This window comes from Hypomesus nipponensis, chromosome 21, assembly GCF_054491055.1.
Source record: "Hypomesus nipponensis isolate SF chromosome 21, ASM5449105v1, whole genome shotgun sequence".
Lineage (NCBI taxonomy): Eukaryota > Metazoa > Chordata > Actinopteri > Osmeriformes > Osmeridae > Hypomesus > Hypomesus nipponensis.
The window spans coordinates 2286048-2426582 of record NC_140381.1 but is presented as its reverse complement, the minus strand read 5'-3'; the positions used below and the strand labels follow the sequence as shown (position 1 = coordinate 2426582).

The following is a 140535-nucleotide window of genomic DNA, read 5'->3' as shown; positions in this document are numbered from 1 at the left end:
TCGGATGAAGGCTTTTACAGACTGGTTCCTGCCCTGCGTTCCAGTATCACAGCAAAGTAGGTGTCTGTAACTATAAGCCACAGGTGGTGATATATAAATACAGGCTAAACCAAGCAAGCATTTGTCATAGTCCTTCAGCCTGAATTGTTTAATATCCTCAATTTAACTTAGAACTGCCTGACAGTAAAATGTACTCCTGACTGTGAATCCTCTTCTTCACAGACTCTGCCTTTGCGAGGTCACACCACCAACAAGCGATCCCCACTTTATACCACCACTGTGTGCGACACTGGCTTTAGTCCTCCGGTCCGACCTGTCTCGTTTGACCACGCTGTTCCTCAGCCGCAACAACCTGGGAGGGGGCATGGGAGTTGGTCGTCTGTGTGATGGCCTGAAGCACCAGAACTGCAAGGTGGAAACCCTCGACCTCAGCTTCAACCGCCTTGGAACCCAAGACGTGAACGAGATCTGTGAACTGCTGACAATGCCGACTTCAAGACTTATGACCTTGGACCTCAGTAACAATGACCTTGGGGACCAGGGCATGGCCTTTCTCGCAGGTGCTCTCTGTCAGTCTGCCTGCAAGCTGCAGGTACTGAGGTAAGCTACAAGGGCCTAGTAAATGCACATTTAGTACTGGATTTATTCTCATTTTCAACTGTATAACACCAAACAAAATGAGTTTCGCAGTCCACATTGAGCATGTTTACCTTGTTTCAATGCTCATTTTCAATTAAATTAAAATGTAAGATTTTAACTAGCAGGAAAATAGATTACCCGGGCAGGGTAATCTATTATACCTAGGCAGGGTGTTGCTGTTACCTCACTCACCTTCATCTGCTATCGTCACTGTCAGGCTGTTGCGTCACCAAGGCAACCTCGTTTTTCAACATAATCCAGAAGTCGGGCTCTTTAGTTAGTCTAAAGCTGCTGGATCTGAGCTACAATCCTTTAGTCGATGTGGATCGTCGTGTTGTCCAAGATTTCTTGGAGCTTGGGTGAGTTGTGCCCGACATGATCAAACAGGTGTAATGAATGGTACCCATCAGTCAGAAGATCAGATTATCATTATTATTGTTATAGACGTATGAATATAATTGTGACATCATTGCAATTGACATGAGTGTTTTGTTTGTTCATTCACCGATGAACGACGTTTTTGTGTGTGCAGGATTGAAGTCAATGTTGATCATAGAGAAGATGGCAGAAACAAACCAGGACTGGACAAATGTAAGTCATTGGCTAGTCGATCATTCTAATAAAATGTTGATTAACACGACACAGGTTAACTTAAGCTGTCAACTAAATGTATTTATGCAAGCAAAGTAAAAACTTCTTAAGTCTGTTTATTTGGATTTAATCCAAAACGTGCGTAGGGAATTTGAACCTGCGACTCCTTTATCTACAGTCAAATGCTCTAACCACTAAGCTGTTCCCGCCCCTTGTCTCTGACCGTATTACAGACGCGTGCGACCTCACACTCGACGTCCGCACGGCAAACCGTTTCCTCTCCGTGTCCGAGGGCGGCAGGAAGGTGACGAGGCTGAGGAGGCCGTCGGACACCTCTGCCTCTCCAGGGACGTTCGATGCGTGCACACAGGTTTTGTCCCAGGAGAAGCTCCGCCTTTGCCATTACATAGAGTTGACCTGTGAGCACGAGGCATATGTGGGAGTGGCCTATGACAAGATCCCTAGGAAGGGGGTGGGGCCAGACGTCGGACTAGGTTGCAACGCAGATTCTTGGATCCTGTACGTTTATAAAGATGAATGCTACGCGCTGCACAATAACCATAGAGTTAGCCTGTGTCCCCCCGCGGTCGAGGGGACCTGCTCGTTCCGGGTTGGTGTGTACCTTGACTGGCCCGCCGGGGTCCTGTGTTTCTATCGCAACATTGGTGGCATGTGGACTCCGCTGTATGCGTTCCACGCCACGTTCTCCGACCCGCTGCACCTGGCCTTGAGACTGGATTCTCCAAAGGCGGCTGTGGAACTGTCTGCACCGCCCCAACCCAAGTGTGAGGCTAACTGAATCATGGTCATGCATCGCATGTGACGTTGTACTGCTAAGCAGACACGCTTCTCCAAAGCGCCATACAAATAGTGTGTGTACTATGTCATACATGCGTGTAGTACAGTAAACAGTTGTGACTAACTGTCTATGGTTGTTAGAGCCAGGGAATTTATTTTACAAGACAGTTTAACAATATCATCACAAACTCAGTCAGATCATAAAACTACTGAAATGACTGATCCCTTGTGATGTCATAATGACCCAAAGGTTCACAACAACCCATTGTTGTGCTGCGACAACTTTACCCCATACAAACAAAAACTAATAAAAAGCATTGTCTTTTAAGAACAATTATTAAACAATGCATTTTTGTAAAGCTCTCTCTTGGAAGTCACTTTTGATAAAAGCGTCTGCTAAATGAATAAATGTAATTAAAATGTTCTGCTTTGTGCAGTGATTTCAGCTAGTGGCTAGTTTGGGTACTACATTATTGAAACAGATTTACTGTAGGCCGCAAGGTGAACCACAAAGTCTTTTAGAAAATGTCCTGCTCCACAGTGCACTGCAGAAACACAGGAACATCTGCCTGTCTCACTGGCACTTTTGCAGCCGCAGTGTATCACATGCAAAACACTGTCAGGGGACGAATATCTGGTCAGGTGACGTGCAGGGTCCCATCCTCTATTTGACAACCATATCCATCCATGTTGACAAAAAGCAGCTACCTTATTGGTGTAAAACGATCACGTGTCGAACCTAGCCACCAAAATCCTATTAAACTCGGAAGAAACTAGTTCTGCATGAAACATAGATGCATCGACAATCGTCTGTTTGTTTTTTTTGGTAGCTTAGCACGACTCGTTCTTTTTTATGAGCTAAAGATTGTGTAGATGCCAGACAGGGGCGGGATGAAATGATAACAGGGTTCACCTTACGGCCTATAAAACACTAGAAAAAAATACAATGGTTAACATTCCAAATGTTTGTAAAGAAACTGATTTCATATGCCTGTTAATTTGTAATAAATTATATAATTGTCACATCTTTCTGTCTTTCACCATTTGTAAAACTTGTGTTATTATCTAAGCACACAGACGTCTTGTGAGAGAATGTTGAAATCACAAATCAATAACTTCAAGGACCTTGACCCATTCACCATGTGAGATTGTGGATGTGTAGGACAGTGTGTAAGAGAGACAGAGAGTAAGTGGTGTGTGCGTGGGTGTGGAGAGGTGCTGGCTGTACTTGAAGAATCAATATCAAAAAGAGACATTTCTCTAAATGGACTTTACTGGAACATACCCAGTCAATAAATCCTGCCATGTCAAGAAACAATACATGCCCCATTAACTGTTGGGAAAGTTCACACTGGTACTCATGGTCACAAAAGATCCATGTTGTATCATTTGCTATCAGAATGTTGACTCAATGCAGGAGTGGGGTGTGGCCAGTGACCATGGTGATGGAGAGATCAAAAGAGAGATACAAAGTGATGGATTAAGTTTGAAGTGTGTAAACGTACAATATTTCTTAACAGTTATGGTGATTGTTATGCAATTGGACAACCCCACCACCACCACCTCTTCACTCACACAAAACATCCCTGTTTTACCTGAATTGTTTAAGCACACGTCACTCGCTCTCCATGGAGACGGGTGCATATAAAGGTGTGTGAGAACTCAGGTGTGTTCCAGAACACTGGGAAGACTGACAGGTGAGACCTCTCCTCTCAGACACCAGAACACTGGAAAGACTGACAGGTGAGACCTCTCCTCTCAGACACCAGAACACTGGGAAGACTGACAGGTGAGACCTCTCCTCTCAGACATCAGAACACTGGAAAGACTGACAGGTGAGACCTCTCCTCTCAGACATCAGAACACATTAGGAAGACTGACAGGTGAGACCTCTCCTCTCAGACACCAGAACACTGGGAAGACTGACAGGTGAGACCTCTCCTCTCAGACACCAGAACACTGGGAAGACTGACAGGTGAGACCTCTCCTCTCAGACCCTCAATGCTGCTCTGTGTCGGTTCTTGTCATGTATTATGAACATCTTCAAGTTGTCATGACTTCAGTCAGAGTCTGGGATGTGTGTGATTGATTGTAATTCATCCCTGCTACAAGGTAGGTTTGTGCAACTGATTGATGTTTCTTACAATCGTATCGTGCCTCTTGATGGTTGAAGTTAGGGTTATTGAACCTGAAGTTAGGGTTATCGAACCTGAAGTTAGGGTTATCGAACCTGAAGTTAGGGTTATCGAACCTGAAGTTAGGGCTATCGAACCTAAAGTTAGGGTTATAGAACCCTAAAGTTACGGTTATCGTTAAGCTACTGACCTGAGCTCCTCCAGTTCCTCCTGTTCCTCCTCCTGTCCCTCCTCCTGTCCCTCCTGTTCCTCCTCCATATGAACCAGCATCGTTAGGGGTCAAAGGTCCCTCCCACGTTATGACTGTGCTACCCTGGGTGGCCAATAGGGGCAGCAGGGTGTCAGGAGAAGCATTCAAGCCTTACAAATATATTAGTCATTTATTCCATCACTACGGCGTTGCACTTTATTACTTTTACAGTGTATTATCATTTCCTTGTGATTTTGTTTAGAAATACAGGTCCACATTCTCGTCTGAATGACCCTGAGAACAACAACAGCTAACAACTACCTGGGCATTTAATTGTGATTAAATGTTTGCATTTGCTTGACTTCATTGACAACACCGATTTAAAAAAATCTTTCTTCTTAATGTTAAATCCATATTACCCGTACTTTTTGTGCTGATTCAGATTTAGCTGTATTCTAAAATGTAAAACTAAACTGCAAATTCATCCCTATGCTGTCATATATATTTATATAAATATAATACATTAATATTGTAATGTATTAGAGACCTGCTTGCAAAACTTAACTAATAACAGCTGGACTCTTTCTGGTACTGAAATGACAGAAACCTTCTACAAAGTAATATCAATGTTTTTAGGAACGAGATGCACATTTTGACACCCTTCAGGTAGTGCAAACTGTGAGGTGAGTGAGTGTGATGACAATAGTGCGCCTTGATAGCAAGCGAGCAAACTAACTAACCTGAGCTTGTGTCGCTCATATGTGAATCTAAATGTTTTTCAGGGTTTTTGTCTGAGGAGAATGAAGCCTCTCATGATGATGATGTCAGAGGGTCTGTTGTTGCTCCTGGTCATACAAGCTCTTCATCATGCTTCAGGTAGGAAGTGAACATGTTGTTTCTGACAATGTATATCTGCTGACGAGTCTGATAAGGAAATGTAATTCCTGAACAATTGATATCACATATATGATTGTAGTATAATGAAATACAATGATACAATATCATTTCAATCGACCTAATTTGCTAATTTACTTTATATTTCAGTTTACCTTCCACTAAAGCTCATTAGATTATTAGTATGTATTTATTGTTTACAGTTTTTAAACAGCTGCTTAACTTATGTTGTTGGTTTACCTCTCTTCCCAGTTGGTCAAATGACCACCACCCTCCCTCCTCCTACCACCACCTCTAGACCAACAACCACCACCACCCCTCCTTCCACCACTCCCCCTCCTGTGGTGTTCCTGTGTGGGGGCACACCTTGCCCAGCAGGCCAGGACTGTATCAGTGTCAACGATACTCTTCACTGTGCTGACCCCTGTGAGCAGTACTCAGTTCTGGACGATGCCTGGCGTTCAACGGACTACAGAAGCGCTGGTGGCACGCACTGTGACGAGGGTGTCAGATGGCAGGGATGGTATCGCTTGTTCCTGGGGGGCAACAGCACCCAGATGCCAGACACGTGTGTGGAACAGAACATGTGTGGGACCCACGCCCCTCTGTGGCTCACTGCTCCTCACCCCCAGCTGGGAGACGGGGTGGTGGAACGTGGTGTGTGTGGGAGCTGGTGGGGAGCCTGCTGTAACTATAGGTCAAACCCCATCCATGTTAAAGCCTGTTCTGGAAACTACTACGTCTACAAGTTTGTCCAACCAAGTACTTGTCACTTGGCTTATTGTGCAGGTATGTAACCATTTTGTTCTGCTTATAATTACTTTGTCTGAAATTGGTGGTCATACAAGGTCATCATGCTTCAGGTAGGATCTGAACATGTTGTTTTTGGTATATCTGTATATCTGCTGGCAAGTTTGATAAGGAAATTCATGGCCAATTTATATCACATATACTGTATACATTGTAGTAAAAAAAAAATACAATGATACACAGTCATTCCAATTGACCTCATTTGTTTATTTACTTTTACAATTTTTAAACAGCAGCTTAACTTGTGTTGCTGGTTTACCTCTCTTCCCAGTTCGTCAAATTATCTCCACCACCATCCCTCCTACCACCACCACCCCTCCTTCAACCACCACCACCAGTAAGTGTAAACACAGCGCGAGTCAAAATAACCACCGAGTGCACCAGCTGGGCGTACACCTGGGCGTACGCTACGTCCGACGTTGAACTTAAAGTTACGACTAGTCCACCAGTTAGACTTAAGCCCTTTATGTGCTGCACCTGGGTGTACATTTTACGCCTAGTGGGGAGCAGGCGTAAGTTGGAAAATCGGACCAATATCCATGGTAGCCTAATTAGGGCTAACAGTTTGTTTCGCACATGCAGCGCGTCTTGTTAATAGGCAACATGGAAAGGGCATTAAGGTGAGAAAGAGTCGTCGGTGGTAGCAAAAATCCACTGTTAATTTTATTGTTGATCGATTTCCAAGTTGATTTTTTCTGTTTGTTTGTGTTTATATTATTATACATTTCCCTGTGAACACACTTCTATTCTCAGTATACAACTCTACACGTTTTCTAATTTCTATATCAGTAAAATGTATATTCCTTTTCTTTAGTTTTTCTTTATCCATGGCTTGTTTTGAAGGGAGGTAGGCTAGCTATAGAGTGCGCTTCGGATAGGCTCACAGAATGTCTAATAAGTCCGTAGACTGGCTCTGATAGGCTCTTATATGTGTTGCTTGGCAACGATCGACGCTTTCGCATTTTTACAAGGACGCGCATCTTAAGACCAGACGTAGCTACGACCGTGGTCTGTCAAGCTTGGTGCACTTGGTGTAAATTCAAATCACAAAGTCGGACGTAGCTACGACCAGGGGCGGACACTGGGGAAAAAGTGCCCCGGGAGTTATACTGTCAGACCGGCCCACTCAGTAAACGGCGCGTTGCCCACTCAATGCATCGCGCTTGTCGACCAATCATTGGCCTACTTGGAAAAATACCCATACACTTAGCATTATTTTGGATGATTACAAAGAAATTAAATCATATATGTTTAATTTCTTACGTTAAACTTCCAAAGTCCGTAAGAACACATTTCAGAAGACACGTCAGAACATTTTCTAAAAATTTGAACCACGAGTTGGCACCGATGGCCAGTCCGACCCTGGCTAACACCAACGTAAGAGTTAAGACCAACTTTTTTACGCCCAGATGGTGCACTTGGCTCCTGATCATTAGTATGTATTCATTGTTTACCTTGGTTACCTCTCTTCCCAGTTGGTCAAATGACCACCCGACCCCCCCCCCCCCCCCTCCTTCCTCCACTCCCCCTCCTGTGGTGTTCCTGTATGGGGCCACACCTTGCCCAGCAGGCCAGGACTGTATCAGTTTTTAAACAGCAGCTTAACTTGTGTTGCTGGTTTACCTCTCTTCCCAGTTCGTCAAATTATGTCCTCCTCCACCACCACCACCCCTCCTTCAAACACCACTACCCCCACCAGTAAGTGTAAACACAGCACGAGTCAAAATAACATCACCTAGACTTGAGAATTATGAATTAAGGGGTTTTTATCTTCAACTACACAAAAGTAGAGTTGAACTGAAACATGAACTTTGACAGCAGGAGAATCCATATTTGCGTACCGCATGTCTAGACAGTATCTGTAAAAGGAGGGAATACAAAATTGTATATTTTGTCAATTAATTATTTATTTCTCTCTATTTTATTCTTCATCGTCTTTCGCTTTTCTCTGTCTTTCTTTCTTTCATTCCCTCTTTTTTTTAAGTCACCCCAGAGCTGGAGTGTGGGAGGAGCTACCTGGATGTGGGTCTCCTCAAGTCTCAGCTAGCGGCCAAACATCTGGACTCCTCCTCTGTTCACCTGGCAGACCCTCGCTGCTTCTCCTCCCAGGAGATTAACGGGACGGTGTGGTTCCAGATGGAGCGCTGGGAGGGCAGCTGTGGAACCACTCTGACGGTGAGGACACGGTTACTCTACCAGTCTGCCTGTTTCTGCCTGATTGATCAACCCTGCACAGGCTGGGAAACTCATATTGTTCTCTTCCTTCTTTCTCCAGACTAATGGCAGCCACGCCATCTACTCCAACAGTCTGTTTGTCTACCCTGCCAGAAATGTGACCATGGTTCGACCCGTGAGGATCCCTTTCTCCTGCTCCTATCCTCTGGAGACAGAGGCCAGCCTGGATGTGGCCATCAAACCATACCTGGAGTAGGTGGACCCTCACAAACTCAAACATTGACACACTTTGATTTAAACTTTTTTGTTCTGACTTTGTTGTTTTCTTGTTCCATATCTTGTCAGCCTCGAAGGTGCGCTGACAGAAGAGGGTGCCAAGGCCAAGGCCTCCATGTCTCTGTTCCGTGATGCCAACTACACAGCTCTTTACTCTGCAGGCCCGGTCACTCTGCCCCTGGGCTCCATCCTGCATGTGGGCGTGTCTGTTGAGGAGACGGACGCTGAGGCCTTTGTGGTCGTTCTGGAGGACTGCTACGCCACCCACTCCCCTGATCCTGATGACCTCCTGAAATACTTCCTCATCCAGCACAAGTATGTGAGCCTGGAGAGGCGAAGAGAAGTATGTGTGTGTGTGTATGTTTGTCTAACCCCCCTGTTCCTCCAGGTGTCCTACCGACCGTCACCAGGTGACTGTGGAGGAGAGTGGCTTGTCCCTCCAGGCTCGCTTCTCTGCGCTGCTGTTCCTGTTCCAGGGGGACTACAGGGACGTCTACCTGCACTGCAGCCTCAACCTGTGTGACCAGAGGACCTCCTCCTGCTCTCCTGTGAGTCCTCCCACCCTCATCCCTGGTCTCTCTGACTCACTGGTCTCTCTGCTCTCTCTGACTCTCTCTAACTCTCTGACTCTCTGCTGTCTCTGACTCTCTGTTGTCTGTAACTCTCTGGTCTCTGGTGTCTCTGACTCTCTGGTGTCTCTGACTCTCTGGTCTCTCTGGTGTCTCTCCACAGATGTGTTCAGGAAGGTCTGTCCGCTCTGTCGACGAACTCGTACCCCTCAAGCCTATCACCATCGGACCAATCATCTGTGAGTATAACCCACAGCCATGACGACTCATGATGTTGTCATAGGTAACGGTCTCGCTGGTAACACTGTGTTTGTCCCTGACCTCTGACCTCCAGGGGCCCAGAGTCTGGAGTGAGCTGATGAAGTCACACCTCCCTCAGAATGTTTTAACCCCTGGAAATGATGACAGAACACCCTGCATATAAATAACTATAAGCTTTAAATTGTGGGTTACTGTTTCTGAAGGTTGCATTCCATAATTAGTCATTTTATATTAGGAAATAGTGGGAACACTGGGTAACAAGAATAGCCTAGTAAATAAACATACAACTTTTCCTTTAACTTAATCACTTATCAGACCAAAAGCATGGAATGTTTTTGTAACAATCAAGGCTCTGACTAATAAAGAAGTAATAATTCTTAGTAATAATGTTAGTAAAGGTTATTGTAGCATCCTCCATAAGCCGCTGAGAGGCAGAGTCAGGGCACAAACATTGGTATGACGCGCTTGAATGAGGCAGTTCCACTCCGTGCTATGTGTTCGGGTCTTCATTGTCCATTTGAATAAAAAAATAAAACAATTCGAAACAAAATCCAGTTGTATGAAAAATACTGCTTTAAAACTGCGGCCAACAAAAAATGTGAAACCCAAACTCACCCCCTCTCTCCCTCCATGTAGGTGCACAGGTGTTTAAATAGGCTACTGATTTTCTGACCATAGTCAATAATAGTGACGTATAGGTAACATGAACCATAAACAAACGTAAATATACCTGGCTCCTATGTATATGATATGCATGGCTCCTATAGTTATTATTAACAATCGACAGAGATGGAAATAAAACACATGCAGCAACTAATACTGTATTTATGTTATGCCAACATAAATATTCAAGATTGGTTAAACCAAGAATCAGACCCCCGCCCCTTGACGCCCTGGTGGATGTAGGTGGTATCGCTTTTCCGGTTAGGTACCCGGCTCGTCTGGTTGTTTTTATTCTATTAACTCCAGTCAACATATCCAAAACTATCTCCACCAATTATTTGTGTTCGATTCTCGAACCTGGCTCATACTACTAGCTTTTTCATAGAATAATTTTTTGGAATAAGAATGAGATTTTTGCTAATTATGAAACCAATCCAAAATGGGTAAACGAGCACCCTATTTATTTCCTTACGTCACCTCAGGTGAAGGACACCGCTTCAGACTATTAAAACACACCCCATCTCACAACAGCAGCCCTGTGCCCCCTTGCATGTGGTTCTGATTCTTCTGTATATTTGCCTGTGTGTGTGTGTGTGTGTTTTGCGTGTATGGGATGTTTAACTGTGGTGTTTATTTGCTCATGTGTCTCGTCGTGCTAACGAGACGTAGCTCCGCTATACTAGGAGCTTGTGGACACTGTCTGAGGCTTTGGCTGAACCGGCTTGTTTACGCTCCCTGCCTCTCTCCCTGCCTCTCTCTCTGCCTCTCTCTCTGCCTCTCTCTCTGCCTCTCTCTCTGCCTGTCTGTCTCTCTGCCTCGCTCTCTCTCTGTCTCTGTCTCTATCCCTCTGCCTCTCTCTGCCTCTCTGCCTCTCTCTCTCCGTCTCTCTCTTTCTCTCTCTGCCTCTCTCTCTTTGCCTTTCTCTCTCTCTCTGCCTTTCTCTCTCTGCCTTTCTCTCAACCTCTGTCTCTCTCTGCCTCTCTCTCACTCTCTCTACCTCTCTCTCTGCCTCTCTCTCTCTCTGCCTCTGATTGTTTGTGGTTTAACACTCTTCTGTGCATTGTGCTGAGTGGCTCTGGAACGTGTTCAGACAAGGAAGTCAAGCTTCTTTGTGTGTACAAAAGGCTCCCCATTCATGTACCATTTCATTTGTGATTTATGATGCCGAAGGACTCTTCATTTGTAGCAGCATCACCATCAGTCATGCGAGAGAACGCACATTGTCTTTACTTTTATCTGTTGCGCTTCTAAAACAGCGATTATCCTTGTTTGTGTGTTGCTGAGACAAAGTAACTCCATTTAGTTTGAAGTGTTCATGACAGATAACCACACCTGTACTACACACACCAAAACACACTCTACATACATCTCAACTCCACATGCAACTTTTAATACAAAGTGGTTGAATCAATCTTGTCTCCTCATTGGATCATCTGTGCACCACTCCTGCCCTGAACATCCTGGCCTCAAAGCCGTGCTCTGGCCGACACTCCAGATCATGTGATGACAAAATATGAACAGTCCTAATAAGTCTCACCCCAGATACAATTCTACACGTTAACATGTTAATACAACCATTAACCCTCAGCCACATTATTTCAGGTGGCTGAGCGTTTAGGGAATCGGGCTAGTAATCAGAAGGTTGCTGGTTCAATGCCGAGCCAAATGACGATGTGTCCTTGGGGCAAGGCACTTCACCCTACTTGCCTCGGGGGAATGTCCCTGTACTTACTGTAAGTCGCTCTGGATAAGAGCGTCTGCTAAATGACTAAATGTAAAAAACGATTATGTATGGTGGTGGAATCAGAACACGGTATTCAGTCTGACACATGTTCCACGCCACGTTCTCCGACCCGCTGCACCAGGCCTTGAGACTGGATTCTCCAAAGGCGGCTGTGGAACTGTCTGCACTGCCCCAAACCAAGTGTGAGGCTAACTGAATCATGGTCATACATCGCATGTGACGTTGTACTGCTAAGCAGACACGCTTATCCAAAGCGCCATACAAATAGTGTGTGTACTATGTCATACATGCGTGTAGTACAGTAAACAGTTGTGACTAACTGTCTACTTATGGTGGTTTGAGCCAGGGAATTGTATTTTACAAGACAGTTTAACAATATCATCACAAACTCAGTCAGATCATAAAACTACTGAAATGACTTAAGGACAATTTAAATGTTCTGCTTTTTAAACAGTGATTCCAGCTAGTGGTGAGTTTGGGTATTACATTATTGAAACAAACAAAAAGTTTAACATTCCAAACGCTTGTAAAGAGAATGACTGATTTCATAAACCTGTTCATTTGGATACAATTATATATTTGTCATATTTTTCTGTGTCTGTCACCATTTGTAAAACAGAGGTGTTATTAACTAGGCACAGTTGTTATACAACGCTACAGTTCTCTCACACTTGTGTGAGAATGTTGAACTTCTCATGTTGAAACAAATCAATACCTTAGAGAACCTTGACCCAAGGACCCTGTGAAATAGTGGGTATGTAGGACAGTGTGTGTTGCACCAAAAAGAGGAAGTTCACTCAACGGCATTTACTGGAACAGTCAATAAACTGTACCCTAATCCTTGATGTCAAGCTACCACAACAATACATGACACATTAACTGTTGGGAATGTAATGGTACCAGTGCAACCAAAGATATAAAAGTCACATCATGTATAATTTGCTATCAGAATGTTGACTCAATGCAGGAGTGGAGTGGGGTGTGGCCAGTGACCATGGTGATGGAGAGATCAAAAGAGATACAAAGTGATGGATTTAGTTTGATCTGTGTAAACACCAAATATTTCTTAACAGTTATGGTGATTGTTCTGCAATGGGACAACCCCGCCTCCACCACCTCCACCACCTCTTCACTCACACAAAACATCCCTGTTTTACCTGAATTGTTTAATCACACGTCACTCGCTCTCCATGGAGACGGGTGCATATAAAGGTGTGTGAGAACTCAGGTGTGTTCCAGAACACTGGGAAGACTGACAGGTGAGACCTCTCCTCTCAGACACCAGAACACTGGGAAGACTGACAGGTGAGACCTCTCCTCTCAGACACCAGAACACTGGGAAGACTGACAGGTGAGACCTCTCCTCTCAGACACCAGAACACTGGGAAGACTGACAGGTGAGACCTCTCCTCTCAGACACCAGAACACTGGGAAGACTGACAGGTGAGACCTCTCCTCTCAGACATCAGAACACATTAGGAAGACTGACAGGTGAGACCTCTCCTCTCAGACACCAGAACACTGGAAAGACTGACAGGTGAGACCTCTCCTCTCAGACACCAGAACACTGGGAAGACTGACAGGTGAGACCTCTCCTCTCAGACATCAGAACACTGGGAAGACTGACAGGTGAGACCTCTCCTCTCAGACACCAGAACACTGGGAAGACTGACAGGTGAGACCTCTCCTCTCAGACACCAGAACACTGGGAAGACTGACAGGTGAGACCTCTCCTCTCAGACACCAGAACACTGGGAAGACTGACAGGTGAGACCTCTCCTCTCAGACATCAGAACACTGGGAAGACTGACAGGTGAGACCTCTCCTCTCAGACACCAGAACACTGGGAAGACTGACAGGTGAGACCTCTCCTCTCAGACACCAGAACACTGGGAAGACTGACAGGTGAGACCTCTCCTCTCAGACATCAGAACACATTAGGAAGACTGACAGGTGAGACCTCTCCTCTCAGACACCAGAACACTGGGAAGACTGACAGGTGAGACCTCTCCTCTCAGACACCAGAACACTGGGAAGACTGACAGGTGAGACCTCTCCTCTCAGACACCAGAACACTGGGAAGACTGACAGGTGAGACCTCTCCTCTCAGACACCAGAACACTGGGAAGACTGACAGGTGAGACCTCTCCTCTCAGACCCTCAATGCTGCTCTGTGTCGGTTCTTGTCATGTATTATGAACATCTTCAAGTTGTCATGACTTCAGTCAGAGTCTGGGATGTGTGTAACTAATTGTAATTCAGCCCTGCTACAAGGTAGGTTTGTGCAACTGAGGTTTCTTACAGACAATCGTATCGTGCCTCTCTTGATGGTTGAAGTTAGGGTTACAGAACCCGAAGTTAGGGTTACAGAACCTGAAGTTAGGGTTATAGAACCTGAAGTTAGGGTTATAGAACCGCCATCTGGCTTAGGATCTGATCTGGAATGGAATGTATGGAACTCCATGCAGTCTTGACCTAGATCAGTGTCCTATATAGGACACACTTTGGGTGTATTTGTTTTGATCTCAATTTGCAGGTGGTGCTTAGCTGATTAACTGTATGAGCAGGATGAATCAAGGCGGCTCCAGCAACCTCCAGCTGCCTGTTTCACCCTGTTTTCAAACTTTAACTGGAGTAACGTTTTTTTTTTTTTCTCCCAATGCTTCTTGTCAGATTTTTGTGTGATCTGAAAGAGGCAGCGCACAATGATGATGTCAGAGTGTCTGCTGTTTCTGCTGTCCATGCAGGCTGCTGTTGGGGTTGCGTCAGGTAAGATGTGCAGTCAGTTACGTCATTGTTGTCTCATTGGTTGTCATACTACATCCACATAGACATACTGGTATAACCTTACAAAAAGGCCTACATACAACAATTTGTTTCAGTAGCCTATATGGGAAACCTAAAAAGCTACCGAACAAAATAACTTTTTCTAAACAAAATACATTTTTACGGCTCATCCTCAGTTATTAAAGAACCCCCGCCCACTCACATAAGTAAACAAACCTACGCTCCTGATTTAACCCCACTCTTCGCCACGTCCATGGTCTGTTCTGCAGGTGCAGTGGTCGGCAGCTGCTCGGCGTGTCACACCCATGCGATCTGTCTGGAGTCCGACACCGACGAGAGGGGCGACTCTCTCTCCGTCCGGTCGCTCACATGCGCCTGCAAAGAAGGCTTCGTGGGCGACGGCCTCGCCTGCCAACCGCACCTCCGCTCTCCCCCGTACCCCGACGACAGCAGTAGTCCAGACCCTCGCTCCGTGACTTTCAACTGTGGAAGCACGCAGTGTCCCCCTGGTCAAGACTGCCTCAACGTAAATGGCCAACGCTGCTTGGACCCCTGCCAGCACTACACCAACATGACCGACAACAGGAGGTCCGTCCTCAACCCATACAACTCCTCTGATCCCCTGAACGACGGTGGCGTCCGCTGGAAAGGAGAATGGTATCGACTGTTTCTTGGGGGGCGCGACGCACAGATGCCGACGAGCTGCGTTCCGGCGCGTCACTGCGGAACAGATATACCGTGGTGGATCAACGGCTCTCATCCACGTCTCTCCGATGGAGTGGTTGAGCGAAGCGTTTGTGGGACACATGCTACATGCTGCAAATATGACCGAGGTCCCCTCCATGTCAAAGCGTGCCCGGGAGGTTTCTATGTCTACAAGTTTTTCGTTACCGGGATCGCAGTGACTGCATTTTGTGCAAGTAAGAAAGTCTGAAGAGAGAACACACTCTACCTATCTCTCTCTACCTGTCTCTCTCAGTGAGTAATATCTCCTCTTGGTCCTCAGCTCTCTCAGACCAGAACACCACAGCGGTCCCTCCAACATCCCCCCCTAGGAGCGGAGAGCTGCGTCTGGCTGGGGGGAACAGTTCCTGCTCTGGCAGAGTGGAGATCAACCACCAGGACCAGTGGGGGACGGTGTGTGATGACATGTGGGACCTGCAGGATGCCCAGGTGGTGTGCAGACAGCTGGGCTGTGGCAGCGCCCTGTCTGCTACGTCATCTGCCAGCTTCGGCCAGGGCAGCGGGCCCATCTGGCTGGACGACGTCAGGTGTTCGGGGTCAGAGTCCTCCCTGACAGAGTGTAGCCACCCGCCCTTAGGTTCACACAACTGTGGACACCATGAAGATGCCGGGGTCGTCTGTGAGGGTGAGTGTGAGAGGCTTGGTAACACATACGAGACAGTCTGGCAGAGAGAGACCCAGAAGACTGGGTTATAGAGGTGGGCAGTCAGACTGCTTATTAATGACACACACCTGTCACAAGGAGGAGCAGAGTAGGGGGGACACCTAGTGGAGAAACACGACACTACAACACACAAACACAGAACAGTGAATGACTGAATCAGGACAGGGGTTTGTGATCTGGAAAGATGTTTCATTATTTATGTATCAACCAGGGACGTTGCCAGAATCTTATTTTTGGGGGGTCCCACCTGAAATTTATATATATATATAATATGTCATGATATTTATACAACAGAAAATGAACACACAATCTAGTTATGATGTGATCGTAATTCAACTTTCTCTTGGCTGCTGTCTGTACTTTATAGCTAGTGCTCCTCTGAGATTGGTCAACGGTACCTCTGACAACCCTGCCTGCTCTGGCAGAGTGGAGATCTACCACCAGGGCCAGTGGGGGACAGTGTGTGATGACATGTGGGACCTGCAGGATGCCCAGGTGGTGTGCAGACAGCTGGGCTGTGGCAGCGCCCTGTCTGCTACATTATCTGCCAGCTTTGGCCAGGGCAGCGGGCCCATCTGGCTGGACGATGTCAGGTGTTCGGGGTCAGAGTCCTCCCTGACAGAGTGCAGTCATCTGGGCTTCGGCTCACACAACTGTGCACACCATGAAGATGCCGGGGTCGTCTGTGAGGGTAGGTTTCTGAAGCCTGAATTTTAGCCGGGTGATTCTGAAGCAAATCATTCAATCTGCGTTATAATACTAATCACACGTCATCATCACTCTGGTTCTCTCTTCACCCTACAGACACACACCCTTCTTTAGCCCCAGAGCTGGTGTGTGGGAGGAGCTACCTGGAGGTGGGTCTCCTCAAGTCTCAGCTGTTATCCAATGGTCTGGACCCCTCCGCTGGTCACCTGGTCGACCCCCGCTGCTCCGCCCACCAGGAGCGTAATGGGACGGTGTGGTACCAGGTGGAGTGCAGGGAGGGCAGCTGTGGAACCTCTGTGAGGGTAAGAGCAGAGTCACCTATCTATCTGCCTGCCAACCCGTGAACCTGTCTGCCTGTCTGCCAGTCTGCCTGCCTGCCCGCCTGTCTGCCCGCCTGTCTGTCTGCCTGTCTGTCTGTCTGTCTGTCTGTCTGTCTGTCTGCCTGTCTGCCTGTCTGCCTGCCTGTCTGCCTGTCTGCCGGTCTGCCTGTCTGCCAGTCTGCCTGCCTGCCTGCCTGCCTGCCTGTCTGTCTGTCTGCCGGTCTGCCTGTCTGCCAGTCTGCCTGCCTGCCCGCCTGCCTGCCTGTCTGTCTGTCTGCCAGTCTGTCTGCCTGTCTGTCTGTCTGTCTGTGTGCCTGTCTGTCTGTCTGCCAGTCTGCCAGTCTGCCTGCCTGCCTGCCTGCCTGCCTGTCTGTCTGTCTGTCTGTCTGTCTGTCTGCCAGTCTGCCTGTCTGTCTGTCTGTCTGTCTGTCTGTCTGCCTGTCTTCCTTTCCCCCTCCTAATCTTTCTTTTCAGCTTATGCTTCCACCCAACCCTGACCACCATCCTCCTCCTCCCTCTTCTTCCCTTCTCTCTCCAGACCAACGGCAGCCACGCCATCTACTCCAACAGTCTGTTTGTCTACCCGGTCAGCAATGTGACCTTAGTTCAACCCCTGATGATCCCTTTCTCCTGCTCCTATCCTCTGGGGACAGAGGCCAGCCTGGATGTTGCCATCAAACCATACCCGAAGTAGGTGGATACACTTATATACACAACACGGACACACACAAACACACACACACACACACACACTACTGACTGCTGACTCCTGTTTCCATCATATCTTGTCAGGCTTGGAGTTGAGCTGTCAGGCAGGGGTCCCAAAGCCAGGGCCTCCATGTCTCTGTTCCGTGATGCCAACTACACAGCTCCTTACCCAGCAGGCCCGGTCACTCTGCCCCTGGGCTCCATCCTGCATGTGGGCGTGTCTGTTGAAGAGACGGATGCTGAGGCCTTTGTGGTTGTTCTGGAGGACTGCTACGCCACCCACTCCCCTGATCCTGATGACCTCCTGAAATACTTCCTCATCCAGCACAAGTATGTGAGCCTGGAGAGGGGAAGAGAAGTATGTGTGTGTGTGTGTGTTTGTCTAACTCACCTGTTCCTCCAGGTGTCCTACTGACCGTCACCAGGTGACCGTGGAGGAGAGTGGCTTGTCCCTCCAGGCTCGCTTCTCTGCGCTGCTGTTCCTGTTCCAGGGGGACTACAGGGACGTCTACCTGCACTGCAGCCTCAACCTGTGTGACCAGAGGAACTCCTCCTGCTCTCCTGTGAGTCCTCCCTCCTTCCTAATTTATTTTCCTCCTTACTTTCAAACTCTCCCTTCGACTTCATTTCTTTCAGTACTTGCTTTGTTCACTAACTTTCTCCGTTGTCTCTGGTCTCTCTACAGGTGTGCTCTAGAAGGACGGCCCGCTCTGTCTCTGAGTCCCTCCACCTCAAGCCCCTTACCATCGGACCAATCACGTGTGAGTATGGGCTTCAGCCCCGCCTTCCGATCTGTCAATCATGATGATGTCACAGTGAAGGTCTCTAAAGTAAGAATGTGTTTGTGTCTGACCTCTGACCTTTCAGGGACCAGAGACTAGAGTGAGCTGATGATGTCACTCCTCCCTCAGAACTGATTTCTGTAAAAACAACATGTAGCCATAATCATGGTGACCACGACATCATCTCTCCTGTCTAATGTAAACTGGGATGTTTCACTGTGTAACCTTTGAAATATTTGGGTGACTTCATTTAATAAAGATAATGTATTAGATATTTCAGAAAGCTTCAGTCATTGGGCTGAAAATTGCCCTGGGATCTTAGACTGATTCCCAGAGTTGCTAATATGATGTAAGTCTAGGCAAGACAAAAGGCAAGTAAGGTAATAACAAACAAAAGAAGTCTGTCTAATCAATAAATATCGAGCCATGCATAAACATTCTATACTTCCCTGCTGTATAATTTAAGTTGTATGAAATATTGAGACAAAACCATGAAACAACTTAAAGATAAAACCCAGATAGACAACTCAAAGCAGAAACTGTACAACAATCCTATTACTTTTATTTTTAATGTGAAAGTATTCATCCAGGTTTCCTCAATGTGTAGGCTATAAGGGATAAGGATCATGCCTTAGTGTCATGCCACCAAACAATGCAACAACTCCAGCTAAGCAGGTTCTGGTGCCAAGAGAGAGTGCCAACTTTCGAGCATGTTAGTGTGTTTGTGTGCATGGTTGTTAGTGTGTGTTTGTGTGTGTTTACAGAGTTGTAAATGTGTGTGTGTATGTACTGGGTTGATTGCGGGGGGGGGGGGGGGGTTGTGTGTGTGTGTACCGAGTTTTTAGTGGTGGGATGTGTGTGTGTGTGTACCAGGTAGTTAGTGGTGGGATGTGTGTGTGTGTGTACCAGGTAGTTAGTGGTGGGATGTGTGTGTGTGTGTACCAGGTAGTTAGCAGGGGGGGTGGGGAGGGAGGACGTAACTTCAAGGCCAGATCAATCTATTAATTATAATTAATAATAATAATCTATTAATTAACTATTAATCAAGCTATTACGCTTCAATCAATAAATCTGTGCTTCATTCATGACATCAAACACAAATATATCATCAGATTAATATATTATGATAAGGTGGCAGTTACGTAGCTGAATTATTTGGACATGAACCCAAGGGTATTCTGAAATACGTTCACAATTGTTTGTGAACATATTTAGTAATTCCACATTTCCATAGGGATTCTACTGCTAGGGGTTGTGCCAGACAACTAATGGGAAAAACTAAGACATTCTACCAGGTCGAACACAATAGAAAAATGACACATAGATTCAAACGTTTCTGATGTATAACAGAAGAAAATGCTAATCGTCATTAGCATTAGTTAGATTAATTCCATGTTTTCTATGGAAGATACTGCATGAATCCTCAATGGCCTCCAGTTCTCTGGTGAAAAGCTTCTAGCGTACATATCATGACTGGCAGGCCCTCAGGCTGTTTTGATGGGAAGCTGTCAGATAACTTGATTATCTGGTTATCTAAGCTGGTTACAGTAATGAGAAACAATAGCATTGATTATCTTGTTTGGTTTGATTGATGTGCTGTTTCATCATTCAAGTGTGTGGAATGTTGGACTGGAGCTCAAGAGGTGATTGGTGCAGCCATGGCATCAACAGGGAGGAGCCTGACACTTCCAATAAATGAGAGACATAACAGTAATGCAGCGTTCACTTGGCACAGAAACCCGCTTGACTAGCTTTGTTGTACTGTTTGGTGTGGCACGGGATTAGAGTCTAACCTTCATTTCTCATCAGAGCTGTGGGTTGATTCACTGCTGTCTACTTTGTTGAACTGGAAATGGACACACATGTTCCATTCATGCTAATTGGCCACCTGCAATTTTGCACCAACTAGCACGGCCAGTCAATATTTCTTATTTTATCTTCCCTCCAGTTTTCTATGTCAGGTATCCCTGCACAGATGTTAATTCAATTAATCTTAAATTAATTGCGATGGGTCAGTATAGGGGTGCTCCAAATTCAACTTGCTGCTTTACAAAAGCAGTTGGGCCAAATAACCGATCGGCTAAAGAACGTCTGTACAGTAAAGGAGAACATGTTATACTGCTTAATTGTATATGTATCATACTGTCTGTCATGCCCCTGTGCTTCCACCCCCTCTCAAACACAGTTGTGAATTGTAATGTACAATATAAGCTGACATTATTAAGGAAGTACATCTACTTTCGGAAACAGTAGTCTACTATTTCACTGAAGCATTAGCATCATGACATTAGCCTCGGTTGCCAGGGCAACACATACTACAGCGGTCTATGATGCATCTGTTTTCAATCGTTAAAATAAACATTCCTCACAAATACATTTTTGTTGTAGGATTTATTGTGACATTAGATTACAAGAAAACGATTTATTGGTGAAATTATCATTACCTGTGGTTTCAAACCAGTGTAGCTCACTGCAACGCTGTCCACAGCTGTTTATCGAAATCAAACGGCGACAGAACATGTTTGGCACTTCATTGCCACAGCCTAAACTAATTCAAGCAACGCAATCGCTAGCTCGCTCTACCAAGACGAACGCAGCGGTTGTCTAGTTGTAGTAACTAGCTGTACCGGGGTCAGCTTCTCCACACGGCTGCATCGCATTTTGCTTTGTTACTGACAATGATCGCTACCAATGAGATTTTTTTTTAATTAGCTATTTTCCCCCAAATAAATTTCAAGCTTTTTTACGTTGTTGGGGGCATATTTTCAATTAGCACATTTATTAGTTTTGATTCAACTATGAGGCTATATAGCCAATCAACGTTCCCTCTTGCGGGGGAAATGAGAAGACAACTGTTTAATTCTACACTTCACTCTTAGTATTTTGAGTTGTAAATGAGCAGCAACAAATGTATGCTTTTAAATCTATGTAATCTTTATAAATAATAAGTATGCATTATTATATAAAATATACTGAAATATTAGTTGTAAAAATGTCATTGAAAAACGGATCCCTCTGCAACCAACGCAAGCAAGCACACCCTACAATTTCCCCAGAAATTGTACCCTCTCTAGTTATTATTATTATACATCTTCTTTCGCCATGGGAGTCTATGGCAGCCCCTAGAACCGTATGGTCAGAAGTTGTGAAATTTGGCACACACCAAATCTGGAAATTTCCCCTTATGTTGTCATGTTGCCCGCCTCTCTCCTACTCATAGCATTTAAAGCTACAGACACAGAAATGGCACGTCCTGAGGAAAGCTCATTGTGGGACTGCTCATACTGGCTGTAATTATGCACCAAGGCTGAATTTCTGAAAAAAAAGACTTCAGATACAGTATTAGGGGACCACTAAGGCCGATATAAAAGCATCCAAAAACCGCATGTCATGGGACCTCTCTCCCTGCTTCTCTCTCTCTCTCCCTGCTTCTGTCTCTCCCTGCTTCTCTCTCTCTCTGCTTCTCTCTCTCTCCCTGCTTCTCTCTCTCTCTCCCTGCTACTCTCTCTCTCTCCCTGCTTCTTTCTCTCCCTGCTTCTCTCTCTCTCCCTGCTTCTTTCTCTCCCTGCTTCTCTCTCTCCCTGCTTCTCTCTCTCTCTCCCTGCTTCTCTCTCTCCCTGCTTCTTTCTCTCCCTGCTTCTCTCTCTCCCTGCTTCTTTCTCTCTCTCCCTGCTTCTCTCTCTCTCTGCTTCTCTCTCTCTCCCTGCTTCTCTCTCTCTCTCCCTGCTACTCTCTCTCTCTCCCTGCTTCTTTCTCTCCCTGCTTCTCTCTCTCTCCCTGCTTCTTTCTCTCCCTGCTTCTCTCTCTCCCTGCTTCTCTCTCTCCCTGCTTCTCTCTCTCCCTGCTTCTTTCTCTCCCTGCTTCTCTCTCTCCCTGCTTCTCTCTCTCTCTCCCTGCTTCTCTCTCTCCCTGCTTCTTTCTCTCCCTGCTTCTCTCTCTCCCTGCTTCTCTCTCTCCCTGCTTCTCTCTCTCCCTGCTTCTCTCTCTCTCTCCTTGCTTCTCTCTCTCCCTGCTTCTCTCTCTCCCTGCTTCTTTCTCTCCCTGCTTCTCTCTCCCTGCTTCTCTCTCTCCCTGCTTCTCTCTCTCCCTGCTTCTCTCTCTCTCCCTGCTACTCTCTCTCTCTCCCTGCTTCTCTCTCTCCCTGCTTCTCTCTCTCTCCCTGCTACTCTCTCTCTCTCCCTGCTTCTCTCTCTCTCGGCTTCTCTCTCTCTCCCTGCTTCTCTCTCTCTCTCCCTGCTTCTCTCTCTCCCTGCTTCTCTCCCTGCTTCTCTCTCTCCCTGCTTCTCTCTCTCCCTGCTTCTCTCTCTCTCTCCCTGCTTCTCTCTCTCCCTGCTTCTCTCTCTCTATCCCTGCTTCTTTCTCTCCCTGCTTCTCTCTCTCCCTGCTTCTCTCTCTCTCCCTGCTACTCTCTCTCTCCCTGCTTCTTTCTCTCCCTGCTTCTCTCTCTCCCTGCTTCTCTCTCTCTCTCCCTGCTTCTCTCTCTCCCTGCTTCTCTCCCTGCTTCTCTCTCTCCCTGCTTCTCTCTCTCCCTGCTTCTCTCTCTCTCTCCTTGCTTCTCTCTCTCTCTCCCTGCTTCTCTCTCTCCCTGCTTCTTTCTCTCCCTGCTTCTCTCTCCCTGCTTCTCTCTCTCCCTGCTTCTCTCTCTCCCTGCTTCTCTCTCTCTCTCCCTGCTACTCTCTCTCTCTCCCTGCTTCTCTCTCTCCCTGCTTCTCTCTCTCTCCCTGCTACTCTCTCTCTCTCCCTGCTTCTCTCTCTCTCGGCTTCTCTCTCTCTCCCTGCTTCTCTCTCTCTCTCCCTGCTTCTCTCTCTCCCTGCTTCTCTCCCTGCTTCTCTCTCTCCCTGCTTCTCTCTCTCCCTGCTTCTCTCTCTCTCTCTCTCTCCCTGCTTCTCTCTCTCCCTGCTTCTCTCTCTCCCTGCTTCTCTCTCTCTCTCCCTGCTTCTCTCTCTCCCTGCTTCTCTCTCTCTATCCCTGCTTCTCTCTCTCCCTGCTTCTCTCTCTCCCTGCTTCTCTCTCTCTCCCTGCTACTCTCTCTCTCCCTGCTTCACTCTCTCCCTGCTTCTCTCTCTCCCTGCTTCTCTCTCTCTCTCCCTGCTACTCTCTCTCCCTGCTTCTCTCTCTTTCCCTGCTACTCTCTCTCTCTTTGCTTCACTCTCTCCCTCAATCAACAGTAAAATATTTCACAACGAGTACAAGAGTTCAAGAGTTAACTTAGTTATAACTAACCTACAAGAGCAACAAGTCTCTCAATAAGAGTCATTGTGATCCTGGAGGAAACTAACATCAGGTCTAATCAAGCGTTCCTAAGTGCCGTTGTACTCCCCATTTAACCTGCTTGGCCCCCTCATTGCTGCTTGCAGCAATATTTACTGCTAGTGTAACCGGTGTGAATCGGTGAAACTCACTCCTCAGGTATATAACAGGCCACCCACGTCAATGAAGAGCTAACTTTTCTTTGGCGTAGCTGGTAGTGGTTGTGCTTGGCAGTTCAGAGGGGGCAGGTTCGAGCCCGGGCAGGGACGAACATCGGCCTCTGACGGAGCAAAACCACGCATGTTGCACTAGCATTATCCGCATTAGCATTAGCTGCATTAGCATGATCTGCATTAGCATGATCTGCATTAGCATTAGCTGGATTAGCATTATATTCATTAGCATGATCTGCATTAGCATGATCTGCATTAGTTCCATGTCTTCTATGGAACAGTCTCCATGTATCCTTCATGCCCTCTAGTGAACTGGTGACAAGCTTCTGGCGTCCATAACGTGACTGGCAGGGCACAGCGGAAGTCATTTACTTGTTCCAGTAAATAATAGATACTCATGCATTGTTTAGCACAGAAACCGCCGTAGCTAGTGTTGCTGCATTGTTTGGTGGCAATCTACTGTGAACCTGTCAGATGAACAATCAGATTAATCCTGAAAGCCATGAAAAGGTTCAACTGGGGGGGTGTATGTCCTCACCTCTCCTCCCTGACCCACACGTAACCCCTTCCTGTCCTCCACTTCCCCTCTGTTCTACACCACTACAGATCACACTGTGGGGACACGTTTCAATGAAGGAAGATGAGTTCATCCCCCAATAAGGGCATCCCAGACAGGTTTTAAACTAAATCACACCGTTTGCTGTGAACCAGTAAAGAACACAGCATTTTATTTTTGGGCAGTTTCATCTGAAAATGAAGGGGCCTCCCCAAAGAATGCCTGTGTGTATATATATTGATATGCATATATATCAACAATTCCTTCATTGTTTTTATTGTAAGCAATCATAAATCTGGTCCCCAAGCCCCCTCGTGGTCACGCTACTGTTGGGAACCGATTAGCAAATCACATAACTTGACAGTGACTGGAAATGAGAGACACTCATGCAATAAGAATGCAAGAGTTGTGTGATGTGCACAGAAACTTGTTAGATGAGTGTTGTTGCATTCTTTTCCTTCTAGTGAACTCAGGTAAACTTAGCCGAGGGCAGTCGTCCAATCAGGGCGCAGACTGAGGGGTCTACGACGTTTCAGGGTCACAAAAACAACACATTTTCAAAATAGCAGTAAATTGAATCAAGTTATTAATCGAATGGGTGAGTTTTGCTTTGTCCCTGTGGACACAGCAGTGTAATGGGTAATGCCCGTTGTGTCTCTGTGTCATGCTCTCTCTCTGGTATCACAGCAGTGTAACGTGCTCCACAACATAGAATATAAATCCTTCATAGAGAGTGACTGAGCCTGTCAGGATCATCTCTATGTTGGGGAGTCCTGATGACCCACCAGGTGAGAGTGTGCAGCATTGTCTCTCTCTCTCTCTCTCTCTCTCTCTCTCTCTCTCTCTCTCTCTCTCTCTCTCTCTCTCTTTCTCTCTCTCCCTGCTTTTCTCTCTCTCTCCCTGCTTCTCTCTCTCCCTGCTTCTCTCTCTCTATCTCTCTCTCTCTCTCTCTCCCTGCTTCTCTCTCTCCAACTGTCCTATCAAAGAAATGAAGGCCCAAATCAACCACAACGAACTCTATCTCACTGTATTGACACATTCCACCTCTCCTTAGCTGTGACAATTGAAGGATGGCGTGTTGTCAAATCAGATAACTTGCTTGTTCCAGTAAATGACAGTAAATAAGACATGATGGGGGTTTTACAGGTGCGCAGTTCCAGTAAGTGAGATACACACCCACCATTTTTTCAAGTCTTGCAGTTGGCATCAGGGCCGTGGCCAGAATAATCTTTTGGTTAGGTCTAAAAACAATAATAGATTATTATTAATAGACGTTTTCATTTTTTTACTTATTTACTTTTAATTGTATAAAATTATTTTCGTTTTTGGGTAGGCCTACCCGTGGCTAACCCTCTGGTTGGCATGCTGTTCAGATGTACTTTAGAGAGCATTAGAGAATTACCTTAATGAGTTCAAGCACACATGAAAGCTGCAGAAATGATTTCCCTCGATCTGAAATGAATTAATTATGACCCCTTACCACATTCCACATTCCTATGAACAAAACTATAACTGTCACCCAGGTAATTATGAAAAAAAAAATGGTATGCATTTATTTGGTTGATACATTTTGTAGCACAAGATAGATGATGGATAGATGATAAATGCTCTTTTTGTTCGCTAAGTGAAATTATTTGTGCTCAGGTCAGGACCATAAAAACAGACGGCAAAGACAAATACATAAATAAAATACACACCCCAGTATAAAACACAAAATAAGCTCTGTTAGGCTTTAATAGGGCAACAAATAAAAGATGACTTTCTACCAATTACTTAAGTTCAGAAGAACAACATCAATGTGCTGAATGGTAAATAGTATGTTACTTAACAATTAAACAGGCAGTTAGAAATATATGGTTTAAATGCAACTATGGTTAATGTACAGTATGTTATAAAGTTGTGACAGATAAAAACCATTTGATTTTAATATTGATGTACATTGCTGCTTTTTATCATGAATGAGTTCAGGTAGAAACTCTCGTATCAAACATACCTGTAGCAGGTGGCTGTTCCTCCCTGATCAGACACAAGTACAGCCTAGTGACATCACACCCTAGTGACATCACACCCTAGTGACATCACACCAGTATAGAACCACATAAAAGACGTTGACTGTCATCTGTCTGACAGAGGAGAGAGCAGAGGAATCAGATCTACGCTCTCCAGTGCATGTAAGTACTACTGTGGACCCTGACACTTTGTTGTTATTTAATCACTGTATTTCTGTGTGTTCATAGATCACAATGAACACGTATGTGTTGTGTTAGCGATGCACATTTAATTGATGTTCTAACAAATGTATACATATGTATAAGTGTAAGGTATGGTATGTATTACATCACCTTTAGAGTTTAACATGACTCATATCATTATATACAATAATAGTAGTTTTCGGACACAAACACATGTACTGTATAAAGGTGGATGGATACATAATCTCAAATTCATTGACAGTTTATGTTATGTTTCTATTACCTTTTGATATGGATAAGCTTTTTGGTTTTAATCAACTGTAAAACAGGGGAAGGCAAAAGGCTTTAAAAATGATTTCCCCAAAACTCATACTTTTTTTGCAAAAATACAACAGGCTGTCCCCTCTGTGTGACCTGCAAATTATGCAAATGTACTTTTAATTTTAAATAAAGCATGCGGGCATGTTATTGTCAGTGGCGGAACCAGACTTTTATATATGGGGTGGCCAAGGGGTGGCCAGGGCTACTTCAGGGGGTCCACAGACCAAGACTGAAAATGTGTGTGTAACCTTAGCCTGACATCTAAGCAGTGAAAATTATGAATATGACTCATATTAATATTCATGACTGTGTTTCTACATCTGAATTGCAACTCATTTCTTTCTGACACACACTCCTGTACTCACAAAATGGAGAGACTTTGGTCACTCTGTTTTCATAAATATATAATCTGGGTCTAACAAGGTTAGAGGTTAGATCCTTTGACAAATCTGTTACATTAAAACATAACTATTAGTGTATACTAACAGATGCTGGTGTAGTGATTTGTGACTGACTGGTGAACTGTGAAAAATATCCTCGAATGAAAAAAGTCAGTAAATCTCTCTTACCAATTAATCGCCTCAAATAAACGCCGCCCTCGAATAAACGCTGCACCAAAAATGAACATTGTGTAATAAATGCGGCAGCGTTTAATCAAACAAACACGATACTTGTGTTCCATGTTCTTCCCTGCCCCCTACTGGTTCCAGTAAATTATTTCATTAAATGCAGACCGTTCCTAGCCTGACGTTGTCATACTCATAATTCTGGTCAGAATATGAGTCTGAAAACTCTCCGTTGGGCTGTGACTACGGGGCGTGTTTCAACCGAACTCGTAAAACAAATGCCTCTTCGCTCAATTGGATAGACCTACAACCAATCAGAGCAACGTAATATGTTGTTTGTTGAAAACGAATTCAACCCAAGGGCTCTTTTGTGACATTGTTGATTACGTTACTGTTGATCATCTGTCCATCATCGTATAAAGCCCGCCCTGGCAATTTCATTGGTCCGTCCCGATCCTGGTTTTATGTAGTTGTTCCCAATACGAGACCCTCCAGACCCAACTTCCCGACCAAATGTTTTTGTGGGCGGGGAGAAGTTGGGCTGGCAGCCAGGCTAGACCGTTCCTGGATTCTGCCAAAATCGGATAAAGTCCCTGTGATGTAAACGACTGAATGTTCTCAATTCCTTCAAGGTATTTAGTCTGACCTGCACGATGCGTCCTGTAATGATGATGTCAAGGGGCCTGCTGCTGTTCCTGTGCCTACTATCAGGTAGGATGTGGACCTGTCTTTTCAACTCTACAGCCATGACATTTCATTGTTAAAGTGTAACTAAGCGCCCATATTTCGTTAGTGCAGCTAGCAGGTTAATAATTGAAAAGATGGATGCCAATAGGGAGTCTCAAATTTAAGGCAACGTTCAAGACTTCTTTCACATGCAAACGTTTCCCACATCCTCTTGCCAACTGTAATGTAATCCAACACGATGGAGATATTGCCCAAAACTCATGTAACTTCTGTAGCGATGAGTGTTGGGGGTCAGAGTTACCCAAGCACAAGGACACAGAGGCAGGATAGTGCAGGGGGCCAGGGTTACCCAAGCACAAGGGACAAGGACTTTGTCCCTATAAAAATGACATATGACCAATCTTCCACTTTCCATTCCAACAAGGAATGTTGATGTCATTATCATAACATGAAAGACTAACGTTACTCATAACCTGTTGTTTATAACTCTTCCTATCTTCAAAACCACAGCTTTTGCCACGACCACGGCGGCTGCTCCAATGACAACAATATCTGCTCCCATGACAACGACACAGGATCTTATGACACCCTCCAGCTCTGTGAGGTTTTGGTGTGGGGGCACACCTTGCCCAGCAGGCCAGGACTGTCTCAATGTCAACGGTTCTCTTCGCTGTGCTGACCCCTGTGAGCAGTACTCAGTCCTGGACGATGCCTGGCGTTCAACAGGCTACGGCCACGCTGATAACTGTGATAGTGGGTTTAGTGGGCAGGGATGGTATCGTATGTTCCTGGATGGGAACAGCACCCAGATGTCAGAGACGTGTGTGGAGGTAAACAGGTGTGGAACCCAGACTCCTATGTGGCTCAATTCCTCTCACCCCCTGCTGGGAGACGGGGTGGTGGAACGTGATGTCTGTGGACACTACAGATACTACGACTACAAGATTAACGGGCAGGAAAGTACTTCCCATGATGACTGCTGCTACTACAGACACAATATCCATGTCAAAACATGTCCCAACAACTACTACGTCTACAAGTTTGTCCGACCAAATAATTGTAACTCAGCTTATTGTGCAGGTATGTAGCCATTGTGAGCTTCTTGTATTTAGTCATAATAAGTAACTGCTGTTACTACAATAGCTGGTATGAGCTGTTGGTAATCCACCACTGTAGTCATAGTAACAGAAGGAACCAAATGGGAGGTTATCATCTAGTACCATTCACATCACAAAGCATGTGAGATTAATTACTTAACCTTATGCAGTCAATTATTCAATAACTCTTTCATTAGTTCATACACACATGCCCTATCCTCATATTTAGTTGTTTACTTCTTCATTTGATTTCTGTGCAAAGATTTATTTACCAGTCTGTACCTTCATTTGTACATTGGTTCATTGTTTACATGGATACATGTAATCAGTATTTATTCAATTTAGAATAGCTTCATCCTGGTTGTGTTGTTTACGTCTCTTCCTAACTTCAAACCCACAGCTGTTCCCACGACATCTCCAGCTGTTCCCACGACAACTCCCGCTGTTCCCATGACACCCTCCAGCTCTGTAAGGTTTTGGTGTGGGGCCACACCTTGCCCAGCAGGCCAGGACTGTCTCAGTGTCAACGGAGCTCTTCGCTGTGTTGACCCCTGTGAGCAGTACTCAGTCCTGGACGATGCCTGGCGCTCAACGGACCTCAGAAACGATGGTAACCTGCACTGTGACCAGTATATCAATTGGCAGGGATGGTCTCGCTTGTTCCTGGGGGGGAACAGTACCCAGATGCCAGAGACGTGTGTGGAAGAGAACATGTGTGGGACCCACGCTGCTTTGTGGATGACCACCCCTCACCCCCTGCTAAGAGACGGCGTGGTGGAACGTGGAACCTGTGGGAAATGGTCCTGGGGCGCCGGCAACGGCAACTGCTGTACATTTAGGTCAAACCCCATCCATGTCAAAGCTTGTCCTGGCAATTACTACGTCTACAAGTTTGTCAAAACAAGTTATTGTTACTTGGCTTATTGTGCAGGTATGTAACCATTGTGGACTGCTTGTAATTACGTTGTCTGAAATTGGTAATGCTAGAGCATCTTCCCAGTATTGTAGTCAAATGTATCCCTTAGCTTACTGTGCCTCTCTTCCTAGTTGGTCGGGGGAACTCCACCACCACCACCACCCTCCCTCCAACCACCACCACCCTTCCTCCAACCACCACCACCCTCCCTCCAACCACCACCACCACCCTTCCTCCAACCACCACCACCACCCTTCCTCCAACCACTACCTCCAGACCAACAACCACCACCACCCTTCCTCCAACCACCACCACCCTCCCTCCAACCACCACCACCACCCTTCCTCCAACCACCACCACCCTCCCTCCAACCACCACCACCACCCTTCCTCCAACCACCACCACCACCACCACCCTTCCTCCAACCACTACCTCCAGACCAACAACCACCACCACCCTTCCTCCAACCACCACAACCATCCCTCCAACAACTACCCTTCCTCCAACCACCACCCTTCCTCCAACCACTACCTCCAGACCAACAACCACCACCACCCTCCCTCCAACCACCACCACCCTTCCTCCAACCACCACCACCACCACCCCTCCTCCAACCACCACCACCACCACCCTTCCTCCAACCACCACCACGCTTCCTCCAACCACCACCACCACCACCCCTCCTCCAACCACCACCACCACCACCCTTCCTCCAACCACCACCACCCTTCCTCCAACCACCACCACCACCACCCTTCCTCCAACCACCACCACCACCACCCTTCCTCCAATCACCACCACCCTCGCTCCATCCACCACCTCCAGATCAACAACTACCCCCATCACCAGTAAGTGTAAACACAGCATGAGTCAAAATCACTGGGACAGAATTATGAGAGGACAGAATTAATTGTCTTAAACTAGACAAAAGTAGCACAGTGCAACTGGCACATAAACGTTGACATGTAAGCAGGAGAAATCATATTTGTGTACTGTATGTCTAGACAGTATCTGTAAAAGGAGAGGATTTAACAGTTTTTATTTTTTTGATTTTATTTCTTTGTCTCTATTTTATTCTTGATCGTCTTTCACTCTCTGTCTTTCTTTCTCTCATTCCCTCTTTTTTCAAAAGTTACCCCAGAGCTGGTGTGTCGGAGGAGCTTCCTTGATGTGGGTCTCCTCAAGTCTCAGCTGGCAGCCAAACATCTGGACTCCTCCTCTGTTCACCTGGCCAACGCCCGCTGCTCCGCCCACCATGAGATTAACGGGACTGTGTGGTTCCAGATGGAGCGCTGGGAGGGCAGCTGTGGAACCACTCTGACGGTGAGGACACAGTAACTCTACCAGTCTGCCTGTTTCTGCCTGATTGATCAACCCTGCACAGGCTGGGTAACTCCTATTTACCTCTTCCTTCTCTCTCCAGACCAACGGCAGCCACGCCATCTACTCCAACAGTCTTTTTATCTACACCGTCAGTGAGACCTTGGTTCGACCCGTGAGGATCCCTTTCTCCTGCTCCTATCCTCTGGAGACAGAGGCCAGCCTGGATGTGGTCATCAAACCATACCTGGAGTAGGTGGACCCTCACAAACTCAAACAGTGACACACTTAGTTTCCAACTTAAACTTGTTTGTTCTTACTTTGTTGTTTACTTGTTCCATATCTTGTCAGTCTTGAAGATGCAGTGAAAGATGAGGGTGCCCAGGCCAGGGCCTCCATGTCTCTGTTCCGTGATGCCAACTACACAGCTCCTTACACTGCAGGCCCGGTCACTCTGCCCCTGGGCTCCATCCTGCATGTGGGCGTGTCTGTTGAAGAGACGGACGCCGAGGCCTTTGTGGTCGTTCTGGAGGACTGCTACGCCACCCACTCCCCTTTTCCTGATGACTTCCTGAAATACTTCCTCATCCAGCACAAGTATGTGAGCCTGGAGAGGCGAAGAGAAGTATGTGTGTGTGTGTATGTTTGTCTAACTCACCTGTTCCTCCAGGTGTCCTACTGACCGTCACCAGGTGACCGTGGAGGAGAGTGGCTTGTCCCTCCAGGCTCGCTTCTCTGCGCTGCTGTTCCTGTTCCAGGGGGACTACAGGGACGTCTACCTGCACTGCAGCCTCAACCTGTGTGACCAGAGAAACTCCTCCTGCTCTCCTGTGAGTCCTCCCACCCTCATCCCTGGTCTCTCTGTCTCTCTGGTCTCTCTGTCTCTCTGCTGTCTCTGACTCTCTGTTGTCTCTAACTCTCTGGTCTCTGGTGTCTCTGACTATCTTGTGTCTCTCCACAGATGTGTTCAGGAAGGTCTGTCCGCTCTGTTGACGAACTTGTACCCCTCAAGCCCGTCACCATCGGACCAATCACCTGTGAGTATGAACCACAGCCATGATGACTCATGATGTTGTCATAGTAACGGTCTTCCAGGTAACACTGTGTTTGTCCCCGACCTTTGACCTCCAGGGGCCCAGAGTCTGGAGTGAGCTGATGAAGTCACACCTCCCTCAGAACGGCTTCATGACCATCCCTATGGCAACCAGCTCAGGCTCTCTCCTGTCTCCTGTCTTTTTTAATGTTTTAACCCTGGAAATGATCACAGAACACCCTGCAAATTATTAACTATAATATAGTTGCTATAATGTAAAGCTTAAGCTTTACATAGTGGGTCATGGTTCTTAAAGATTTGCACTTTCTAAGTAGTCATTTTATACGTGGGAAGAGTTGGGACACTGGGAAATAAGTATAGTTCAAGTCTTTTATTGTCAGATGCACAGAACAACACAAAGTCAGGCTGGGCACTGAAATTCTTGGGACAAGACAACACAAAACAACCTGACATAACATATAAGTACTCTGAAAATAGATTACGCCTTTGATAAGCAAAAATATAATAAACCTCATAAATATACAAAATAACATACAATACAGTATACCAAACATCTAATACACATAATAACCTATACTAACCTTATAAACCTATACTTTTCCTTTATTTTACTCATGTATCTGGAACCAAAGCAGGGACCTGTTTCCTGAAATGATCAAGGCTTAGTGGAATCTGTCTCTAATGAATAAATTAATAATGTATTGTTTTATAAGCAATAAAAATATACTTTGAATACAGGAATTGTTGACCATATCCTTGGTCAACAACAACAGTCCTTCCCGGTGATGTCGATACAACTATTTCAAAATCCATCATACAGCGCACCTACGGTACCATGTAGAAAAATACCAATTACAATTAAAATACTGTTTTTATGTTGTGTCAGTAACAATATTCAAGATTTGTCCAAACGTTTCTTCTTAAGCATTAACTTCCGGGTTACTGTTTCTGAATATTTGCATTCTATAATTATTAATTTCATACTAGGGAATAGTGGGAACACTGGGTAATAAATCAACATACTACTTTTCCTTTAACTTAATCTTGTATCTGGAACCAAAGCAGGGATTGTTTATGTAATAATCAAGGCTTGCTGAAACCAGGGTCATGAGATCAGATTAATTCTGTTCAAGCTTCAACCTCATTTGTAAAGTTAATAACTACTCATTGAGAGATTGTGTTTTTAAACCAAGTTTAAAAACCAAGAATATGAATACTTTTGATACAGGAATTACGCGCTGCATCTTATTGATGAAGCAACAAAAAAAACACATCAGTTTTATCTTGTTCATGATAGTGTTTAATCTGAATGACAAGTTTTTCTCAAGCACTCAGACACAATTACAAAATGTGTAACCTCATTCCCTTGACTTGAAAATGTCCTTTTACTATTAAATTATGAAATAAACAATAAAGGGCTTCTGCTGAGCTTGATAAGAACCCCATTCATTAGAAGCAGGTGTGCTGGAGCAGGGAAACATCTAGAACATGCAGGACAGTGGGCCTGGTATTGAACACCCCTGATGTACAGCATGAAAAACAATCCTTGCAGTTCTCTTTATCAACAGTAGATGGCAGCGCTGCACTCTCCTACCAGCAGACATCATGCTTTGGAAAAATGTGTTACCTCTCCGGTCTCCTTGCACCCTATTGCCCCGCAAGGACACTTAAATCTCAAGATGCCGGCTATCTGGTGATTCCCAAAATTAAGAAAAAAACTGCTGGAGGTAGGGCGTCTCATATAGAGCACCTCTTCTCTGGAACAAATTACCTGTCTCAATTAAAGAGGCTGATACTGTTTTGACATTTAAAACTAGATTAAAAACATTTTTGTTTAGTCAATTCTACGATTGTTGAAGGTAAGCATGTGTGTATTTACTTTCTATGTAAACCTGGGGTGTGTGTTTGCCTATGTGTGTATCACATGTAACTTTTAAATTGTAATTATAGCTTATATGTTCACATTGCTGTAACATTGTTACAAATAAAGTAAACCTGTAACTGTATATTGTTACTCTTATAGTTTCCGTTGCTGTATATTGTTATTGTTATAGTTTCTGTTACTAGTTGGAGACAACGGGGGACTGGTTGTTTTCATCCTTATTCGTATAAGTATAACCTATTTTAGAGTTCTTTCCCCTGGAACAGATTTCATGTTCCAACCAAGGGGGGCTGTTGCTGTCTTGGTGTGTGGGGCTGCATCAAATACCCTCTTAGCTTTGTTAAATTGCTGCACTAGTCCACACTTGACCGGTGGGGATCTCATTCTATTATGACTGTAACTGTTACCTGCTCCTGGCATTCTCTAATCCATGCTTTCCTCTCTCTGTCCCCCCCCCACACATCCCCTGTGGTGTGGGGGGTCTGAGTTGTCAGCACCTGCCTGGTCGTCAGTCTGCCAACGCTGGACCTGGTCGCCAGTGGATGTCGATCTGTGACAGTCTGCCAAAGCTGGATCTAGTTGCCAACCAGAAACCAGTCTCCATGACGGGCGACAGCGAGTTCCCGGTCCCTTCCCCCCCCCCCCCCCCCCCGGCCTGTGATGCTGCGCCAATCACAGTCCCCAGCCGTGTGGCTACACTGACATTTACCAACTGACCCAAGTTGAACTCTTGATGTTGGTGTTTCAACATCCATTGACACTTTCCTGATGTATGACTGATGTTTAGCCTGTGTTCTGCTCCTCTCTTTCACCACCTCTCTCTGGAGGAGGGGATCCCTCACTGAATTGCTGCTCCCAAGGCTTCTTCCATGGCAAGTACTGTTAGCATTAGTTGTGTACACTGTGTTGCTGAATTGCCCTGTGCTTCCATGACCTCTAGTTAAACGCTGGTGAAAAGCTTCAAGTGTACATAGCGTGACTCAGGCTGGCAGGCCCTTTTGATGTGAACCTGTCAGAACAGTAATTGATCCACATTATTAAGAATATGAAAGTAATGCAGTGTTGCCTTGGCACTGAAACCTGCTTGGCTGGTGTCATCGTAGTGTTTGGTGGCCTGTCAACAACAACTTCTAATCACATTTTCCAGGAATCTTGGAAGCCCTGTAAATGTTCAACTGCGTTAACATGTTCACCTGTCCTGCCTGACCTACAGGTATCCACTTCCTGTTCACCTGTCCTGCCTGACCTACAGGTATCCACTTCCTGTTCACCTGTCCTGCCTGACCTACAGGTATCCACTTCCTGTTCACCTGTCCTGCCTGACTTGACAGTTGCTGAAAATGAGTGACATGCGGTAAGATTTCAAAAGGTATGGGGTATGTTGGGCAGAACAACTTCCTTGTGTGTGTTTTGCATTTTCTTCCTCCTAGTAAACTCAGGTGATCTGAGCCTCATGTTGATGCCACACATCAACACACACACACATCAACAAACACATGTACACACACATACAGTACACACATACATACACAGGCATACACATATGAGGGGCCGTGAGGGACATTATTCAGTAGTTTGTGTGAGAGCTTTTCAGTAGTGTTATGCATGTCATCCAGTGTTAACTTGGCACAGAAACCTGCTTGTCCGGTGTCATCGTAGTGTTTTGTGGCTAAGGATTGTGAGCCTATCAACAATCTAATCTGATAACAATTTCCAGGAATCTTGGAAGCCCTGAAAATGTTCAACTGCGTTAACATGTTCACCTGTCCTGCCTGACCTACAGGTATCCACTTCCTGTTCACCTGTCCTGCCTGACCTACAGGTATCCACTTCCTGTTCACCTGTCCTGCCTGACCTACAGGTATCCACTTCCTGTTCACCTGTCCTGCCTGACTTGACAGTTGCTGAAAATGAGTGACATGCGGTAAGATTTCAAAAGGTATGGGGTATGTTGGGCAGAACAACTTCCTTGTGTGTGTTTTGCATTTTCTTCCTCCTAGTAAACTCAGGTGATCTGAGCCTCATGTTGATGCCACACATCAACACACACACACATCAACAAACACATGTACACACACATACAGTACACACATACATACACAGGCATACACATATGAGGGGCCGTGAGGGACATTATTCAGTAGTTTGTGTGAGAGCTTTTCAGTAGTGTTATGCATGTCATCCAGTGTTAACTCGGCACAGAAACCTGCTTGTCCGGTGTCATCGTAGTGTTTTGTGGCTAAGGATTGTGAGCCTATCAACAATCTAATCTGATAACAATTTCCAGGAATCTTGGAAGCCCTGAAAATGTTCAACTGCGTTAACATGTTCACCTGTCCTGCCTGACCTACAGGTATCCACTTCCTGTTCACCTGTCCTGCCTGACCTACAGGTATCCACTTCCTGTTCACCTGTCCTGCCTGACCTACAGGTATCCACTTCCTGTTCACCTGTCCTGCCTGACCTACAGGTATCCACTTCCTGTTCACCTGTCCTGCCTGACCTACAGGTATCCACTTCCTGTTCACCTGTCCTGCCTGACCTACAGGTATCCACTTCCTGTTCACCTGTCCTGCCTGACCTACAGGTATCAACTTCCTGTTCACCTGTCCTGCCTGACCTACAGGTATCCACTTCCTGTTCACCTGTCCTGCCTGACCTACAGGTATCCACTTCCTGTTCACCTGTCCTGCCTGACCTACAGGTATCCACTTCCTGTTCACCTGTCCTGCCTGACTTGACAGTTGCTGAAAATGAGTGACATGCGTTAAGATTTCAAAAGGTATGGGGTATGTTGGGCAGAACAACTTCCTTGTGTGTGTTTTGCATTTTCTTCCTCCTAGTAAACTCAGGTGATCTGAGCCTCATGTTGATGCCACACATCAACACACACACACATCAACAAACACATGTACACACACATACAGTACACACATACATACACAGGCATACACATATGAGGGGCCGTGAGGGACATTATTCAGTAGTTTGTGTGAGAGCTTTTCAGTAGTGTTATGCATGTCATCCAGTGTTAACTTGGCACAGAAACCTGCTTGTCCGGTGTCATCGTAGTGTTTTGTGGCTAAGGATTGTGAGCCTATCAACAATCTAATCTGATAACAATTTCCAGGAATCTTGGAAGCCCTGAAAATGTTCAACTGCGTTAACATGTTCACCTGTCCTGCCTGACCTACAGGTATCCACTTCCTGTTCACCTGTCCTGCCTGACCTACAGGTATCCACTTCCTGTTCACCTGTCCTGCCTGACCTACAGGTATCCACTTCCTGTTCACCTGTCCTGCCTGACCTACAGGTATCCACTTCCTGTTCACCTGTCCTGCCTGACCTACAGGTATCCACTTCCTGTTCACCTGTCCTGCCTGACCTACAGGTATCCACTTCCTGTTCACCTGTCCTGCCTGACCTACAGGTATCTACTTCCTGTTCACCTGTCCTGCCTGACCTACAGGTATCCACTTCCTGTTCACCTGTCCTGCCTGACCTACAGGTATCCACTTCCTGTTCACCTGTCCTGCCTGACCTACAGGTATCCACTTCCTGTTCACCTGTCCTGCCTGACTTGACAGTTGCTGAAAATGAGTGACATGCGTTAAGATTTCAAAAGGTATGGGGTATGTTGGGCAGAACAACTTCCTTGTGTGTGTTTTGCATTTTCTTCCTCCTAGTAAACTCAGGTGATCTGAGCCTCATGTTGATGCCACACATCAACACACACACACATCAACAAACACATGTACACACACATACAGTACACACATACATACACAGGCATACACATATGAGGGGCCGTGAGGGACATTATTCAGTAGTTTGTGTGAGAGCTTTTCAGTAGTGTTATGCATGTCATCCAGTGTTAACTTGGCACAGAAACCTGCTTGTCCGGTGTCATCGTAGTGTTTTGTGGCTAAGGATTGTGAGCCTATCAACAATCTAATCTGATAACAATTTCCAGGAATCTTGGAAGCCCTGAAAATGTTCAACTGCGTTAACATGTTCACCTGTCCTGCCTGACCTACAGGTATCCACTTCCTGTTCACCTGTCCTGCCTGACCTACAGGTATCCACTTCCTGTTCACCTGTCCTGCCTGACCTACAGGTATCCACTTCCTGTTCACCTGTCCTGCCTGACTTGACAGTTGCTGAAAATGAGTGACATGCGGTAAGATTTCAAAAGGTATGGGGTATGTTGGGCAGAACAACTTCCTTGTGTGTGTTTTGCATTTTCTTCCTCCTAGTAAACTCAGGTGATCTGAGCCTCATGTTGATGCCACACATCAACACACACACACATCAACAAACACATGTACACACACATACAGTACACACATACATACACAGGCATACACATATGAGGGGCCGTGAGGGACATTATTCAGTAGTTTGTGTGAGAGCTTTTCAGTAGTGTTATGCATGTCATCCAGTGTTAACTTGGCACAGAAACCTGCTTGTCCGGTGTCATCGTAGTGTTTTGTGGCTAAGGATTGTGAGCCTATCAACAATCTAATCTGATAACAATTTCCAGGAATCTTGGAAGCCCTGAAAATGTTCAACTGCGTTAACATGTTCACCTGTCCTGCCTGACCTACAGGTATCCACTTCCTGTTCACCTGTCCTGCCTGACCTACAGGTATCCACTTCCTGTTCACCTGTCCTGCCTGACCTACAGGTATCCACTTCCTGTTCACCTGTCCTGCCTGACTTGACAGTTGCTGAAAATGAGTGACATGCGGTAAGATTTCAAAAGGTATGGGGTATGTTGGGCAGAACAACTTCCTTGTGTGTGTTTTGCATTTTCTTCCTCCTAGTAAACTCAGGTGATCTGAGCCTCATGTTGATGCCACACATCAACACACACACACATCAACAAACACATGTACACACACATACAGTACACACATACATACACAGGGATACACATATGAGGGGCCGTGAGGGACATTATTCAGTAGTTTGTGTGAGAGCTTTTCAGTAGTGTTATGCATGTCATCCAGTGTTAACTCGGCACAGAAACCTGCTTGTCCGGTGTCATCGTAGTGTTTTGTGGCTAAGGATTGTGAGCCTATCAACAATCTAATCTGATAACAATTTCCAGGAATCTTGGAAGCCCTGAAAATGTTCAACTGCGTTAACATGTTCACCTGTCCTGCCTGACCTACAGGTATCCACTTCCTGTTCACCTGTCCTGCCTGACCTACAGGTATCCACTTCCTGTTCACCTGTCCTGCCTGACCTACAGGTATCCACTTCCTGTTCACCTGTCCTGCCTGACTTGACAGTTGCTGAAAATGAGTGACATGCGTTAAGATTTCAAAAGGTATGGGGTATGTTGGGCAGAACAACTTCCTTGTGTGTGTTTTGCATTTTCTTCCTCCTAGTAAACTCAGGTGATCTGAGCCTCATGTTGATGCCACACATCAACACACACACACATCAACAAACACATGTACACACACATACAATACACACATACATACACAGGCATACACATATGAGGGGCCGTGAGGGACATTATTCAGTAGTTTGTGTGAGAGCTTTTCAGTAGTGTTATGCATGTCATCCAGTGTTAACTTGGCACAGAAACCTGCTTGTCCGGTGTCATCGTAGTGTTTTGTGGCTAAGGATTGTGAGCCTATCAACAATCTAATCTGATAACAATTTCCAGGAATCTTGGAAGCCCTGAAAATGTTCAACTGCGTTAACATGTTCACCTGTCCTGCCTGACCTACAGGTATCCACTTCCTGTTCACCTGTCCTGCCTGACCTACAGGTATCCACTTCCTGTTCACCTGTCCTGCCTGACCTACAGGTATCCACTTCCTGTTCACCTGTCCTGCCTGACTTGACAGTTGCTGAAAATGAGTGACATGCGGTAAGATTTCAAAAGGTATGGGGTATGTTGGGCAGAACAACTTCCTTGTGTGTGTTTTGCATTTTCTTCCTCCTAGTAAACTCAGGTGATCTGAGCCTCATGTTGATGCCACACATCAACACACACACACATCAACAAACACATGTACACACACATACAGTACACACATACATACACAGGCATACACATATGAGGGGCCGTGAGGGACATTATTCAGTAGTTTGTGTGAGAGCTTTTCAGTAGTGTTATGCATGTCATCCAGTGTTAACTTGGCACAGAAACCTGCTTGTCCGGTGTCATCGTAGTGTTTTGTGGCTAAGGATTGTGAGCCTATCAACAATCTAATCTGATAACAATTTCCAGGAATCTTGGAAGCCCTGAAAATGTTCAACTGCGTTAACATGTTCACCTGTCCTGCCTGACCTACAGGTATCCACTTCCTGTTCACCTGTCCTGCCTGACCTACAGGTATCCACTTCCTGTTCACCTGTCCTGCCTGACCTACAGGTATCCACTTCCTGTTCACCTGTCCTGCCTGACCTACAGGTATCCACTTCCTGTTCACCTGTCCTGCCTGACCTACAGGTATCCACTTCCTGTTCACCTGTCCTGCCTGACCTACAGGTATCCACTTCCTGTTCACCTGTCCTGCCTGACCTACAGGTATCTACTTCCTGTTCACCTGTCCTGCCTGACCTACAGGTATCCACTTCCTGTTCACCTGTCCTGCCTGACCTACAGGTATCCACTTCCTGTTCACCTGTCCTGCCTGACCTACAGGTATCCACTTCCTGTTCACCTGTCCTGCCTGACTTGACAGTTGCTGAAAATGAGTGACATGCGGTAAGATTTCAAAAGGTATGGGGTATGTTGGGCAGAACAACTTCCTTGTGTGTGTTTTGCATTTTCTTCCTCCTAGTAAACTCAGGTGATCTGAGCCTCATGTTGATGCCACACATCAACACACACACACATCAACAAACACATGTACACACACATACAGTACACACAGGTATCCACTTCCTGTTCTCCAGATTCCTCTGTTCTGTGCCATCAAGATCACATTGTGGTGATTTCAATGAAAGGTAATTGCATTCTGCATCATACTTGTGTTTAAGATTCGAATGGTTTTAATGGGACAACTAAAACATGTAGTAATGCCAGACAGACAGATGACTCTGTCCCAATGGACCCCCAATGAAGGCATCCCAGACAGGGTTTAAACAAAATCTTTTTGTTCTGGTCAAGGGAAGTGATTTCCTCATATGTGTTTTTTGTTGAGGGGCAACAATCCAGCCTTTAGTTTATGTGATTTTGTAAGAAACCCAGTGGAATCTTTTAAAGGTTGTGACTTTATAACCGTGACCCTGCCCTCAAAGGTGAAAGGTTTTAAGCGTGCATGGCGTGACTACCAGGCCCTACCGCATATTTGATTGTGTGAAACTATCAGTCAACAATATAATTAAACAGTCACAACTTGACAGTTGCATAGTAACGTGCGGTAAGATTTCAAAAGGTATGTCGTGTGTGTAGGGCAGAACAACTTCCTTGGGTGTGTTTTGCATTTTCTTCCTCCTAGTAAACTCAGGTGATCTGAGCCTCGTGTTGATGCCATACATCAACACACAGACACATGCACACAAACACATTTAAACACACACATACACCCACATGCATACACATACACGCTACCACACACACACACATTGTGTCTCCATATCAGCACCATGGACAGAGGCCACTCCAAGCACAGTCATCTTTCTACAATTATTGATTTACTTATTTAGCAGAAACTTTTATCCACAGCGACGCACAAACAGTGGGTATATAGTGCAGTGAATAATGATGACCTGGACAGTCAGTAGCTACTCACAGGCCTAATCACTCAACAGCTAATCACACAACCTAATTGGGTGCCCTTTGTGGTGCCAGGAATGAAACAGGCTTGCTACAGTAAATGTAGCATTCTCTTGGCATGAAAACTTGCTTGTCCAGTGTTTGCAATGATGGTGGCTTTTGATTCGAGGATTGTTTCCACCTAACTCTAGACAGAGAACACGCCTACCTGTGCTGACAGCAGGCAGGTGCAGAACAGAATAAATAGGCTCATTTGAAGCATCAGTGTCTTCACTTTGACTGAGGAGGAGAGAGCAGTGTGATCAGATCTACGTTCTAGTGCATGTAAGTACTAATATCTACCTGGGTACTTCATTGTGATTAAATGTTTTAATTTGCTTAAATTTATTGGAAACACCAATTCATTACTTAAAAAAATTACATCTATGTTTACATCTTCTAAATGTTAAATCCATATTGTACATACTTTTTGTGCTGTTTCTGATTTAGCTGTGTTCTACAATTTAAAACTACACCACAAATTCTCCCTTATGCTGACATATATATTTTTATAAATATAGTACATTAATATTAAGTCAAGAGAAATAAGCGTAGTCATGATTACTAAGGCATGCAGGTATTATTAAGGCTGGATCGGAGACCTGCTTGAAAACCAAACTAATAACAACTCGACATGTTTTGGTACTGAAATGACAGCTACAGAAGCTTCTACAAAGTAATATCAATGTTTTTAGGAACGAGATGCACAATTTGACACCCAAACACTGGGATGATTGAATGCGATGACAATAGTGCGCCTTGATAGCAAGCAAACTAACTAACCTGAGCTTGTGTCGCTCATATGTGAATGTAAATGTTTTTAAGGTTTTTTGTCGGAGGAGAATGAAGCCTTGCATGATGATGATGTCAGAGGGTCTGTTGTTACTCCTTGTCATACAAGCTCTTCATCATGCTTCAGGTAGGATGTGAACATGTTGTTTCTGACAATGTAAATCTGCTGACAAGTCTGATAAGGAGATTCATGGACAATTTATATCACATATACTGTATACATTGTAGTTTAACAAAGTACAATTATACACAATCATTCCAATTGACCTCATTTGTTTACTTACTTAAAAAATAAATAAACAGCAGCTTAACTCCCGTAAAACTGGGTTATAAAACTGGGCAATCAGATTGCACCCCTTCCAGCCGGACCATTCAAATATGGGAAAACCCATGGTTCCCGCCTTAAAGGTGACATGACATGAAAACTTCATTTTATGAGGTTATTTAACATTAATACGAGTTCCCCTAGCCTGCCTTTGGTCCCCCAGTGGCTAGAATTTTTTATAGGTCTAAACAAAGCTCTGGGTGTTCTTCTCCGCCTTTGACAAAATGAAGGCTCAAACGCTCTGTTTGAAAATCTCCTCCAAGTGACGTAGATACGAGAAAGGTTACCTCCCCTCTCTCTGCTTTGCCCGCCCAGATCATCTGGCCCGCCCATGAGAAACTGCATGAGCTACACCGTGCAAGGGCAAGTGCGATATCGGTTTTTCCTGGAGAGACATCATGGCGAGCAAACAAACGAAGCACAACAGTTGCTTAGTGCTTGGATGTACAAATGCAAGCACAAATCTTTATTTAATTCCTTCATCCGAGCCTCTGCACAACCAATATCTCAATTTTATTTTTGCTGGAAATGCGCCGACAAAACTTCCCAAAGTTTTGCATGTCTGCGCCAAACATTTCAGCCACTACTGTTTCCTCAACTTCAGCCAACACAAAACTGGCCCTCCACCTCTGAATCATTACTAAATCTCCTTGGTCAAACTACAAACCTTGGACAAGTAAGTTAACTAAAGCTATATCATTTTGTTGCTTTACTGTATATGGTTACCTAGCTTGCTACCCTTAGAATGTGGCTGTAACATTAGCTCTGCAGCTAACAGCTGAGTTACTGTTGCTAACGTAAAGATAAATGGCATCAAGTGTGTGTGTGAATACAAACGCTGTAACGCGAGTGTTGTACACTTCTTTGTTATTTGGATAACCGTTATGCTGTTGGTGTTATGGCGTGCGCGATATCCGCCTTTCTCCACATTGAAATGACTGAGTGTGCACCTCTGCAAACCAGGGTGATCAGATGAGAACGGCTAAATTCGAGGCATCTTACAGCAACGGGGGCTACGAGCCATTGCGATACATCCGTTGTAAACATTAGCGCATGTTGCCGCCCCTCTCCTCCTCATTAGCATTTAAAGCTACAGACACAGAAACAGCGCGTTCTGAGGAAAGCTGATTGTGGGACTACTTGTAGTGGCTATAATTCTGCACCATGGCTGAATTTCGGGAAAGAGACTTCAGATACAGTATTAGGGGACCACTAAGGCCTATATAAAAGCATCCAAAAACAGCATGTCATGTCACCTTTAATATCTTTGCTGTCCAATCACCGATTTTATTTCTGAAAACTGTCAGATACTCATGACAACATTAGCTAAAAGCACATGTAATGGACAGGTGTGTGCTTGTTGAAAGATGTTTCATTATTTATATCAACTTAGCCATGTTGGCATAGTTACAAACGTGCCCAAACACAGAAATTAAGATGAGCTGATTTGTATATTTTTCATTCAATCTTTCCAAAAATGTGTCAGCATACAATTGATCTGGCAAGTCTTCCGTCAACATTGAATTTATTCACATTCGCTCTATTAAAACAGTTTTAAAGTGGCTGCTGTCTGTACTTTGTAGCTGTCGATCCTCTGAGATTGGTCAACGGTTACGCTTACAACCCTGCCTGCTCTGGCAGAGTGGAGATCTACCACGATAACCAGTGGGGGACGGTGTGTGATGACTATTGGGACCTGACGGATGCCCAGGTGGTGTGCAGACAGCTGGGCTGTGGCAGCGCCCTGTCTGCTACATCACTTGCCAGCTTCGGCCAGGGCAGCGGGCAAATCTGGCTGGACAACGTTGGGTGTTGGGGGTCAGAGTCCTCCCTGGCAGACTGCTGGAGCTGGTTATGGGGCTCACATGACTGTTCCCACAGTGAAGATGCCGGGGTCGTCTGTGAGGGTGAGTGTTAAATCCTCCATGTTTCAACTGCAGGGCTGTTCAATGATTGACACACAAAATACACATTTCACCAATGAACCCTAAGTTACCAGCAAGCAGTGAGTTCAAACATATTCAGGATCGTATGTATTCTATTTAGTTTTTTTTTGTAACTAAACAAGTAATAAAACTTGGATCTACAAGTTTCTCAAACCAAATTGTTGTCATGCGACTTATTTTGCAGGTTTGAAACTATAATTAAACTGCATGTTATAGGAATGTTTTCATTCTGCATTGCATTGGTGTATGATTTACATTTACATTTATTCATTTAGCAGACGCTTTTATCCAAAGCGACTTCCAAGAGAGAGCTTTACAAAAGAGCATAGGTCACTGATCATAACAACGAGATAGTCCCAAACATTGCAAGCAGCCAAAACATGAAGCATACATTGTGAAAATGCTAAACAAGTGCCAAAAGGGAAGACCCATAAGAGCATGCAGTTATACAAGTTACAAATTAAAACAACATGAACCACAAAAGTGCAGGACTGTACCTGTAAAAGAACAATCAACAGTAAAATATTTCACAGCAAGTACAAGACTTAACTTCGTTATTTATAACCTAAAAGAGCAACAAGTCACTCAATAAGAGTCATTGTGATCCTGGAGGAAACTAACAAGTCCAGCCAAGCATTCTTAAGTGCCGTTGTACTCCCGGAACAAGTGCGTCTTGAGCCTTTTCTTGAAGGTGGGGAGACAGTCAGTGTCCCTGATGGAGGTGGGGAGCTGGTTCCACCATTGGGGCGCCAGGCAGGAGAAGAGCTTGTGTTGGGACCAGGCAGAAAATTCATGTAAATATGAATTTGGATATTAATATAATATTCTAGCACCTAATGGAATTAGGCTGGAAAGGGTTAATAATGACACACACACACACACACACACACACACCCAAACACACACACACACACACCTGTCACAAGGAGGAGCAGAGTAGGGTGGCCGCAGGAAGCAAAAATGTGTTTTGGCCAATAACTGTTGATTTGTTTGCTTTTATGAAGGGATTCCTTTGTCTCATGATATGTTGGGACATCCTGTGTGTGATACATGATAACTTGTGATAATAGCCAAATTGATCCGGCCGCCATTTAGAATTAATTGAAAAACGTTTTTTCTTTACGCCTCCTACACATGTTGTCCAATCTTCACCAAATTTGGCAGAGAGTATCTTCAGACCAAGCCTCACAAAGAGTTTCACATGATTTTTTGATTTTCAGAACCGTTTGCCAGGTACAGGGAGTCAAAATGTGCAATTAAGCCAGCAAGTTGGCTTAATTGTTGGGTCGTAGTTGGGTCGTATCTCAGAAAATCTTTGATGGATTCACACCAAACTTGCTGCATGCCCTCGGAACCCTGTTCTAAGGATTTCTTAAGTGTTTTATGGGTCATTTGACTGCTTGGCCACCACATTGCTGCTTGCAGCTATATTTTTCATTCAATCTTTTATAAATGTGTCGGCAAACAATTGATTTGGCAAGTCTTCTGTCAACAATTAATTTATTCTCATTTGCTCTTTTGAAACAGTTTTTACTTTTGCTCGCAAACATGAAATGAACACACAGAATCTAGTAATTATGTGATCGTAATGCAACTTTTTTTGGGCTGCTGTCTGTACTTTGTAGCTCGTGCATTTTTCGATCCTCTGAGATTGGTCAACGGTTACAACGCCTGCTCTGGCAGAGTGGAGATCTACCACCAGGGCCAGTGGGGGACGGTGTGTGATGACAGCTGGGACCTGCAGGATGCCCAGGTGGTGTGCAGACAGCTGGGCTGTGGCAGCACCGTGACTCCTACATCATCTGCCAGCTTCGGCCAGGGCAGCGGGCTCATCTGGATGGACGATGTCGGGTGTTCAGGGTTAGAGTCCTCCCTGACAACATGCAGCCAGCGGGGCTTCGGCTCACATGACTGTTCCCACGGTGAAGATGCCGGGGTCATCTGTGAAGGTGAGTGTTAAATCATCTATGTTTCAACTGCAGGGCTGTGAAATGATTGACACACAAAATACACATTTCACCAATTAACCCTAAGTTACCAGCAAGCAGTGAGTTCAAACATATTCAGGATCGTATGTATTCTATTCAGTTTTCTGTTACTAAACAAGTAAAAAAACTGGGATCTACAAGTTTGTCAAACCAAATTGTTGTCATTCGACTTATTTTGCAGCTACCACCACCATCCCTCCTACCACCACCACCACCCCCTTCCCTCCTACCACCACCCGTCCTACCACCACCCCTCCTACCACCACCCGTCCTACCACCACCACCCCTCCTACCACCACCATCCCTCCTACCACCACCACCCCTCCTACCACCACCACCCCTCCCACCACCACCATCCCTCCTACCACCACCACCATCCGTCCTACCACCACCACCCCTCCTACCACCATCACCCCTCCTACCACCACCACCCCTCCTACCACCACCCCTCCCACCACCACCACCATCCGTCCTACCACCACCACCCCTCCCACCACCACCACCCCTCCCACCACCACCACCCCTCCTACCACCACCACCCCTCCTACCACCCCAACCACCCCTCGTACCACCACCACCACCTCTCCCACCACCACCACCCCTCCTACCACCACCACCCCTCCTACCACCACCACCACCACCACCACCACCCCTCCCACCACCACCACCACCCCTCCCACCACCACCACCCCTCCCACCACCACCACCCCTCCTACCACCACCCCTCCTACCACCACCACCACCCCCACCCCTCCTACCACCACCCGTCCTACCACCACCCCTCCTACCACCACCCGTCCTACCACCACCACCCCTCCTACCACCACCATCCCTCCTACCACCACCACCCCTCCTACCACCACCATCCCTCCTACCACCACCACCCCTCCTACCACCACCACCCCTCCCACCACCACCATCCCTCCTACCACCACCACCATCCGTCCTACCACCACCACCCCTCCTACCACCATCACCCCTCCTACCACCACCACCCCTCCTACCACCACCCGTCCCACCACGACCCCTCCCACCACCACCACCATCCGTCCTACCACCACCACCCCTCCCACCACCACCACCCCTCCTACCACCACCATCCCTCCCACCACCACCATCCCTCCTACCACCACCCCTCCCACCACCACCACCATCCGTCCTACCACCACCACCCCTCCCACCACCACCACCCCTCCTACCATCACCATCCCTCCTACCACCACCACCCCTCCTACCACCACCCCTCCCACCACCACCACCATCCGTCCTACCACCACCACCCCTCCCACCACCACCACCCCTCCCACCACCACCACCCCTCCTACCACCACCACCCCTCCTACCACCCCAACCACCCCTCGTACCACCACCACCACCCCTCCCACCACCACCACCCCTCCTACCACCACCACCCCTCCTACCACCACCACCACCACCACCCCTCCCACCACCACCACCACCCCTCCCACCACCACCACCCCTCCTACCACTACCACCACCACCCCTCCTACCACCACCCCTCCAACCACCACCACCATCCGTCCTACCACCACCACCACCCTTCCCACCACCACCACCCCTCCCACCACCACCACCCCTCCTACCACCACCACCACCACCCCTCCTACCACCACCCCTCCAACCACCACCACCATCCGTCCTACCACCACCACCACCACCACCCTTCCCACCACCACCACCCCTCCTACCACCACCACCACCCCTCCTACCACCACCACCCCTCCTACCACCACCCCTCCCACCACCACCACCCCTCCTACCACCACCACCCCTCCTACCACCACCACCACCCCTCCTACCACCACCACCCCTCCTACCACCACCACCACCCTTCCTACCACCACCCCTCCTACCACCACCACCCCTCCCACCACCACCACCCCTCCTACCACCACCACCCCTCCCACCACCACCACCCCTCCTACCACCACCATCCCTCCTACCACCACCACCCCTTCTACCACCACCACCACCCTTCCTACCACCACCCCTCCTACCACCACCATCCCTCCTACCACCACCACCCCTTCTACCACCACCACCACCCTTCCTACCACCACCACCCCTCCCACCACCACCCCTCCTACCACCACCACCCTTCCCACCACCACCACCCCTCCTACCACCACCACCACCCCTCCTACCACCATCCCTCCTACCACCACCACCATCTCTCCTACCACCATCCCTCCTACCACCACCACCATCCCTCCTACCACCACCATCCCTCCTACCACGACCACCCCTCCTACTACCACCACCACCACCTCCAGGCCAACAACCACCACCACAACCAGTAAGTGTAAACACAGCGCGAGTCAAAATCACCTGGACTTATGAGAGGACAGAAACTAGACAAAAGTAACAGAGTGCAACTGCCCCATGAACATTGACATGTAAGCAGGAGAAATTATATGTGTGTACCCTATGTCTAGACAGTATCTGTAAAAGGAAGGGATTAAACATTTGATATTTTGGCAGTTAATTATTTCTTTGTCTCTATTTTATTTTAAGACATCGTCTTTCACCACTCTCTGTCTTCCTTTTTCACATTCCCTCTTTTTTCAAAAGTCACCCCAAAGCTGGTGTGTGGGAGGAGCTACCTGGATGTGGGTCTCCTCAAGTCTCAGCTAGCGACCAAACGTCTGGACTCCTCCTCTGTTCACCTGGCCAACGCCCGCTGCTCCTCCCAGGAGATTAACGGGACGGTGTGGTTCCAGGTTGAGCGCTGGGAGGGCAGCTGTGGAACCACTCTGACGGTGAGGACACAGTTACTCTACCAGTCTGCCTGTTTCTGCCTGATTGATCAACGCTGCACAGGCTGGGAAACTCATATTGTCCTCTTCCTTCTCTCTCCAGACTAACGGCAGCCACGCCATCTACTCCAACAGTCTGTTTGTCTACCCGGTCAGTGAGACCATGGTCCAACCCCTGAGGATCCCTTTCTCCTGCTCCTATCCTCTGGAGACAGAGGCCAGCCTGGATGTGGCCATCAAACCATACCTGGAGTAGGTGGACCCTCACAAACTCAAACATTGACACACTTAGTTTCCACTTTAACTTGTGTGTTCTGACTTTGTTGTTTACTTGTTCCATATCTTGTCAGTCTTGAAGATGCAGTGAAAGATGAGGGTGCCCAGGCCAGGGCCTCCATGTCTCTGTTCCGTGATGCCAACTACACAGCTCCTTACTCTGCAGGCCCGGTCACTCTGCCCCTGGGCTCCATCCTGCATGTGGGCGTGTCTGTTGAAGAGACGGACGCTGAGGCCTTTGTGGTTGTTCTGGAGGACTGCTACGCCACCCACTCCCCTGATCCTGATGACCTCCTGAAATACTTCCTCATCCAGCACAAGTATGTGAGCCTGGAGAGGTATGTGTGTGCTTGTGTGTTTGTCTAACCCCCCTGTTCCTCCAGGTGTCCTACCAACCGACGCCAGGTGACCGTGGAGGAGAGTGGCTTGTCCCTCCAGGCTCGCTTCTCTGCGCTGCTGTTCCTGTTCCAGGGGGACTACAGGGACGTCTACCTGCACTGCAGCCTCAACCTGTGTGACCAGAGGAACTCCTCCTGCTCTCCTGTGAGTCCTCCCACCCTCCTTCTTGGTCTCTCTGACTCTCTGGTCTCTCTGACTCTCTGGTGTCTCTCCACAGATGTGTTCAGGAAGGTCTGTCCGCTCTGTCGATGAACTCGTACCCCTCAAGCCCGTCACCATCGGACCAATCACCTGTGAGTATGAACCACAGCCATGATGACTCCTGATGTTGTCATAGTAACGGTCTACCTGGTAACACTGTGTTTGTCCCTGACCTCTGACCTCCAGGGGGGCAGAGTGTAGAGTGAGCTGATGAAGTCACACCTCCCTCAGAACGGCTTCATGACCATCCCGATGGCAACCAGCTCAGGCTGTCTCCTGTCTTTTTTACATCCAATAATTTACATCCTGTAAATGATTAACTCTAAAAATTAAATTGTGGGTTAAGGTTTATGAAGGTTTGCATCCTATAATTAGTCATTTTATACTCGGGAATAGTGGGAACACTGGGTAAGAAGTGTAGCCTAGTAAATCAACATACCGCTTATCTTTTAACTTAATCATGTATCTGGAACCAAAGCAGGGATTGTTTATGTAATAATCAAGGCTTGCGGAAATCTACCTCTAATAAAGAAATGAAGATTATAATCAGATTTTTACTGTCATCCATCCATCATCAGATTCATTCTGTTCAGGCCTCAACATCAGTTTGTAAAGTTAATAACTACTCATTGAGAGATTGTGTATTCAGATACTTTTGATACAGGAATTACCCCCTGCCTCTTGTTGATCAAGCCATTTTTTCAACAACAAAAAAAACTTTGTAAACTTATGATTTTGGAGTATCGGATTGTTTTATCTTGTTCATGATAGTGTTTAATCTGAATGACAGTTTTTCTCAATCGCTCAGACACAGTTACAAAATGTGTAACCTCATTCCCTTGACTTGGAAATGACATTTTACTATTAAATTATGAAATAAACAATAAAAGGGCTTCTGTTGAGCTTGAGAAGAACCCATTCATTAGAATTAGGTGTGCTGGAGCAGGGAAACATCTAGAACATGCAGGACAGTGGGACTGGTATTGAACACCCCTGATGTACAGCATGAAAAACAATCCTTGCAGTTCCCTTCATCAACAGTAGATGGCAGTGCTGCACTCTCCTACCCGCAGACAGTTTGATCAGATCTGAACGTGTATCAGACGAGCAGTGCTTTCCCTCATCACCATGGATATTTCCTAACGCCCTGTGTGGGTGTTGTGGACAATGTTATCATCATGCTAATGCTAATGCTAATATTATGTTGAGCAGGAAGCATTAAACATTTGTCCTTTCATTCATCATACACTATTTATTGTGATTGATGCGTCCAATGTAGGCTGTTATTATTATTATTCGGTTCTTGTGCCCAAGTGAACAGGAAGTAACTTTCACATTCAAACATGGAATTGGCCCTCACATTGAGCAGCGGTGTGTGTGTACCTGGTTGTTAGTGTGTGTGTGTGTGTGTGTGTGTGTGTGTACCCGGTGGTTCGCACGTGTAACTCAAGATAGTTGCGTACATTATGTTGCTAAATTGCCCAGTGTTTCCATAGCCTCTCGTAAACTCTGGTGAAAAACCTCAAGCTACATAGTGTGACTGGCAAGCCCTGGCGTTGTTTGGTGTGAACCTGTCAATCATAACTTGACAGTGACTGGAAACGAGAGTCACTCATACAACAACAACAATGCAAGAGTTGTTTGACGTGCACTTGGCACAGAAACTTGCTGTATTAGTGTAATTGGCATTATTTTCCTAAACTCTGTTCATGTCATGCACTCTCTTTGGCGTCACAGAATATAAATCCTCCATAGAGAATGACCCACCAAGTAAGAGTGAGCAGCATTAAGGCTGATGCCCAAAGCTAACGCTGTTTTTTTTGCAGTCCTCCCCTCTCTCTCTCTCTCTCTCTCTCTCTCTCTCTTTCACTCTCTCTTTCACTCTCTCTCTTTCACTCTCTCTTTCACTCTCTCTCTCTCTTTCACTCTCTCTCTTTCACTCTCTCTTTCACTCTCTCTCTCTTTCACTCTCTCTCTCTTTCACTCTCTCTCTTTCACTCTCTCTCTCTTTCACTCTCTCTCTCTTTCACTCTCTCTCTCTTTCACTCTCTCTCTCTCTCTCTCTCTCTCTCTCTCTCTCTCTCTCTCTCTCTCTCTCTCTCTCTCTCTCTCTCTCTCTCTCTCTCTCTCCTTGCTTCCGTCTCTCTCTCTCTTTCTCTTTGCTTTTTTCTCTATCTCTACTTCTCTCTCAGACATTCCACCTCTCCTTAGCTGTGACAACTGAAGGAGGGTGTGTCGGCAAATCAGATGACTTGCTTGTTCCAGTAAATGACAGTAAATGAGACAGTCTTACATGAGGGGGTTTTACAGGTGTGTGCTTGGCTCAGAGCCCTGCTAGGCTGGTGTTGATCATGTGTTCTGCTGGTGTTAGAGTGTGGCCTTCATCTCTCATCCTGACGTTCACTCACTGCTGCCTACTTTGTTAAACTGGGATTGGACATGCTGTGTTAATGCTGTTGTATTGTCCTGCCTGCTATGCTATCTTTTATCGCTATTATAATTTATTAAATAATCAGTGTGATCATACATTTTCTCATTAACTTCTGTAAACACATCAGCAGTTCCAGTGAGTGAGACACACCCACATTTTTGTAAGTCTTGCAGTTGGCACGCTGTTTGGCTGTACTTGAGAGAGCATTAAAGAATGACCTGAAGGAGTTCAAGCATACAGGAAAGCTGCAGAAAGTATCTCCCTTGACCTGAAATGAATTAATTATGACCCCTTTCTACTGTAATTCCACATTCCTATGAACACAAACAAAACTGTCCCCCAGGTAATGATTAAAAAAATTGATGATATATAGATGATACATGATCATTCTGCTCAGGTCAGGACCATAAAAACAGCCTGGATGCCAGCCCAATTTAGCCGCGCCGACAAAAGAAATGGGTCGGGAAGTTGGGTCTGGGGTCGCTCGGTTGGGGAAAAACTATGTCCGAACAAGAACTGTTCGGACCAATCAAATTGTCAGGGCGGGCTTTATACGATGATGGACAGATGATCAACAGTAACTTACAGTAATCAACCACGTCACAAAAGAGCGCTTGGGTTGACTTAATTTTCAACAAACAAGATACTACGTTGGTCTGATTGGTTGTAGGTCTATCTAATTGAGCGAAGAGGCATTCTAATATATTTTCCGGGTTTGGTTGAAACACGCCCCATATTCACAGCCCAACGGAGCGGTATCAGACTCTTATTCTGACTAGAATTATGAGTATGACAACATCAGGCTATAAAAACAGACTATAAAGACAATAAATAAATAAACTGCACACCCCAGTATAAAACACAAAATAAGAGTAAGAACAACATCAATGTGCTGAATGGTCAATTGTATGTTTCTTAACAGGCAGTTAGACATATATGGTTTAAATGCAACTATGGTTAATGTACAGTATGTTATAAAGTTGTGACAGATTTTAATATTGATGTACATTGCTACTTTTTATCATGAATGAGTTCAGGTAGAATTTCTCGTATCAAACATACCTGTAGCAGGTGGCTGTTCCTCCCTGATCAGACAACAGTACAGCCTAGTGACATCACACCCTAGTGACATCACACCCTAGTGACATCACACCATGGAACCACATAAAAGACGTTGACTGTCATCTCTCTGACAGAGGAGAGAGCAGAGGAATCAGATCTAGGCTCCAGTGCATGTAAGTACTACTGTGGACCCTGACACTTCATTGTTATTTAATTACTGTATTTCTGTGAGTTCATAGATCACAATGAACACGTATGTGTTGTGTTAGCGATGCACATTTAATTGATGTTCTAACAAATGTATAAACAAGTGTGAGGTATGGTATGTATTAATTCACCTTTTGTTTTCTGACACAAACACATGTACAGTATATAGTACTACTAATAGTAGTAATATATCTTAAGAACCTGCTGTGTTGTCAAGATAATATAATAGGCCTAATGATCACAGTTAAAAAGTGAGTCGTTGCTGCCCTCTGGTGTTTGGAAGTAATGTCACCTCCGATCATCGTGCGTAAAATTGATTGATTGCAGGGCTCAGGGCCAGCCCAAGGCATTAGAGAACTAAGCGGCTGCTTAAGGCTCCCGTGGCCTCCAGAGGGCCCCCAAGAGCACATTCAATTACAGTTGAATGTATTTTTTTAAATATAAATATATATTAACAACGCCAAGGGCCCCCCAAATCAATTCTGCTTGAGGCCCCGTAAAGGCTTGGGCCGGCCCTGGCAGGGCTCTCACCATTTCTCACGCTGAGAAATAAGGGATAACTGTTTTGTATAACTGTTTACAATTAATGGACGAGTGACAACAGTTAAAAAACAAGCCAATCAGAAACATCACCAGCAACCCCCCACCAAACCCCCCAAACGTTGACAGGCATGGTAATCTCACGCCAAACTTTTGATAAAACTTCAGAGTCCTGTTGATTGATTGATTTAATGTTTTATCGCATGTCTGATTAAGTGTTGCACTCGGCACAATGTGTTTGTAAACAGTAAAATATGTCTAATAAAAGGGTGGAGGCCAGTTGTGCAGGCCTACAGGCAGTTGTGTACATTATGTAAATGTTCTAAAGAGGAAGCTATCTTCTTTTACATCTCTTCCCCTGTCTACTCATTACCAGCATCAATCACAGACTCCACTGTTCACAGCTAGGAAGAGCCAGTGCCAGTTCATCCACATAATACCATTCTTCCATGATGTAAGTGTTTACATAATTACATCTGAAACAGGCCACTCGGGTGAGGAGAGGGGCGGAGCTGTCAACTGATCACCACCTGGTGGTGAGTTGGCTCCGATGGTGGGGGAGGACGCCGGTCAGGCCTGGCAGGCCCAAACGTAATGTGAGGGTCTGCTGGGAACGGCTGGCGGAACCCTCTGTCAGAAGGAGCTTCAACTCCCACCTCCGGGAGAGCTTCGATCATGTCTCGGGGGGGGCCGGGGACATTGAGTCCGAATGGGCCATGTTCCGGGCCTCCATTGTTGAAGCGGCTGACCGGAGCTGCGGCCGCAAGGCGGTCGGTGCATGTCGCGGCGGTAACCCTCGGACCCGGTGGTGGACTCCGGAGGTGAGGGATGCCGTCAAGCTGAAGAAGGAGGCCTATCGGGCTTTATTGGCTGGTAGGACTCCTGAGGCAGCTGATGTGTACCGGCAGGCCAAGCGGAACGCGGCTCTGGCGGTCGCGGAGGCAAAAACCCGGGCATGGGAGGAGTTCGGCGAGGCCATGGAGAATGACTCCAGAACGGCTTCAAAAAGGTTCTGGACCACCATCCGGCGACTCAGGAGGGGGAAGCAGTGCTCTGTCAACACTGTATACGGTGGGGACGGTGCGCTGCTGACTTCGACGGGGGACGTCCTGGATCGGTGGAAGGAATACTTTGAAGACCTCCTTAATTCCACCAACACGCTTTCCGACGTGGAGGCAGAGTCTGGGGACATCGGGGGGGGCCCTTCTATCTCTGGGGCCGAGGTCGCCGAGGTGGTTGAAAAGCTCCGCGGTGGCAGGGCCCCTGGGGTGGACGAGGTCCGCCCGGAGTTCCTTAAGGCTCTGGATGTTGTAGGGCTGTCTTGGTTGACACGACTCTGCAACATCGCGTGGACATCGGGGACAGTGCCTCTGGACTGGCAGACCGGGGTGGTGGTTCCCCTCTTTAAAAAGGGGGACCGGAGGGTGTGCTCCAACTTTAGGGGGATCACACTCCTCAGCCTCCCTGGGAAAGTCTATTCAGGGGTCCTGGAGAGGAGGGTCCGCCGGATTGTCGAACCTCGGATTCAGGAGGAGCAATGTGGTTTTCGTCCTGGCCGTGGAACAGTGGACCAGCTCTATACCCTCCGCGGAGTCCTGGAGGGTACATGGGAGTTCGCCCAACCAGTTTACACATGTTTTGTGGATTTGGAAAAGGCGTTCGACCGTGTCCCTCGGGGGCTCATGTGGGGGGTGCTCCGAGAGTACGGGGTACCGGATTCCCTGATCGGGGCTGTCCGGTCCCTGTACGACCGGTGCCAGAGTTTGGTCCGCATTGCCGGTAGTAAGTCGAACTTGTTTCCGGTGAGGGTTGGACTCCGCCAGGGCTGCCCTATGTCACCGATTCTGTTCATTACCTATATGGACAGGATTTCTAGGCGCAGCCAGGGTGTTGAGGGGGTCCGGTTTGGTGACCTCAGGATCGGGTCGCTGCTGTTTGCAGATGATGTGGTCCTGTTGGCTTCATCGGGCCGTGACCTTCAGCTCTCACTGGAGCGGTTCGCAACCGAATGTGAAGCGGCTGGGATGCGAATCAGCACCTCCAAATCTGAGGCCATGGTTATCGACTGGAAAAGGGTGGAGTGCCATCTCCGGGTCGGGGAGGAGATCCTGAACCAAGTGGAGGAGTTCAAGTATCTCGGGGTCTTGTTCACGAGTGAGGGAAGAATGGAGCGCGAGGTCGACAGGCGGATCGGTGCGGCGTCCGCAGTGATGCGGGCTCTGCATCGGTCCGTCGTGGTGAAGAAGGAGCTGAGTCGAAAGGCGAAGCTCTCTATTTACCAGTCGATCTACGTTCCTACCCTCACCTATGGTCACGAACTATGGGTAGTGACCGAAAGAACGAGATCGCGAATACAAGCGGCCGAAATGAGCTTCCTCCGCAGGGTGTCCGGGCTCTCCCTTAGAGATAGGGTGAGAAGCTCGGTCATCCGGGAGGGGCTCAGAGTAGAACCGCTGCTCCTCCGCGTCGAGAGGAGCCAGCTGAGGTGGCTCGGGCATCTGATTAGGATGCCTCCTGGACGCCTCCCTGGTGAGGTGTTCCGGGCACGTCCCACTGGGAAGAGGCCCCGGGGAAGACCCAGGACACGCTGGAGGGACTATGTCACTCGGCTGGCCTGGGAACGCCTCGGGGTCCCCCAGGAAGAGGTGGTGGAAGTGGCCGGGGAGAGGGAAGCCTGGGCCTCCCTGCTTAGGTCGTTGCCCCCGCGACCCGATCCCCGGACAAGCGGAAGATGACGAGACGAGAGACATCTGAAACAGTGTCGTAAAATTAAATGTTAGACTGTTTTCGTTTTGATTGTTGTATTTGTTCAGAGCCTAAACTGTCCTTGTGATTCTGTCAGGTCGTGGTAAACATCAGTTTTGTATCAGTCAGTCGTGTTGATCTGGTGTTTTTCAATACAGAAAACGAAGGACACTTACGATCAACATTAAATTATATGAATGTTTTACAGTAATAAACGTTTACTCAGATCAGACCTGTGTTTATTCAATTAACATGTAAAAACTCTTGAAGTCCTGCCCACATAACTCTGGGGCGAGAAAGCAAGTTGATGCTGGATATTGGAGGTCCAGCAGTTCCGTAAACATTAGTTATTAGTGTGTTTTGTTGACCTCTGTCAGACCACAGGGTGGTGATGCAGGTATGGAGTTGAGAACTACAGGAAGTGTGTTTGTGGTCTTCCTCTGCTCTGTGGCAGGTATCTATGACCTTGTTCATAAACCATTATTTCTAGACCTCTAACTCTACATTGTGCCTCCAGGCTTTAGCTCAGCGGACTAAAGGTAGATGGTGCAGCGGACCTGAACTCCAACACAAGCTGTTATCAACAGATGTCACATTTAGTCACTGTTCACACTGCTGTTTACACATTTAGACGTTGTAGACAAAAACACGACTGTATTCTGCTCTCTGTGGTGCTGCAGTCTGGCTGTTGTCACTTATCTTTCTGCTAAACTGCAACTTCTGCAGACACTGACACTCATGACAGGAGTGGTCATGTGACTGACAGGGTTGACTGACAAGTCAAAACTAGTTTTATCTCATGTCTGACAAGACAGTGTTAGCCCACTGAGCTAAAGCCTTGTCTTGACCTGAGGAAGATAACCCAAGTCTCCAGGTCTCATGCGAGGCTGCACACTGAACCACCTCTGCTAGCGCTGCATGTGAGCCAGTAGGTTTGTGCTTCCTCTAATGTGCTGGTGATGTGTGACTGTGTTGCAGTGGTGCTGGGTCAGGACTGGGGAGTGACTTACACCCTCCAGAGTGTCTGTGCCTTGAGAGGCTCATCAGTGGACCTGTCCTGCTCCTATACTTACCCGGGTGGTCACACAGTCAATAAAACATTCTGGTTTACCACATGGAAGACTAATCCCTATGATCCCAATGACCTGAGTCTGGACCCAGAGTATGCAGGTCGTGTGCAGTACCGTGGGGATAACAAGAGTGAAGCAACCCTGACGATCACAGACCTGAGAGAGAGAGACACTGCTGTGTACAAGTTCAGGTTTATTACAAACAAAGACAAATGGGCTGGTCAACCAGGAGTCACTCTCTCTGTTACAGGTACAGTTATACTATGTGTGTTGCTATACTGTCTGTGTCTATTCTGAATGTAACTGTTTAGTTACTTTCAAACATTAATACAGAACCATTATCAACCTCCTACAGTCTGTCCCAGCTGTCTACAACACCTTTATTCCTGATGTGGTCTAACTGCATCTGATCTAAGTGTGGAGCTCAGAAGCCAACAGTAGCTGGAGTGTGTCACTCACTAGTCTCTGCTGTCACTGACAGGGGTGGTGCTGAATATTGTTCTATACTGAGACACTGACCTTGTGACCTGAGGACAGGGCTTGTATCACTGTTAGATGACTGCTGTTGTTTCTGACCCCAGGTCTTCAGGTGGAGGTGACTCCGTCCACAGTGATGGAGGGACAGAGGGTGACCCTGACCTGTAGCTCCGCCTGTCCTCTGACTGGTAACCCCTCCTACATCTGGTACAAGAACAACCAAACCAGGTCAGAGACCCAACAGAAGCTCCTGTACCTGGACCCAGTCAGCAGTGAGGATGCAGGCAGATACTCCTGTGCTGTGACAGAACACCAGCATCTCCACTCTCCTGAACAGACTCTCAATGTTACGTGTAAGTGTGTCACACCCCCAGATGTTCCCTGTCGGCGGTACACTTCCCTGTGCTCACCGCTGTGAGTGGTACTCAGTTCTGAACGATGCCTGCCGCTCAACAGACAACAAGGTTTCGGATAACTGTGATAGTGGGTTTAGTGGGCAGGGATGGTATCGTATGTTCCTGGATAGGAACAGCACCCAGATGCCAGAGACGTGTGTGGAGGTTAACAGGTGTGGAACCAGGGTTCCTCTGTGGCTCAGTTCCCCTCACCCCCTGCTGGGAGACGGGGTGGTGGAACGTGGTGTCTGTGGACACTGGAGATACGACCCAGAGTACTGGTGGGGGGTGGATGTATTGTATGTAGCTGTTGTGAGTTTCTTGTGTTTAGTCATAAAAAGGTAACTAATGTTACTGCAATAAGTGAGCTGTTGGTAATCCACTGTAGTCAGGAGAAACAACAGGAGAACAACAGGAGAAACAACTTGATAGGTTCTCATCTAGTACCATGCCCATCAAAAAGCATGTGAGATTCAAAAATGAATCTCATGCATTCAATTATTCAGCAACTGCTTCAGTTACTCCTCCATGAGTGCATTTACACATGCCCACCTGTAGGAGCGCTCCGTACATCAACTCTTCTTCTCTTGTTCGCAGTGATTCGCCTTTGATTGAACTTTTTATGAACTTTATCAAAACATAAATCAAACAGCTAATTCGGATTTCGTATCACCATTGACTGGAGGCTGTAAAGTTGAAAAAAAATATGCTCACAAAAAATCTTTTCCTGACGAAATCCAGCAGCACACCACACCCACTGATTTCTTTGTTCATCATAATTATCACAATTATAGACACAAAAACTTAACTAAACTCAACATAAATTATGTTCACACTTTTCACACGTAATTTTGATAAACTGCTCCAACACTACACTCATATTTGGTTGTTCACTGGTTTTCCTTGCACAGATTTATTCATGAGTTAGTTCATTCATTAGTTTGAACATTCATTCATCTTTTGTACTGTTGTGCTTCATGGATAAAAGTGTTCAAAGGTTTTTCAGTTAATTTAGATAACACATCAAGCTTCCTCCCAGTTGTGTTGTTTACATGTCTTCCCAACTTCAAAACCACAGCTGTTCCCACAACAACTCCTGCTGTTCCCACGACCACCACAGCTGTTCCCACGACCACCACAGCTGTTCCCACGACAACTCCAGCTGTTCCCATGACAACTCCTGCTGTTTCCACGACCACCACAGCTGTTCCCACAACAAGTACAGCTGCAACCAGGACCACCACAGCTGTTCCCACGACAATTACAGCTGTTCCCACAACCACTACAGCTGTTCCCACGACAACCACAGCTTCCCCCACGACAACCACAGCTGCTCCCACAACAACCACAGCTGCTCCCACGACAACCACAGCTGCTCCCACAACAACCACAGCTGCTCCCACAACAACTCCTGCTGTTCCCACGACAAGTACAGCTGTTCCCACGACCACCACAGCTGTTCCCACGACCACCACAGCTGTTCCCACGACAACTCCAGCTGTTCCCATGACAACTCCTGCTGTTTCCACGACCACCACAGCTGTTCCCACAACAAGTACAGCTGCAACCAGGACCACCACAGCTGTTCCCACGACAATTACAGCTGTTCCCACAACCACTACAGCTGTTCCCACGACAACCACAGCTTCCCCCACGACAACCACAGCTGCTCCCACAACAACCACAGCTGCTCCCACGACAACCACAGCTGCTCCCACAACAACCACAGCTGCTCCCACAACCACCACAACTGCCCCCACGACCACCACAGCTGCACCCACGACCACCACAGCTGCTCCCACTACAACCACAGCTGCTCCCACCACAACCACAGCTGCTCCCACAACAACCACAGCTGCCCCCACAACAACCACAGCTGCTCCCACGACCACCACAGCTGCCCCCACGACCACCACAGCTGCTCCCACGACAACCACAGCTGCTCCCACAGCAACCACTACTCCCACAACCACCAGAGATGCTTCCATGACAACCACACCTGCTCCCACGACAGGTACAACTGCTTCCACGACAACCACAACTGCTCCCACGACCACCACAGATGCTCTCACAACCACCACAGCTGCTCCCACGACAACCACAGCTGCTCCCACAACCACCACAGCTGCTCCCACCACAACCACAGCTGCTCCCACCACAACCACAGCTGCTCCCACGACCACCACGGAAGGTACTGGTATTTTGCATGTTAATAACTTTTTTGTTGTCCCCTGTACTTTGTTGTTTCTTCATTAACTCTATTTTATTCTCAATTTTCTTTCACAACACTCTCTCTCCCTCACTCTGTTTATCATTTCCTCTCTATCCTGAAGTCACCCCAGAGCTGGTGTGTGGGAGGAGCTTCCTTGATGTGGGTCTCCTCAAGTCTCAGCTAGCAGCCAAACATCTGGACTCCTCCTCTGCTCACCTGGCCAACGCCCGTTGCTCCTCCTCCCAGGAGATTAACGGGACGGTGTGGTTCCAGATGGAGCGCTGGGAGGGCAGCTGTGGAACCACTCTGACGGTGAGGACACGGTTACTCTACCAGTCTGCCTGTTTCTGCCTGATTGATCAACCCTGCACAGGCTGGGAAACTCATATTGTTCTACCCGGTCAGTGTGACCATGGTCCAACCCCTGATGATCCCTTTCTCCTGCTCCTATCCTCTGGAGACAGAGGCCAGCCTGGATGTGGCCATCAAACCATACCTGGAGTAGGTGGACCCTCACAAACTCAAACATTGACACACTTAGTTTCCACTTTAACTTTGTTCTGACTTTGTTGTTTACTTGTTCCATATCTTGTCAGTCTTCAAGGTGCACTGACAGAAGAGGGTGCCCAGGCCAGGGCCTCCATGTCTCTGTTCCGTGATGCCAACTTCACAGCTCCTTACTCTGCAGGCCCGGTCACTCTGCCCCTGGGCTCCATCCTGCATGTGGGCGTGTCTGTTGAAGAGACGGACGCTGAGGCCTTTGTGGTCGTTCTGGAGGACTGCTACGCCACCCACTCCCCTGATCCTGATTACCTCCTAAAATACTTCCTCATCCAGCACAAGTATGTGACCCTGGAGAGGGGAAGAGAAGTATATATGTGTGTGTGTTTGTCTAACTCCCCTGTTCCTCCAGGTGTCCTACCGACCGTCACCAGGTGACCGTAGAGGAGAGTGGCTTGTCCCTCCAGGCTCGCTTCTCTGCGCTGCTGTTCCTGTTCCAGGGGGACTACAGGGACGTCTACCTGCACTGCAGCCTCAACCTGTGTGACCAGAGGAACTCCTCCTGCTCTCCTGTGAGTCCTCCCACCCTCCTTCCTGGTCTCTCTGACTCTGGTCTCTCTAACTCCCTGGTCTCTCTGACTCTGATGTCTCTCCACAGATGTGTTCAGGAAGGTCTGTCCGCTCTGTCGATGAACTTGTACCCCTCAAGCCCGTCACCATCGGACCAATCACCTGTGAGTATGAACCACAGCCATGATGAGTCATGATGTTGTCATAGTAACGGTCTCCCTGGTAACACTGTGTTTGTCTTTGACCTCTGACCTCCAGGGGCCCAGAGTCTGGAGTGAACTGATGAAGTCACACCTCTCTCAGAACGGCTTCATGACCATCCCTATGGCAACCAGCTCAGGCTCTCTCATGTCTCCTGTCTTTTTAAATGTTTTAACCCTGGAAATGATGACAGAACACCCTGAAAACTATCAGCTTTACATGTGGGTTACTGTTTCTGAAGGTTTGCATTCTATAATTAGACATTTTATACTCGGGAATAGTGGGAACACTGGGTAAGAAGTGTAGCCTAGTAAATCAACATACCGCTTATCTTTTAACTTAATCATGTATCTGGAACCAAAGCAGGGATTGTTTATGTAATAATCAAGGCTTGCGGAAATCTCTAATAAAGAAATGAAGATTATAATCAAATTTTGATTTGATTTGATTAGATTTTGACTTGAAAATGACATTTTACTATTAAATGATGAAATAAACAATAAAAGGGCTTCTGCTGAGCTTGATAAGAACCCCATTCATTAGAATCAGGTGTGCTGGAGCAGGGAAACATCTAGAACATGCAGGACAGCGGGACTGGTATTGAACACCCCTGATGTACAGCATGAAAAACAATCCTTGCAGTTCTCTTCATCAACAGTAGATGGCAGTGCTGCACTCTCCTACCCGCAGACAGTTTGATCAGATCTGAACGTGTATCAGACGAGCAGTGCTTTCCCTCATCACCATGGATATTTCCTAACGCCCTGTGTGGGTGTTGTGGACAATGTTATCATCATGCTAATGCTAATGCTAATATTATGTTGCGCAGGATCGCATTAAACATTTGTCCGCTCATTCATCATACACTATTTATTGTGATTGATGCGTCCACTGTAGGCTTTTATTATAATTATGATAATTATTATTGTTAGGTTCTTGTGCCCAAGTGAACAGTAAGTCACTTTCACATTCAAACATGGGACTGGCCCTCACATTGATCAGCGGTGTGTGTGTGTGTGTGTGTACCTGGTTGTTAGTGTGTGTGTGTGTGTGTGTGTACCTGGTTGTTAGTGTGTGTGTGTGTGTACCTGGTTGTTAGTGTGTGTGTGTGTGTGTGTGTGTACCTGGTTGTTAGTGTGTGTGTGTGTGTACCTGGTTGTTAGTGTGTGTGTGTGTGTGTGTGTGTACTGTACCTGGTGGTTTGCACGTGTAACTCACAGATGTCTGTAAACGTTTTAATCTACAACAGCAGAAAATGCTTAATCACTGTTAGCATTAGTTGCGTGCAGTGTGTTGCTGAATTGCCCTGTGCTTCCATTACCTCTAGTAAACTGTGTTGAAAAGCTTCAAGCTACATAGTGTGACTGGCAGGCCCAAGTGCTGTTTTGATGTGAACAGTAAATGATAAACACCATTAAGAATTAAAAATATAAAAGTAATGCAGTGTTGACTTGGTACAGAAATCTGCTTGTCTGTGTGTCAGACTCTGGATCAGTGAACCTGTGAAGGTTGTAAGCGTGCATGGCGTGACTATCAGGCTGTAGCGCTGTTTAGTATGTGAACGGGTCAACATTTAACAATCAGATTTCTTTAGAGACACTTGCACAATAAGATTTAAAAAGGTATGTGGCCTGTGTGACGGAAAACTTCCTTGTTCCTTGTTATTTGACTTGTAGTGAACTCAGATAAACTGAGCCAAGGGCAGTCGTCCAATCAGAGCGCAGACTGAGGGGGCTACTATCTTTCATGGTCATTTACGAAAACAACACAATTTAATAACAGCAGGAAAGTATGTGAGCCTGGAGAGGGGAAGAGAAGTATGTGTGTATGTTTGTCTAACCCCCCTGTTCCTCCAGGTGTCCTACCGACCGTCACCAGGTGACCGTGGAGGAGAGTGGCTTGTCCCTCCAGGCTCGCTTCTCTGCGCTGCTGTTCCTGTTCCAGGGGGACTACAGGGACGTCTACCTGCACTGCAGCCTCAACCTGTGTGACCAGAGGAGCTCCTCCTGCTCTCCTGTGAGTCCTCCCTTCTTCACTGTGACATCATCATGATTGAAATTCCAATCTGTCAATCATGATGATGTCACAGTGAAGGTCTCTAAAGACAACAATTGATCTCTGACCTTTCAGGGACCAGAGTCTAGAGTGAGCTGATGATGTCACTCCTCCCTCAGAACTGATTTCTGGGAAAACAACATGTAGCCATAATCATGGTGACCACGACATCATCTCTCCTGTCTAATGTAAACTGGGATGTTTCACTGTGTAACCTTTGAAATATTTGGGTGACTTCATTTAATAAAGATAATGTATTAGATATTTCAGAAAGCTTCAGTCATTGGGCTGAAAATAGCCCTGGGATCTTAGACTGATTCCCAGAGTTGCTAATATGATGTAAGTCTAGGCAAGACAAAAGGCAAGTAAGGCAATAACAAGCAAGACAAGTCTGTCCGTAATCAATAACTATTGAGAGTCTAATGGGAGTCAGATGTCTGAGAGGTTTGGGACTTGGGCTATTAATCAGAAGGTTGCCGGTTCAATTCCCGGACTTGCAAATGACGTTGTGTCCTTGGGCAAGGCACTTCACCCTACTTGCCTCGGGGGGAATGTCCCTGTACTTACTGTAACTCGTTCTGGATAAGAGCGTCTGCTAAATGACTACATGTAAATGCCAATGCATAAACATTCTATACTTCCCTGCTATATAATTTCCTGTTTTATGTTATATTGAGACAAAACATTAAACAACTCAAAGATAAAACCCTGATAGACAACTCAAAGCAAAAGCTGTACAACAATTCTATTACTTTTATTTTTAAAGTGAAAGTATTCAGCTTTTCTCAGTGTGTAGGCGAAGGTCATTCTTTACTGTCATGCCACCAAACAAGGCAACGGCTCTAGCCAAGCAGGTTCTTGTTCCAAGTCAAACTGCCAACTTTCACATTCAACCATGGGAGTGACACTCACATCAAACAGGGGTGTGTGTCGGTGTGTGTGTGTGTGCCAGGTTGTTAGTGTGTTTGTGTGCATGGTTGTTGGTGTGTTTTTGTGTGTGTACCCAGTGGTTAACACGTGTGTGTGTGTGTGCACAGGGTTCTTAGTGTGTGTACAGGGGCGGACTGGCCATCGGGGATACCGGGGGAATCCCCGGTGGGCCGACGGGGTTGTGATGGTCGAAAATACCGGCCCTTTCTCTGACATCACCGGCACCTCCAACTAATTTCCGCACGTACACAGCTTGAACACGTATAACTTATAGTATATAAAGTTGCATTGTCTACACTAAACATTTGCGTCACTCGCTAGCAGACAAAGTTGTTTTTGAGAGTTAATTAGAGCATGTCATCGGCACCAAAACGGAAGGTGGAGCGGAAAAGGTCAGGGAGAAAAAGAACGATACGTGCGATGCTTTGAGAGGGCAACGCGCAGTGTATTGAGTGGGCCGGTCTGACAGTATACCTCCCGAGCCACTTTTTCCCCCCAGTCCGTCGCTGTGTGTGTATACAGGGTTGGTAATGTGTGTGTTTATCCGCTGGTTCGCACGTGTGACTCAAGATGTTTTAATGTACAACGGCAGAAAATGCTAAGTACTGTCAGCATTAGTTGTGTACAGTGTGTTGCTGAATTGCCCTGTGCTTCCCTGACCTCTAGTGAACTCTGGTGAAAATCTTCAAGCTACATAGTGTGACTGGCAGACTGGTAGACCCAAGTGCTGTTTTGATGTGAACCTGTCAGAATTGTATTCTCATTGTATTACTACATTCCACCTCTCCTTAGTTGTTACAACTGAAGGAGGGTGTATCAGCAAATCAGATGACTTGCTTGTTCCAGTAAATGACAGTAAATGAGACAGTCTTACATGAGGGGGTTTTACAGGTGTGTGCTTGGCTCAGAGCCCTGATAGGCTGGTGTTGATCATGTGTTCTGCTGGTGTTAGAGTGTGGCCTTCATCTCTCATCCTGACGTTCACTCACTGCTGCCTACTTTGTTCTTTATGCAAGACAAAAGGCAAGTAAGGTAATAACAAACAAGAGAAGTCTGTCCGTAATCAATAACTATTGAGAGTCTAATGGGAGTCAGATGTCTGAGAGGTTTGGGACTTGGGCCATTAATCAGAAAGTTTCCGGTTCGATTCCCGGACTTGCAAAATGACGTTGTGTCCTTGGGTATAATTGACTGTTTTATGAAATATTGAGATAAAACCATGAAACAACTCAAAGATAAAACCCAGATGGACAACTCAAAACAAAAGCTGTACAACAATTCTATTACTTTTATTTTTAAAGTGAAAGTATTCAGCTTTTCTCAGTGTGTAGGCGAAGGTCATTCTTTACTGTCATGCCACCAAACAATGCAATAGCTCTAGCCAAGCAGGTTCTTGTTCCAAGTCAAAGTGCCAACTTTCACATTCAACCATGGGAGTGACACTCACATCAAACAGGGGTGTGTGTCGGTGTGTGTGTGTGTGCCAGGCTGTTAGTGTGTTTGTGTGCATGGTTGTTGGTGTGTTTTTGTGTGTGTACCCAGTGGTTAACACGTGTGTGTGTGTGCACAGGGTTCTTAGTGTGTGTACAGGGGCGGACTGGCCATCGGGGATACCGGGGGAATCCCCGGTGGGCCGACGGGGTTGTGATGGTCGAAAATACCGGCCCTTTCTCTGACATCACCGGCACCTCCAACTAATTTCCGCACGTACACAGCTTGAACACGTATAACTTATAGTATATAAAGTTGCATTGTCTACACTAAACATTTGCGTCACTCGCTAGCAGACAAAGTTGTTTTTGAGAGTTAATTAGAGCATGTCATCGGCACCAAAACGGAAGGTGGAGCGGAAAAGGTCAGGGAGAAAAAGAACGATACGTGCGATGCTTTGAGAGGGCAACGCGCAGTGTATTGAGTGGGCCGGTCTGACAGTATACCTCCCGAGCCACTTTTTCCCCCAGTCCGTCGCTGTGTGTGTATACAGGGTTGGTAATGTGTGTGTTTATCCGCTGGTTCGCACGTGTGACTCAAGATGTTTTAATGTACAACGGCAGAAAATGCTAAGTACTGTCAGCATTAGTTGTGTACAGTGTGTTGCTGAATTGCCCTGTGCTTCCCTGACCTCTAGTGAACTCTGGTGAAAATCTTCAAGCTACATAGTGTGACTGGCAGACTGGTAGACCCAAGTGCTGTTTTGATGTGAACCTGTCAGAATTGTATTCTCATTGTATTACTACATTCCACCTCTCCTTAGTTGTTACAACTGAAGGAGGGTGTATCAGCAAATCAGATGACTTGCTTGTTCCAGTAAATGACAGTAAATGAGACAGTCTTACATGAGGGGGTTTTACAGGTGTGTGCTTGGCTCAGAGCCCTGATAGGCTGGTGTTGATCATGTGTTCTGCTGGTGTTAGAGTGTGGCCTTCATCTCTCATCCTGACGTTCACTCACTGCTGCCTACTTTGTTCTTTATGCAAGACAAAAGGCAAGTAAGGTAATAACAAACAAGAGAAGTCTGTCCGTAATCAATAACTATTGAGAGTCTAATGGGAGTCAGATGTCTGAGAGGTTTGGGACTTGGGCCATTAATCAGAAAGTTTCCGGTTCGATTCCCGGACTTGCAAAATGACGTTGTGTCCTTGGGTATAATTGACTGTTTTATGAAATATTGAGATAAAACCATGAAACAACTCAAAGATAAAACCCAGATGGACAACTCAAAACAAAAGCTGTACAACAATTCTATTACTTTTATTTTTAAAGTGAAAGTATTCAGCTTTTCTCAGTGTGTAGGCGAAGGTCATTCTTTACTGTCATGCCACCAAACAATGCAATAGCTCTAGCCAAGCAGGTTCTTGTTCCAAGTCAAAGTGCCAACTTTCACATTCAACCATGGGAGTGACACTCACATCAAACAGGGGTGTGTGTCGGTGTGTGTGTGTGTGCCAGGCTGTTAGTGTGTTTGTGTGCATGGTTGTTGGTGTGTTTTTGTGTGTGTACCCAGTGGTTAACACGTGTGTGTGTGTGCACAGGGTTCTTAGTGTGTGTACAGGGGCGGACTGGCCATCGGGGATACCGGGGGAATCCCCGGTGGGCCGACGGGGTTGTGATGGTCGAAAATACCGGCCCTTTCTCTGACATCACCGGCACCTCCAACTAATTTCCGCACGTACACAGCTTGAACACGTATAACTTATAGTATATAAAGTTGCATTGTCTACACTAAACATTTGCGTCACTCGCTAGCAGACAAAGTTGTTTTTGAGAGTTAATTAGAGCATGTCATCGGCACCAAAACGGAAGGTGGAGCGGAAAAGGTCAGGGAGAAAAAGAACGATACGTGCGATGCTTTGAGAGGGCAACGCGCAGTGTATTGAGTGGGCCGGTCTGACAGTATACCTCCCGAGCCACTTTTTCCCCCAGTCCGTCGCTGTGTGTGTATACAGGGTTGGTAATGTGTGTGTTTATCCGCTGGTTCGCACGTGTGACTCAAGATGTTTTAATGTACAACGGCAGAAAATGCTAAGTACTGTCAGCATTAGTTGTGTACAGTGTGTTGCTGAATTGCCCTGTGCTTCCCTGACCTCTAGTGAACTCTGGTGAAAATCTTCAAGCTACATAGTGTGACTGGCAGACTGGTAGACCCAAGTGCTGTTTTGATGTGAACCTGTCAGAATTGTATTCTCATTGTATTACTACATTCCACCTCTCCTTAGCTGTGACAACTGAAGGAGGGTGTATCAGCAAATCAGATGACTTGCTTGTTCCAGTAAATGACAGTAAATGAGACAGTCTTACATGAGGGGGTTTTACAGGTGTGTGCTTGGCTCAGAGCCCTGATAGGCTGGTGTTGATCATGTGTTCTGCTGGTGTTAGAGTGTGGCCTTCATCTCTCATCCTGACGTTCACTCACTGCTGCCTACTTTGTTCTTTATGCAAGACAAAAGGCAAGTAAGGTAATAACAAACAAGAGAAGTCTGTCCGTAATCAATAACTATTGAGAGTCTAATGGGAGTCAGATGTCTGAGAGGTTTGGGACTTGGGCCATTAATCAGAAAGTTTCCGGTTCGATTCCCGGACTTGCAAAATGACGTTGTGTCCTTGGGTATAATTGACTGTTTTATGAAATATTGAGATAAAACCATGAAACAACTCAAAGGTATAACCCAGATAGACAACTCAAAATAAAAGCTGTACAACAATTCTATTACTTTTATTTTTAAAGTGAAAGTATTCAGCTTTTCTCAGTGTGTAGGCGAAGGTCATTCTTTACTGTCATGCCACCATACAAGGCAACGGCTCTAGCCAAGCAGGTTATTGTGCCAATTGAACACTAACTTTCAAATTCAAATGCCCTGTGTGTACCCGGTGGTTTGCCAGGTAACTCAAGATAGTTGTGTACTGTGTGTTGCTGAATTGGCCAGTGTTTCCAGGGCCTCTAGTAAACTCTGGTCAAAACATAGCGTGACTGAAAGGCCCTGGCATTGTTTGGTGTGAACCGATTCACAGATTAGATAACTTGACAGTGACTAGAAACGAGAGACAATCGTGGGATTAGATTTTGTGATGTGCACTTGGCACAGAAACTTGCTAGATGAGTGTTGAAGCATTGTTTTACTTCTAGAGAACTCAGGTAAACTGAGCCGAGGGCAGTCGTCCAATCAGGGCGCAGACTGAGGGGGCTCCTATGTTTCATGGTCATTTACGAGAACAACATATTTTAATTATAGCAGGAAATTGAATCAAGTTATTAATCGAATGTGTGAGTTTTGCTTTGTCCCTGTGCACACATGGGGCGTGATCATGCACTCTCTTTGGCATCACAGCAGTGTAACATGCACCACAACATAGAATATAAATCCTTCATAGAGAGTGACTGTTCACTTCTGTCAGGATCATCTCTATATTGGGGAGTCCTGGTGACCCAGCAGGTTAAAGTGTACAGCATTAAGGTGACCCAGCAGGTTAGAGTGTGCAGCTTTAAGGTGACCCAGCAAGTTAGAGTGTACAGCATTAAGGCTGATGCCCAAAGCTAACACAAGGGCCCAGGATTGAACCTGTTGTCCCTGCTTCTCTCCCCCTCCCTGCTTCTCTCTAAAAAAAGAAGGATAAAAACGCATACTGATTTCTACCTCTAAGATCTCATTGTATGGACACATTCCACCTCTCCTTAGCTGTGACAACTGAAGGAGGGTGTATCAGCAAATCAGATGACTTGCTTGTTCCAGTAAATGACAGTAAATGAGACAGTCTTACATGAGGGGGTTTTACAGGTGTGTGCTTGGCTCAGAGCCCTGCTAGGCTGGTGTTGATCATGTGTTCTGCTGGTGTTAGTGTGGCCTTCATCTCTCATCCTGACGTTCACTCACTGCTGCCTACTTTGTTAAACTGGGATTGGACATGCTGTGTTAATGCTGTTGTATTGTCCTGCCTGCTATGCTATCTTTTATCGCTATTATAATTTATTAAATAATCAGTGTGATCATACATTTTCTCATTAACTTCTGTAAACACATCAGCAGTTCCAGTGAGTGAGACACACCCACATTTTTGTAAGTCTTGCAGTTGGCACGCTGTTTGGTGATACTTTAGAGAGCATTAAAGAATGGCCTGAAGGAGTTCAAACATACAGGAAAGCTGCAAAAATGATTTCTCTCGATCTGAAATAAATGAGTTACTTTCTACTTTAATGCCACATTCCTATGAACACAACTAAAACTGTCACCCAGGTAATGATAAAAAAAAAATGTATATTTGGGGATCATTTTTAGTTGCACAACATAGATGACACATAGATGATACATTCTCTTTTTGTTTGCAAAGTGAAATTCATTTGCTCTGGTCAGGACAATAAAAACTGACAATAAAGACAATAAATAAATAAAATACTCACCCCAGTAACAAATTAAGCTTATTGCTTTTCTAAAACTGTTACTACAAATATTTGATATGGTTTCATCAATAAAAACAATTAGAAACAAAATAGTTTCATAATAAACCGTCATTCTTCCGCTACTACAAAGTATAGTTCCTACATAAATCGTTGCCACGCAACAGCCATCTTTTTGCCGTCTTTTTCCATTTGAAATATTCGCAGTAATATGGAATGTTAAAGAATGTTATGAGGACAACCTGTTAGGTTATGCTGGATTTTACAACGGCATGGGACGCAATATAGTCAATCACAATCAAAGATGGGAACAACCAGTTTTAAAACACAAAATAAGCTCTGTTAGGCTTTAATATGGCAACCGATAAAATATTACTACTTTCTACCAGTTATTTAAGTTCAGAAGAACAACATCAATCTTCTGAATGATAAATTGTATGTTACTTAACAATAAAACAGGCTGTTAGAAATATATGGTTTAAATGCAACTGTGGTTAGTGTACAGTATGTTATAAAATTGTGACAAATAAATACCATTTGATTTTAAGATTGATGTACATTTTTACTTTTTATTATGACTTTATTATCATTATAAATTATAAAGAGTTCAGGTAGACACTCTGATGCCAAACATACCTGTAGCAGGTGGGTGTTCCTCCCTGATCAGACAACAGTACAGCCTAGTGACATCACACCCTAGTGACATCACACCAGTATAGAACCACATAAAAGACGTTGACTGTCATCTCTCTGACAGAGGAGAGAGCAGAGGAATCAGATCTACCCTCCAGTGCATGTAAGTACCACTGTGGACCCTGACACTTTGTTGTTATTTAATCACTGTATTTCTGTGTGTTCATAGATCACAATGAACACGTATGTGTTGTGTTAGCGATGCACATTTAATTGATGTTCTAACAAATGTAGCCTATACCCAAGTGTAAGGTATGGTATGTATTAATTCACCTTTAGAGTTTAACATGACTCATATCATTATGGTATGGATTACATCACCTTTAGAGTTTAATATTATTTTATTAATACAATAATAGCATTTTTCTGATACAAACACATGTACAGTATAGTACTAACGATTTCTGCTAAGTTGATAGTTGTCTCGAGTTATGGTGGATGGATCAATAATCTCCAGTTCATTGAGAGTTTACAGCAGGTGATGCTGGTGCTGTTCAGTGTGTACTTGTCAGTGGGAGTTTATAATACATTTCAAATACCTGTGCTTTTAGGTTTTAATGAATTGTAAAGCAGGGGAAAGCAACCGACTTTACAAAGGATTTCCGCACAAAAATACAACGTGCAAAAGTCAAAACAGACTTGCGAATTATGCAAATGTTACTTTTGATTTCAAATAAAGCATGCAGTCAAATCATTGTATGCAGCTGAAAGGTATCTGTGGGAAGACATGTATGGAGCTAAATCAGGGCCAAATGTTTTGTTAATTCGAAAAAAAATCTTTTGTAAAAAAACTAAAGTTTGACATCGTTTTGGTCGAAAACGTGAAAAATAAAACCATGTATTCAAAGAAAGAATAAGTGTACCAATTTTTTTTAAAGGTTGAATTAAATGTCGATAACATTTTGGAATAATTTTTAATAAGTTATTAACTTTCATTTTTCACTTTCATATTTTCACATAGTTTCACATTTCATGTTTTCAGATTCAATTTTTTTTTTTTACAGCTTAAATTTGTTTCTTTGTGTTTCTTTTTTTTTTTTTTTTTTGAGTTTCAGGTTTTTTTTTTCAGTTTCAGTTTTCTTTTTTTCAGTTTCAGACTTTAGGCCCCCGATTTTGCATAGGTGGCGTGGCTTCAACTCAGAGGTGGGAATCGTGAGTGACAGCCTAACAAAGAGGCAGAAGACTCGGCAGTTGGCATGGCGTCCGCTCCGCCAACCCATCTTAAAACAAGTCTTAAATCTTCTCTTCCTGTCTAATAAGACACCTTGAAATACGTCACATAACGGTCATTTTTTAAGAGAGCATCTGAGCTGCCTTGCTGTCTTAATGGCGGCACGTATTACCCATAATTCTGTGCGCGGATCCCGTAGGCAACAAGTTAAGGAGAGTCCTTTCACCGCCATTGCTCTACGTTTTTACAATTCGTATTTCAGCTAAACGGTACTTAAAAATCAGTATCTGAATAAAAATGTATCGAGAATTGGGCAGTGTAGTTGCTGAAAATGTACTTATTTTATTGATAACACTCCTAATTTGTAAATTTGCTCCGACTTTTCGATAACGTACAGTCAGTATCTAGCATCGTAGTGCAGTGCAGACACTAGTTGCTGCGTTTAATCATAATCCTATCAATTGAGTGAAATACAAACACAAATGTTATGAGCTATTGAGCTTATATCTAACACAAGTTTAAATACAGCTTAACTTGACTTAGTGTGCCAACAAACTCAATGCAATTGACTGCCGTCTGACAAAGTGCGCTAGTGCAAGCACATAAGTACACGCAGCGCGATGACGTGCATCCTGTCTTAATAGGCTGTTCGAAAACAACGGTTTTTAAGATACCTTACCCCGAAGAGAGCTGTCTCGTTAGACACCTGTCTAGTAAGACATTAAGGATTAAGACAGCTGTCTAAGTTTTCGAACACAGCCCAGTCTCATACTTCTGCGTATCTATCATCTATGACACGGGTTTACACATCACGGGTTTACACATCACACATAAAATGTGAAACTGTGAAAATATGAAAGTGAAAAAAGAAAATTGATAACTTATTCAAAATTATTCCTATTCTAAAATGTTATTGAAAAATTGGTACACTTATTTTTTCTTTGAATACATGGTTTTATTTTTCAAGTTTTCGACCAAAACGTACATTTTCAATGTCAAACTTTAGTTTTTCGACTACAGATTTTTTTTTCGAATTAACAAAACATTTGGCCCAGATTTAGCTCCATAGACATGCAGTTACTGTTTTTTTTTTTACAATCGCTATGACAAACTTTTCAATATTTCTAACAAGTTTCCTAAACTCTTAACGCATCAACACACCTACCACAAACAATTGGCAAAACAGTCAATTTCATGCTCAAAATCACACAATGTAAACAAACTCAAACATTCATTTTCATAATGTTTAAATACACTAAACATTACACCATGTCTATCAAAACACTAACACACATTCTCTTTCACAGGAACATTTACTCAATCATAGCACAATGTCATAAAAAACGCTAATTTCAGATGGAATTACAGAAACTGCATTCTTTTATGTGTCAGGTCTCACAGTATATGAATTAAATATTGTGTTTGCAATGCAGTTTCTTTTGAAGCCTCTACATTTCTGTTTTGTTAGGTTTAGTACATGCATCCATTTTGTTTCTTTTGCTGCAGAAATTCCAAACAAAAAAATGAATGACCCACCTTAGTGTAGCTTTATAGAATGTACGGTAACTGTATTGTAAAATGAAAAAAAGAAGACAGAAACATAATTGCTGTAGTAAAGGCTTCACTTGCAACAGGACATTACTGCAAGACATATGCAATATAGTGGCCATTTACAGTATTACCCCAGCTGTGGCCCTTCTCTGAGCGCCACCACACATTCTAACTCCTCTCCTTCGCCCTTGTTCCACTCCTCTCCCTTGTCCTGGTACTTGTCTCCCTTGCCCTTGTCCCACTCCTCTCCCTTGTCCTGGTACTTGTCTCCCTTGCCCTTGTCCCACTCCTCTCCCTTGCCCTTGTCCCACTCCTCTCCCTTGCCCTTGTTCCACTCCTCTCCCTTGCCCTTGTTCCACTCCTCTCCCTTGCCCTTGTCCCACTCCTCTCCCTCTCCCTTGTCCCACTCCTCTCCCTCTCCCTTGTCCCACTCCTCTCCCTTGTCCCACTCCTCTCCCTTGTCCCACTCCTCTCCCTTGTCCCACTCCTCTCCCTTGTCCCACTCCTCTCCCTTGCCCTTGTCCCACTCCTCTCCCTTGTCCCACTCCTCTCCCTTGTCCCACTCCTCTCCCTTGTCCCACTCCTCTCCCTTGTCCCACTCCTCTCCCTTGTCCCACTCCTCTCCCTTGCCCTTGTCCCACTCCTCTCCCTTGTCCCACTCCTCTCCCTTGTCCCACTCCTCTCCCTTGTCCCACTCCTCTCCCTTGTCCCACTCCTCTCCCTTGTCCCACTCCTCTCCCTTGTCCTGGTACTTGTCTTCCTCTCCCTTTTGCAGGCATTACTGTATTCTTACTTTCTTGTGTTGCTCTATATTGTCCTTTTTCCACACCAGATCAGCCCAAAGAGGTCCTCTTTACTGTCTATACCATATGGTCATGCAAATGAAAGAACCTCAACATCTGAGTGTTTCCTAGTTGGGAATCTGCTGGGATTTACAGTATTTGCATAACTTCAACTCTCAGTAGGAATGGAATAAAAAAGGAGATATGTTTGTGTTTCAATTCACAATATGAACAGCTGTTCACTTTGACTTTAGCCAATAAGGTTTTGAACATGATGTTATCTGTTCTGGCATGTGAAAGCAATGGTAAATTGGGCAGTAAAAATCGATTGTTTCACTTTTAACTTGGTTGAGCTTGTGTGTAAAAAAAGTTTAAGCATTTTAAATTTGTGTTTACTCCATGCATTTTGTGTCAAAGCAACAAGAACTGTGTTAATTGTATAGCCAACACAGATGGATGTTGTGCTAACTGTTTCGAGAGTTTGGGAATCTTGTTAAAAATATTGAAAAATGTGTCACAGCGATAAAAAAAAAAAATAGTGCTTTTAGGTTTTCATCAACTGTCAAGCGGGGAAAGGCAACAGGCTTTAAAAATGATTTCCCCACAACTCTATATTTTTTTTGTTGCAAAAATACAATGTGCAAAGGTCCTTGCAGGTGACTTGCAAATTATATACATTTTACTTTTAATTTCTAATAAAGCATGCAGGCAGATCATTATTTGGAGCTGAAAGGTATTTGTGGCCAGGCAGGCAGTTAGCAGCAGATGATGCTGTTCAGTATGTACCTGTCATAACCCCCAGGTGCTGTTCAGTATGTACCTGTCATGACCTCCAGGTGGTGCTGTTCAGTATGTACCTGTCATGACCTCCCTAAAGTCCGATTTTCAAAGTGATGGCATTTCCAACCCATTGCTCCAATTCTTCTGAAACTTGGTGAACATGCCTTATTTCTCATGTGAAACAAAAAAGCCTCAAGGACCCATAAGGTCCGCCATGATGGATTTTCCTGTACAGTGATAATTTTTGAAAACATTCAAAAATCCTCTCCTGTTGAACCAAAGGTCTAATTGACTTGACATTTTGTAGAGATATGTATCATTGACGATTTTCAAAATTGTACTTAAGGCAATTGAATCAAGTACAAAATGGTTGAAAGGAGTGTATTTATGTAAATGTCCACATTGCCTCAATATGTTTGTGTCACTAAATCAAATGTGTTTTTGAAGGATGGTTCAAACCTAATAGGCTTTAAGGGACATGCCTCTGTAGCGTGGTTTGCTCGTTTAAGATTAGTAATACTTAATTTCTAATAAAGTATAGTAGTTCTTGGGGCACCACCTCTGATTCGTGAAAGGGACAGAGGAAACCTTGTTTAATAGTATCGAATAATAGCACTCGTAATAATCAGTCTAATCTTAAGTAGTAAATTCTATGAAAGTAGAGCAGATCATATAACGTGAGAGATAAGCGAGTATTATACACAATGATTTATTTAAGAGAATGTAATTATAGTGAACACATACCAGACAAGTTATGGGTTAGTTGGGCTAAAGCAGTACAGTAGGCCTAAATTCTAATGAGAGCGCGCTACACAATGGTTGCGTAGAGCGCGTGTGGAGGGGAGGGGAGAAGTTGAGGAAGAGGTAGAGATAGGAAGAGGCTTTTATAGTAACAATGGACGATCAATGGAAACTGACCTAACGATGATTAAGTCAAATCATTTGTAGAATACAATCAAACATCAACAATTCAATCACAACATGCCAATATGTCACAAGTAAGAAATATTGCAAATCGCAGTTACTTTTGTCGGTTTGAAGAACGGAGTCAAATGGTTCGTTATGTCCAACGAACAGAATCGGAATCTCTCGTCAAAGTTCCGGGCGCTCAGTGAAGGTGCAGGTTAAGAGGAATAGGTTAGAGAGTGACGCGTTCACCCACAAGTTTATCCTACGAACAAGCGGGGGTGATTGTACGTTTGGGGGTTAAATACCCCAAAGAACAGGGGGTCATCCCTGTGAAGGTGACCTCTCTCATTGGTCAGTTACTTCCACCTGGGCGTTGTCCTGGGACCTGCCCAGAGGTGTGAAGTGGCTGATAGTTTTGAGTTCCATTATCTCAAATGTCCATGGAATGCTCAAACTTCAGAATATAACAATACAACGTTCATAACTGGTTTTGTTAGTATGATACAATTATTTTGATACCAAGATTGACTGATTTAACTATACCTGAAGGGAAGTTATAATCAAACATCAATTAACAACGTTCTAGGTAAATGAGACAAACACATTCTAACACATCGACTACTGTCCTTGAATTAGTGTCCATGAGCCATGTAGTCCTTTAGAAAATGTTTGTAAGTCCACACAAGTAAGTTCCTTCAAGTAATTCCTTTTGTTCTGACAATGTGAGACCATGGTCTCTGTTCCTGACCCCATGCTGGGTCAGGAATTTGAAGCTCCTACTCTGGGAGATAAGGACAAAAGGGGAAGGACCCTTCCCTTGTCGGGGGTAGGGGAAGGTGTGGATGGTACCATGCTTTGTCTGTGGACTCTCTGCTACATATCCCCCTGCTGGCAACGTCCGATGACTCGACGTCGTTGGGCTGTTGGCACGTAAGAAGAGCAGAGAAAAGACAAACACGACAGTACGATAGCATTTCTACTGGACACATTGGCATGAGTGGACTCTAAACAAGGCAGGAATCAATGGGGCTAACTTAGGTCCTATTAATAAGTTTCTCTAGGTTAAGGTCCTATGCCTAAAATTGAAAGGAAAGAAAGAGAAAAAGAAAGGAGAAAGAAATAAAAAAAATAAAAATAGAAATAAAAAATAATAAAGTGGGAGTGGGCTTTGACTTCCTGGAGTCATAGTCGTATTTGTAAGGGGCCAGGGTAGTTTGCTCATGAGGCATTGTAGCATATTATTGTGGTCAGTCATGTTGGGTGTCTGGTACCGATTTATTTATTTTTGGTAAATTGGTGGAGCCATATTTGTCTTGTGACGGTATTTGGCTATTGTTTTGGTTTAAGGGAAGGTTAGTTTTTTGAACTTTGAGGCACTTGGGCAAGGCACCTGTTGTGCACTTGTTTCCTCAGCAGTTTGACAGGGTCAGGTTGCTGGTATAAAGCCAGGCCAGGCCTCTGTGCATGGCCTGTTGTCCGGTGGTTTCTTCCGGGGGTTGCGCCATTTTGTCACAGCTGGGGTGCCTCTTCTGGGATGCTTATCGGCTATAGTAGGTCTTCCTACTTTCTGCGCTCTCATCCAGTTGGCATCATGTGACTTCTTTTGGACCTGTGATACTTCTCGTCGCAGGTGGGTTTCTGATGGCCGACAGTCATTGCGGAGTGCTGATTTTCCTCGAACTGTGTGTCTCGATGAGTGAGTGGCGTAGCTCTGGGGCGGTCTGGAGTGGCCATCTAGTCCATGGGTCGAGTCTCCTTCTGAGATATGTGGATCAGACGTAGGATGTCCCCCCCTTCAACTGTGAAGACTGTGTTGTGGACTTCAGGGTGAGGCAGTGGATAGGGCTTCTTGACGTTGGTCCACATCTGGTTTCGTTTGAAGTCAATGAGGGGTTCCAGTCTGTTGAGTAGATCGTGTCCAATCAGCAGTTTTTCGGTCTCAAGCGGAGAAACATGGACGGGGTGGATTAGGGACATTTCCCCGAACGTTAGCTTCAAGTAGAGTGTTTCTGTGACTGGAGCTTTGTTTTGGGTGAAGCTTGTGATGTTGAACTCACTATTTTCACTTGCAATCCATCTTCTGTTTGACCTGGCTATCCCTTTCACTTTGAGGGCATCTTTGAGGGTCATTTCCTGTCGTATTAGCTGTGTTTCCTGTTCCGACAGCTGTGTTGTAGCTTTATCCAGTTCTTCAGCCAGGCAGTTGGCTTCTTGTTCCAGTCGTTCCCTTTGGTACTGTTCACCTTCTTTCGCTTCGAGGGCATCTTTGAGGGTGCTATCTTGTTGCGTTAGCTGAGTCTTAGCGTCTTCTAGTTCTTCGGCTAGGCTGCTGGCTTCCTGTTCTATTTGTTCTCGTCGATCTTGTTCTGTTTCTCTTGCTTTGAGGGCCTCTTTGAGGATTATTTCCTGTTGTATCAGTTGTGTTTCCTGTTCCGTTAGCTGTGTGTTAGCACTCTCCAGTTCTCCAGCCAGGTCGCTTGCTTTTTGTTCCAATTGTTCTCGGCGCTGTCGTTCACTTTCTGTCGCTTTGAGAGCATCTTCTTGATCTCGAAGAGCTTGTGCCCATTGTGTTTTGACATCCGCAATTGATAACCTGAGTTGGGCAGCATAGTTGAGACCGAGGCTGGATAAGCATTTGATGGTTTGGGACTTGCTCAATGTTTGACCCACATTTTCTGCAACCACTTCCAGGGTTTTCCTGGCGATCTCCTCAAACGGTAGACCGGTCAGAGTTTCCACATATTTGGGGTTTTCTTTCTCTGATAGGTAGGCCATCAATTTCTCAGCTTCCGTGAGGTGAGACATGATTAGTTAACTAAGGATGTATTTGGCTAATTGAGGTTATTAGCACAATGCTATTGTGGTAAAGTTCTTAGGCACTTTAGTTTGTAGTGTTTTCTTTTTTTTTTGTAAAAAAAAAAAAAAAAAAAAAAATAATAATAATAATAATTAAAAATATATAATATTACTTAAAATCAGAAATTAATATTCAAAGATTAGCAATCCAAAAGTGAAATTAATATTCAAATTAAAATTAATATTAAGGTTAACTGGCAGATCAAATCACAGATAATGAACCAAATTGCTGCTGCATCTTTGATGTAGCTTTAAATTGGGCAAGGCTTTACATTAATGTCGAATTGAATGTAAAACAGTGAAGCTTTTCCGAAAGCTAGGGTTTATCAATTTAAGAATTGTGTAACAATTTGTGGCAGTAGGCTGCGTTGTTTGGCTACTTCGAAACAAAAGTCCTTTTGGACTGCTCGCAGATATAGTGGGCAAACTAAAAATAATACACTTTACGTTTAATTATTATTTAGTGACTGTGTTAAAGTTGGTACTGATGAGGGGTAAATAGAATTACAGTTCAGGATGGTCAACAGCGCCGATATTCTGACAACTTTCCACTTTTAAGTGCGCGGAAATGAAATCAAATTACAAGTTTTGCTGACGAAGCGTAACTATTTCCGGTTTAGCAAACAATAAAAGTCCTTAAATAAGCAGCGTCCACTGTCTCAATAATTATTTTACTGTTACTTTATTGATTCTAGAAAGTTGAGTGTTTACATTAATGTTGAATTACATGCAAAACAAAGTGAAGCTTTATTTAAAAAGCTATGTTAATCAATGGCCAATTGCTTAACAATATTGAAGCCTATAGCTTAGTAGAGAACTGCGAAGTGTCTTTCAACATAAAAGTCCTTTAGGACTAAACCGCATGTTTGTTTCTCGGAACAACTTATCAGTTTCAAAGTGAATTCGCTTAAGTCTCTTTCAAAATAAAAGTCCTGTAGGACTAAACCGCATGTCTGTTTCCTAACGAGACATGGAACAACTTAACAGTTGCAAGGTTAATTCGCTTAACCCAAAATAGTAAACACTACTAAGATACACCTTCAGAAGCGTGTATGGTACCAATATAAGTAGTGGTTACGACCCGTCAAAAGGTTCTTATGCCTTCTCTTGGAAGCGCTGCCTTCAAATTTACAAAATGAAATGAAACGGGACGCCGTGTCACTGCGCACGCGCGTACCTCCGCTCAATCCGAGCTCAAAGCTAGATAGCAACCACAAACATTCAGTTGTCACGACAAAGCCAATTCAATCAGTATTCAGTACACAGCGCAGTATTCAAACAGTGTTTAAAACTGTATCTATTTGGGGGATAGTTAAATACAACGGAAGTTTATTTAACCAAAAGGGTGGGAGGGTGGGTTCTGTTTCAGACGGAAAATCTCAGTTATAAATCGCTCGTTTCAATCTGTTTCAAAGCCTCGCACGGGGCTCCAGTATGTAGCGTGGTTTGCTCGTTTAAGATTAGTAATACTTAATTTCTAATAAAGTATAGTAGTTCTTGGGGCACCACCTCTGATTCGTGAAAGGGACAGAGGAAACCTTGTTTAATAGTATCGAATAATAGCACTCGTAATAATCAGTCTAATCTTAAGTAGTAAATTCTATGAAAGTAGAGCAGATCATATAACGTGAGAGATAAGCGAGTATTATACACAATGATTTATTTAAGAGAATGTAATTATAGTGAACACATACCAGACAAGTTATGGGTTAGTTGGGCTAAAGCAGTACAGTAGGCCTAAATTCTAATGAGAGCGCGCTACACAATGGTTGCGTAGAGCGCGTGTGGAGGGGAGGGGAGAAGTTGAGGAAGAGGTAGAGATAGGAAGAGGCTTTTATAGTAACAATGGACGATCAATGGAAACTGACCTAACGATGATTAAGTCAAATCATTTGTAGAATACAATCAAACATCAACAATTCAATCACAACATGCCAATATGTCACAAGTAAGAAATATTGCAAATCGCAGTTACTTTTGTCGGTTTGAAGAACGGAGTCAAATGGTTCGTTATGTCCAACGAACAGAATCGGAATCTCTCGTCAAAGTTCCGGGCGCTCAGTGAAGGTGCAGGTTAAGAGGAATAGGTTAGAGAGTGACGCGTTCACCCACAAGTTTATCCTACGAACAAGCGGGGGTGATTGTACGTTTGGGGGTTAAATACCCCAAAGAACAGGGGGTCATCCCTGTGAAGGTGACCTCTCTCATTGGTCAGTTACTTCCACCTGGGCGTTGTCCTGGGACCTGCCCAGAGGTGTGAAGTGGCTGATAGTTTTGAGTTCCATTATCTCAAATGTCCATGGAATGCTCAAACTTCAGAATATAACAATACAACGTTCATAACTGGTTTTGTTAGTATGATACAATTATTTTGATACCAAGATTGACTGATTTAACTATACCTGAAGGGAAGTTATAATCAAACATCAATTAACAACGTTCTAGGTAAATGAGACAAACACATTCTAACACATCGACTACTGTCCTTGAATTAGTGTCCATGAGCCATGTAGTCCTTTAGAAAATGTTTGTAAGTCCACACAAGTAAGTTCCTTCAAGTAATTCCTTTTGTTCTGACAATGTGAGACCATGGTCTCTGTTCCTGACCCCATGCTGGGTCAGGAATTTGAAGCTCCTACTCTGGGAGATAAGGACAAAAGGGGAAGGACCCTTCCCTTGTCGGGGGTAGGGGAAGGTGTGGATGGTACCATGCTTTGTCTGTGGACTCTCTGCTACACCTCTGAAGTACCATGCAAAGTTTCACCTTGATATGTCAAAATATGACTGAATTACAGCTGTTTGAACTTGGACCAAATCTGACAATGCTCGCCATTGGAGAAACATATTTTTTGTAATATTAAGTTGTTGAAAAAACATAGCAATGCATGTTTATTTGAGACCATCACAACACTTCAATAATTTGTTTAGTGAGACTGTGTAAACAACTGCCAAACAAGCCAGGTTCACCACAGTAGCTAGTTACTTGTAGTCTACGCATGGTAGAGATAACGCTAATGGTTATCTCTAATGAAGTAAATTGATTGTTCAGGTGGATCCCTTGTCTGTTGCACAAATTCATTTCAGTAACCTAAGCCAGGACACCTCCCCACTGATGCTAGGCATGATTTGAAATACACTCCCATGACAAGTTATGAACTCCAAACAACCTTTTAAAAAAACTATAAGTAAGTTATTCTTTACAGCAGCAACCCAGTCATCCCGTTGTCCCATTTTCATAGGAAATGTACAAGCATTTTCAACTTTGGCTGAATCTAACAACGCTTACCACAGGAGAAACAACTTACTTTTTAATACAGTTACTGAACATGACAATATTCAACAATGAGAATAGCTCAATGGGCTGGGATGGTGACCTGTAAAGTATAAGGTAGTAGGTTGGAATCCAGCCATTATTTTTTGACCTGTCATCATTTTGATTATCTGTTTAGTACAGGATGACATCATTCTGAAATACCATTTACAATTTCATGCAATTTCACCTTGAAATGTCAACCGTTTCTTAAACTTTGTCCCAAAGCTGACCAAAGCTAATACTCTGCCCTTTCTATTCATACAATCTCAACAGTTGGTGTGTAGCAGAGAGGATAGAGAGACTGACTTGTAACCTTATGCTCATGAGTTCAAATCCCCATTCAGCCTGTTGTTGGCCAAACATGAAGTAGTTCAGCTCATTTGTTGTCCAACTCTCGATCTTCTACAGTGTACATGTTTATAATATTTTGCGGAGGAACCCACATCGCTGCTTGCAGCTATATTTATTCTTGTAATTTATCTCATGAACACATTAGTAAAAAGTTTTGAAATTTGGCATATTGATACAACATACCACAACTACGGCCTAAACAGAGACTGGCCCACATCAGATCACAGGCGACGCCCAAATGTCCACTTTTCATAGTGATTGCATTTCCACCCCATTGCTCCAATTCTTCTGAAACTTGGTGTGCATGCCTCATTTTTCACGAGGAACAAAAAAGCCTCAGGACCCATAAGGTCTGCCATGATGGATTTTCCTCTACAGTGATACATTGGGAAGACCTTCAAAATAGATCTCCTCCTACAAACAAGGTCAAATTGACTTGAAATTTGTATAGATATCTATCATTTACATATTAAAAAATGTTACTTATGACAGTTCAATCAAATACAAAATGGCTGAAAGTAGTGTATTTATGTAAATGTCCACATTGCCTCAGTAAGTTTGTGTCACTAAATCAAATAGGTTTTTCAAACCTAATAGGCTTTAAGATTACCCCACCCTGAAGTATCCTGCAAAGTTTCACCTTGATATGTGAAAATATGACTGAATTACAGTCACAAGGACCAAATCTGACAATGCTTGCCATTGGAGAAACATCTTATTTTATTATGCAGTTGATGACTGAACATGGAAGAGTTTGGATCTGGCAATGGCTCAATTGGATGAGATGTTGTGCTGTCCCATATATAAATAGGACTAAATTACAGCTGAACTTTAAACAAATCTGACAATGGGTGCCATTGGAGAAATGTACTATTTTCTGTTACAAAAACTGTATGTCCTAATGTATAAGTTGGTGAATGGCTTAGTAGGATGAGATACAATGCTAATGTTTGAAGGGTGATGTGTTCGAATTCAGTCAGAGGTACAAGTGTTTTTTTTTTTTATTCTGACAGAAACTACAGTTTCAAGTCTTCTGGTTAATCCCAATGTAACTATCTATTATTAATCATTAAGGCCCAAGAGTCCATGTTTGGCGCTGATTTTAGAACAGGTAAGGGGAGTTGTTAGGCACGACGCGAAGCGGAGTCACAAGCATCAGTTGCAACAGCCAGATGGACACCTTTGCCGTCTTTTTTTATTTGAAATATTCGATGCACAGTAATATGGAATGTTAAAGAATGTTATGAGGACAACCTGTGAGGTTATGCTGGATTTTACAACGGCATGGAACGCGATATAACCAATCACAATCAAGGATGGGAATAACCAGTTTTAGAATGTCAAATTTACAAAATTTTACAAAACATAAGTCAAGCTTGCTGTAGACTTGAACCAGAATATTCTTCGGCAATCTCATGAAGCAAACCTAACCTAGGGTACAGTATGTTACAATAAACTCCCTGTATTAAGTCCCTGTGATGTAAACATATCATGTACATGTTCTCAATTCCTTCAAGGTATTTTGTCTGACCAGCAAGATGCGTCCTGTAATGATGATGTCAAGGGGCCTGCTGTTGTTCCTATGCCTACAATCAGGTAGGATGTGGACCTGTCTTTTCAACTCTACAGCCATGACATCTCATTGTTAAAGGTTCACTTCACGCCCTGAACGCTCCAAATTCAGCCTAACCCTGCCCCTTCATATTAACAACAATAACATTAGGTGAAAATGTTTGACTTTGTGATACTTGTTTTATCTGTGATACTTTAACATGCCCAGTTATGTTAGCCCTCTGCTGGGAGACGTTATGTTGTTTATATCTCTTCCTAACTTCAAAATCACAGCTTTTGCCACGACCACTCCAGCTGTTCCCACAACAACTTCCACCTCTGTGATGTTCCTGTGTGGGGGCACACCTTGCCCAGCAGGCCAGGACTGTATCAGTGTCAACGGTTCTCTTCGCTGTGCTGACCCCTGTGAGCAGTACTCAGTCCTGGACGATGCCTGGCGCTCAACAGGATACGGCCACGCTGATAACTGTGATAGTGGGTTTAGTGGGCAGGGATGGTATCGTATGTTCCTGGATGGGAACAGCACCCAGATGTCAGAGACGTGTGTGGAGGTGAACAGGTGTGGAACCCAGGTTCCTCTGTGGCTCAGTTCCCCTCACCCCCTGCTGGGAGACGGGGTGGTGGAATGTGAGGTCTGTGGACACTTCAGATACAACTACTGGAATGGTCAGAAAAGTATTTGGTATGACAACTGCTGCTACCAGAGCCAAAATATCCACGTGAAAGCCTGTCCCGACAACTACTACGTCTACAAGTTTGTCCGACCAAATATTTGTAACTCGGCTTATTGTGCAGGTATGTAGCCATTGTGATCTTGTATTAAGTCACTATAATTACCTGCTGTTACTGCAATAACTGGTATGAGCTGTTGAATCCACCACTGCAGTCATAGTAACAGGAGAAACAACTTGGGGGGTTCTCATTGTAGCGGGGTTTGCACGGTTAAGATTAGCAATACCTAATTTATAATAAAGTATCTAGTTCTTGGGGGCACCACCTCTTATTTGTTAAAGGGACAGAGGAAATCTTTTTTTGAATAATAATAATCGTAATAATCAGTCTAATCTTAAGTAGTGAATTCTATGAAAGTAGAGCAGATCAAATAATGTGAGGGATAATGCGAGTATTATAAATAAAATGTATTTAAGAAAATTTAATTATAATTAACAAATACCAGAGAAATTATATGTTAGTTGAGAGTGAGTTGAGTTGAACAGTATACAGTAGGTCCTAAACTATGATGTAAACGGAATACAAGATGGTGGATTGAGAGCGTGTAGGGAGAGAGATAAAGAGAGATATAGGCTTCTGGAGAACAATGAAGGAGTCTATGTTAATTAATCCTAACGAAAGTTAGGTTAAATCATTTGAAAACTAAAATCAAACGTAACAAATTAAATCATAATATGCCAATGTTCACAAGTAAGAATTGTAGCAATATCGCAGTTACTGTTGTCAGTTTGAAGAAGAACATCCAAAGTTCCGTTTGTCGTTGTCAAACGGTTAGAGCAAAGGAATCTTTCGTTAAAGTTCCTGATGGTCCAGTGAGTTGCTGGTTGAGAAGGATAGGTCAGATGTGTCGCGAACACATCCGGTGGACCCTTGTGAAAAAGCAAGGTTTGCTTGTGCGCCGGGGTTTTATAATCCTTGCGAAAGGGGGTATCCTTTTGGAGGTGAACTCTTTGATTGGTCAGTTACTCCCACCTGGGCGTCCATCCTGAGATTGACGTATGGGTGTGAAGTAGTTGATAACTTTTCAGAATTCAGCTATTTCAAATGTCCATGTATTTCTTATACTTCAAAATATAACATTAATAAATGGTTTAATTTGTAGATTAAAATCCTTTTGATATCAAGATTCACTGATTTATCATTACAGGAAAGGAAGTTACATTAAAACATCTAATTATATCAACACAGCATTTAAGGGGAAGCATACATTATAACACATCAACTACTGTGATTGAAATAGTGTCCATGAGCCATGTATTCCTTGAGAATATGTTTGTAAATCCAGAAAAGTTAGTCTTTCCTTAAAATCCTTTGTCTCCATACTGTAAGGCCATTTTGGTCTACCTTCTGACCCCATGCTAGGCCAGAAGCTTTGAAGCTCCTGCTCTGGAGATAAGGACAATGGGGGAAACCCCCTTTCTCATATCTTGCTGTTTAACGTCTTCACTCCTTTGTTTAACGTGCAATAATTTATTTGGGTCTGTACCTTCATTTGTACATTGGTTGATTGTTTACTGTTGTATTTCATGGATAAAAGTATTTAGTATTTATTCAATTAATGTAGATGACACACCCAGCTTCATCCCAGTTGTGTTGTTTTCGTTTCTTCCCAACTTCTCAACTCCAGCTGTTCCCACGACAACTCCAGCTGTTCCCACAACAACTCCAGCTGTTCCCACAACAAACTCCAGCTCTGTGAGGTTTTGGTGTGGGGCCACACCTTGCCCAGCAGGCCAGGACTGTATCATTGTCAACGGAGCTCTTCGCTGTGCTGACCCCTGTGAGCAGTACTCAGTTCTGGACGATGCCTGGCGTTCAACAGGCTACGGCCGTTCCAATAAGTGTGATCGGTTTAGTGGGCAGGGATGGTATCGTATGTTCCTGGATGGGAACAGCACCCAGATACCAGAGACGTGTGTAGAGGCAAACAGGTGTGGAACCCAGGTTCCTCTGTGGCTCAGTTCCCCTCACCCCCTGCTGGGAGACAGACTGGTGGAACGTGATGTCTGTGGACACAGAAAACACTACAACTATGGGAGAGGGTGGGAGGACACCTGCTGCTACGTCAGACACAATATCCATGTGAAATCCTGTCCTGGCAACTACTACGTCTACAAGTTGGTCCGGCTGAATAATTGTTACTCTGCTTATTGTGCAGGTATGTAGCCAACTAGCACACAGTGCCCATGATGCAGTTGGTTATTAAGATGTCAGTGAAACACAAATACAAATGACTTGAATTATAGATAGTGCACAATGCTTGTGATGAAATTGATGGCACACAGACAGATTCCTGAATTTATTTTAGTCACTTATGAACGTCATAAAAGTAATTTCTCATTGGTGGCCAAGCTGCGAAGCGACCTTAAGTGTGTCTACCTATTCTTCTTCTTATTATTATTATACATCTTCTTCTGCCATGGGAGTCTATGGCAGCCCCAAGAACCGTGTTGTCAGAAGTTGTGAAATTTGGCACACTCTTTGGGGCCAGTCCCCTCATCAATTTCACCAAGTTTCATGTCTCCATTTCAAACCCTCTAGCGCCACCAATGGGTCAAATTCGAAGGTGTGTTTACACACGTTACCTTTGAACCGCATGCCTCATTTTCAAAAATGAGGTATCGTTGTATTCCCTGGATCAAGATGAGTCCAATGTACTCTATTACGTCATACCCAGTTATATAGATTCTCTGCCATTTTGAATGTTAAGAAAAAGCGTTTTTTCATGACTCCTCCTACAATTCTTGTCGAATCTTCTTCAAAATTGCCACAGATAATCTTCAGACCAAGCCTCACATAAGTTATAGGATTTTTTCGAAAAACAAACGATTTTCGAAATTCGTCATTCATCAAATTGATGTGGCCAAATTGATGTGGCCGCCATTTTGATTGAATGAATATAATTTTTTTTGCTACCTCTCCTATAAAGTTGTCCAATCTTCACCAAATTTGGCACAGATTATCATCAGACAAAGCCTCACAAAAGACATCACGTTTTTTTGATTTTCTAAACCTTTTGACTGGAACAGCCAATCAAAGTCATCAACCAAGCCACCATCAAACAAGTGAGGTCATATCTCAGCACCTCTTTACTTTATTGTTTACTTCAGATCAAGCCTCACAAATCATTACTTGAGCTCATGCATTCAATTATTTAATCATTGCTTCAGTTATTTATTTATTAGTTAATTCACACAAGCCCCTTCTCACATTTGGCTGTTCACCTGTTCCGTGATTTGGTTCTAAAGTGATGATTTATTTATGAGTCTCCACCTTCATTTGTACATGCATTAATTATTTACAGTTCTATGTCACTGATAAAAGTATTCAGTATTTATTCAGTTAATGTAGATGACACACCCATCTTCATCCCAGTTGTGATTTCATCTCTTTTCAACTTCAAACCCACAGCTATTCCCACAACAACTCCTGCTGTTCCCACGACAACTCCAGCTGTTCCCACAACAAACTCCAGCTCTGTGAGGTTTTGGTGTGGGGCCACACCTTGCCCAGCAGGCCAGGACTGTATCAGTATCAACGGAGCTCTTCGCTGTGCTGATCCCTGTGAGCAGTACTCAGTTCTGGACGATGCCTGGCGTTCAACAGGCTACGGCCGTTCCAATAACTGTGATAATAGGTTTAGTGGGCAGGGATGGTATCGTATGTTCCTGGATGGGAACAGCACCCAGATACCAGAGACGTGTGTGGAGGCAAACAGGTGTGGAACCCAGACTCCTATGTGGCTCAGTTCCTCTCACCCCCTGCTGGGAGACGGGGTGGTGGAACGTGATGTCTGTGGACACAGGAAACACTACAGCTACAGGAGAGGGTGGGAGGACACCTGCTGCTACTACAGACAGAATATCCATGTGAAATCCTGTCCTGGCAACTACTACGTCTACAAGTTGGTCCGGCTGAATAATTGTTACTCTGCTTATTGTGCAGGTATGTAGCCAACTAATACAGTGCCCATGATGCAGTTGGTGATTAAGATGCCAGTGAAACACAAATACAAATTACTTGAATTATAGATAAGTCATAGAGGATAAAAGTATTCAGTATTTAATGTAGATGACCCACCCAGCTTCATCCCAGTTGTGTTGTTTACATCTCTTCCCAACTTTAAACCCACAGCTGTTCCCACGACGACTCCAGCTGTTCCCACGACAACTCCAGCTGTTCCCACAACAAACTCCAGCTCTGTGAGGTTTTGGTGTGGGGCCACACCTTGCCCAGCAGGCCAGGACTGTATCAGTGTCAACGGAGCTCTTCGCTGTGCTGACCCCTGTGAGCAGTACTCAGTTCTGGACGATGCCTGGCGTTCAACAGGCTACGGGAGTGCAGAAAACTCTGATTATAATCGGTTTAGTGGGCAGGGATGGTATCGTATGTTCCTGGATGGGAACAGCACCCAGATGTCAGACACGTGTGTGGATGTATACAGGTGTGGAACCAGGGTTCCTCTGTGGCTCAGTTCCCCTCACCCCCTGCTGGGAGACGGGCTGGTGGAACGTGAGGTCTGTGGACACTACATAAAATACTACCAATGGAGCACGCAGGGGAACAGGCGGGAGGACAACTGCTGCAACTACAGACACAATATCCATGTCAAGTCCTGTCCTGACAACTACTATGTCTACAAGTTGGTCCCGTCGGATTACTATTACTCGGCTTTTTGTGCAGGTATGTAGCCATTGTGATATTGTATTTAGTCATAATAAGTAACTGCTGTTACTGCAATAACTGGCAGGAGCTGTTGAATCCACCACTGTAGTCATAGTAACAGGAGAAACAACTTGGGGGGTTCTCTTCTAGTACCATTCACATCACAAAGCATGTGAGATCAGTACTTAAGCTCATGCATTCAATATTTCAGTCACTCCTTCAGTTATTCATTCATTATTTCATTCATACATGCCTCCTCTCATATCTAGCTGTTTAAAGTCTTCACTCCTTTGTTTAACATGAAATTATTTACTTGAGTTTCTACCTTCATTTGTACATTCACTCATTTTTGACAGTTGTACTTTATGGATAAAAGTATTCAGTATTTATTCAGTCAATGTAGATGACCCACCCAGCTTCATCCTGGTTGTGTTGTTTACATCTCTTCCCAACTTCTCAACTCCAGCTGTTCCCACAACAACTCCTGCTGTTCCCACGACAACTCCCGCTGTTCCCACAACAAACTCCACATCTGTGAGGTTTTGGTGTGGGGCCACACCTTGCCCAGCAGGCCAGGACTGTCTCAGTATCAACGGAGCTCTTCGCTGTGTTGACCCCTGTGAGCAGTACTCAGTTCTGGACGATGCCTGGCGTTCAACAGGATACGGCCATTCCAATAAGTGTGATGCTCAGGGAAGTTGGCAGGGATGGTATCGTATGTTCCTGGGGGGCACCAGTGTTCAGATGCCAGAGACGTGTGTGGGTATGAACAGGTGTGGAACCCAGTTTCCTCTGTGGCTCCGTTCCCCTCACCCCCTGCTGGGAGACGATGTGGTGGAACGAGATGTCTGTGGAGGCTGGAGTTATGACTGCTGCTTATACGGACAAAAAACCCATGTGAAAGCCTGTCCTGGCAACTACTACGTCTACAAGTTTGTCCGATCTGAGTTTTGTAACTCTGCTTATTGTGCAGGTATGTACCCAATTTGAGTTTCTTGTTTTATAAGTCATTAAAACCCAGATTATAGGATTTTTGTATTGTAAAGGTAGTGTAAGGATCATTAGAAGATCAAGGGTTAGTGTTTACTCTAGGGATAGGGTTAAAGGTAACTAGGTTGACCTTAAAACTGCAGTATCTGTTCTGGTGGCTAACGGGGTAGGTGTCCGTACCACAAATGCTTTGGCCTTACCATAGGGGCCTGGGTTTATCATCATAAGGGCCTGGGTCATTTACTGCATGTCTTCTAACTCTCCCTGCCCTCCCTCCCTGGGTCATTTACTGCATGTCTTCTAACTCTCCCTGCCCTCCCTCCCTGGGTCATTTACTGCATGTCTTCTAACTCTCCCTGCCCTCCCTCCCTGGGTCATTTACTGCATGTTTTCTCCCTCTCCCTGCCCTCCCTGTCGCTCTTTAGCCGTCTCTATCAGATAAAAACATCAAAAACACAGTCGCTTCTGCGTTTCAATTTTTTTTTCCAGCTGCTCCCACGACCACCACAGCTGCCCCCACGACCACCACAGCTGCTCCCACGACCACTACAGCTGCCCCCACGACCACCACAGCTGCTCCCACGACCACAACAGCTGCTCCCACAACAACCACAGCTGCTCCCACCACAACCACAGCTGCCCCCACGACAACAACAGCTGCTCCCACGACCACCACAGCTGCTCCCACGACCACCACAGCTGCTCCCACGACCACTACAGCTGCCCCCACGACCACCACAGCTGCTCCCACGACCACAACAGCTGCTCCCACAACAACCACAGCTGCTCCCACCACAACCACAGCTGCCCCCACGACAACAACAGCTGCTCCCACGACCACCACAGCTGTTCCCACAACAAACTCCAGCTCTGTGAGGTTTTGGTGTGGGGCCACACCTTGCCCAGCAGGCCAGGACTGTATCAGTGTCAACGGAGCTCTTCGCTGTGCTGACCCCTGTGAGCAGTACTCAGTTCTGGACGATGCCTGGCGTTCAACAGGCTACGGCCGTTCCAATAAGTGTGATCGGTTTAGTGGGCAGGGATGGTATCGTATGTTCCTGGATGGGAACAGCACCCAGATACCAGAGACGTGTGTAGAGGCAAACAGGTGTGGAACCCAGGTTCCTCTGTGGCTCAGTTCCCCTCACCCCCTGCTGGGAGACAGGCTGGTGGAACGTGATGTCTGTGGACACAGAAAACACTACAACTATGGGAGAGGGTGGGAGGACACCTGCTGCTACGTCAGACACAATATCCATGTGAAATCCTGTCCTGGCAACTACTACGTCTACAAGTTGGTCCGGCTGAATAATTGTTACTCTGCTTATTGTGCAGGTATGTAGCCAACTAGCACACAGTGCCCATGATGCAGTTGGTTATTAAGATGTCAGTGAAACACAAATACAAATGACTTGAATTATAGATAGTGCACAATGCTTGTGATGAAATTGATGGCACACAGACAGATTCCTGAATTTATTTTAGTCACTTATGAACGTCATAAAAGTAATTTCTCATTGGTGGCCAAGCTGCGAAGCGACCTTAAGTGTGTCTACCTATTCTTCTTCTTATTATTATTATACATCTTCTTCTGCCATGGGAGTCTATGGCAGCCCCAAGAACCGTGTTGTCAGAAGTTGTGAAATTTGGCACACTCTTTGGGGCCAGTCCCCTCATCAATTTCAACAAGTTTCATGTCTCCATTTCAAACCCTCTAGCGCCACCAATGGGTCAAATTCGAAGGTGTGTTTACACACGTTACCTTTGAACCGCATGCCTCATTTTCAAAAATGAGGTATCGTTGTATTCCCTGGATCAAGATGAGTCCAATGTACTCTATTACGTCATACCCAGTTATATAGATTCTCTGCCATTTTGAATGTTAAGAAAAAGCGTTTTTTCATGACTCCTCCTACAATTCTTGTCGAATCTTCTTCAAAATTGCCACAGATAATCTTCAGACCAAGCCTCACATAAGTTATAGGATTTTTTCGAAAAACAAACGATTTTCGAAATTCGTCATTCATCAAATTGATGTGGCCAAATTGATGTGGCCGCCATTTTGATTGAATGAATATAATTTTTTTTGCTACCTCTCCTATAAAGTTGTCCAATCTTCACCAAATTTGGCACAGATTATCATCAGACAAAGCCTCACAAAAGACATCACGTTTTTTTGATTTTCTAAACCTTTTGACTGGAACAGCCAATCAAAGTCATCAACCAAGCCACCATCAAACAAGTGAGGTCATATCTCAGCACCTCTTTACTTTATTGTTTACTTCAGATCAAGCCTCACAAATCATTACTTGAGCTCATGCATTCAATTATTTAATCATTGCTTCAGTTATTTATTTATTAGTTAATTCACACAAGCCCCTTCTCACATTTGGCTGTTCACCTGTTCCGTGATTTGGTTCTAAAGTGATGATTTATTTATGAGTCTCCACCTTCATTTGTACATGCATTAATTATTTACAGTTCTATGTCACTGATAAAAGTATTCAGTATTTATTCAGTTAATGTAGATGACACACCCATCTTCATCCCAGTTGTGATTTCATCTCTTTTCAACTTCAAACCCACAGCTATTCCCACAACAACTCCTGCTGTTCCCACGACAACTCCAGCTGTTCCCACAACAAACTCCAGCTCTGTGAGGTTTTGGTGTGGGGCCACACCTTGCCCAGTAGGCCAGGACTGTATCAGTATCAACGGAGCTCTTCGCTGTGCTGATCCCTGTGAGCAGTACTCAGTTCTGGACGATGCCTGGCGTTCAACAGGCTACGGCCGTTCCAATAACTGTGATAATAGGTTTAGTGGGCAGGGATGGTATCGTATGTTCCTGGATGGGAACAGCACCCAGATACCAGAGACGTGTGTGGAGGCAAACAGGTGTGGAACCCAGACTCCTATGTGGCTCAGTTCCTCTCACCCCCTGCTGGGAGACGGGGTGGTGGAACGTGATGTCTGTGGACACAGGAAACACTACAGCTACAGGAGAGGGTGGGAGGACACCTGCTGCTACTACAGACAGAATATCCATGTGAAATCCTGTCCTGGCAACTACTACGTCTACAAGTTGGTCCGGCTGAATAATTGTTACTCTGCTTATTGTGCAGGTATGTAGCCAACTAATACAGTGCCCATGATGCAGTTGGTGATTAAGATGCCAGTGAAACACAAATACAAATTACTTGAATTATAGATAAGTCATAGAGGATAAAAGTATTCAGTATTTAATGTAGATGACCCACCCAGCTTCATCCCAGTTGTGTTGTTTACATCTCTTCCCAACTTTAAACCCACAGCTGTTCCCACGACGACTCCAGCTGTTCCCACGACAACTCCAGCTGTTCCCACAACAAACTCCAGCTCTGTGAGGTTTTGGTGTGGGGCCACACCTTGCCCAGCAGGCCAGGACTGTATCAGTGTCAACGGAGCTCTTCGCTGTGCTGACCCCTGTGAGCAGTACTCAGTTCTGGACGATGCCTGGCGTTCAACAGGCTACGGGAGTGCAGAAAACTCTGATTATAATCGGTTTAGTGGGCAGGGATGGTATCGTATGTTCCTGGATGGGAACAGCACCCAGATGTCAGACACGTGTGTGGATGTATACAGGTGTGGAACCAGGGTTCCTCTGTGGCTCAGTTCCCCTCACCCCCTGCTGGGAGACGGGCTGGTGGAACGTGAGGTCTGTGGACACTACATAAAATACTACCAATGGAGCACGCAGGGGAACAGGCGGGAGGACAACTGCTGCAACTACAGACACAATATCCATGTCAAGTCCTGTCCTGACAACTACTATGTCTACAAGTTGGTCCCGTCGGATTACTATTACTCGGCTTTTTGTGCAGGTATGTAGCCATTGTGATATTGTATTTAGTCATAATAAGTAACTGCTGTTACTGCAATAACTGGCAGGAGCTGTTGAATCCACCACTGTAGTCATAGTAACAGGAGAAACAACTTGGGGGGTTCTCTTCTAGTACCATTCACATCACAAAGCATGTGAGATCAGTACTTAAGCTCATGCATTCAATATTTCAGTCACTCCTTCAGTTATTCATTCATTATTTCATTCATACATGCCTCCTCTCATATCTAGCTGTTTAAAGTCTTCACTCCTTTGTTTAACATGAAATTATTTACTTGAGTTTCTACCTTCATTTGTACATTCACTCATTTTTGACAGTTGTACTTTATGGATAAAAGTATTCAGTATTTATTCAGTCAATGTAGATGACCCACCCAGCTTCATCCTGGTTGTGTTGTTTACATCTCTTCCCAACTTCTCAACTCCAGCTGTTCCCACAACAACTCCTGCTGTTCCCACGACAACTCCCGCTGTTCCCACAACAAACTCCACATCTGTGAGGTTTTGGTGTGGGGCCACACCTTGCCCAGCAGGCCAGGACTGTCTCAGTATCAACGGAGCTCTTCGCTGTGTTGACCCCTGTGAGCAGTACTCAGTTCTGGACGATGCCTGGCGTTCAACAGGATACGGCCATTCCAATAAGTGTGATGCTCAGGGAAGTTGGCAGGGATGGTATCGTATGTTCCTGGGGGGCACCAGTGTTCAGATGCCAGAGACGTGTGTGGGTATGAACAGGTGTGGAACCCAGTTTCCTCTGTGGCTCCGTTCCCCTCACCCCCTGCTGGGAGACGATGTGGTGGAACGAGATGTCTGTGGAGGCTGGAGTTATGACTGCTGCTTATACGGACAAAAAACCCATGTGAAAGCCTGTCCTGGCAACTACTACGTCTACAAGTTTGTCCGATCTGAGTTTTGTAACTCTGCTTATTGTGCAGGTATGTACCCAATTTGAGTTTCTTGTTTTATAAGTCATTAAAACCCAGATTATAGGATTTTTGTATTGTAAAGGTAGTGTAAGGATCATTAGAAGATCAAGGGTTAATGTTTACTCTAGGGATAGGGTTAAAGGTAACTAGGTTGACCTTAAAACTGCAGTATCTGTTCTGGTGGCTTACGGGGTAGGTGTCCGTACCACAAATGCTTTGGCCTTACCATAGGGGCCTGGGTTTATCATCATAAGGGCCTGGGTCATTTACTGCATGTCTTCTAACTCTCCCTGCCCTCCCTCCCTGGGTCATTTACTGCATGTCTTCTAACTCTCCCTGCCCTCCCTCCCTGGGTCATTTACTGCATGTTTTCTCCCTCTCCCTGCCCTCCCTGTCGCTCTTTAGCCGTCTCTATCAGATAAAAACATCAAAAACACAGTCGCTTCTGCGTTTCAATTTTTTTTTCCAGCTGCTCCCACGACCACCACAGCTGCCCCCACGACCACCACAGCTGCTCCCACGACCACTACAGCTGCCCCCACGACCACCACAGCTGCTCCCACGACCACAACAGCTGCTCCCACAACAACCACAGCTGCTCCCACCACAACCACAGCTGCCCCCACGACAACAACAGCTGCTCCCACGACCACCACAGCTGCTCCCACGACCACCACAGCTGCTCCCACGACCACTACAGCTGCCCCCACGACCACCACAGCTGCTCCCACGACCACAACAGCTGCTCCCACAACAACCACAGCTGCTCCCACCACAACCACAGCTGCCCCCACGACAACAACAGCTGCTCCCACGACCACCACAGCTGCTCCCACGACCACCACAGCTGCTCCCACGACCACTACAGCTGCTCCCACGACCACCACAGCTGCTCCTACAACCACCACAGCTGCCCCCACGACCACCACAGCTGCCCCCACGACCACCACAGCTGCTCCCACAGCAGGTACTGGTTTTTGCATCTTAATATTTTTTTGTTGGACCCTCTACTTTGGTGTCTCATTAACTCTATTTTGGAGAATAACTCTCTCTCTCGCTCACTCTGTTCATAATTTCCTCTCTATCCTGAAGTCACTCCAGAGTTGGTGTGTGGGAGGAGCTACCTGGAGGTGGGTCTCCTCAAGTCTCAGCTAGCGGCCAAACATCTGGACAACTCCTCTGCTCACCTGGCAGACCCTCGCTGCTCTTCCCAGGAGATTAACGGGACGGTGTGGTTCCAGATGGAGCGCTGGGAGGGCAGCTGTGGAACCACTCTGACGGTGAAGACAGTTACTCTACCAGTCTGTCCATCTTTGTGAGTTTTTCAGTATTCCTGCCTGTCTCTAAACACCCGTTGTCTTCCTCCTTCTCTCTCCAGACTAACAGCAGCCACGCCATCTACTCCAACAGTCTGTTTGTCTACCCGGTCAGTGAGACCATGGTCCAACCCCTGAGGATCCCTTTCTCCTGCTCCTATCCTCTGGAGACAGAGGCCAGCCTGGATGTGGCCATCAAACCATACCTGGAGTAGGTGGACCCTCACAAACTCAAACATTGACACACTTAGTTTCCACTTTAACTTTGTTCTGACTTTGTTGTTTACTTGTTCCATATCTTTTCAGACTTGAAGGTGCGGTGAAAGATGAGGGTGCCCAGGCCAGGGCCTCCATGTCTTTGTTCCGTGATGCCAACTACACAGCTCCTTACACTGCAGGCCCGGTCACTCTGCCCCTGGGCTCCATCCTGCATGTGGGCGTGTCTGTTGAAGAGACGGACGCTGAGGCTTTTGTGGTCGTTCTGGAGGACTGCTACGCCACCCACTCCCCTGATCCTGATGACCTCCTGAAATACTTCCTCATCCAGGACAAGTATGTGAGCCTGGAGAGGGGAAGAGAAGTATGTGTGTGTTTGTGTGTTTGTCTAACCCCCCTGTTCCTCCAGGTGTCCTACCAACCGACGCCAGGTGACCGTGGAGGAGAGTGGCTTGTCCCTCCAGGCTCACTTCTCTGCGCTGCTGTTCCTGTTCCAGGGGGACTACAGGGACGTCTACCTGCACTGCAGCCTCAACCTGTGTGACCAGAGGAACTCCTCCTGCTCTCCTGTGAGTCCTCCCACCCTCCTTCCTGGTCTCTCTGACTCTCTGGTCTCTCTGTCTCTCTGGTCTCTCTGTCTCTCTGGTGTCTCTGACTCTCTGGTCTCTCTGGTGTCTCTCCACAGATGTGTTCAGGAAGGTCTGTCCGCTCTGTCGACGAACTCGTAACCCTCAAGCCCGTCACCATCGGACCAATCACCTGTGAGTATAAACCACAGCCTGGATGACTCATGATGTTGTCATAGTAACGGTCTACCTGGTAACACTGTGTTTGTTCCCGACCTCTGACCTCCAGGGGGCCAGAGTCTGGAGTGAGCTGATGAAGTCACACCTCCCTCAGAATGGCTTCATGACCATCCCTATGGCAACCAGCTCAGGCTCTTTCCTGTCTCCTGTCTTTTTAAATGTTCTAATCCTAGAAATGATGACAGAACACCCTGCAAATTATTAACTAGAAGCATTAAATGGTGGGTTACGGTTTATGAAGGTTTGCATTCTATTAATTATTCATTTTTTTATAGGGAATAATGGAAACACTGGGTAATAAGAAATGTATCCCTAATAAAAAAATGAAGATTATTATCAGATTTTCATCCATCCTTCATCAGAATCATTCTGTGCAATCCTCAACCTCAGATGATAAGGTTAATAACTACTCATTGACTTGTTGTTGATGAAACCACAAAAAACACAAACATCATTTGGTTAACAATTACAAAATGTGTAACCTCATTCCCTTGACTTGAAAATGACATTTTACTATTAAATTATGAAATAAACAATAAAAGGGCTTCTGTTGAGCTTGATAAGAACCCATTCATTAGAATCAGGTGTTCTGGAGCAGGGAAACATCTAGAACATGCAGGACAGCGGTAGCCTGGCTCTGCCCTCCTACGTACTTCCGCTCAATTTGGATTTTGCTTCTGTAGTAGGTCTGGGAACTTGACTTTGAAGTCGGTTTTCAAAAACAACTTTTTTGTAGGTCCGATCAGCGAACAGAGGGAGTGGCTGAGAACGATGACGTTGATGTCGTGCACTAGTTTGAGTAGTTCAATAATGGCGGCGAAGAAATATGCGAGCGAAAGGGTTGTGGCAACGCTGCCGAATATCCATAAGTTAAAGCCGGAGCAAGAACATTCCTTGCTGAGTTTTGTTGGTGGCCATGATGTTGTAGCCCTCCTCCCCACGGGGTTTGGGAAAAGTTAGATTTTCCAGCTACGGCAGCTAGCTCCGTTACAGTAGCGGTGAAGGAGTTGGCTAAGGCGAACGCTTGCGATGGGTTATGGCAGATCAGAGTGGCTCTGGGCAGATCCAATAGTTTTAAACTTCAACAGAGGACCCGCCTTCAAGAAAGTTAACGTTTGTCAATGGGGCGATCCCAGACCCTCTGTACAAATGAAATGTACGAGGGTCTGGTTAGGACCAGGCAAGGACAGCAGGCCCTGAGGACCTGGATTGAACACCCCTGATGTACAGCGTGAAAAACAATCCTTGCAGTTCTCTTTATCAACAGTAGATGGCAGCGCTGCACTCTCCTACCCGCAGACTTCATGCTATGGAAAAAGATGTTTCCGGGTTGAGAACTTGGATGACTGCAAATTTCCTTCTTCTTAATTCGGATAAAACCGAGGTTCAAATTTCAGCCCTAAAAAATAAAAATAATTGATCCAATCTGACCTTAGACGGTGTCAAAGTCTCTCAAAGCCAGCTGGTAAAACATATTGGTCATATTGGACCCAGACCTTTCATTTGAGTACCATACTAAGCAAATCGCCAGAACTGCTTTCCACTCTAAGGATGATGCTGAAAAACGAATACATGCTTTTGTTACGTCCCGATTGGACTACTGCAATGTGTTGTTCTCTGGCCTCCCAATTACCTACCTAAAAAAATGCAAAATGCTGCTGCTAGACTATTGACTAAAACAAGAAAGTTTGATCATATAACCTCTACTCTTATCTCTTTACACAGGCTCCCTATCCAAGCCAGAGCTGATTTCAAAGTTTTACTACTAACTTACAAATCTCTGCATGGATTGGCACCACTGTACCTCTCCGGTCTCCTTGCACCCTACTGCCCCGCAAGGCCACTTAAATCTCAAGATGCCGGCTATTTGGTGGTTCCCAAAATTAACAAAAAAACATCTGGAGGTAGGGCGTTCTCATATAGAGCACCTCTTCTCTGAAACAAATTACCTGTCTCAATTAAGGACGCTGATACTGTTTCGACATTTAACATGAGGTTAAAAACGTTTTTGTTTAGTCAATTCTAGATTGTTGAAGGTAACCATGTGTGTATTTACTTCCTATGTAAACCTGGGGTGTGTTTGTCTATGTGTGTATCACATGTAACTTTTAAATTGTAATTATTTTTATATGTTCTTATATTTTCACATTGCCCATCTAGATGTTACAAATAAAGTAAACCTGCTACTGTATGTTGTTACTGTTATAGTTTCCGTTGCTGTATATTGTTACTGTTATAGTTTCTGTTACTAGTTGGAGACAACAGGGGACTGGTTGTTTTCATCCTTATTCGTATAAATGTAACTTATTTTAGTTATTTCCCCCGGAACAGATTTCATGTTCCAACCGAGAGAGGCTGGTGCTGTCTTGTTGTGTGGGGCTGCATCAAATACCCTCTTAGCTCTGTTAAATTGCTGCACTGGTCCACACTTGACCGGTGGGGATCTCATTCTATTATGACTATAACTGTTAGCTGCTCTTGCCATTCTCAAATACCTGCTCTTCTCTCTCTGTCCCCCCTCCACACCTCCCCATGGTGTGGGGGGTTTGAGCTGTCAGCATCTGCCTGGTCATGGGTCGGTCAACCCTGGACCTGGACACCAGTGGACATCGATCTGTGACACTAGATCCGCCAAAGCTGGATCTAGTCACCAAGGGCGACAGCGAGTTCCCGGTCCCTTCCCCCCCCCCCCCCCCTCGGCCTGTGATTGGCGCAGCATCACTGGCCAATCACAGTCCCCAGCCGTGTGGCAACACTGACATTTACCAACTCTGACCCAAGTTGAACACTGGATTTTGGTGTTTCAACACCCATTGACACTTCCCTGCTGTATGACTGATGTTAAGCCAGCCGTCTCTGGAGGAGGGGATCCCTCACTGAATTGCTCCTCCCAAGGTTTCTTCCATGCCAGGTACTGTTAGCATTAGTTGCGTGCATTGTGTTGCTGATTTTCCCTGTTCTTCCATGGCCTCTCGTAAAACGCTGGTGAACAGTAAATGATAGACATCATTAAGAAAAGAAAGTTATGCAGTGTTAACTTGGCACAGACACCTGCTTGGCTGGTGTCATCGTACTGTTTGGTGGCCTGTCAACAACAACATCTAATCAAATTTTCCAGGAATCTTGGAAGCCCTGAAAATGTTCAACTGGGTTAACATGTTCACCTGTCCTGCCTGATCTACAGGTATCCACTTCCTGTTCACCTGTCCTGCCTGACCTACAGGTATCCACTTCCTGTTCACCTGTCCTGCCTGACCTACAGGTATTCACTTCCTGTTCACCTGTCCTGCCTGACCTACAGGTATCCACTTCCTGTTCACCTGTCCTGCCTGACCTACAGGTATTCACTTCCTGTAAACCTGTCCTGCCTGACCTACAGGTATCCACTTCCTGTTCACCTGTCCTGCCTGACCTACAGGTATCCACTTCCTGTTCACCTGTCCTGCCTGACCTACAGGTATCCACTTCCTGTTCACCTGTCCTGCCTGACCTACAGGTATCCACTTCCTGTTCACCTGTCCTGCCTGACCTACAGGTATCCACTTCCTGTTTTCCAGTTTCCCTCTGTTCTGTACCATCAAGATCACATTGTGTTGATTTCAATGAAGGCCAATTGCATTCTGCATCATACTTGTGTTTAAGGTTTGAATGGTTTTAATGGGTCAACTGAAACATGTAGTAGTACAAGACAGACACATGACTCTGTCCCAATGAACCCCCAATGAAGGCATCCCAGACAGGGGTTTAAAGAAAATAATTTCATAGTGAGCTTCTTGTAATTAGTCGTTATAAGTCATTGCTTAGTCAGATGTCAGATGGCTGAGTGGTTACGGAATCGTGCTATTAATCATAAGATTGCCGGTTCGTTCACCCTAACCTTAATCCTAACTCTAACCCTGTTCTTCTTCTCCTATCCCCCCCTCCTTCAGTTTTTTCGTCACCTGTGACTCCCCCGGCCGTGTCTGTCTTTCAGCCGGGCTCTCCCGCTCTGGCACCCCACTCTCCTCCTCCACCTCTTCTCCCTCCCTCTCCACCTCTTTCTCTCCTCCTCCTCCACCTCCTCTCCTCCTCTACCTCTTCTCCCTCCCTCTCCACCTCTTTCTCTCCTCCTCCTCCACCTCCTCTCCTCCTCCACCTCTTCTCCCTCCCTCTCCACCTCTTTCTCTCCTCCTCCTCCACCTCCTCTCCTCCTCTACCTCTTCTCCCTCCCTCTCCACCTCTTTCTCTCCTCCTCCTCCATCTCCTCTCCTCCTCCACCTCTTCTCCCTCCCTCTCCACCTCTTTCTCTCCTCCTCCTCCACCTCCTCTCCTCCTCCACCTCTTCTCCCTCCCTCTCCACCTCTTTCTCTCCTCCTCCTCCACCTCCTCTCCTCCTCCACCTCTTCTCCCTCCCTCTCCACCTCTTTCTCTCCTCCTCCTCCACCTCCTCTCTCCTCCTCCACCTCTTCTCCCTCCCTCTCCACCTCTTTCTCTCCTCCTCCATCTCCTCTCCTCCTCCACCTCTTCTCCCTCCCTCTCCACCTCTTTCTCTCCTCCTCCTCCACCTCCTCTCCTCCTCTACCTCTTCTCCCTCCCTCTCCACCTCTTTCTCTCCTCCTCCTCCACCTCCTCTCCTCCTCCACCTCTTCTCCCTCCCTCTCCACCTCTTTCTCTCCTCCTCCTCCACCTCCTCTCCTCCTCCACCTCTTCTCCCTCCCTCTCCACCTCTTTCTCTCCTCCTCCTCCACCTCCTCTCCTCCTCCACCTCTTCTCCCTCCCTCTCCACCTCTTTCTCTCCTCCTCCTCCATCTCCTCTCCTCCTCCACCTCTTCTCCCTCCCTCTCCACCTCTTTCTCTCCTCCTCCTCCACCTCCTCTCCTCCTCTACCTCTTCTCCCTCCCTCTCCACCTCTTTCTCTCCTCCTCCTCCACCTCCTCTCCTCCTCCACCTCTTCTCCCTCCCTCTCCACCTCTTTCTCTCCTCCTCCTCCACCTCCTCTCCTCCTCTACCTCTTCTCCCTCCCTCTCCACCTCTTTCTCATTTACGAAAACAACACATTTGAATTATAGAAGGAAATTGAATGATGTTATTAGTTGAATGTGTGAGTCTGTTTGGTATCACAGCAGTGTAACGTGCTCCACAACATAGAATATAAATCCTTCATAGAGAGTGACTGAGCCTGTCGGGATCATCTCTATGTTGGGGAGTCCTGGTGACCCACCAGGTAAGAGTGTGCAGCATTAAGGTCTGAGCGGACAGATGCTGCTCAGCTTCCTGTCTGAGGGGGGAGATGCTGCTCAACTTCCTGTCTGAGGGGACAGATGCTGCTCAGCTTCCTGTCTGAGGGGAGAGATGCTGCTCAGCTTCCTGTCTGAGGGGAGAGATGCTGCTCAGCTTCCTGTCTTAGGGGAGAGATGCTGCTCAGCTTCCTGTCTGAGGGGAGAGATGCTGCTCAGCTTCCTGTCTGAGGGGGGAGATGCTGCTCAGCAACAACAAATAGTCTATTGGCACGGTGGGAAAGGTATTTCATTATGCTGGTAGCCCTGGTCCTGCATCTGTTGATGTATGTGTCACCGATTGTCTCACACTGTCTGTAGTAGAGCAGTTTCCATACCCCACTGTGCAGTTTCCATACCCCACTGTCTGTAGCAGAGCAGTTTCCATACCCCACTGTCTGTAGCAGAGCAGTTTCCATACCCCACTGTCTGTAGTAGAGCAGTTTCCATACCCCACTGTGCAGTTTCCATACCCCGTTGTCTGTAGTAGAGCAGTTTCCATACCCCACTGTCTGTAGTAGAGCAGTTTCCATACCCCACTGTCTGTAGTAGAGCAGTTTCCATACCCCACTGTGCAGTTTCCATACCCCACTGTCTGTAGCAGAGCAGTTTCCATACCCCACTGTCTGTAGCAGAGCAGTTTCCATACCCCACTGTCTGTAGCAGAGCAGTTTCCATACCCCACTGTCTGTAGTAGAGCAGTTTCCATACCCCACTGTCTGTAGTAGAGCAGTTTCCATACCCCACTGTCTGTAGCAGAGCAGTTTCCATACCCCACTGTCTGTAGCAGAGCAGTTTCCATACCCCACTGTCTGTAGCAGAGCAGTTTCCATACCCCACTGTCTGTAGCAGAGCAGTTTCCATACCCCACTGTCTGTAGCAGAGCAGTTTCCATACCCCACTGTCTGTAGCAGAGCAGTTTCCATACCCCACTGTCTGTAGCAGAGCAGTTTCCATACCCCACTGTCTGTAGCAGAGCAGTTTCCATACCCCACTGTCTGTAGCAGAGCAGTTTCCATACCACCCTCACCTTCTGACCCCTCCCTTCAGTATCTTGTTGTCTGTTCATTCCCATGGTTTGTCTTTTGTCTGTTGCCAACTGCCTAGTTTATGTTTCTGTCTTGCTTTGTGCTTTTAAAATTGTTATCCCCCCTGACTCCCAATGTTATTAATGCCCTTCTTTGTTTAATTTGCTTGTTTATTGTTGTTGCTTTTGTGCTTTCTTCAGTATTTCTGTACTGCTGTGGTTGTGTGCTGTTGTGCTTTTTAGCCTGATTTTGTTTCCTTAACCCCTTTCCCCTCTCCCTCAAAAAGCTGGTGCTTTTTGCCAAGCCATCATTGTAAATAAGAATGTGTTCTTCATGATCTTTGCCTGGGTAAATAAAGATTAAATTTAAAAAAAACAAGCACAGCCTGTTTGAGCCTCCTCAGAAAGTACAGCCTTGTTTACCAGGCTACTGCACTTGGTTTTCCAATTGAGGTTGTTGTTGATATGCACTCCAAGGTGTTCGTAGCTGGAGAGAACTACCACCTCAGCCCCCCCCCCCCCTCATGCAAATGGGAGGGGGATGGCTCCTATTGGGTTTTCTAAAAGTGCACCATCATTTCTTAGTTTTTTTCCACATTTATGCAGAGATTTTTATCCCCACCCCCAGGGCAGTCTTTGTTCCACCTCTGACCTGTAAGCTCACTCATTATTCCCAGAAAGGAGTCCCAGCACAAACAGTCTTGACAGTATGGTTACTCAGGTGTCTGGTGGAGCTGTCATACTGTATGTCAGCAGTGCACACAGCAACAGGCTCAGGACCCAGCCCTGCGGCGAGGCCGCTATTCAGAACAATGGCACAAAGATAAGACCTTTATTCATCCCACAATGGGGAAATTCAGGATGCTATGGATCCTTACAGACTGTCTTCTATTGGTTAAAAAAGTCCAGTACCCAGTTGCACAATGCATAACACAGTCCCAGAGTCTCCAGTGTACGTATCAATGTCTGTGGAATAATTGTATTAAAAACAGATCTAAAATTGATACAAAAGTGTGTGAGAACTCAGCTGTGTTCCAGAACGCTGGGAAGACTCCGACAGGTGAGACCTCTACTCTCAGACTCTCACTATATTATAACCATCTTCAAGTTGACGTTACTTTAGTCAGAGTCAAGGATGTGTGTGATTGTATTCAGCCCTGCCACAAGGTGTGAATGTAAATCTTTTTAAGTTGTTTTGTCTGAGGAGAATGAAGCCTCTCATGATGATGATGTCAGAGGGTCTGTTGTTGCTCCTGGTCATACAAGCTCTTCATCATGCTTCAGGTAGGAAGTGAACATGTTGTTTCTGACAATGTATATCTGCTGACGAGTCTGATAAGGAAATATAATTCATGGACAATTTATATCACTGATTGTAGTATAATAAAATATAATGATACAATATCATTCCAATTGACCTAATTTACTTTGTATTACACAAGTATTATTAGTATGTATTTATTGTTTACAGTTTTTAAACAGCTGCTTAACTTGTGGTGTTGGTTTACCTCTCTTACCAGTTGGTCAAATGACCACCACCCTCCCTCCTCCTACCACCACCTCTAGACCAACAACCACCACCCCTCCTCCCACCACCCCCCCTCCTCCCACCACCACCCCTAGACCAACAACCACCCCCCCTCCTCCCACCTCCCCCCGCCTCCCACCACCACCTCTAGACCAACAACCACCCCCCCTCCTCCCACCTCCCCCCCTCCTCCCACCACCACCTCTAGACCAACAACCACCCCCCCTCCTCCCACCACCCCCCCTCCTCCCACCACCACCTCTAGACCAACAACCACCACCCTGCCTTTTACTACAACCCCCCCTCCTTCCACCACTCCCCCTCCTGTAGTGTTCCTGTGTGGGGGCACACCTTGCCCAGCAGGCCAGGACTGTATCAGCGTCAACGGTTCTCTTCGCTGTGCTGACCCTTGTAGCCAGTACTCAGTTCTGGACGATGCCTGGCGTTCAACAGACTACAATGATGGTACCATTCGTTGTGACCAGCGAGTCGTTTGGCAGGGATGGTATCGCTTGTTCCTGGGGGGCAACAGCACCCAGATGCCAGACACGTGTGTGGAAAAGAACATGTGTGGGACCCACGCCCCCCTGTGGCTCACTGCTCCTCACCCCCAGCTGGGAGACGGGGTGGTGGAACGTGGTGTGTGTGGGCACTGGGGGAGCAACTGCTGTAACTTTAGGTCAAACCCCATTCATGTCAAAGCCTGTCCTGGAAACTACTACGTCTACAAGTTTGTCAGCCCCACTTTTTGTTCTGGGACTTATTGTGCAGGTTTGTCACAATTTTGTACTACCAGGAATGGAATGTTTTTATTCACAGTCGTTATTCATTGATTCAATCTTTCTTTCAATATACGCGTGACATTCTGTCACTAGGGACTAACCCCTCGTAACTATGGGTTATCATTCTCTCAGTATTAATTTAGAATAAAACTCAGCTGTTTTAGACCAGTCGTGTTGTTTACTTTTCTTCCACAGTGAGTCGAGGGATCTCCACCACCACCACCCCTCCTCCCTCCACCACCCTGGTACCCAACACCCCTTCAGGAGCGGAGGGAGAGTTACGTCTGGCTGGGGGGAACAGTTCCTGCTCTGGGAGAGTGGAGATCTACCACCAGGACCAGTGGGGGACGGTGTGTGATGACATCTGGGACCTGCAGGATGCCCAGGTGGTGTGCAGACAGCTGGGCTGTGGCAGCGCCCTGTCTGCTACATCACGTGCCAGCTTTGGCCAGGGCAGCGGGCCCATCTGGCTGGACGATCTCAGGTGTTCGGGGTCGGAGTCCTCCCTGGCGAACTGCAGCCATCGGGGCTTCAGCTCACACAACTGTAGACACAGTGAAGATGCCGGGGTCGTCTGTGAGGGTGAGTGTTAAATCATTCATGTTTCAATTGCAGGGCTGTGAATTTATTGACACACAAAATACACATTTCACCAATGAACTCTAAGTTACCAGCAAGCAGTGAGTTCAAACATGTTCAGGATCGCATGTATTCAGTTCATTTTTTTAGTGACTAAACAAGTTTAAACACTTGTATTACTACATCAACAAGTTTGTCAAACCAAATTGTTGTCATGCGACTTATTTTGCAGGTTTGAACCCATTTTAAACTGCATGTAATTGCAATGTTTTCATTCATAGTTGACATTCATTGCCTCTCAGTAAACATAGAACTTTCTGTCACTATTGACGAGCCCCTCATATCTACCGATAGTCATTCTCTAAATATTTATTTAGAATAACAGTCAGCTATTTTAGACCAGTTGTGTTGTTCATTTTCTTCCACAGTCAATCGAGGGATCTCCTCAACCACCCCCCCTCCTTCCACCACTCCCCCTCCTGTAGTGTTCCTGTGTGGGGGCACACCTTGCCCAGCAGGCCAGGACTGTATCAGTGTCAACGGTTCTCTTCACTGTGCTGACCCTTGTAGCCAGTACTCAGTTCTGGACGATGCCTGGCGTTCAACAGACTACAATGATGGTGCCATTCGTTGTGACCAGCGAGTCGTTTGGCTGGGATGGTATCGCTTGTTCCTGGGGGGCAACAGCACCCAGATGCCAGACACGTGTGTGGAACAGAACATGTGTGGGACCCACGCCCCCCTGTGGCTCACTGCTCCTCACCCCCAGCTGGGAGACGGGGTGGTGGAACGTGGTGTGTGTGGGCACTGGGGGAGCAACTGCTGTAACTTTAGGTCAAACCCCATCCATGTCAAAGCCTGTCCTGGAAACTACTACGTCTACAAGTTTGTCCAACCAGTGACTTGTTCTTTGGCTTATTGTGCAGGTATGTAACCATGGTGGACTGCACGTAATGGAAAGTTTGTATTCATAGTTGTCATTCATTGATTCAATCATTCTTTCAGTATACACATGACATTCTGTCACTATTGACGAGCACCTGGTATCTACGGGTCATCATTCCCTCAGTTTTTATTTTGAATAACACACAGCTGTTTTAGACCAGTCGTGTTGTTTACTTTTCTTCCACAGTGAGTCGAGGGATCTCCACCACCACCACCCCTCTTCCCTCCACCACCCTGGTACCCACCAGCCCTTCAGGAGCGGAGGGGGAGTTACGTCTGGCTGGGGGGAACAGTTCTTGCTCTGGGAGAGTGGAGATCTACCACCAGGACCAGTGGGGGACGGTGTGTGATGACATGTGGGACCTGCAGGATGCCCAGGTGGTGTGCAGACAGCTGGGCTGTGGCAGCGCCCTGTCTGCTACATCACGTGCCAGCTTCGGCCAGGGCAGCGGGCCCATCTGGCTGGACGATCTCAGGTGTTCGGGGTCAGAGTCCTCCCTGGCGAACTGCAGCCATCGGGGCTTCAGCTCACACAACTGTAGACACTGTGAAGATGCCGGGGTCGTCTGTGAGGGTGAGTGTTAAATCCTCCATGTTTCAACTGCAGGGCTGTGAAATGATTGACACACAAAATACACATTTCACCAATGAACTCTAAATTACCAGCAAGCAGTGAGTTCAAACATATTCACAATCGTATGTTTTCTGTTCATTTTTTTTGTAACTAAACAAGTTAAAACACTTGTATTACTACATCTACAAGATTGTCAAACCAAATTGTTGTCATGCGACTTATAATGCAGGTTTGTCACCATTTAAAACTGCATGTAATTGCAATGTTTTCATTCATAGTTGACATTCATTGCTTCTCAGTAAACATAGAACTTTCTGTCACTATTGACGAGCCCCTCATATCTACCAATCGTCATTCTCTAAATATTTATTTAGAATAACAGTCAGCTGTTTTAGACCAGTTGTGTTGTTCATTTTCTTCCACAGTGAATCGAGGGATCTCCTCCACCACCACCCCTCCTTCCACCACTCCCCCTCCTGTAGTGTTCCTGTGTGGGGGCACACCTTGCCCAGCAGGCCAGGACTGTATCAGTGTCAACGGTTCTCTTCGCTGTGCTGACCCTTGTAGCCAGTACTCAGTTCTGGACGATGCCTGGCGTTCAACAGACTACAATGATGGTGCCATTCGTTGTGACCAGCGAGTCGTTTGGCAGGGATGGTATCGCTTGTTCCTGGGGGGCAACAGCACCCAGATGCCAGACACGTGTGTGGAAAAGAACATGTGTGGGACCCACGCCCCCCTGTGGCTCACTGCTCCTCACCCCCAGCTGGGAGACGGGGTGGTGGAACGTGGTGTGTGTGGGCACTGGGGGAGCAACTGCTGTAACTTTAGGTCAAACCCCATTCATGTCAAAGCCTGTCCTGGAAACTACTACGTCTACAAGTTTGTCAGCCCCACTTTTTGTTCTGGGACTTATTGTGCAGGTTTGTCACAATTTTGTACCACCAGGAATGGAATGTTTTTATTCACAGTCGTTATTCATTGATTCAATCTTTCTTTCAATATACACGTGACATTCTGTCGCTAGGGACTAACCCCTCGTAACTATGGGTTATCATTCTCTCAGTATTAATTTAGAATAAAACTCAGCTGTTTTAGACCAATCGTGTTGTTTACTTTTCTTCCACAGTGAGTCGAGGGATCTCCACCGCCACCACCCCTCCTCCCTCCACCACCCTGGTAACCACCACCCCTTCAGGAGCGGAGGAAGAGTTACGTCTGTCTGGGGGAAACAGTTTCTGCTCTGGCAGAGTGGAGATCTACCACCAGGACCAGTGGGGGACGGTGTGTGATGACATGTGGGACCTGCAGGATGCCCAGGTGGTGTGCAGACAGCTGGGCTGCGGCAGCGCCCTGTCTGCTACATCACTTGCCAGCTTTGGCCAGGGCAGCGGGCCCATCTGGCTGGACGATGTCAGGTGTTCGGGGTCAGAGTCCTCCCTGACAGAGTGCAGTCATCTGGGCTTCGGCTCACACAACTGTGCACACCATGAAGATGCCGGGGTCGTCTGTGAGGGTAGGTTTCTGAAGCCTGAATTTTAGCCGGGTGATTCTGAAGCAAATCATTCGATCTGCGTTATAATACTAATCACACCTCATCATCACTCTGGTTCTCTCTTCACCCTACAGACACACCCCCTTCCTCAACCCCAGAGCTGGTGTGTGGGAGGAGCTACCTGGAGGTGGGTCTCCTCAAGTCTCAGCTGTTATCCAACGGTCTGGACCCCTCCGCTGGTCACCTGGCCGACCCACGCTGCTCCGCCCACCAGGAGCATGATGGGACGGTGTGGTACCAGGTGGAGCGCAGGGAGGGCAGCTGTGAAACCACTCTGACGGTGAGAGCAGAGTCACCTGTCTGTCTGCCTGCCAACCCGTGAACCTGCCTGCCTGCTTGTCTGCCTGCCTGTCTTCCTGTCTGTCTGTCTGTCTGCCTGTCTGTCTGCCTGCCTGTCTGCCAGTCTGTCTGTCTGTCTGTCTGTCTGCCTGTCTGCTTGTCTGCCTGTCTGCCTGTCTGCCAGTCTGTCTGCCTGTCTGCCTGTCTGCCTGCCTGTCTGCCTGTCTGTCTGTCTGTCTGTCTGTCTGTCTGTCTGTCTGTCTGTCTGCCTGCCTGTCTGCCTGTCTGCCAGTCTGTCTGCCTGTCTGCCTGTCTGTCTGTCTGCCAGTCTGTCTGCCTGCCTGTCTGCCAGTCTGTCTGTCTGCCTGTCTGCCAGTCTGTCTGTCTGCCTGTCTCTCTGTCTGCCAGTCTGTCTGCCTGTCTGCCTGTCTGCCAGTCTGCCTGCCTGCCTGCCTGCCTGCCCGCCTGTCTGTCTGCCTGTCTGCCTGTCTGTCTGCCTGTCTGCCAGTCTGCCTGCCTGCCCGTCTGCCCGCCTGCCTGCCTGCCTCTCTGCCTGCCTGTCTGCCAGTCTGTCTGCCTGTCTGCCAGTCTGTCTGCCTGTCTGCCTGCCAGTCTGTCTGTCTGTCTGCCTGTCTGTCTGTCTGTCTGCCTGTCTGTCTGCCTGTCTGTCTGCCAGTCTGTCTGCCTGCCTGCCTGTCTGCCAGTCTGTCTGTCTGCCTGCCTGCCTGCCTGCCTGCCTGCCTGCCTGCCCGCCTGCCCGTCTGCCTGCCTGTCTGCCTGTCTGCCTGCCTGCCTGCCTGCCTGCCTGCCCGCCTGTCTGCCTGTCTGCCTGTCTGCCTGTCTGTCTGTCTGTCTGTGTGCCTGCCTGTCTGCCAGTCTGTCTGCCTGTCTGCCTGCCTGCCTGTCTGCCAGTCTGTCTACCTGTCTGCCTGTCTGCCTGTCTGCCTGCCTGCCTGCCTGCCTGCCTGCCTGCCTGCCTGCCTGTCTATCTATCTATCTATCTATCTATCTGCCTGCCTGTGTGCCTGTCTGTCTATCTGCCTGCCTGCCTGCCTGCCTGCCTGCCTGCCTGTCTGTCTGTCTGTCTGTCTGTCTGCCTGTCTGCCAGTCTGTCTGCCTGTCTGCCTGTCTGCCTGTCTGCCAGTCTCTCTGCCTGTCTGCCAGTCTGTCTGCCTACCTGCCTACCTGCCTGCCTGCCCGCCTGCCTGTCTGTCTGTCTGTCTGTCTGTCTGTCTGTCTGTCTGTCTGTCTGTCTGCCTGTCTGCCTGTCTGCCAGTCTGTCTGTCTGCCTGTCTGCCTGTCTGCCAGTCTGTCTGCTTGCCTGTCTGCCTGCCTGCCTGCCTGCCTGCCTGCCTGCCTGCCTGCCTGCCTGCCTGCCTGCCTGTCTATCTGTCTGTCTGCCTGTCTGCCTGCCTGCCTGCCTGCCTGCCTGCCTGCCTGCCTGTCTGCCTGTCTGTCTGCCTGTCTGTCTGTCTGTCTGTCTGTCTGTCTGCCTGTCTGCCTGTCTTCCTTTCCCCCTCCTAATCTTTCTTTTCAGCTTATGCTTCCACCCAACTCTGACCACCATCCTCCTCCTCCCTCTTCTTCCCTTCTCTCTCCAGACCAACGGCAGCCACGCCATCTACTCCAACAGTCTGTTTGTCTACCCGGTCAGCAATGTGACCTTAGTTCAACCCCTGATGATCCCTTTCTCCTGCTCCTATCCTCTGGGGACAGAGGCCAGCCTGGATGTTGCCATCAAACCATACCCGAAGTAGGTGGATACACTTATATACACAACACGGACACACAAAAACACACACATACACACACACACTACTGACTGCTGACTCCTGTTTCCATCATATCTTGTCAGGCTTGGAGTTGAGCTGTCAGGCAGGGGTCCCAAAGCCAGGGCCTCCATGTCTCTGTTCCGTGATGCCAACTACACAGCTCCTTACCCAGCAGGCCCGGTCACTCTGCCCCTGGGCTCCATCCTGCATGTGGGCGTGTCTGTTGAAGAGACGGACGCTGAGGCCTTTGTGGTTGTTCTGGAGGACTGCTACGCCACCCACTCCCCTGATCCTGATGACCTCCTGAAATACTTCCTCATCCAGCACAAGTATGTGAGCCTGGAGAGGGGAAGAGAAGTATGTGTGTGTGTGTATGTTTGTCTAACCCCCCTGTTCCTCCAGGTGTCCTACCGACCGTCACCAGGTGACCGTGGAGGAGAGTGGCTTGTCCCTCCAGGCTCGCTTCTCTGCGCTGCTGTTCCTGTTCCAGGGGGACTACAGGGACGTCTACCTGCACTGCAGCCTCAACCTGTGTGACCAGAGGAACTCCTCCTGCTCTCCTGTGAGTCCTCCCACCCTCCTTCCTGGTCTCTCTGACTTTCTTTACACATTTTCTGGTCTATCTGACAGTTGACTCTCTGGACTTTCTCATTCTCTCTGGTCTCTCTGACTCTCTGGTCTCTCTGACTCTCTGGTCTCTCTGACTCTCTGGTCTCTCTGACTCTCTGATGTCTCTCCACAGATGTGTTCAGGAAGGTCTGTCCGCTCTGTTGATGAACTCATACCCCTCAAGCCCGTCACCATCGGACCAATCACCTGTGAGTATAAACCACCACCATGATGACTCATGATGTTGTCATAGTAACGGTCTCCTGGTAACACTTGTGTTTGACTTTGACCTCTGACCTCCAGGGGCCCAGAGTCTGGAGTGAGCTGATGAAGTCACACCTCCCTCAGAACGGCTTCATGACCATCCCAATGCAACCAGCCCAGGCTTTCTTCTGTCTTTTTAAATGTTTTAACTCTGGAAATGACAGAACAGCCCGCATATAAATAACTATCAGCTTTACATTGTGGGTCACTGTTTCTGAATGGTTTGCATTTTATGATAAGTCATTTTATACTAGGGAATAGAGGGAACACTGGGTAATAAGTATAGCCTATTAAATAAACGTACTACTTTTTCTGTAACGTAATCACTTATCCGACCAAAAGCATGGATTGTTTGTGTAATAATCAAGGCTTGATGAAATCTGACTCTAATAAAGAAGTACAAATTATAATGAGATTTTTACTGAGTCATCCACCCATCACAATGATATGCTGCAAACCTCCTCGCAGCCCTTGACAGCTCAGTTTGTTCACCTCGTCTCGTTATTATTAGGTTATTATTAACAATCGACAGATAATATCTGTCAGATATGGAAATAAAACACAAGCAGCAACTAATACTGTTTTTATGTTATGCCAGTATAAATTTTCAAGATCGGTTCAAACAAGAATACATTTCTCCTCCGAGTTCAAAAATGTAAATTTCAATGTTTACACTAGATGGCAGTCTTTAACCAATGCGCCGTAACAAACAGTGCCAGCTTTGGCCAAGTCATAGGGCCTATCTAGCGGCACTAAGTGCTTTCATCTCTAACAGCCATCATGATGATGCAGATCTCAGATGTGAGGATCTGTGAAATATTAAAATCTGATCTGAGTCATCCATCCAGCATCATCTTAAATCTGCATGGCCTCAACAACAGGCCTCAACAACAGGCCTCAACAACAGGCCTCAACAACAGGCCTCAACAACAGGCCTCAACAACAGGCTTCAACAACAGGCCTCAACAACAGGCTTCAACAACAGGCCTCAACAACAGGCTTCAACAACAGGCCTCAACAACAGGCTTCAACAACAGGCCTCAACAACAGGCCTCAACAACAGGCCTCAACAACAGGCTTCAACAACAGTAATTAGTTAAATCAATCATAATGAAGTTCATTATTATTATTATTATTATTATTAACCATTGACAGATTAACGCACAGTAAAGAACACACATTTTAAATTCTGAAATCTCATAGTATTATCATTATCTCCACTAGATGGTGCCAGATGACTCTCGCTAACTGTAACGCTGATCCAGGACAGCAGATGGTTAATACTCTGTTGCTTATATTGGATCGTTGTATAACGTTCTTTTCCCGCCTCATGCAATGATTTGGTTTTAACTGGATTTAAAGACTTGACATCATCTATGTGAAAGCCCATGAATGTGTGCGGGCGCAAGCTATAATGTGTTTTACATCAGTATAATCTTGACGATAAAACTGTTGATATTTCAACTCTCACTGTCGCTGTTCTTTTAAAAGCCTTTACTAGTGATGTCATAGGTCCTAACAGGTGATGTCATCGGTCCTTAAAAGTGATGACATCGGCCTTTACATGTGATGTAATGGGTTTTTGCAAGTGAAATAGACCTATAGGTGTCACACGTGTTCTCTTTCACTCTCTCTCACTCCATATCTCTCTATCTCTTTCACTCTCTCTCACTCCATATCTCTCTATCTCTTTCACTCTCTCTCACTCCATATCTCTCTATCTCTTTCTCTCTGCTCTCTCACTCCATATCTCTCTATCTCTGCTCTCTCGGACTCTTTCACTCTATCATCACATGTCTCCCTGTAAGTGGATGCCACGCAGATAAAGTTACGAAACATTACTTTATGTAAAATAAAGAGAGAGAGACATAGAGAGAAGGAGAGAGTTTGAAAGAGGCAGTAGCATTATTGCTGAAGAGCACGTATTTATTTCACAACACCACTAATTGTGGGTGTGGTTAGCATCAGAGCTATCCCCATAGCCTACAATTAGTGTGTGTGTGTGTGTGTGTGTGTGTGTAAGGTAAGTGCATGGATGACAGTTTGAATGGGGGCTTGGAAGGGCAATTGAAGGCAAACTCATAGGAACTGAACGAAGGAAAAAAAAACATTTTACATAAAGAAGAGAAAATGGGAGGGATGGAGAAAGTGACAAAAGGGAGGGAGGGAATCCGACTCAGTCTCCCTCCAGTTCCTTTCCTTCTGGTTCATTCTCTCCATCTCTCAGTGCTGATGAGGAGCTGAGGTCCTGACTGACTCCAGCTGACAGGTGAGTGTCGACGCTTTGCTTTTCATCATTCTATGACTTCTTCTCGTTTTCATTTCCCTTAACACTCACCCTAACCCTGCTCTTCTTCCCCCATCTCCCCCCCACCCTTCAGTTTTTTTTATCTTGTAACCTGTGATTACAGGTTACAACATAGAGACCCCTTGTCTTTCAGTCGGACGCTGTCTTCCTCTCCTCCTCCAACTCCTCTCCTCTCCTCCTCCACCTCCTCTCCTCTGCTCCTCCACCTCCTCTCCTCTGCTCCTCCGCCTCCTCTCCTCCTCCACCTCCTCTCCTCTCCTCCTCCACCTCCTCTCCTCTGCTCCTCCACCTCCTCTCCTCCTCCACCTCCTCTCCTCCTCCACCTCCTCTCCTCTCCTCCTCCACCTCCTCTCCTCCTCCACCTCCTCTCCTCCTCCACCTTCTCTCCTCCTCCACCTCCTCTCCTCTGCTCCTCCACCTCCTCTCCTCCTCCACCTCCTCTCCTCCTCCACCTCCTCTCCTCTCCTCCTCCACCTCCTCTCCTCCTCCACCTCCTCTCCTCTGCTCCTCCACCTCCTCTCCTCCTCTCACCCCTCTCCTGTTCACTCATTCCTTAGTGTCAAAAACAGCTTCAACTGAACTAACTTTATTAACTTCACATATACACACCTCAGGTGAAGGACACCGCTTTTAGAATTTAAAACACACCCCATCTCACAACAGCAGCCCTGTGCCCCCTTGCATGTGGTTCTGATTCTTCTGTATATTTGCCTGTGTGTGTGTGTGTGTGTTTTGCGTGTATGGGATGTTTAACTGTGGTGTTTATTTGCTCATGTGTCTCGTCGTGCTAACGAGACGTAGCTCCGCTATACTAGGAGCTTGTGGACACAGTGTCTGAGGCTTTGGCTGAACCGGCTTGTTTACGCTCCCTGCCTCTCTCTCTGCCTCTCTCTCTGCCTCTCTCTCTGCCTCTCTCTCTGCCTCTCTCTCTGCCTCTCTGCCTCTCTCTCTGCCTCTCTCTCTGCCTGTCTGTCTCTCTGCCTCGCTTTCTCTCTGTCTCTGTCTCTCTCCCTCTGCCTCTCTCTGCCTCTCTGCCTCTCTCTCTCCGTCTCTCTCTTTCTCTCTCTGCCTCTCTCTCTGCCTCTCTCTCTGCCTCTCTGTCTCTGTCAGTCTTTTCTTCTCACTCATCTCACTATGTTTGGGATTGTGCTGCCTTGATCTCTTTGAAGATTGAGAGAGAAGCTGTCCATGTTGTCAGCAGTGTGTGATTACACGTCCTGAAGGAGGAATGTGACATTTGTGTGATTCTATGTTTTTTGTTTTTTGTTTTAACGCGTTTCTATGCATTGTGCTGAGTGGTGCTGGAAAGTGTTCAGAGGAGGAAGTCGAGCTTCTTTGTGTATTGTGGTGGAATTAGAACACAGTAGTCAGTCTGTAACACGTTTGCATTGTGTAATAAATAATCTTATACATTATCAAGTAGCTCACGGACGTTCACATACTTCTTTTCTTCTAATGACAGAATAAACTCTTACTGTCACTCTCTCTCCTCCCCCTCCTCCTCATCCCTCCTCCCTCCTCCCCCTCCTCTCCTCCTCCTCCCCTCCTCCTCCCCTTCCTCCCCCTTCTCCCCCTCCTCCCCCTCCTCCTCCAGGTCCAAGATGTTGAGCCTCCTGCTGTGCGTGAGCTCCCCCCTCCTCCTCCTCCTCCTCCTGCCCCCCATGGTGCCGGCTGCCCCCCCCCAGGACCCCTCCCCCCGGGTGCGCCTGGCCGGCGTGGGGCGAAGGGGGCCCCACGAGGGCCGCGTGGAGGTGTACCACGAGGGAGCCTGGGGGACGGTGTGCGACGACGAGGTGGACCTGAGTCTGGCCAGCGTGGTGTGCAGAGAGCTGGGGTACACGCACAGCCTCACCTGGGCACACAGCGCCAAGTTCGGAGAAGGGCAAGGTGGGCGCCCGGCTGGCTCTGCGTCAGCGCTCGTCTTCAGAGCAGAGCTGTGCTCGCTTTGGACAGTTGTTGGGGACAGTGTGTGTGTGTTAGATGTCGTTTAGGTTGTTGTGTTTCGCAGCTTGTCTCGTGAAAGTTAGATAACCTTTTTCCCTTTAAAGGGACCCTGACTGACTCCTCCTCCTAATGCCGCAGGTCTGATTTGGTTGGACAACGTTCGCTGCGTGGGGACCGAAGCCTCCATCACTTCCTGTCGCTCTAACGGCTGGGGGGTGAACGACTGCTCGCACTCCGAGGACCTGGGGGTCATCTGCAGCCAGAACCGACAACCAGGCTCCCCCCCCGTCGCCCCCCCGGCCCCCGCTCCGGCAGCCAGCCAATCAGAGCCGGCCTCTTCCCCAAGGGCGCGGGGTCACGAGATCGTGCTCTTCCGGAACCCTCCCGGTGGCCCCAGAGGTCAAAGTTCACTGACGCAGCGGCGAGGTCACGAGATCCAGATCCTTCGGCGGCAGCAGGGAGGGGTGGCGAGAGCAGGACAGGAGAGCAACGCCACGCCCCAGGGGCACCAGATTCCCCCCCGCCTTGCGAATGGGGCGGCCTACAGGCAGGGGCAGGAGATTGGCCGGGCCATACCACCAGCAGCCAGGCGGGGGGGGGAAGTGGCCCGGGCGGAGACACAGGCCGTCAGGAGGGAGGCCGTGGGGAACCATGTGGAGCCAGAGCCTGAGCCCATACTGGACCAATACCAGGTGAGACTGGAACACCAGGTGACAGTACCAGGTGACAGTACCAGGGTAAAGTGACGGTACCAGGTCCTATAAGCATCTATAAGACTAGGAGGCGAGACCTAGAACAAGGAGAGACCTTCCTTCACTCCTGTTTGGTTGTGTCTTACACAGGAAATGTTTTTCGTCTGCTGTTTCTCACGCTTCATCTGCAAGGGATGCACACACACACACACACTTTCACTCAAAGGCACACACACACACACACTTTCACTCAAAGGCACACACACACACACACACTTCCACTCAAAGGCACACACACACACGCACACACACTTTCACTCAAAGGCACACACACACACACTTTCACTCAAAGGCACACACACACACACACACTTTCACTCAAAGGCACACACACACACACTTTCACTCAAAGGCACACACACACACACATTTTCACTCAAAGGCACACACACACACACACACACTTTCACTCAAAGGCACACACACACACACACACTTTCACTCAAAGGCACACTTGCACAATCTTACAGATCTACATTCCTAGTAACTCTAAAGGCGTAATTACAGACCGCCCTAAAAACAGTTCTCCACCAATCGGATTCAATCCCTCATTTTCTGCCGCCTCTACATTGGTAGTCAACCACCTGTGATTACTCAGCCCAACTTGCTGCTATTCTCAGATCAGGAAATAACAACAACATCTATCACCAGCCTAATGTGCTTTGTGCTGTGTAATCTAGCTATTCCTCCTTGGCTGTAATCTTGGTGGCACAGGCTGCCCACAACACGCACACCTAAGCACACACTCACACACGTAAACACACACTCACACACCTAAGCACACACTCACACACGTAAACACACACACGCCTCGGTCTGTTTCCTGTCTGTGCCTGTGATCACAGAAGGTCTTGATTAGAGCGAGACCGTGTTTACACACTCAGAAGATGTCTGTCCTTCCTTCTCATCCCCCGATCTCGCCCTCCCCTGTTCCTCGTTGACTCCCCTGTCTCCCCCATCTCCCTCCCAGCCCCTCCCCTTCAGGGCTAACCCAAGCTACCCTCACCCTCCTCCTCACTGACCCCCCGTCTCCCCCTCGCCCCCAGGGGTCGTCCAGGGTGCATCTGGAAGACGTGCGTCTGCGGCCGGTCCTGTCCGGCCAACACGGCGCCCTGCTGACCGAGGGCGTGCTGGAAGTGAAGCATGCTGGGAGATGGCGCCACGTGTGCGACCAGGGCTGGGATCAGAGCGGGAGCCGCGTGGTCTGTGGCATGCTGGGATACCCCGCCGCCGAGCCCCACGACCAGACCGCCTACAGGTGAGCGGAGGGAGTGTGTGTGTGTTTGTGTTTGTAAGAGAGAGAGGAGTGTGTGTGCATGTGTCCGTGTGTGTCCGTGTGTACACGTGTGCATCTGTGTGTGTGTGTGTGTGTGTGTGTGGGATTTGATTGAATCCCCTTCCTTACATTGTTCTAATCTCATGTCATTATGAGACCCTCAGTGGAAACTGTGCACAGAGCAGTTTCCTTCCAGAACTTTCTCCTCGCTCGACCACTCTGTCTCTCTCCCATTCTGGCTTCCTGTTTTTTCACTCACCCCGCCCACTATCTAGCGTTGGTTTGTGGTCCAGCTTAGAAACAGTCTGAAAGGTCAGTAGTGATAGTCCTAGTCCCAGTCCTGTAATACTATCACCAGTCATTTTCCAAGAATATTCATCCGCCAGTCACTCATATAGAATACACATACTAACCCCTGTGATGTGGTTCCCTTGAGTTCCTCCGGCCAATCAGATGTTGCAGGTCGAGTGCAACCCTTTCTCCAACTGCTATTGTTTAGAGGTGGTTGTTATGCTTGCCGAGGAACAGAGATATTGAGAAAAAACGACAACATAAGTGTTAGAGGTCATTTTGCGACCAGTCTGTGTTTTGATGTGAGTTAGTGTCCCCCTGCTCTCTGGGTTCAACCCAGTGGACAGGACCCCAGGCCAGTGTTGACCCAACGCCGAGCCAATGTTGACACAGCGTTCTGAGGTGTTTGGTAGAACCTCCAGGGCTGCTGCCAGCAGGATCCACAGAAGGAACGTTTATTTTCAGAACGGAGACTCCCGCCTAAACCACAAGGAGATGAATGGAGGGAGGAGGGATGGAGGGAGGAGAGATGGAGGGGGGAGAGATGGAAGGAGAAGGGAGGAGAGATGGTGTGTTGTTATGTTAAACGCAGCTCAGAGAGACGGGTGTTTTGTTGATGTTTTGTTAAAGTTGTTGAGGTGATCCTCACTTAAGCTGGGTGAGGCAAGGTCCTCCCCAGGGCCAGGGGGAAGCAGAGTGAAACTGGACAGATAGATGAAGATCCATAAGAAGCCTGAAAGGTCCTGACCCATACCAAGGTTTGGGTTATATATGCCAAGGTTTACTATGGATGTTTGTGCTTGTGCCTTAGATTAGCTGTCTTTCTTAAACCTCCCTTCCTCCCTCTTCCTCCCTCCTTCTTCCTCTCTTCCTCCTCTTCCTCTCTTCCTCCTCTTCCTCCCTCCCTCCCTCCCTCCTCCCTCTTCCTTCTCCCTCCCTCCCTCCACCCTCCTCCCTCCCTCCCTCCACCCTCCTCCCTCCCTCCCTCCCTCCCTCCCTCCCTCCACCCCCCTCCCTCCCTCCCTCCCTCCCTCCCTCCCTCCCTCCCTCCCTCCCTCCCTCCCTCCCTCCCTCCCTCCACCCCCCTCCCTCCCTCCCTCCACCCCCCTCCCTCCCTCCCTCCCTCCTCCCTCCTCCTCCTCCATGTCTGCAGAGACTGCTCCTGGCGTGATGTGTAGTTTGTGATCCTCGGGTTAGGGTTCCGCTACTGGAAACTCTAGAAGCTTGTTGACCTTCCGTCGCCTCCTCAGCTTCCCTTTCATTAAACTAACCGCTCCAGCACGGCCGTGGCTGTCACTTTTCACAAGTGTTTTTACTCTAAAAGGAAGCAAGAAGAGAGACAGAGAGAGAGAGAGAGAGAGAGAGGGAGAGAGAGGGAGGGAGGGAGGGAGGGAGGGAGGGAGGGAGGGAGGGAGGGAGGGAGGGAGGGAGGGAGGGAGGGAGGGAGGGAGGGAGGGAGGGAGGGAGGGAGGGAGGGAGGGAGGGAGGGAGGGAGGGAGGGAGGGAGGGAGGGAGGGAGGGAGCGAGGGAGGGAGGGAGGGAGGGAGGGAGGGAGCGACAGAGATACGTGCGTTCCTCCTCGTCTGGTGTGTCTGCTGTGACATGCTACAGCCTAACCACACAGCAGACTGTGCCAGCTACGCTCCTTTAAACTCACCACAGAGTTATGACATATCTCTCACACACACACAGAGTTAAGCCATATCTCACACACACACACACAGAGTTAGGACATATCTCTCTCACACACACACACACACACACACACACACACACACACAGAGTTAGGACATATCTCTCTGACACACACACACACACACACAGAGTTAGGACATATCTCACACACACACACACAGAGTTAGGACAGATCTCACACACACACATGGCATGCTCATGCGAACACGTAAAAACACCCTGTTTGTGAACGCTCATCCAGACACACGTCCCATGAAACTTCACACGCTCACACGCTCACACCACCATCATTGTGAAACCATTTAGTGGGGTCCATTTTAGTTCTCTGCTGAGTGTGTGTGTGTGTGTGTGTGTTCTCAGGCTGGTACAGATTCTTGCAGCCTGTTTTGTAAATCATGGTTTTTATTGAAGTGTCATATTTCCCTGTGAAGAACACTTCGTCTTTTAGTTCTTCTGCACTCAGCTGTGAGGGTGTGTGTGTGTGGTCAGTGTGTGTGTGTGTGTGTGTGTGTGTGTGTGTGTGTGTGTGTGTGTGTGTGTGTGGGTGTGTGCTGCTGTGAACAGGAGACAGGTTGGATTCTTGTCTGAATACTGCAGTTGTTAGCTTGTTGTTTTTTGTGTACACATATTTTTATATTTGTTAGTTTATAGTTTTCCACTGTTCCAGACTAGACTTAAAACAGAAATACCTATGAATACAGGATAGAGAATCCAGAAGATGTGAAAGAGTGTGGAGAAAGAGAGAGAGACAGCGAGGAAGAGAGAAAGAGAGGGGGGAGAAAGAGAGAGAGACAGCGAGGGAGAGAGAAAGAGGGGGGGGAGAAAGAGAGAGATGAGGGATATATGGAACATTTGGCTTCGTTGAATATGTATCTGAGAAGGAATATAAGGAGAGGAAAACTGAGAGTGGGAGGGATGAGGAGGAGGAGAGGGGGGAAGCGCTGATCTGGCTTCACAATAGGAACATTCAGATCTTCCTGTGGGAGACAGTGGCTAACCACAGTGTAAGAGTCTGGGAGAGAGGGGGAGGAGGGGGGAGGGAGAGAGGGAGGGAGGGAGGGAGGGAGGGAGGGGGGAGGGGGAGGGGGAGGGGGAGGAGGGAGGGAGGGAGGGAGGGAGGGAGGGAGGGAGGGGGGAGGGAGGGGGAGGAGGGGGGAGGGAGGGAGGGAGGGAGGGAGGGAGGGAGGGAGGGAGGGAGGGAGGGAGGGAGGGAGGGAGGGAGGGAGGGAGGGAGGGAGGGAGGGAGGGAGGGAGGGAGGGAGGGAGGGAGGGAGGGAGGGAGGGAAAAGGGGGTATGGTTGAGAGAGGGAGAGAGAAGAGAAAATGTTTAGTGTTTTGTTGTTTATATAATGTTTGGGCCACATTCATTCACACCGTCTCAATCTGTCTGTCTGTCTGTCTGTCCATCTGTCTGTCTGTCTGTCTGTCTGTCTGTCTGTCTGTCTGTCTGTCCATCTGTCTGTCTGTCTGTCTGCCTGTCTCTCCTCCAGGAAGTTGTGGGACGCCAAGCTGTCCGACCCCTCCTCCAGCCTGAGTGTGTACTCCAGTAAGAAGGCGTACTGGGTGGAGAAGGTGCAGTGTGCGGGTGTGGAGGCGTCTCTGGAGCAGTGCCCCGCGCTGCTGTCCCTGCCCAGGAGCGAGGTGCCGTGTCTGGGGGGGATGCACGCCGTGGTCCGCTGCGTCCCTGGAGCTCAGTTCACACGCCTGGCCTCTGGACGCCCCCCACCTCCGCCCTCCGTGCAGGTGGGGGGCGCACCTGCACACACTCACACACACACACACTATACACACACACACTCACTACACACACACTCATTATACACACACACACACTCACTACACTACACACGCACTCACTATACACACACACACTCACTACACACACACTCACTATACACACACACACTCACTATACACACACACACTCACTATACACACTCATGCACACAAACACATTTGTTTACCTGACTGTTTACCTCTGCTTCCTTTTGTTTCAAACCCACATATCTCTCTCTCTCCTTCCCCATCTCTCTCTCTCTGTCTCTTATCTCTCTCTCCCTTATCTGTATCTCCTCATCACTACCTCCCCCCCCTCTCCCTCCTTTCCCCTCTCGTCTCCCCTCCCTCCCCCTCTCCCCTCTCCCCTCTCCCCTCTCCCCTCTCCCCTCTCCCCTCTCCCCTCTCCCCTCTCCCCTCTCCCTCCTTTCCCCTCTCCTCTCCTCTCCTCTCCCCTCCCTCCCTCCCCCTCTCCCCTCTCCCCTCTCCCCTCTCCCCTCTCCCCTCTCCCCTCTCCCCTCTCCCCTCTCCTACCCCCCTCCCTCCCCCCTCCCCCCCAGCCGGTGGTGCGTCTCAAGGCGGGCCCGCGGCTGGGGGAGGGCCGTGTGGAGGTGCTGCGGGAGGGCAAGTGGGGCACGGTGTGTGACCACCTGTGGGACCTGTCTGCTGCCAGCGTGGTGTGCAGGGAGCTGGGCTACGGCTCAGCCAAGGAGGCCCTGAACAGAGCCCAGCTGGGCCAGGGTGAGGACACACACTGTATACACACACACACACACAGCATACACACACACGTGTGTATGTAGGCTGTGGTTGTCCTTCTGTCCTTCTTTATAGCTATTAATATTCCTCTTTGGTAGTTGGCATGTGTGGGTGTGTATGATGTGTGTGTGTGCCAGGTGTGTGTATGAGGAGTGTGTGTGTGTGTGTGTAAGGTCTACGTGAAGCGCTCACCATCTCTTCCTGATGACATCATCAGCTGGACGGAATTAAATTACAGGGCCTGAAAGAGGCTGTGTGTTCTCAAACACACACACACACACTTCCCCCTGTCGTATTTCTGGCTATTAAAACACTGTAGTGTAGACGTTGGTCTGTAGGCACATGTTGAGTCTGAACCACATCACTCACTGTGTGGTCAGATCTGGGGTTCTAATATAGTTCTCCCAGTCCTGGTTCCTCTAGTCCTGGTTATCCCAGGTCTGGTTCTCCCAGTCCTGGTTCCTCTAGTCCTGGTTATCCCAGGTCTGGTTCTCCCAGTCCTGGTTCCTCTAGTCCTGGTTATCCCAGGTCTGGTTCTCCCAGTCCTGGTTCCTCTAGTCCTGGTTATCCCAGGTCTGGTTCTCCCAGTCCTGGTTCCTCTAGTCCTGGTTATCCGAGGACTGGTTCTCCTAGCCCTGGTTCTCCTTCATGTGGGGAGAGCTGTCACGGAGATTCCGACCCAGAAACAGTAACCCTCCATCCCTGCCCAGGAACGGGACCCATCCACATGAACAGTGTTCAGTGTTCGGGGCGTGAGCGCTCCATCATGGAGTGTGGCTTCCGGGAGGTTCCTCTCTACACCTGTAAACACACCCAGGATGTGGCTGTGCGCTGCAACGTGCCCAACACAGGCCTGGAGGCCACGGTGAGACTCACACACAGACACAAACACACACACACACAGACACACACACATCCATACTCACACACACATTCATATTCATATACACACACATCCTCAACACACCTGGACACACCCACGCTACCACTGAGTTCTGTGTGTCCTGTCTCCAGGTGCGTCTGGCGGGAGGCCGCGACCCCCAAGAGGGCCGTGTGGAGGTGCTGGTGGAGGCCGGGGGGGCCCAGCGCTGGGGGGCTGTGTGCAGCGAGAACTGGGGCATCAACGAGGCCATGGTGGTGTGCAGACAGCTGGGATATGGCTTTGCCTCCAGGGCTCACCAGGTCTGCACCTCCTTCTCCTCTATCATGTCCTCCTCCTCACTCTCTCTCTCTCTCTCCCTCTCTATCTCCCTCTCTCTCTCTCCCTCTCTATCCCTCTCAATCCCTCTCTATCTCCCTCTCTCTCTCCATCTCTTTCTCCCTCTCTCTCTCCCTCTCTATCTCCCTCTCTCTCCCTCTCTATCTCCCTCTCTCTCCATCTCTTTCTCCCTCTCTCTCTCCCTCTCTCTCCCCCTCTCTCTCCCTCTCTCTCTCCCTCTCTCTCTCCCTCTCTCTCCCTCTCTCCCTCCCTCTCTCTCCCTCTCTCTTTCCCTCTCTCTCTCTCTCCCTCCCTCTCTCTCTCTCTCTCCCTCTCTCTCTCCCTCTCTCTCCCTCTCTCTCTCCCTCTCTCTCTCCCTCTCTCTCCCTCTCTCCCTCCCTCCCCCTATCTCTCTCAGTCTGTTTGTGTGTCTATGCTGTGTTCATTCCCATGCCCAAGTTAATGACAGCTTTCAGTAAAGTCCACTTCCACTCATACCAAAATAAAATACAGAAACAGAGAGAGAGAGAGACAGAGAGAGAAAGAGAGAAAGAGAAAGAGGCAGAGAGAGAGAGAGAGAGAGAGAGAGAGAGAGAGAGAGAAAAGGAGAGGGAGGGAAAGGGAAACGCAGAAAGAAAACAAATTCAAAAATAGACTTCTGCTGCGTGGACCAGAGGATGTGTGTGTGTGTGTGTCTGTAGATAGAGAGAAAGAGTTAACGAGCCGGTGTAAAACTTCTAAGAAAAGAAAGAGAAAGAGTGGAAAATATGTGATAATGTTTGTTATGGTAACATACTCAAATGGTCACTGGTCCGGGACCAGCACTCATGATTGTGTGTGTGTGTTTGTATGCCTTGTGTGTGTGTGTGTGTATACTGTGTGTGTGTGTGTGTATGCCTTGTGTGTGTGTGTGTGTGTGTGTGTATACTGTGTGTGTAGGAGACCTGGTACTGGCCAGGTTCTCCTGAAGCGGAGGAGGTGGTTCTGAGTGGGACCCACTGCATCGGGACGGAGATGTCCGTCCAGCGCTGCCGCAGGAACAGCCAGCTGTACTGCCCCAGGGGAGGGCGGGGACGGGCCGCGGGGGTCACCTGTGTGGACAGTGAGTCACACACACACAGACATACACACACACACACACACAGACTGATCCCTTTTCCCCCCTCCCACTTACCCCCTTTCTCCCCTCTTCCCCCTCCTCCCATTCCCCCCCCCCCTCTCCCTCACCCCCCCCTCAGCGGCCCCTGACCTGGTTGTGGACGCCCAGCTGGTCCAGGAGTCGGCCTACCTGGAGGACCGGCCGCTGCACTTGCTCACCTGCGCCCACGAGGAGAACTGCCTGTCGTCGTCTGCCTCCAGGATGAGCTGGCCCCACGGCCAGCGGCGCCTGCTGCGCTTCTCCTCCCGCATCATGAACCTGGGCAGAGCAGACTTCAGACCCCGCGCCACCCGAGAGAGCTGGACCTGGCACGCCTGCCACCGGTAGGGAGGGGAGGACGGGGTGTGTGGGTGTGTGTGTGGGTGTGTGTGTGGGTGTGTGATCAGAATAATTGTCAGAAACAAAACCAGAAACAGGTGAAAGGTGAAACTTTCTTCAAATGAAATGAAAACCCTGTTGTTCTCTCATCCGCCCCCTCCCCCACCTCCCCCTCCCCCTCCCCTTCCTCCCCTTCCTCCCCCTTCCTCCCCCTCCCTCCCCCTCCCCCTCCCCCTCCCCCCCTCCCCCTCCTCATCCTCTTCTTCTCCTCCTCCTCTTCCTCTTCCTCCTCCTTCCCCCACAGGCACTACCACAGCATAGAGGTGTTCACTCACTATGACCTCTTGACCTTGAATGGAACCAAGGTCGCAGAGGGTCACAAGGCCAGCTTCTGTCTAGAGGACACATATTGCCCTGAAGGTACAAGTAACCCCTCTACCTAACCCCTCTACCTTACCCCTCTACCGAACTCTCTACTGAACCCCTCTACATAACCCCTTTACCAAACCCCTCTACCGAACCCCTCTACCTAACGACTCTACAGAACCCCTCTACCTAACCCCTTTACCAAACCCCTCTACCTAACAGCTCTACCTAACCCTTCTACCCAACCTCAACCTATAGCTAACCCCTCTACCTAACCCCTCTACCTAACCCCAACCTAACCCTAACCTTAACCTCTACCTAAACTAAACCTCTACCTAACCCCTCTACCTAACTTTAACCTCTATCTAACCCCAACCTAACCCTAACCCTAACCCTGAACCCCAACCCTGTTGCCTCCTCATGTGACCTCAACACCACCACAGTGACAAACAACACGGTTGTGCGTTTCCGTGGCAACAGGTCTTCAGAAGCGTTATTCCTGCTACAACATGGGAGATCAGGGCATCACCGTCGGTTGCTGGGATACCTATCGCCATGACATCGACTGCCAGTGGATCGACATCACTGACATACGACCTGGGGAGTACATCTTCCAGGTCAGAGGTCATCCATACACACACACACACACACACACACACAAGAATACAGGGACACGCACACAGGAACACACAGACATATAAAGTGCCCACTCCAAATACACACGCACACAAAATAACTGACACACCACTTAAGGGAAATTCCTGACGTTGCATCTGCCTATTCCAAAACTTTAATAGGAAAGAAACGATTTTAATCTTGCTGAGAAAATGACCTGTGTCATTATCTGAGCAGTTAACCCATTTGAAAACTCTTGGATGTGCAGAGGAAAGTGGGAGCAGGAGCGTGCAATGCACTCGCTGTGCTTCTATATCTGGAACTGTGTTTTGTTGGCTCAGGTATCCGTAGCGACTAGGAGATAAGGGGTTAGGATACAGACCATAATTTTAGCTAAATGGAAGTTGGCTCAGTTTGTAAGCTCTCGTGTGTGTGTGTGTGTGAACTCATGTAAAATTGTGTGTGTGTGTGGCTGCTTGCTCTCACACTCTGCCATCATGCTTCTGTGAATCTAACCACATACTTGTCATAAAGTAGAGATCAAACATCGCCACGACGACAGTCACTCCTGCATCGTTCAGGGGTTGCTATGGAAATTGTGGTACAACAGTAGTTAAGTTGGTAATAAAGAGTACATTAGTTTGTGTGTGTGTGCATGCTTGTGTGTATATGTGTCTATATATGAGTGTGTGTGTGTGTGTGTGTGTACAGGCTGCGGTTGAGTTCACACAGTCCCCTCCGTTTCATGTACGGCGTCATGGCAACCTCAGAGTGACGACACCAGAACCCTCCCTGATCCCCATGACCCAGAGTCCCCCACCCCCCCCCCCCCACCCCCGTTAACCCTCCACAACAACCTCACACAAACAAAACCACAACTTTATTGAAACAACAAGAAAAACAACCATCCTTAACGACGACTACTTTCACGGCCGGCCGTAAATGCTGTGTTCCAGGCTGTACAGGGAAGGCTAACACTCACAGTCTTCCCAAGGAGCCAAACATTCAACAGGCATGGCTGCTGTTGTCTATGAGAAGATCCCGGCGAAGTTTGACACTCAATCATTCATTTGCTCTGAACATTTCACCCAAGACAATTTTGACAACCTTGGACAGTTTCAAGCAGGATTTGCTAGGAAGCTGAACCTGGAAAGAGGTGCTGTTCCGACCGTATGCTCATTGCAACCGCAAGCTATAAGGACAGTATGATGTTGTGCTAACAGTTACTAGCAATGCTAACGTTTCCTGTATATAGCATACCAGGTAGAACGCTAAATACGTTTCTACACACATCAAATGACTCTACCTAGACTAGCTGTAGTCGGCATTAGAAGGGAAGCTTCCAAAAAATAGCCAGAAAACAAACAGCAGTCTGGCTTATTGCTAACGCCTGTATAGATAATCTATTCGAAAGAACTGGAGAAAGGCAGGTGCTAGATACAGGATACGTTAGCATTGCTAGTAACTGTTACTAGTAGTAACACCTAGGCTGTAGGCATGTAAACAAGTTTAGTAATACATCATCTGGGGCCCGTTCGTCGTAAGAGTTGAAGCTAAGCTAATCCATTGTCCCTTTAGCCCGTTAACATTAGCGAGCTAACTGAGAACCGCAAATATCGGTTCGTCGACGGCTGATCCGCATCCAAATCATGTGGTTAATTTCAATCTAGCTAAATTTATCAGGGCAAGTGCACGAGCACGTCCTACTTCAAAAGGCAGGAAAGGTCGATCACCAAAACCGTGATTTTCTAACGGTATGATGGCGGAAAAGAGGAAAGAGAGAGCGGTGATATTCTCGCCATCTGAGCAAACTAATATAATGATTCTCTACGAAGACGCATAAGCATATTATCATGGCTAAGTCAAACACCGCCACCACTGCCAGGGCAAGACAGGCATCTTGGCAAAAAAATTGCCCATAAACTAAATGCGTATTTTGGTAAAATGGCTCATCTTTAGTGCCTTATTACCCCGATCAATCAGATCACATTTCTTTAAATGTGCCTGCTGGCAGTAGGCTTAATGGAAATTAATCATCGAATGAGATCTTGCTAGCGAAAATTATGATATCAACTTTTTCAGAATAAGTATAAAAACAAGGCCAAAGAGTATAATTGATACGAATTCATAGACACTTATGAGGATATATGTAGGCCTACTGAAAGCGCATGTACTAGGGTGATATCAGGTAAAATGGGCCACTTTTTTGAAAATCGTTTGGGACAATAATACAATACCATATATGCCTTTTGCATGTATTTTTATGATTACTAATGACTGTTTTTGATCTTTTTTTTAATGATGTAATAAAATATAATTATTTAGGCCCTACAGTTCTTGAAACATCAGTGGTGCCAACTTTTTTGGCACAAGCATTTTCAGGTAAGATGGACCAGCTGTTCAGGTAAAATGGGCCAGTGAAACTGCAAAGGGAAATTGTTATTTATCATCAAATTTACTTTTAAAACACAGTTGCTTATACAGCCACAAAACATTTAAACTGCATTAAACAAACATATTCATATGTGCCATAATTTTAAAAAAATGATCCTGAAGCCAAGACTCGTCACAGTTCCATATATATGTGACGATGTGCCCTCAATACCCAGCTGGACCAAAAGGCTCTCATACTGGTTAAACCACTGGCTAACCACCTCTTTGTTGAGTCCAGCAGCCCGTGCTGCAGACAGGACCTCTGGCTTGTGCATCCCAAGCTCTGGGTTGTGCTTTAGAAAGTTCTTAAACCAGTAATATCCGGCCCTCCCTGCTGTCTTGGAGAAACCAGAAATGTTGTTCTTGGCTGCAAAATCAAAGGCCACTTGCCGGACATCACGTTTTGTGAAGGGAAACCCCCTCTGCGCCAATGTGTTGAGGGTGGCAGCAAGCTCCCTTTCTGCCTCCTGTGGAAGGTAGGGCTTCTGCCCTGACACATGTTCACTGCCAGTCACCTTTCCACTGATGCGTCTTTGCAGTGTTGATTGCGGCACACCCCATGCTCTTGAAAAAGAGGTGCACACTCACTGTAATTCCTTTCTTCTCTCCCTCCATGTATTAATCTAAGGCCCCCTTCATCCTCTCCTCTTTCCACAGATTGTAATTGTTTGGCCTTCCTTTCCATCCCTGTTTTATCATTGTATCCTTTCCTCTCTGGTCCTTGCTCCTACTCTCTTTTCTCTCTCTTTCCTTCTCCCTTTCTCCTCTCCTCTCTCTTCCTTCTCCTTCGCCATACTCACTGTACATAAAATATCTACTACCATTATTACGGTTGGGGGGGTCATGGTGTGACACACACACACACCCTCACACACACACACACTCCAACACGTGTATGTGTGTTTGTGAGTGACACAGATGATGGCCCATTTTATCTGAAACCATGTTGCCCATTTTACCTCAGTGGGTTAAGGTAAATTGGACCACCAAGAAAAACATAACTTTTTCAAAAAATATGTTCATATACCAAACTAACAACATTATTTGTGATTGATGCCATCAAGACAGATATGCAGTTTTTTAAGTGCATGTAAAAAAAAAAAAAAAAAAGATTTATCATCCTTATAATAGTTTAATTAGATTTGGTATGCCAGGCTACTTACCATGCAGCTTTCTGGTGCAGTATTGTTTGAATTATTGGCCCGCCCACCATAGCAACCATAAAGCAATCAAATCCCCTGTTACTTGTCAGGGCTGGGATCCCCAAACCTTAAATGGCCCATTTTACCTGATATCACCCTATATATGTGTATATGCATGTAGGCCTATGTGTAAATCCCTCTTTGATTTCATTGACTGGGGCATGGCCAGGAATATGATCAATTGATTGATCAGCTGGTTAAGCGCCAAGTACACTTTTCTTACACCAACGCATGCTGTGGCTTTGCCAATGTTTTCTGCATCGCCTATTGACCTTTTTCCGGAAGTCACAATGGGCGCGGCCATCCGCGTATTCTCATTTCAGGTTTAGATACTTTCCACTTTATAACGGTGCTAAAAGACAGTGCCTTAAACAGGCTCTGGTACTCATTTATGGCTAATAGAGATGCCCAGCGTCAACTGCAGTTTGTGGCTGCCATAACAGGTGGAGAAGACGGAATCAGACCCTGTATGATCATTGTTTTGACCATGGAAAGAAGAGGTCCGAGTGTTGTGGGCCGACATAATTTGCATCGACCTCCAACCAAAGTTGAGGATCTGCGTCCCTGGCTGAAGGCGCTGAATTAAAAAAAACCTGAAGTTTCCTTTTGTCTGCTCGTATTAATAAAGGGTGTAAACTAACTATATTTTTGTATGTTTTAGTGTTCTCAATTCATGATATAAGTAGATACATGATTATAACCAAATGTATGGGCATGGCTGTGAGCAAAACAATTGCTGCAGTACATCTAAATTTAATATAAAGCTTTTGAAACAACGCGGCAATCAAATTATTTCATGCGTCTTTCTAATTGCCATTAGATAGGAGGGAAGATACATATCTTGTAAGTTTTAACACGTTGCATATCGCTTGTACCAAAGCCCCTCGAAGAAAAGGTTGTTACTTTTTATTATTACAGCACAATTTGTCACTCATACATTTGCAGTTTATGGCTAATAGCAGAGACCTGATGTAAAAACTAGAGCCTCAAGTAGATAAACAAGAAGCTAGCTAACGTTCTACTGCTAACAGTGCTAGCTGGACGGTTTAGAGGGGAAGTCTCAAATACATGTACTGACTGTAAAATTAATCACACGACTGAATTCTAGAAGACCTAAGCTTTCGAACAAAGTATAGCAAATGCATATGCCCTGCAGTGAAATCGTTAGAATATCTTAGCCTATGTTTGTGGCTAATGTGATGCCTGCATATCGCAGCACAGCAGTGCAGGGCAGCGATCTGACCGGCAAACGAATTATATCAACACTTAAAAGTCGTTTTCAAGCCATCCAGTGAAAGGGTGTATTGTTGACTTGTTGTAGCACACGAACATAGCACATCTTGCACAAATCCACCAAATGATTTAATATTTTAGCAGAGGGACTTCTCGGCAGTTCTACATTGAATTGAATGATATTCCCGGTAAAGCGGAAGTGCAAATACAACGGAAGTGCAAAAAGATGAAGAAAGTGGGCGGGGCGGAATAAGGTGAATACTGTATAAAAATGTAGCCTACCTGACGCGAAAAACCTGAAGGCTATGCAGAGAGTCTGAAGCACAGTAAAAGTTTCAAGTAGCTTTATTGTCCATTTCTTCACGTCAAGACATAAGAAGGAATCTATATGACGTTTCCCACTCTACCACAGTGAAACATAAAAAGCACAGGCACAACAGATAAGACATTTCTTAGAACATAGCGTTACATATTCACATACAGCAGCATAAGCTCATAAAGCATAGCTTGCTGCGGCGTGTGATATTTGCAATGTACGGCCCGAGAAGGTCTTGCAAATAAATGAGTCCTTGTCAGCTGAATCGATATCGCTCAAACAAGAACTCATCCGTGTGAAATAAAGGATCTTGGCGATCGTGAAGAACTCTATTGGTATGGAAAGTTAATCGAACTATATCTCCTTGGTCAGCTGGGTCTCTCAAAAAGGGAGCTGCCAATTATTTTCCGGGGGTGTGGCAAGCTTATCCAGCTACACTTAAGTTAGCCTGCTCTCGAGCAGGTTAGTGCTAATTGATATGTTACTATGGTGATTTATCTAAACTTGCTTCCACGAACCAAAAATAGGGGCGTGTTTTATCTTAGCCAGAAAGTTAGCTCGCTAAACTGCTTAGCGAGCTACGACGAATACCCCCCTAGACTGTAGGCATGTAAACAAGTTTAGCTTGCTAGCGCAAGAGCCTGTTAGAATGTGTGATCATTTAGCCTAGTTTATTGGCAATGGGGCTAACGTTGATTCATGTTCCTGACTGTGTTTCATTCAAATAAATAACCTGTGTCATGTAAATCTACAATTCACGATGCATGTTTGTCCAGATCTTTGTTATGTTATTTTTCAGCAAGATATCTAGAGTTAGCCTAGCTAGCTAACTGAAGCCGAGTAGAATCACGATATGGTTTGGTTGCTAAGCTGTAGCCTAACGTTCTACCCACCCAAGTCAATCCAGTTTGCTTCAACAACAGAAGTGGAAACAAGTAATGTTATCATTTCAAATGATATATAGTCAATCTGTTGAAAACAGTGTTGTGTAGACACAATAGATTTACTTGCTCGTTTTTATTTCAAGTCTCCAACTTCGATTTTTCAGTGAGTGCTGCTGTTGGCTAGCCTGACGTTGTGATACTCATAATTCTAGTCAGAATATGAGTCTGAAAACTCTCCGTTGGGCTTTGAGTACGGAGCGAGTACGGGTACGAGTTTACCAGTTCGGTTGAAACATGCTCCATACTCAAAGCCCAACGGAGAGTTTTCAGACTCATATTCTGACTAGAATTATGAGTATGACAACGTCAAGCTACTCCAGACCCAACTTCCCGAACACATTTTTTTGTGGGCGGGAGAAGTTGGGCTGGCAGCCAGGCTAGCTGTTGGCCTGTTGCGTTTTTGCTCCCCAGCTTCACTCGTTAAAAGCAACTAATCAGCGCGCAGCTAATCTAAATATTAATGAGCATACCATAAAAGGAGAAAAGCTAGTGTTTTTTTCCCGGGAACATTTCAGAGGATCTGTCAGAGGGCATAGAACAGCCCCGGGCCATTTTCAACCCAACCAATGTTACATACCCTATTCGGAGACCTTAAGGAACAGTGTGAAATACCCCAAAAACCCAGTCAATTGCCCCTTTAACCATACCCTACCACACCATATCATACAAAACCATAACACACCGTACTATCAGAGATAGCGAAAGTACTTCCTGACTGAACTATATGGTGCCCTGTGCCCCCTGTGCCCCTCTGCGTGCAGGTGGAGGTGAACCCCTCTCTGGACATGGCTGAGGCTGACTTCCAGAACAACGTGTTGCGCTGTCGCTGCAAGTACGACGGAGGGAGGGTCTTCCTGTTCGGGTGCCACGCAGGTGAGAGGGGGGCGGGGGGCCTGAGGTGATGGGGGGGAGGAGAGGGGGAGGGGGGGCCTTAGGTGAGAGGGGAGGAGGAGAGGGGGAGGGGGGGCCTGAGGTGAGAGGGGAGGAGAGGGGGAGGGGGGGCCTGAGGTGATGGGGGGGAGGAGAGGGGGGCGGGTGGCAGCTGACAGGTGGAGCAGGTTGGGGAGGAGGGGCGCAGGTGGTGACGGGGAGGGCACAGATGATAGGTATTACAGTGAAAGTATACTTTTGCCTTTCTTTCATTGTCTTTTCTCTCTCTCTCTCTCGCTCTCTCGCTCTCTCGCTCTCTCCCTCTCTCCCTCTCTCCCTCCCTCCCTCCCTCCCAGGTGATGCATACAGTCCGGAGGTGGAGGACCTGTTTGAGCACCAGGGTCAAATCACCAACAACTTCCTCTAACCACCCAACAATCAGAGCTCGGGGCGGAGCTTAGAAACCACGCATCATTGCCCCGCCTCAGCCAATCGTGAGAGAGGAACCTGAAGAACAGGAAGAAGACGACATCCAGATGGAGGGAGGGGAGGGAGAGAAGAGAGAATAGTTAGGGAGGGATGGGGTGTGTTAGTCAAAAGGGAAAAAGATTGAATAAGCAGTATAATGCCACTATCAGCAACAGAGAGAGAGAATGGGGGAAGAGAGCGATGGGGAGAGAAAGGAGAAAGATGAAGAGAGGAGGGAGATGGAGGAGGGAGAGGAGTGATGGAAAGTGAGACAGAGACAGAAGGAGACAGAGCTCTGTGAGGTGCTTGTACAGTGAGCAGACCTCATGAACATTCCTAAGTATGAACAGGTCGCAGGTGTCACAGCAGCAAGAATTTAAAGCAGTCAGACTGAAAAAACGTCTTAAAATTCCCTGTGCGATGAACGGCAATCTACGTAGTTTACGAAATAATCACGTTATCATCCACCAGCATATGCACACGTCACGCCAACTGTCACGGCGCCACAGTGACGTGATTTCAAAGTACTTCAGATGTCTGGTATCACAATGTTAACAGGCTTCTCTCACTTCAGATGTCTGGTATCACAATGTTAACAGGCTTCTCTCACTTCAGATGTCTGGTATCACAATGTTAACAGGCTTCTCTCACTTCAGATGTCTGGTATCACAATGTTAACAGGCTTCTCTCACTTCAGATGTCTGGTATCACAATGTTAACAGGCTTCTCTCTGTGTGTGTGGAGTCCTTCCCTATGGTGCTCATGTTGTTCGGTGTCTTGGTTTGTTGAATAAATATTGTAACGTTTTGCAAATGTACCGTCATGTATAGTTCTGTGTGGCTGTTCTGGCCAGGGTCTGTTCCTTTATTTATGTTGTGTTTTTATGTTTTATTACAATTTTATTTTTCGTGTGTGCCTCTTTCAGCTATATTTCATATTTCTGCGACAGAGAAAGTGGAAGATGTTCAGGAAATGGCCTGGGGCGGGAATAGAACCCGGGTCCCTGCCCTACGGCTTTGGCGCCACACGCGCTACTCACTGAGCCCCCCTCTCTCCCCCTCTCCACCCCCCCTCCACCTCTCTCCACCTCTCACCCCCCCTCTCTCCCCCCTCTGTCCCCCCTCTCTCCACCTCTCTCCACCCCTCTCCACCTCTCTCCATCCCCCTCCCCACCTCTCTTTACCTCTGTCCCCCCCCCCTCTCCACCTCTCTGCACCCCTCTCTCTCCACCTCTCTCCACCCCTCTCCACCTGTCTCCATCCCCCTCACCACCGCCGTCCCAGTGTCCATGCTTTATCAGTATTGTGATTAGGTTTTTTTGTATTTATTCCTCTCATTTTATTTTTGTTCTATAGAGAGCATAGGTGGAATACCTTGCTAATAACTGGTAATACCTGGAAATACTTGGTTCGTGCCTGGTAGCACTTAGTTTTACTTTGTGTAGTTTGTTCACAGTTATACTTTGTAATACTTGGTTTATACTTTGTATCACTTAGCTGGCTGTACATGGCTAGTGTTACATGGTAGTACTTAGTTATTTTGGCAATACTTGGTTTAAAGCTGGTACATACTTGGTTAAACATGATAATAATTGACATACATATTGAAAATACAAATGTAATAAATGGCAGATTTCCAAACAGCTTGGTTACTGATATATGATTATTACTGCGGAGCCATGGATAACAGACCTATTAAAAACAAACCTTCACATTAATCAATGTTGCTTATAACAGAGTTATTACAAGGTTATTATATATGCGGTTGTTTTGACATGTAAATAAAGCCTTGTTGTAATGTGGTATGGTGTAGTGTATGTAGGAACACAATCTCCATTCATGCATGAGGAGCCAGGTCTGTCCTGCTCTGGCAGCTTCTAACACACACACACACACACAGGCACACACACACGCACACACACACACAAACACTCGCATCTCTCTTCCCACCACTTTTACTGAGTGAATCAGGACAACCATCACATGCCAAACATGCTACTTATTTTAGTTTATTTTCCCTCTGGTGTGGGATTCAGAATAGGATGTGTGTGCTGTGTGTGTGTGTGTGTGTGCCTGTGTGTGTGTGCTGTGTGTGTGCGTGTGTGTGTGTGTGCCAGTACATATGGTGCGTTTGTGTGTGTGGTTGTTTTAGTCATGGTCTATGTTTAGCAGTAATAGCAGGCAGGATGTCCAGCGAAGGTTTTAAATAAGCCCTCAATTAACAAGCAGGAGAACACACATGACCGGAGGCAGTGTGTGTGTGTGTGTGTGTGTGTGTGTGTGGAGGTGAATAAGTATGTGAATGAGTTAGTGTGTGTTGTGTTTGAATGTGTGTGTGAATGAGTGTTTTCGATGAACAGAAAGGACCAGAGCAGAGAACAGAGTCTTCAATAATCGAAATCTCTTTAGCTTCAAGGACCTTGAACATCTTTCCCTGCCTTCTCCCCTTCTGAACCCATCACTTCCTCCCCCCTCCTGAGTACAGCCCATGGGGCCTGTCACCACGGTTACAGAGGCGTTGCCAAGGAAACGACTGTTTGTTTTTGTGTGTGTGCCAGCCTCCACCCAAAGGCAAGCAGCACCTCGTCTGGCAGGGCGTTAGGGTTCCTGTGTGCTGGTGTGTGTGTGTGGCATGGTGTGTGTGTGTAGCACACATAACCACCTCATAAATGATCACTGCAGTGATTGTTATGGGCAGAGCAGGACACACACGACGAAAGGAGCTGTGGGCGGGGCCTGTGGGTGGAGGCTGTGGGCGGGGCCTGTGGGCGGAGGCTGCGGGAGGGGCCTGTGGGTGGGGGCTGTGGGCGGGGCCTAGACTGGGCTGGTATAGAAGTATACAAATAATATATTTATAGAATACCATTTCTGGATTTAGCAGACGCTTTCATCCAGAGCGACACAAACACAGCATGTGGTTCAGTAGACGATCAACAGGAAAAGATAGTTCTTACAGACTTGTAGAGAGAACTAAAAACGATTATATAATGTATTTACAATAATATAAATTGTTTAATAAAAACAAACTGTTGCATGCATTCCATCTGTGGGATGTTTTACAGAGGAAACATGTGAAAGACATGTGAAAGACATGGATCAAAGTGTGCAACAAGTTTGCCCCTTGTCGAGCCAGTACCTTGTAGTTTGTCATTCCAGGAGCTTTGGATGAAAGAGTCATGAATACATGGAATGTGATGTTTCCCATGTGGGGTGTGCACTGGGTCAGGATGTTCACCATGTCCAGAGCCAGACACACGTCAGACAACCCCCGTCGGGTTCTGAGTCAGCCTGCCTGTCTCAACACTCCTGCCGTGACACACCGGAACCCCGGCAGAGTTTTGTGTTCCGTGAAGGGAGGATTCTAGAAGCGGAATGTTAAGGAAGTGTTCCATAAATACAGACTTTTTTTTTTTTTTTTACCTCTGTTGAGTGATGTTCAACTGCCAAGGATCACCTCCACGGTCCAGCGTTTCAGCAAGCGCTTTAGAAGCAGAGTCATCTACATTCTTACATTTCGGGATTTACAAAACACACACCGCAGAGGTAGCCATTTGAGCTTAGGGAATTTAAAAACTTTATTAGGCAATAAAACATAAAAGGATAACAGAAATCCAGAGATTGTTATTAAAACACAATTACAATGAATGTTACAAAAAACTAGAAAAAGAAGGTGACTAATGTTAACT

General features: G+C 46.6%; 12 protein-coding genes across 17 annotated transcripts in view; 11 read left to right on the top strand and 1 right to left on the bottom strand.

The window, feature by feature from the left end:
• The window catches only part of LOC146237404 (NLR family CARD domain-containing protein 3-like), an 8374-nt gene extending 5200 nt beyond the window's left edge, over nt 1-3174 (top strand). Inside the window, exons 7-10 of one of the 2 annotated variants that reach the window (XR_014740590.1) lie at nt 1-56; nt 223-998; nt 1172-1230; nt 1464-3174. The exon at nt 1-56 is cut by the window's left edge and continues 1700 nt beyond it. Coding sequence is in view for 1 of the 2 variants with exons in the window: in XM_084685479.1 (XP_084541605.1) it covers nt 1-56; nt 223-604 (438 nt within the window). In the remaining variant the exon portion in view is untranslated. The other variant, XM_084685479.1, reaches the window with a different exon arrangement.
• LOC146237405 (tripartite motif-containing protein 14-like) lies at nt 959-2029 on the top strand. The gene is made up of 2 exons (XM_084685920.1): nt 959-998; nt 1464-2029. Exons 1-2 carry the CDS (start codon nt 959-961, stop codon nt 2027-2029), a joined length of 606 nt encoding a protein of 201 aa, XP_084542046.1.
• A 1945-nt stretch (nt 3175-5119) lies between the features above and the next one.
• LOC146237403 (uromodulin-like) lies at nt 5120-9876 on the top strand. Its single transcript, XM_084685919.1, has 9 exons — nt 5120-5229; nt 5500-6036; nt 6329-6394; nt 8042-8232; nt 8333-8484; nt 8578-8823; nt 8897-9056; nt 9241-9316; nt 9412-9876. The coding sequence occupies exons 1-9, from the start codon at nt 5154-5156 to the stop codon at nt 9429-9431; spliced, it is 1524 nt and encodes a 507-aa protein (XP_084542045.1). The 5' UTR covers nt 5120-5153; the 3' UTR covers nt 9432-9876.
• A 4542-nt stretch (nt 9877-14418) lies between these two features.
• On the top strand, nt 14419-18895 carry LOC146237402 (uncharacterized). 2 transcript variants are annotated; one of them, XM_084685493.1, is made up of 10 exons: nt 14419-14514; nt 14802-15452; nt 15539-15901; nt 16308-16631; nt 16745-16950; nt 17507-17658; nt 17761-18006; nt 18080-18239; nt 18362-18437; nt 18544-18895. In XM_084685493.1, exons 1-10 carry the CDS (start codon nt 14451-14453, stop codon nt 18555-18557), a joined length of 2256 nt encoding a protein of 751 aa, XP_084541619.1. In that variant the 5' UTR covers nt 14419-14450; the 3' UTR covers nt 18558-18895. The 2 variants fall into 2 exon arrangements, with proteins under 2 accessions (XP_084541619.1, XP_084541618.1); XM_084685492.1 differs by lacking the exon at nt 18544-18895 and having other exon boundaries at nt 18362-18496.
• Nucleotides 18896-26581: 7686 nt separating this feature from the next.
• On the top strand, nt 26582-33328 carry LOC146237401 (uromodulin-like). The gene is made up of 11 exons (XM_084685474.1): nt 26582-26609; nt 28150-28228; nt 28715-29284; nt 29702-30232; nt 30349-31065; nt 31350-31540; nt 31641-31789; nt 31889-32134; nt 32208-32367; nt 32499-32574; nt 32669-33328. The coding sequence occupies exons 2-11, from the start codon at nt 28171-28173 to the stop codon at nt 32686-32688; spliced, it is 2718 nt and encodes a 905-aa protein (XP_084541600.1). The 5' UTR covers nt 26582-26609; nt 28150-28170; the 3' UTR covers nt 32689-33328.
• Nucleotides 33329-42507: 9179 nt separating this feature from the next.
• On the top strand, nt 42508-115322 carry LOC146237396 (scavenger receptor cysteine-rich domain-containing group B protein-like). Of its 2 annotated transcripts, XM_084685470.1 has the most exons (14): nt 42508-42544; nt 43085-43178; nt 44960-45283; nt 108546-108932; nt 109358-109855; nt 110062-110448; nt 110874-111371; nt 111578-111964; nt 112078-112283; nt 113884-114035; nt 114138-114383; nt 114457-114616; nt 114797-114872; nt 114967-115322. In XM_084685470.1, exons 2-14 carry the CDS (start codon nt 43103-43105, stop codon nt 114984-114986), a joined length of 3417 nt encoding a protein of 1138 aa, XP_084541596.1. In that variant the 5' UTR covers nt 42508-42544; nt 43085-43102; the 3' UTR covers nt 114987-115322. The 2 variants fall into 2 exon arrangements, with proteins under 2 accessions (XP_084541596.1, XP_084541597.1); XM_084685471.1 differs by lacking the exon at nt 110874-111371.
• LOC146237400 (uncharacterized) lies at nt 46911-51509 on the top strand. The gene is made up of 8 exons (XM_084685871.1): nt 46911-47271; nt 48593-49273; nt 49894-50090; nt 50191-50339; nt 50438-50683; nt 50747-50906; nt 50980-51055; nt 51150-51509. Exons 1-8 carry the CDS (start codon nt 46911-46913, stop codon nt 51167-51169), a joined length of 1890 nt encoding a protein of 629 aa, XP_084541997.1. The 3' UTR covers nt 51170-51509.
• LOC146237397 (uncharacterized) lies at nt 54612-99991 on the top strand. The gene is made up of 10 exons (XM_084685494.1): nt 54612-54629; nt 55580-55657; nt 59600-59848; nt 60969-62081; nt 62224-62414; nt 98799-98947; nt 99043-99288; nt 99362-99521; nt 99638-99713; nt 99808-99991. Exons 3-10 carry the CDS (start codon nt 59632-59634, stop codon nt 99825-99827), a joined length of 2172 nt encoding a protein of 723 aa, XP_084541620.1. The 5' UTR covers nt 54612-54629; nt 55580-55657; nt 59600-59631; the 3' UTR covers nt 99828-99991.
• On the top strand, nt 62501-65691 carry LOC146237399 (pancreatic secretory granule membrane major glycoprotein GP2-like). The gene is made up of 4 exons (XM_084685623.1): nt 62501-62603; nt 62699-62944; nt 65231-65390; nt 65505-65691. Exons 1-4 carry the CDS (start codon nt 62515-62517, stop codon nt 65526-65528), a joined length of 519 nt encoding a protein of 172 aa, XP_084541749.1. The 5' UTR covers nt 62501-62514; the 3' UTR covers nt 65529-65691.
• Nucleotides 86194-98739, top strand: LOC146237398 (uncharacterized). Its single transcript, XM_084685870.1, has 11 exons — nt 86194-86251; nt 86501-87022; nt 88587-89117; nt 90476-90904; nt 91094-91642; nt 92091-92489; nt 93815-93949; nt 95203-95736; nt 95926-96474; nt 96923-97429; nt 98513-98739. Exons 1-11 carry the CDS (start codon nt 86194-86196, stop codon nt 98737-98739), a joined length of 4440 nt encoding a protein of 1479 aa, XP_084541996.1.
• Nucleotides 115323-118835: 3513 nt separating the features above from the next.
• Nucleotides 118836-137663, top strand: LOC146237395 (lysyl oxidase homolog 4-like). Its single transcript, XM_084685478.1, has 13 exons — nt 118836-119122; nt 119318-119871; nt 120978-121189; nt 124684-124936; nt 125530-125710; nt 126439-126593; nt 126743-126910; nt 127866-128028; nt 128165-128408; nt 128708-128823; nt 129250-129386; nt 136274-136385; nt 136739-137663. Exons 1-13 carry the CDS (start codon nt 118837-118839, stop codon nt 136807-136809), a joined length of 2652 nt encoding a protein of 883 aa, XP_084541604.1. The 5' UTR covers nt 118836; the 3' UTR covers nt 136810-137663.
• Nucleotides 137664-140399: 2736 nt separating this feature from the next.
• Nucleotides 140400-140535, bottom strand: part of r3hcc1l (R3H domain and coiled-coil containing 1-like) — a 4454-nt gene continuing 4318 nt past the window's right edge. For all 3 annotated transcript variants that reach the window (XM_084685595.1, XM_084685594.1, XM_084685597.1), the window contains exon 7: nt 140400-140535. This exon is cut by the window's right edge. The gene's annotated coding sequence lies outside the window, so the exon portion shown is untranslated.

Excerpts from the sequence above, each read along its gene's own strand:
- LOC146237405 (XM_084685920.1), top strand. The coding sequence starts at position 959 with ATGTGGATCGTCGTGTTGTCCAAGATTTCTTGGAGCTTGG. Across the intron at positions 999-1,463 it reads CAAGATTTCTTGGAGCTTGG|ACGCGTGCGACCTCACACTC; the intron begins GTGAGTTGTGCC and ends ACCGTATTACAG.
- LOC146237401 (XM_084685474.1), top strand. The coding sequence starts at position 28,171 with ATGCGTCCTGTAATGATGATGTCAAGGGGCCTGCTGCTGTTCCTGTGC. Across the intron at positions 31,541-31,640 it reads GCTGTGGAACCACTCTGACG|ACCAACGGCAGCCACGCCAT; the intron begins GTGAGGACACAG and ends TTCTCTCTCCAG. Across the intron at positions 32,368-32,498 it reads GAAACTCCTCCTGCTCTCCT|ATGTGTTCAGGAAGGTCTGT; the intron begins GTGAGTCCTCCC and ends GTCTCTCCACAG.
- LOC146237398 (XM_084685870.1), top strand. The coding sequence starts at position 86,194 with ATGCGTCCTGTAATGATGATGTCAAGGGGCCTGCTGTTGTTCCTATGC. Across the intron at positions 89,118-90,475 it reads TTACTCTGCTTATTGTGCAG|GCCAGGACTGTATCAGTATC; the intron begins GTATGTAGCCAA and ends CTTGCCCAGCAG. Across the intron at positions 93,950-95,202 it reads TTACTCTGCTTATTGTGCAG|CTATTCCCACAACAACTCCT; the intron begins GTATGTAGCCAA and ends TCAAACCCACAG.
- LOC146237395 (XM_084685478.1), top strand. The coding sequence starts at position 118,837 with ATGTTGAGCCTCCTGCTGTGCGTGAGCTCCCCCCTCCTCCTCCTCCTC. Across the intron at positions 121,190-124,683 it reads CACGACCAGACCGCCTACAG|GAAGTTGTGGGACGCCAAGC; the intron begins GTGAGCGGAGGG and ends TCTCTCCTCCAG. Across the intron at positions 128,824-129,249 it reads GGACACATATTGCCCTGAAG|GTCTTCAGAAGCGTTATTCC; the intron begins GTACAAGTAACC and ends CCGTGGCAACAG.
- LOC146237400 (XM_084685871.1), top strand. The coding sequence starts at position 46,911 with ATGCAACTTTTTTTGGGCTGCTGTCTGTACTTTGTAGCTCGTGCATTT. Across the intron at positions 50,907-50,979 it reads GGAACTCCTCCTGCTCTCCT|ATGTGTTCAGGAAGGTCTGT; the intron begins GTGAGTCCTCCC and ends GTCTCTCCACAG. Across the intron at positions 51,056-51,149 it reads CACCATCGGACCAATCACCT|GGGGGCAGAGTGTAGAGTGA; the intron begins GTGAGTATGAAC and ends TCTGACCTCCAG.
- LOC146237396 (XM_084685470.1), top strand. The coding sequence starts at position 43,103 with ATGAAGCCTTGCATGATGATGATGTCAGAGGGTCTGTTGTTACTCCTT. Across the intron at positions 110,449-110,873 it reads TGCCGGGGTCGTCTGTGAGG|TGAATCGAGGGATCTCCTCC; the intron begins GTGAGTGTTAAA and ends TTTCTTCCACAG. Across the intron at positions 112,284-113,883 it reads GCTGTGAAACCACTCTGACG|ACCAACGGCAGCCACGCCAT; the intron begins GTGAGAGCAGAG and ends TTCTCTCTCCAG.
- LOC146237403 (XM_084685919.1), top strand. The coding sequence starts at position 5,154 with ATGAAGCCTCTCATGATGATGATGTCAGAGGGTCTGTTGTTGCTCCTG. Across the intron at positions 9,057-9,240 it reads GGACCTCCTCCTGCTCTCCT|ATGTGTTCAGGAAGGTCTGT; the intron begins GTGAGTCCTCCC and ends GTCTCTCCACAG. Across the intron at positions 9,317-9,411 it reads CACCATCGGACCAATCATCT|GGGCCCAGAGTCTGGAGTGA; the intron begins GTGAGTATAACC and ends TCTGACCTCCAG.
- LOC146237397 (XM_084685494.1), top strand. The coding sequence starts at position 59,632 with ATGGAGGGACAGAGGGTGACCCTGACCTGTAGCTCCGCCTGTCCTCTG. Across the intron at positions 62,415-98,798 it reads GCTGTGGAACCACTCTGACG|ACTAACAGCAGCCACGCCAT; the intron begins GTGAGGACACGG and ends TTCTCTCTCCAG. Across the intron at positions 99,289-99,361 it reads TACTTCCTCATCCAGGACAA|GTGTCCTACCAACCGACGCC; the intron begins GTATGTGAGCCT and ends CTGTTCCTCCAG.
- LOC146237399 (XM_084685623.1), top strand. The coding sequence starts at position 62,515 with ATGGTCCAACCCCTGATGATCCCTTTCTCCTGCTCCTATCCTCTGGAG. Across the intron at positions 62,604-62,698 it reads GCCATCAAACCATACCTGGA|TCTTCAAGGTGCACTGACAG; the intron begins GTAGGTGGACCC and ends ATATCTTGTCAG. Across the intron at positions 65,391-65,504 it reads GGAGCTCCTCCTGCTCTCCT|GGACCAGAGTCTAGAGTGAG; the intron begins GTGAGTCCTCCC and ends CTGACCTTTCAG.
- LOC146237402 (XM_084685492.1), top strand. The coding sequence starts at position 14,451 with ATGATGATGTCAGAGTGTCTGCTGTTTCTGCTGTCCATGCAGGCTGCT. Across the intron at positions 15,902-16,307 it reads TGCCGGGGTCGTCTGTGAGG|CTAGTGCTCCTCTGAGATTG; the intron begins GTGAGTGTGAGA and ends TGTACTTTATAG. Across the intron at positions 18,007-18,079 it reads TACTTCCTCATCCAGCACAA|GTGTCCTACTGACCGTCACC; the intron begins GTATGTGAGCCT and ends CTGTTCCTCCAG.